Source organism: Rhinolophus sinicus, linkage group LG13 (genome assembly GCF_036562045.2).
Source record: "Rhinolophus sinicus isolate RSC01 linkage group LG13, ASM3656204v1, whole genome shotgun sequence".
In the NCBI taxonomy this organism is placed as follows: Eukaryota; Metazoa; Chordata; class Mammalia; order Chiroptera; family Rhinolophidae; genus Rhinolophus; species Rhinolophus sinicus.
Genome location: NC_133762.1, coordinates 49,107,074 through 49,251,252, shown reverse-complemented (window position 1 = coordinate 49,251,252; position 144,179 = coordinate 49,107,074).

Sequence of the window (144,179 nt, the reverse complement as noted above, 5' to 3'; positions counted from 1 at the left end):
ATTTCTAGGTGTGACACCTGGCTCTATCACTTACAAAGCTTCAGTGACTTCAGACAAGATGATTAACCTCCTTGATCCTCAGGTTCTTTTTCTCAAAAATGGCAATAATGATAGTACCGCTTTCATAGGGAGATAAACTGTGTGAAATCCACTTAGCAACCCATGCCTGATATGCTATTGTAAATACTCAATATACAGTAGATACTCTATTTACTATAATCCTTAAAAATAAAAGAAAAACTACAAGTAAATAGAATTTGATATAAAAGACGACTGTAACAACAAAGTAATATTAAAACCTACAAGATAACATTGTGTAATGTGTATACAAAGAAAAGAAATTTTTTTTCAAAAGTCAACAATTTTCTGGAAATAAATATAAATAGCTAAAATTAACCAGAAAACTGGTCAAATATATTTATACTTTAAGAAAACAGATAATTAATTTTTATGTAATCTGTGTTGGCATAAAAAATAAAAAGCTACATAACCTTTCCTTTTTAATGAACAAGTATAAGTAACTTTTATATCACAACCTGACATAGACAACACATGGACCAATACATTTCAAAATCATGTTTCCTAGTTGTACAAGAACCATGGAATATTCATAAATTTTAGCTTTAATGTTTTTGAGACTCCTACATAAACTTCCCCAAAACATCCCTACACACCACACACACAGACACACACACACACACACACACACACACACTCACACACACATCATACACACAAAATTTGGGTAGGAAATTCTGTGCTCCCACAGAGTCCTGGTCTCCCTTATTGTAACATTTATCAAAATGTGTCACAATTGCCTATTTACTTGTCCATATCCCCTACCCAAATGATTCCACATTATTTGGGGCAAGGATTATATCTATCTTTGTGTCCTTGTAGCCCCAGCTCTATTAATTTTGTTGTTTAAATGAAACTGTTACAGGAAAAATATTTTCCACCATATTTTCCTACAAATACTTTCCTACAAAATATTTTCCTACAAAATAGTTCATTTTGAATCTCTAACAGACAGTATACATTTCTTATAGTTACCGGACCACAGAAACATTTTTTCAAAAAAGATTCCTTAATATTTGTGTCCACATCCTACCAATATAGGAAACACTTATTAACTAATTTCACTCATGAATATTGATGCAAAAAATCCAAATAAAATATTAGCCAATTAAACTCAATGTTACATTTTTAAAATATTTCTCCTTGATAATGTAGAGTTTATCCCAAGAATACAAAGATGATTCATTATTGGGAAATCTATTGATAAAATATATCAATAGGTCAGAGAAGTTTTATATATATATATATATATATATATATATATATATATATATATATATAAAATCAATAAAATTTAATCCTCCTTCAAGATGTACTTTTATAAATTATTGGTAGAAAAAAATTTTCCTACTGTGGGAAAACACTATCTTATAACCAACAGTCATAAGTATTTCATAAGCCTTCACCTCTCTCACTCATCTTGGTTTCTTAAGTTTCACCTTTCTCAAGTTAAAGCAAATTCCTTAACTCATAAGATCATTGATATTGAAGAATTTATCCTGAAATTTCATGCAAGATGGGTACTAAGCACAAAGAGCTCCACTTTATGTACCTGAATGTATGTTTAAAAATCATAAACAAAATTAAAAAGCAAGTAATCTAGAAAATATTTGCAAACACCTGTGAAAGACAGAGTATTCTTAATATATTGAAAGTACTTTTATATCAATTAGAAAAAACAAAATACATGTAGAAAAGTCAGCAAAAGACATAAACAAATAATACAGAAGATAAAAATAATTTATCTTTTAATATTCTATTTATGTTTACATTATTTGTTCCATATATAATGTGTTATATATAGTCCATATCTATTTACTTTTTATTTTACTGTCATATTTTTCTACTTCTATGTCATAATGATACTTAAAAACCCTATCATCTCTCATTAATTATCCCAATTCCAGTCTTACCTAAGTCAATGTTATATTTTAGGAGATTATCTAAAAGCAAAATTCTGATTGTCTTCTCAAATATCATCAATAACTAAAGACTCCCCCAAATTAATCAAATTGAGAATGAATATAGTTTTATCCCAGGCAATTCTGACATTAAAGAAAAGCATCTATAGGGGTATATGTGCCCCTAGAGAAACAACCCCAGAGCCAGTAATTCATTCATTCATTACATTTTGTCAGACCTTCAATGACTATAGGTACTGCACTAGGTTCTGGTTGCCAAAGGATGAATAAGACAAAGTTCTTGCCCCTGAGGATCTCACAGACCAGAGAAGACAAGCAAGAAAATAATGCTGGCAGGACAGTGAGCTATGGATTACGTTGGTCCTACACACGGAATGATACAGAAACATAAACAGATGCACTTGACTCAGTCTATGTCTTCCTGGAGGATGCTGCACCTAAACTGCATCTCAAGGGTTGAGTAGGAGTCACTCAGAGAAAGAGAGAGAAGAGACAGCGCATACCTGGCAAAACTGACAATCAAAACAAAGGCAGGGAGGAAAGCAGTAGCATTTCATGGGATGAACATTGCTAGATCATAAATAGTAAGCTACAGCGTCGTGACGGATGAGACAGTAAAATGTAAGTAAAGGCAGGCCATGGGGTTCTTTATTAAGGTTCTTGGAACTCAATGTGTAGTAAACCATAAGCTCATTGAGGGTAGGGATTTCTGCATCTTCTTCATAGTCTAACACATCACTCAATCTGAATTTCCAGCCATAAAATTGCACACACATTCACTACAATGCAATAATCAGCCTCTTTTATGAAACCATCTTTGCATTTCCAAATCAGCTGGAAGAAGGCAAAGGTTGCGTCTGCAATAAAACTTTGTGTCAAGCCAAAATTTTATGTTTCTAGGGCAAAGATTCACAATAGCTCATAACAACAAACTTTATTTCTCTGGGGCTTGTTTCTCACTCCTCTAGTCACTTATATCGAACTTCACTGATGTGTTTTGCTAGGATATGAAACAGATATAACCAGAGGGAGAATATGTTTGAACTCAAGATTTAATTCAATTCCAAACCAGAGCCCCACTGTGTGCATTATTTATCAATAGCGTTTAAGTGCCCACAGTGAGCCAGCCCTCACTTGGCTTTATAAATAAACTATGTCAGATTTCATTCCTGTCCTCCAAGTTCTCACACTTGAAAGAAGAAAAGGGAGAGCACATACACAATTTTCATCAAGATAATTATGACTAAGTGAAGCTTAGCCAATCGGCCAACCATGGCAATAAACCATTTAAGCCTGGGAGGTAAAGCATGCTATGAGGAACCCTTAGCCCTCTGTGCACGGGGTTTTCTTTCTTTCTTTCTTTTCTTTTTTAAGAAAAGCTTTTACCTTCTAATAGTGTAGAGAGTCTTTTACTCAGTTGTGCCTCAGATAGATCTCTGAGTAAGGAAGTCTTTGACGAGAAAGAGAAGCCCCCTTGCTGTGTTAACATGTAATAGAGAATCATTGAATCTCAAGAATTAAAAGGAATTTAGTGGGAAGTAGGCTGACTTCTATTTGTGTTCCTTATAAGACAGTTTTATTTTTGGTGGTAAAAAAGACCAGCGTAGAAAACAATTTGACCCTTGGAGTTATCCGTGGTCTGGAGATTTTCAGTAATAATTGCTGAGATGGAAGCAAGAGATGAAATAAAGAGATTGCATTATAGAAGAGACTAAATGCAATGGTGTGGTCTGAACATTACAGAAAATAGTCAAACTGGGATGTAGTCCCAACAAAGAAAGAAAGTGAACAAATTCCATCCATAGTAGGTATGTAAGAATTTGGCAGAGGAGGTGGTATAAAATGGAGAAGGAATAAAAGAGGGCAGATGTTGAAAAGGTTATGATAAGCCATTATGAAGGAAATAATACAGGATGATTTAATTGAGGTGGTGGTGGTGGGGATAATGATACTGAATAGTGAAGAAAGGCCTCTTTGAGAAGGTGACATTTCAGCTAAAACCTAAGAGGTGAAAAAGAGCCAGGCTTCTGGATTGCTGGGGGAAGAGACTCCAGGTTGAAGCAACAGAAAGCAAAATGCACGGGGCAGAGTACCATTGGTTTTGTCTGGGAAACACAGAAAAGGCCTGGGTGATGGGGAAGTGGTAAGAGAGAGGAAGATGGGGGTGAGGCTGGGGAGGTAGGTGGAACCAGATCTCACAGGACTGAGACAGGTAGTTATTAATATTTCTAGTGTGAAGGGACAGCATCAAAAGGTTTTAGGCAGGAATGTTTTAGGTACTAAGACAAGTGCAAATGCTCAAGCAGAGCCGGCTTTAATTGTTCCTTTTCAGTCAATTACTACTATCAAGTCAGAGCAGTTCATCCTAAATGTTTTCAATGTTTATAGTGATAACAGAAGTGCTGCTGGGATAATAGTGTTTCGGTGTAATTAAGACTGCTCTTCCGTCATGAAGATGCAACAAGCATCCTGCTCTTGTTCAAGATCCCACATACAGTTGATACTGGACACTCCATCAATATCCTCTTCCCGCCACACTAGGACTGTTTTATGAGGAAGCGTGGCTGACTGATGTGGTTGAACACAGCTAGAATTTCGACCTGTTTCCTCTTTGTCCTGGTCACACTATTAGATCACCTTTCCAATTTCCCTTACCTTTAGGTGTGGCCAAATGATGGACTCTTGGCCAATGGAATGTGAGTGGGAATGAAGCCTGTCAATTCCAGGCCTGGTCTGTAAACCCCACACCACAACCACCACCACACATGGTCCTCCAGGCTCCATTATCTTCCCTGGGCTTGATGCCCATGAACAGCACCATCTTAGAACCTACATTAGAAGTAGAAGAATCACAAGATGGGAGGCATCCAGGTCCCTGAAAAAGCATCTGAATGGAGAGCATCCATTATAGACTTATAGCAACCAGAAATAAATTTCTATCATTTTAAATTGCTGAGATATTGGAATTTATCTGTTATATCCTTAGCATTAACCTAACACAGTGACTGTCCAACTAACAAAACCAGACTTTGAAGGAATTCACATACAAATGTGTGTTTGGGATGTATTTACCACCTTAGGGTTACTGTCATGGCTACCAAATGAGAAAACAGTAACATTTTTAATAGCTTTATTGAGGTTTACCTCACATATCACATAATTCACTCATTGAAAGTGTATTGTTCAATGATTTTTAGTATATTGATACAATTATGTAAACACTTGTATCAACCCCCGAATTCCCTTATTCCTACATGTAATCAATCCATGCTCCCAGCGCAAGGGAAGTACCAATCTACTTCTAGTATTTCTGGCATTTTTCACTTTTTTGAGGTTCACCCATGTTGTTACATATATCAGTAGTGTGTTCTTGCCCGTAATTACTGCATGGTATTCCATTGTATAAATATACTAACCTGTGTTTATCTGTTCACCAGTCAATAGACATTGAATTGTTTTCAGCTTGGTATACTATTTTTATGCTGATATATATTCACCTTGGCTTGGACATGTTTTAATTTATCTTGGGTAGATGCTTAGGAGATGAATTGCTGGGTTGTATAAGCCACAATTTTATACTCAACAAAAGCTTTCCCTGACTCCCTCAGAAAGGGTCTCTTTTTTGGTATTCCTAAATAATTTTGTTCATATCTAAAATAATGCATTTGTCACATTGAATTTATTGAATTTTTGTCTTTACTCATCTCTCTCTCTCTCTCTTTCTCTCTCTCTCTCTCGCTCTCTCGCTCTCTCGCTCACTCTCTCTTTCTCCTAACTAGACTATGAGCTCTTTAAAGATCAAAAACATGCTTTTGTGAGTTGTTAATGGTTAGAATAAGGATGAATAGTTAGCAAATATTTATTGAAATAATAAATAGCCAGATATCTTGAGGTAAATGAGCTAGTGTACACACTGGACTGTATTGTGTCAACTTGGCTAATGCTGGGAACTATGTTACTGAGAACCCTTTCTCTGATCCCTGTTAGAGTTGGCCAAAGGAAGAACTTTCTAAGAGACTTAGAAAGAGGTAGTGAAACAGAAGCCATTACTTTCCAAACATCATGATGGTGAGATGGGACAGTGGCTAGATCAGATGCTTCTGGCAGGTCTTGCTTGTCCCCATCTCCTCCACGTCTTGTACTATCACCAGGTATTGGCTATGGACCCAGAGAGGTAAGACCTACATAGAAGCAATGGCTTCCCATATACCTTCCTTGGGCTTCTCCTTTTAGGATCCTACTCTGGTGACCACAATGTTGGCTACAGAGCATTCCTGCAAGTTTTGATGTCATCCTGACCAGAGCTGCTATCAGACTAGTTAGTGGTTGATTCTCCAATTCCTCTTCCAGGTCTGTACTTCCTCAGTTCTTACCACATTTGTGCCAGGTCTAATTGTCATAATAAACTCCTCATTTTTGTATTACTCATAGTAGCTCTGTTTTCCTAGCCAAACCCTGACCCTGACTGATACAGTTCTCTAGGCATGGACCATATGTAAATCCTCATTATTCTGAGAGCCCAGCATTGTTGGCCTGGAGCCTCTGAAAAGCTGTCCTGTCTGCTCTATGCAGGTAGGCCCTCTCTGTAGTATGTGACATTTATTTTAAAGGGTCTCTGCACAAATAGCATTATCCCTGAGATCTGGGAAGCTTTGTTTCTAGCATTAAAATGTCACTGAAAAAATTTTAATGATATTGTTTTTCTTTTTCTTCAGTTGGAATTTAAATTTTTCCTGATAACATTTTAATTGCTATTAGAATTCCTAGGTAACTGACATCCCTTAAATTTCTGCTGTAGGTGTTAATTGCTACCTTGAATACTGGGGAAGATAAAGACAATTTAAAGTAAACATAGGGAAAGAGATCTTGAGTGGTTTTTTTAAAAAAAAAAGAGAATATGAGAAAAAAACCTAGGAAATAATGAGGGCACTGCCATCTGGTTTTCTTCTTTTTCACTTTCTTCCCACACTTGCACCTCAATTGTTTATTTTAGAGTAAAATATCATAATAGGTAAAATTAATATAGCCTATCCTCTACCTAATGTCAAACAGTAGAGCTGAAACATTCAGTATTCCTTCCTGGTAGTAGATTATCTTCTGATACTTTGTCAGTAGTAATTGGAGCATATTGCAGATCAGAGGCAGAAGAATTGTCATTCCCAATGGTCTTTCCGGCCAGTTATTGAAGAGGGATGTTTCCCTGCCAAGGAGGCAGTTGTCTGGTCGTGATTTCCTGTGACAAAAGCAAGGCTCTAAGAGTCATGAGGTAATTGGTGACAGTGTCAGTACTTAGGGTCTTTAATCAGTCTAATTTTTTAGAACTTAACTATCAAGTGGGTACCGTGTTTTGTCGAATTTTGTTTTAACTGAGAAAGATGGTCTTACTTTGTTCTGCAGAGGATCACTTGAGCCCCTTCCTTCATTATACATTTCTAGAGTCTGGACAAGAACCATCTTCCTGGGAAAACGATAAAAGGGAATTTATAAGTATTTAGAAGCTTGGCAAAAAATGTCACACTTGATGCCAAGATGGTCACTGCAGAGGAAATGGGCCAATGTAAATAAGAGAAAAGACCACGACCTCATCACTGCTCCTTGATGCACAAGTGGAGGAACTTGTTCTTCATAAATTGACTCTTGAAAAATGAAGGCAATGTCTCCACCAATTAATTTGTTTTTCAGGAAAGTAAATCAATTATGTTTTTGAGAGTCAGGCTCAAAAATAGGGCCTGGGTGTTAGGTGATGATGGAGATGGGAAGAGTGGCTGATGTGAGCACAGTCCACAGTTGCTGCTGGTGGATCTTCCTGATCCTGCTGCTCCTAAGTATATCTTATCCTGATCACTGCTGCAAGGGACACCAATGTCATCCTAAGCAGGGGTTCAGAGCAGCAAAAGTGTGGTAGCTAAGTCTGACTTCCCATTGTCTAGGTTTGAATTGCACTTACTGAGCTTAGAAGTCAAGTGACGCTGGGAACGATACCTATGTGTTTAATGTCTCAATTTTCTCTTCTGTGAAATGAGCATAATAACATCATGTAAACAAGGAGGTCAAAAAAAAAAAAAAGTTAAGTGAGTCAATATGTATGAAGTAATTCAATAAGTGGTTGGACCAAGAGTTGCCATCTCCCAAACATGCATGGATGTCACAGAGATTCTGTCACAGCCCTGCCTTCTTTCCATAATCACAACTGCACTTTGGTATGGAGCTCCGTCAACACACACACAAACACACACACACACACACACACACACACACACACACACACACTTTGTTCCAATTACGGCCACTTAGTCCATTACAAATATCTTCTTTATCTATAGACTACAGAGCTACTGGTCCCCAGTCAGAGCCTCTGGCCTATTTCCTATCTCTAAGGAGCACTCTCCAAAGTGCCTTTAGACCCCCTATGAATTAACTGTCCTCCACCAGTAGACTAATGTCCACTGCCTATGAGCTACAGACAGCAACCTGTTTTTCTTGCCTCTCCACAGCACAGTTTAGATAGGATGCATCATAGACCCCAGCACCCAAAGCACAACCTCTGTCTTCCACTCCAGCAAATTCACTAACAGAGTTAGTCATACTGCACTAGCCCCAGCAGTTGTGGGCTTTCCAAGACATTCAAGAAGTTTATTAATATGGATAACAACTCTTCATTTCTTCTCACAATCAAGCATTGACTTTGACTTTCAAAGCTGATACTCAAGAAATTTTCCCACTTATATCCCAACCTGGTTTTTGTTCCTAAATCAATTGGCCCTTTCTTTTCTCTCTAAAGTTTGACCACACTTCCTACTATTTCCTTGAGAAATTAATGCATTTCTGCCTCAAAATAGCCCTAAGATTGACTACCAGTCAGTCCAATGAGATTCTATTTCAACAAACTCAACAACAGCTGTAGTTTTATGTGTCCTCTAGCTTATGAAATATTTTGCCTCTGGTAGGTCTTTGTCTCACCACTGTAACTTTAAAGATTGATATTTAGCCATAAGAATGTCAATAAATTAAATAATTCATTTTTTTTCCTGTATTGTTCCATAAAAAGTCTTAAAATAATTAACACCAAAATAAAAGACACTGCATGAAGTTAGATAAAGCAAAGCAAAGGCTGAATAGTACCCCAAAATGTTCTAAACTATGCAAAAATGTTTGAACTATGTTACAGATTCAATTCTGAACTTCCCAGCAGCAAAGTCAAGAAGGAAACACATTCAGTGACAGGACACATGAGGCCTTTTGTGAAATCTGGCCACAAGATGTTTTTAGATATGCACAGGTCTTCCTATCACTAATGTCCAATAAACAGGATGAGACCTTGACAAACACTGGTATGACACACTGCTCCTTTTTAACTGCAAAACCACAAAGCTCCACGATACAATGCCTCCCTCACGGACAGCCAGCAGGGACTGCATCAGCAACATCTGTATCAGAGAGCAAACATACTGGAGCTGCATTTTTGAATAAAAACCCGGACCCTGATAAGGTACTGATTAACCCCAAGAGACTACATTTTCTCTGTCTGTTTTAATTTGTATCAAGCAATATGTCATTAATCTTCATTGATCCTCTGTTGATCCTCACATTCTGCTTCTCCCTGCTGTTTTCTAAGGGGCAGAATTCAATTTTCTATGCAGGCAAGCTGGTTGGTCTTCAGCTGCTTTAGAGTTCTGTGTAGGCATCATGGTCATATTATTAAAAGTTCCGATGAATGGGTACATATGGGGACTCTTTCTAACATTAGATGGATTCATCATCAAGCTCAGAAAAATTACAGTAACGATATCAGAGACACTATTCCCTCTATTTTTCTTACTCTACTTTTCTAAAATCAAATTAATAGCCAATGTGACCCGTATAAAAAACTAATAAGTTTGAATATACAGAAATAAGGTTTAGATTTGAAATCAAGCAAAACTCCAATTAAGTTAATCTTGAATATTTAATAATTTGTACAGTCATTCCTTTGCAGAGTGATAATGAGGTATGCATAGTAGGCAATACATAAAATGATTATGTCTTGCATTATAACATAACCAACATGAGTGTTTCTTGGATAAACCAGAATGACAGAAAAGTTGTGGTGATGTCCCTTCAAGTGCCCTTAAATCTAAAGAAAAAGGAAACTGAAACTTATATTTTCAAAAGGGGCCCTGATAATTAAGTATTCCAGAAGATAAAGGCCATAGTCTCTTCTTTCCAAAGGAATACTTTCTATACAAACTAATTGAAGTTGTTCAGATCCCAAAGAAAATTCCACCTGGAAATACTTAATCAAATATTTTATTAATCCTGGCACTAAAATGTTAATTGCTTACAAATCACTTTCTGTACCCAGGATATTTACATATAAACACGTAATATTTAAAACTGGTAATATTATAGGCAATATGCATGTTAGATGATGTAGATATGAAGAAAATTTGTAGGATGTGTAAGTAATGTATTAGTGTCGTTCACTAATATATTATTTATAATTTCCTAGAGTTAGTGCTATTCCTTGCATTCTTGCAGTTAGGTGGGGCCCTCAAGATATGAGCAAAAGTGTTGTGCACTATTTTCAGGCAGGAGATTTATGAGCCTACACATGGTTTGCCACGCTCTCTTTTCCCTCTGCCAAGACAACCAGGAAGTTTCATGATGGCAGCTACTCTGTCAGTCTGGGTCCCTGAATGAGGATGACATAGAAAAAAAGTACCAGGTCAACCCATCATGTCCAACTAAGAAATAAGAACTGTATAAAAACATAGAGACTGTACAATGTTATTTTCATATGTTAAAGCCTGGCCTCCCTGAAAAGAATCTTACCTGTATTCACTCCTGGCAGTTCACTAGGTCAAAATAAGGATTCAAAGAATGTACATTTATTGTTATTTGGAAAATCTCAGCTGTGAATCCAGAAAACACAGTGATGTCAAGTGAGTTGAAAATACATTTCAGTGTTGGCTTTTGTTTAATTATTCTTTACAACTTTGTGGGAGGTTGGGAAGCCATGTGACTCTGCTGCCCTAGTTCTTGGTACTGGGAAAGGAAACCAGGCCTGCTACAGATGGGGACATTCACATAGCTGAGCCATCATGAATGAGAACAGCATTGAGTTCTGAAGCATGTGGAGGTCTTTATTTGAGGGCTCTTCTGCGTCTGTACAGAACATCACTTTATGTTAATTAATTTTAAATGGCCCTTTGGCTGAGAACATCAAAGTAGATGACACTCCAGACTTCCATCAGCCCTCTGGTAAAAATGAAATAGATGGCCTTCATTACTTTTTGTCCTATTTAACCTTTGAAAATTTCAACACTTCTCCATTGAATTGGTCCCTCTTTATCAAATGCTGGATTGTTGGAAATGAATTCTAATAAGAACCATGCCTGCCAAAGTAATTTTACCCTCAATTCCCAAAGAGTCAACAACATGAAAAGGATTTGCTAAGGAAAGTTCGTATTGGAATCAAAGAAACACACTACTGTGAAACATGGGGAACAAGTGGGATTCCCAGACTGAGGAAACTGAGACATGTGAGGGGGCAGCTAATGTGGATCCTGCTGCCATAGTTGTTGACTGGGCAAATACCTCATGGCCTGCCAATGGCAAGGGGCTGATGAAGAATCAGGTAGATGAATAGGTAACCTGTGCAAAGTCTGAGAAAACACCCACACCCTGAAGCAACATGTCTCCCAGGCAGGATTTTTTTCATTCCTTGCATCTTTGTTGTCCCATTGTGTTAAAGAAGCAGCACTAAGTGAAACATAAATTAAGTAACTATGAGATATCAATAGATAATCTCAGTTACTTAATATACATATGCTTAATCTACATGTACATATACACATATATTGCATTTGAAGTACTTAATGATTATATATCATATGTAAAGCATTTTTTAATTACCTCATTTACTAAGAGATAGAGATGTTAATTATTATAGATATGTCATATTAGTTTTGGTAATGAATATATATATATAAAACTAGCTTGAACTATAATTTCATATCATAGTGTTTAATGTAGATACCACAAAAACTAAGTTTTATGACCTGATATTTTGAATTTTTGCATTTTGTATAAAAAATTGAATGGTTTGTTTTTACAATTTTCCTGTTGTATTTCAAAATGAGTAAATGTAAGAGCTTTCTGACTCATATTTAGAAGTATTTCTTTCCAGACTACACTGTGGAAGTATAGCTAATTATTATTATTAATAAATAATATGCCAGCTTGGATATAATAATCATTGTTATATTTTTCCTTTTTAGGATTGGCTCCTGCAGTGTCAAGGAAAGTTCTCATGCTATATAAGAACTAGGTAATATACCGTAATTGTAATCCACAGATCTGGTGAAGACAACTTTAATGGGATTTTTTTGTGTCTCTTGTTTCCCAAATCAGCATTTCTTTGTCTTCCCATTGAACCATCAGTCACATCTGGGCATGAATTAAAAGATATATTAGTAAAAATAAAACACTTAGACCTGATGATGCCCCAAACCACTATGATGGCTGAGGGTCTCCCTCTAAGTAAGAAACTGAGGGAGGCACAGGGCCCTGGCTTGCTTACCTGCTTTCTACTAACTGTATTACATGCACAATTGATGGGCATCCTGGATCTCTCAGTTTTCTTTATTTATTTTTTAAAATTTTATTGGGGAAGGCGAACAGGACTTTATTGGGGAACAGTGTGTACTTCCAGGACTTTTCCAAGTCAAGTTGTTTTTCTTTCAATCTTAGTTGTAGAGGGCGCAGCTCAGCTCCAGGTCCAGTTGCCATTGTTAGTTGCAGCCTTCCATCCCTTGTGGGAGTGGAGGAGTCGAACCATCAACCTTGTGGTTCAGAGCCCGCGCTCCAACCAACTGAGCCATCTGGCTACCGGGGAGCTGAGAGACAGCTCATGGACTTCATTCTAGTTGTGGAGGGCGCAGCTCACTGGCCCATATGGGAATTGAACTGGCAGCCCCGTTGTCCAGAGCTCGCGCTCTAACCAACTAAGCCACCCGTCCGCACTTTCAGGTTTTATTTTTAAATAATAGTTAATAATTGTCATATTTATTACATTTTTTTAAAAAAATCAATTAAAAAAGACATATGAGGTCAGACAATTAAGTTCGTGAACTTGTTGCAACAATGTTGCTAACCTTTTTTGATATCAGAGGTATTATTCATTACGAGTTTGTACCAACTGGACAAATAGTAACCAAGTTTACTATTTGGAAGTGCTGAAAAGGCTGTGTGAAAAAGTTAGACGACCTGAACTTTCCACCAACAATTGATGGCTGTTGCATCAGGACAATGCACCAGCTCACACGACACTGTCTGTGAGGGAAATTTTAGCTAGGAAAGAAATAATTATATTGGAACACCCTCTCTACTCACCTGATCTGGCCCTCAATGACTTCTTTCTTTACCCAAAAATAAAGAAAATATTGAAAGGAAGACATTTTGATGACACTTAGGACATCGGGGTAATACGATGGCCATTCCAGTAAGAATTCCAAAATTGCTTTGAAGGGTGAACTAGGTGCTGGTGTCGGTGCATAGCTTCCCAAAGGGAGTACTTTAAAGGTGACCATAGTGATATTCAGCAATGAAGTATATGTAGCACATTTTCTAGGATGAGTTCACAAACATAATTGTCTGACCTTGTATACTCTGTTTTTACCTATATCATACATTCCTATGCTAAAGTGTAATATACAAATTAGGCACAGTAAGAAATTAAGAAAGTAAGAAATAATAAAATAGAAACAGTTATAGTAATATACTGTAATAAAAGTTATGTGAATGTGGTACTCACCTTTCTTTTTCTTGTAATGGTGTGAGATGATAAAATGCCAAGCCTTTCTAGAATTTGTGCAACCATTCCTTACTTGCAGTAAATGGCTTAGTGTCACTTGTTTCAAGGGATCCCTTGCTATATCATTATATAGATTCAATAATACTTTCTGGTACATCACTTTGCCGTCACTTGGAACACATTTTCTGTTCATGCCTTCCACCCACAAATTTAATGCCTTTTCCATCTTAACTAAGCACTTCTCACATACTGTAGCCGTAACTTTTGCAGTTTGAGGTGTAACAGTGAAAGTAGCACATTTTTTTTTTTCCTTCAACAGATAGAAGATTCATTCTTACCATAGATCTAAGCAACCTCTGCATACATTTTTTTCTTCTTTTCTTAAAATCCAGAACCTTCAACTTTCATTTACAGGAAATTATTTATAGCTTCTCTTTGGCATAGTCGAATTGCCAGCATCACTACTCTTACAATTTGTGGCCATTATTAAGTAAAATAAGGATTATTTGAACACAAACACTGTGTTACTGTGACACTCCATTTGATAACCAAGATAACTACTAAATAACTAACAGGCAGGGAGCATATCCTGGACAAACAGATCATTCACATCCCAGGCAGGACAGAGTGGGACTCGGGAGATTTCATCACGATACTCAGAAAGATGTGCAATCGAAAACTTATGAATTGTTTATTTCTGGAATTTTCCCTTTAATATTGTTGGACCCTGATTGACCACAGGTAACTAAAACTACAGAAAGCAAAGTCGGGACTACTGTGCTATCCTTGTGGGAAAATCAATAATATTGGAGAACTGACAGCATTTATATGTTAACATCTTTGGAAATGCATTAACTCATTCAACAAATATTGATCAAGCTCCTTGATAATTGATTTATAATGATTCTTTTAAAATTTAATACTTCCTTACTTCACAAGATACTAAAGGGCTGTCAGATACCATGACTTTGAAGGAGACTATGACTACCTCCTTTCCTTTTCACTTCCTTCTCCTCCCCTTTTCCCTCGCCCTTCTCTTCTCTTACTTCCCCCTGCCCCTTCCAGTTCCTTCCCTTCCTTTCAGGAAAATAATCTGGGGAGAAGAATCTCATTAACATTTTTTTTTTCCTTAGATCTGTGATTCTCAAAGCATGGAACAAATAACACTGGTGTTTTCCTGTTATTACAGGAAGTTTTAGTTGGTTTAATAGACATGATGTTAAATAACACAACTACATAATGAGAAGTTTTTCTATTTTCCAATTATCCTCTCTTTATTTGTTTTCCTTTAATTAAAAAATGTTTTAATTAAATATATATGAAAGGGCTTTAAAAATAATAATTCAAAAAAATAGTGTCCTACCTCTCCCTTCCTTATCTCCTCAATTCTCCTCCCCAGATATAACTGCTTTTATCTCTTTTAGCTGTTTTTTAATAGCATTTGGCTTCATACTTTAAAATAAAATGCTTATACTTTTTTTTTATTAATCAAATTTAGTTTATCTTTTGACACTCTTTGTAACTCATAAAAATTCTTATATGGATTTAAAAATATGTCAACAAATTATCTGATTTTCTTTTCTTGACTTAATCCTCCTCTTCTTGAGTGTGGGCTGGAATTTGTATCCCATTTCTGACAAATGGAATAAAGCAGAAGTGATAGTGTTTCACTTTGGAGATCAGGTCATAAAATAGCATGTGGCTTCCAGTATGGTCTCTCCTCTTCTCTTCTTTTCCTTCTTCTTCTCCTTCTTCTTCTCTTTCTTCTCCCTCTCCCTCTTCCTCTTCTTCTTCCTCTTCCTCCTCTCTCTCTCTCTCTCTCTCTCTCTCTCTCTCTCTCTCTCTCTCTCTCCCTCTCCCTCTCCCTCTCCCTCTCCCTCTCCCTCTCCCTCTGTTTCTCAGAGATCACTTGCACTAGGAGAAGCTATGTTATGAGAAGAGCCCCACATGATGAGGAACTGAGGCACCCATTCAACATCCGTTGAGGAACTGAGGTTTCTTGCCAGCCGCCACTTGAGTAAGCTTGGAAATGGTGCCTCCAGCCCCAGCCAAGTCTTCATATTACTGCAGACCCAGACAGCATCTGCACTATAATTTCATGAGAGACCCTGAGCCAGAGCCATCTATCTAAGCTACTTTCGAATTCTTGATCCACACGAAGTGTGATGAGAATAAATGTTATTATTTTAACCTGCAAAGTTTTGGGGTAATTCGTTATGCCGCAATAGATAACTAATAAAACTATTTTCCTCATACTCCTAATATATTACTTTACGTTTACAATTAATCAATAACATCTGTTTATTTCATTATATCTACGTAAATATTACTCACTAAGAAATTTTTTGTATTATAACTACAAATTTTTACAATTTTTTCCCCCTGAAATTGGCAATTGCCATTATTCTACCAGACATAGTTATCTATGTATCTGGCCTCATTACTCTTCCAAACGTTTCATCAGATCTATCATATAGCTTTCAGAAGTTTTCTTTACTCTGAGTGGCATGTCATAATAGATTATGTAACAATTATTTTACCCCAATAGTGACCTTTGTCCCGGAGCTACTGTCTTCTTGCTCCAATCCAGGTGTCCTTCTCTAGGCCTATCATCCTGGGACTTATCTTTACTTCATTCTGGGGCTTCCATTCACTACTCTTATATGTCATGGCTGCTTCTTGTCAGATCTTACGTCTCTTGTCTCTGTGTCATTCTCTCTTTTAGAGAAGAGCATTATGCAATGATTTCCTAAGTATGGCTGCATCAGTGAAAATTATATAGATTTAGAGGTATAAAAATATTTAATTTCTCTAAGATTATAAATTAGGAGAGTATAGTCCATGTGAATAATTTTTTATAGTTGAAATTTGTTTCTTCCAGATGTTTTTCCCTATTTTTCACACTTTAGTTTTTCTCTGGCAGAAGTCATTTCCAAAGCCCAAAGAAGTGAATGGACAATATACTTTGGCTACATTTTAATTAATAAATTTCAGAAGAAATATGGATATGAGATTTTAATTAGTCATAACTTTTGTTATTCTGACTTCTGTATGCCTATAGTATGTCTTTACATATTTATTTCAACATTTGTTAACCTGCCAATCTCCATTAAAATGTGAGCTTATTACTAACTTTCAGCTGATGCTATTGCATCATCTCTAATTTACAAGTGACATTGCTAGTTTAGTGATAGTTATCACTACATTTATATCTGCTCAAGATGTCTGAGCTACAGGCTCTGTGTTGGAGAAGATGGAGTCAAATTCCATGTACATGTAACTTAGAAAGTGCCGACTCAACTTTTTAACCCTCAGTATTTGTGTATCTAAAATAATGGATTTTTTAGATGATTTGGAAAATGAGGGACTTCTCAAATCTAATGTGGTTTATGTAATTTTAAGTCCCAACTTTCCTTTCTTTGGTCTTAAAGATTATCATTATAAAAAATATATTGGGGATGAGTACTCAGGCTTCCTGCCCTTGAGTCATCATAATTCTTGTACTTTAAGCAAATCATTTATTTCCCTCATTTGTAAAATATTTTGGGTTCTTCATTTATACAATAAAGGCAGTAACTATTTGCCACAATGATATAAAGCACTACTTACTGTGAAAATGAAGTAGTGACAAATATGAAGTATCATGTGAATGTAAGGAGCTATTATTATTACTGTTAGTTATTTCTCTTCTACACTCTATTATTCAAGAAGGTATCAGAACCACTGCACTTCAGTTAAGGTATTGCTATGAACTGAATTGTGTCCCCTTGAAATTCATATGTTGAAGCCCTAACTCACCTTTGACAGTATTGAAAGTAGGGCTTTCAAGGAAGTGACTGAGGCTAAATAAGGCCTAGAGATACCAGAAATGTATCTTTCTCTTCCATGTGACGACACAGCAAGAAGGCCACCCTGAGCAAGCCAGGGAGAGAACCCTCACCAGAAACCAAACTCTCCCTAAATGTTGATCCCCCTTTCAAGCCTCCAGAACTGTGAGAAATAAATTTCTGTTGTTTAAACCACCTAGTCTATGGTATTTTTTTTATAACAGCTCAAAATGACTAAGACAGACATCTTTAGGAAAAAACCTTCAGCTTTTTTTTCTTAGTTTTAAGGTTCAGCACTTTTTCTAACTGGACATGCCCTACTAATTGTCCTTCTTTCCCAGAATTTCATACATTAATATTGACATTCTACTGTAGCTGTGTGAAATTAACCGTTGGGTCTCCACATCAGTACATTCTTGTATAAATATTAGACTAGCTTTGCGTTAATTCTTTAAAAATAATTGTAAGCATAAACTGAAAACAAAAAATACTTCTGAGGTTTCATGCCAAGGCTGTTGTATCATTTAGTTGTTGCCATGATAATGTTACATAAGAAACCATCCCAAAACTCAGTGTCTTAAAACAATACTTTTTTTTTTTTTTTTTTAATTCCCAGGTATTTATGGAGAATCTTTAGCTTATAGACAACTCTGCTTCAGGGTGGCTCTGCCTTTCCCTATAGTTCAGTGGAGACACTGATGCATCTCTGTTTGTTTGTTTGTTTTTTTCGTTTGTTTTGTTTTCATTTTGTTTTAATTAGTTTCAGGTATACAGAACAATGTAGTAGTTAGACATTTCACCCATCAGAAAATGATAACCACCCTCCCCCAATCTATTGCCCCTCTGACATCGTATATAGCTGTTACAATTCCATTGCCTCTATTCTCTATGTAATCCATATCTCATGACTATATATATATTAAATTATAGTTGACATTCAGTATTATTCAGCTTCAGTTTCAAGTGTACAGTGCAGTGGTCAGTCATCTACACTGCCCATGCAGTGTTCTCCCTAATAAGACAAGAGCCCATCTGACACCCTACAAAATCTTTTTTATTTGCCTTGCACCTGTAGACTTTTTCATTTTATGGCAATGGCAGAGGTTAAAGACGGAACAGAAACACTCAAAGCTTCATATGATTTGGAATTGACTTGTGGTCCCTTCATCCCTATTCCATTGGCTGAAGAAGACACATGAGACAGCTCAAAGTCAAGAAGCTGGGAAATACACTCTGCTTATAGAACCATGGCAAGCTGTGGATGCCGGGAAGGGTACAGAATTGAGGACAGCCATGCAGCCTACCACTAAACCATAGAAGTTACCACAGTATTTTGTTTGTTTTAATTTTTCTATTCTTGTATATCCTATTCATTCCAAGAGTTTCTGGTACTCTCTGTGGGCTTTCTCACCATTTGCTGGTCTTCCTTTCTATTCTTCCCCCACTAACTCTTAGAGCTGGACCCCAGGTGTGGTTTCTTTTGGGGCCGTGCATATTGTGGTAGGTCATGATTCTACATGTGAGATTTGAAAAATAATTGAGAAAAGTAGCTACATTTTTTGCTACATATTTGTACTTTGTCATTGTGATTTGAATTGTATCCTCTCAGAACATATATTCAAGACCTAACCCCGTAACTGGAATCCTTGTAAGAAGAAGATTTGGACACAGGCATTCACAGAGAGGAGAATGTTGTGTGAAGACAGAGGCAGAGATTGGAATGCTACATCATCTACAAGTCAAGGAATGCCATCCATTGCCAGCAACCACCAGAAGCTAGGAAAGAGACATTGACCAGATCTCCCTCAGAGCTTCCAAAAAGGAATCAACCTTGCCGGTCCCCTGATTTTGAACTTCTAGACTCTAGAAGTGAGATAATAATTTTTTGTTGTTTTAAGGCATTCAGTTTATTTTCTTTGTTATAGGAAACTAATACACTTCGGTATAATTCAGTTTTGTCCTTATTCATGTGAGAACATTTGCCTATACTATACCTTATTTGCAAGAAGTGTATTACATTCTTCACCTTCTTGCCTCATCACTGAATACCCGCCAAAAAAATTGCTTTTGTTTATTTTGCTACATTATATTATGTTTTCTTTTAATTCTAGGTCTGACACCCAAGTTAAAGTGGCAGCCCAAATGCCACATCTCTCGAAGAACTAGAATGCTGCTTCTTTGCCACTGCTATCTTTCCCTTCTCTACCACATAATATTTCTACCACTGACTACCCACCTGCCTGCACTTCCAGACTCCATTTACTATTGTGACTTCTACCAGTGTCCTTCTCTGAGCTCTCGGGGTTCAGGGCTGGTACACTATCACCTGAGATGATTTCTGATGGGGCACACAGCATACACGCCTTAGAAAATTTGTAGGCGCAAGTAGAAGAGGAGGATTAAGACGTGCCTAATAGCACTTTGTTAGAGCTGCCCAGAATCAGGAAACTACAGCATATCAGCCATTTTGAAAAGGGAAATGGTAGAATTGTTTTCTATAGTATTTCTAAGAGGAACCTGAGAAATCTGTCAAACTATATGAGACTAAAGAGGTAATTCCACTTAGGGAATGATTTCAGTGACCTACAGGTGGTTTTCCCCTTTTATATAAAGGAAGAAACTTTTATATAAGTTGTCTTGCCTTATATAAAGAAAAATAGTCTTCAACTTTATTAGAGTATTTATTGCAGAGATAAATGCATTGTAGATAGGGTAGAATAATCCAGGAAGGAACCAGAAAAATCACTAGTTAATCTAAAAGAAATATCAACAGACTTTTAAAACTACCCCCAAATCAAAAATTTTACATGAAAATAAAAATATAAACTCATTGTTTAATATATACATATGTATATATTATTTTAAAACTTTTATTAAAAAGGGAGTTTTGAGAAATTTTAAAATCTATCCTAGAGCAAGTTAGAAAGAAAAGATAATGTAGCTTAAATAATCCTTATGTGAAATAGTAGAAATGGAAAACAGATAATTAAATGACAATAATTAAATAGTGAAATGTAATATAAATGCAAAACAGACTCAGAATTTTGAAGGAATGATTGAAGAGGAGCCATAGAAGAAAAGGCAATTATAAATACACAGTGTTTATGATTATGGGAAATTAGCACAACTAGCCTAATCGGATTCCAACACCAATTTCTGTATCAGTCAGCTTAGGCTAGTTATGCTGCAGTAAATAACAACCCAAACATCTCAATGGCTTACACAATAAAGCTTTTCTTTTTTGCACAGCATTGCAGGTCAAACTTTGATTTTTTATTCTGGGATCCAAGCTGAAAGATAACCTCTATTCTGGAATGTCCAGGTCTATGACAGAGGGAGAAGATGAATGGTGGGCCCATGAAATAGCTCTGAGATTTTTCACTCAATGCTGGTGCACATCACCTGGTTGACTTTATATTAATGTGAGATGGAACAACACTGTCTCTGGAAGGAGTGGTAAATAATTGGTAACAATAATGAAATCTTCTATGAAGGGATAGAAAAAAGCAAGGGGTACTTGAAACTCCAAGAGGAAAAAAATTCTTACCAGCCAAAGGTTTTTTGTTTGTTTGCTTGTTTCACTAATTGGGTAAATATAACTCAGAAAAAAAATTCACAAATAAAACAATTGTCTTTTAAGAAAATATATATGATGAACAGTTAGACCTAGTGCAACAATTTTAACAATATTTGTAAAACGTTTAGATAAATCTCTAACATGCCTCAAAATTATTTAAAAACCAATAATATGCAGTTTACAAGACATATACTTACAGCAAGAAGATAAAGTAATGCTAAAAATAAAGACGTAGGCAAATGTGAATCAATTCACCTTAAATGAAACGAAAGAAGACATGGTCATAGCAGATCACATGAAAAGGGAACATATTTGTTCAGAGTGATCCTATTAAAACGTCATTCAGATGAGATCTCTTCTGTGTGCAAAATGTTGAACCTCACAAATGAAAGCATGCTTGTTTTCTGTGACCTATAGGAGCCTAAATACCCTGACCCATCTTTACCCGACTTCACCCATCTGACTCATCTCACTATGATTTATCCTCCTTTCGCTTCCAGCCACATTTGAATCCATTGCACCGGTTGTTCCATCTGCCTGGAAAGCTCTTTCCCATTATCTCCTTCAGGTCTTCATGGAAAACTCACCCTCACAATGAGACTATTCCTGACCACACTGCCCAAAATTTCAGTACCCTGTCTTAACCTAGCATATCCTCATTCCCTGCTTTCTTTTCCTCCTTAGCATTTTTTAGCACAGCATATATTTTATTTGTTCATGGTGTGTGTGTTGTCCAATTTCCTCACCAAAATATAAGCTTCAGAAAGTATTTCTGTATATCTTAGCAATGCTATATGCCTTAGAAGTCTTGCTGAGTTTTTTCTGTGATGGGCTAAATGGTACATATTTTAGACTTTGTGGGTCATATGCTCTCTATTATAACTAGTCAATTCTGCCACTGAGGTGTAAAATAGTTATGGACAATAAATGAGCATGATTGTATTCTAATAAATATTTATGGACACAAATTGAAATTTTATATAATTTTCAAGTGTCATGAATATTATTTTTCTTTTGATTTCTTCTTTAAGTACTTAAAAATGTAAAAACCATTTTCTGTTTACAAGCCATACAGAATCTGGCAGCAAGCCAGATTTGGCCCATGGGTCATAGTTTACAGACCACTGTTTTCAATATAATAGGTATAAAGCAAATATTTATTGAATGAATGAATGTGTAGATAAAATCAATAGTTACAACTGAATATTTAATAACAAAAATGAGTAACAAATAACATTAAGAATGATTGAAATGAAATAATTTGATTGAAATGAAATAATCTATAAAATCATATCAATAATAATAGACTTATTTTATCATTATTAATCTTACAAACGAAAATATAGAGCATATCAATGCAAAAAATTATACAATAGAGTTTGTAGACATATGTGATTCTGCATACTAAAATTGGAAAGCACAACTTCTTTGCAAGTATACAAAGAATGTATATGAATGTTGTGTCAGTTTTAAAAAATGCATGAACATTCTTTTACATTCTTTGCATTGAGGTAGTGTCTAGGTCCACTCAGTTTGAATCTGGGTGGCCTTGTGACTAACTAATAGAGAAAGCAGAAGTGATGCCACGTGATTTCTGAGACGAGACCATTAAAACCATGCAGCTGCCGCTTGAGTGTGCTGGAATTTTCACTGTCTAAATGCTTCTTTTTGGATAGTACATCTCAGAACCCAGCTGACAAGTTGTGAAGAAACCTAAGCCATATAGAGAGGTTATATATATGCAAGTGTTCAAGGTGACGGTCCAAGCTGAGCCCAGTCTTCAGGTCATTTTGAGCCTAGCTTCAAGTCATCTCTGCCTAAGCTCCAGAGCCCCCAGATAAAGGCAGCCCCCCTCATTCAAGTTATCCCAGCCATAGTCTTCCTGGCTGAGTCTGCAGACATCATGAAGCACAGAGAAGTCAATCTTGCTGTGTTCTGTCTGAATTCCTGACTGAGGAAATCCATGAACATAATAAAATGGTGCTTGTTTAACGACCCCTCATTTGGGGTGTTTTTTATATTTTTTTTATTTAGCATTAGTTCCTAGAAAATAATTACTCATAATAGCAGACCAAAAATAAAACTCCAGTATAATTCAATTAAATCAAATAATTTCATATTATTCATAGATATAAATATAACTAGAATTTAAAACACAGATAAATACAAAATCTAAATTTACTTTAACAATAGTGCCCTGAAAAGTAATTCAATGAAGAACATGAGACTAGGCTCTATAGTTTTCTTAAATAAAAATAAGTTGAAGTTTTAGAGAATGAGTGGAATCATGTAATACAGAGAGAAAAAAAATTGAAAAACACCCTGACTCAGAACCACACATTTTATTTGGTTATTCCCATGACCAACCAGTTGCGAAATTATGCAGCTTTTTACCAGTATTTCCGTTATTTCTTTCTTTAAAGTGCTGCAGACCAGAGTCATCTTTTCTTTGTTCCTCTCCTTCATTATCTGAATAACTTCTTTCTTCACTTCAAGCCTCTTATTTTTCAAAATAGCGCTCCCGTTTCTTCCAGAAGCTTTTACTTTAAGCACAAGAACACAGGTTGTGCTATGTCACTTCTCTCTTCAAAAAACTTTAATGGGACCCTTTGTGTAAAAAATAAAGTCTAAATAATCTTTAGCATGGCAATCAAGGTCTTCAGAGGCTACCTCCAAATAGTTATCCAATCTCATTCTCTGTTAAAATCTCCACCTTCAATTTACATAATATCATTTGCTATGTTAATAATGTGGGTATTTGTTGGATATATAATTCATTCACATTATCTTAGTTAAAGGTTTTTATTAAGAGTCACAAAGATGGTGAAGCACGTAGAAATTCTGAGTTTTAGAAAGGATTATTTTGGAGGAAATTCACAGAATGCAAATCAAATGATCTTATTCTTTAAAAAGGACATTATTGGTTTATGTACATGAAAAGTTGAGGTGTATCTGGCTTTCTGTAGGGCGTGGTCTAGGGATCATATGATGTCCCCAATCTCCCTCTCTTCATTTCTTGGTTGTATGGGCTTCATTCTCAAGCAATCTCTCTGCACATATTAATTCCTAGAAATTCTGGGATTATAATTCACCACCTTGGCTTGGCAACACCAGTAGTATGTAATCTTCTTTTTCCCTAATAGTTGAACAGGAAATCCTAAAATTAATTTCTATTAGCCTGGCTTGGATTGCAATTCTATCCGTACACCTCAGGGAAAGGAATACACTACTCCTTAGCCAGGCTGAGCACGGATCTGGTGGTAGAGTCAATACAACCCAAACATGAAGACTGAAACTTGGGCAAGGATAGTGACCTAAATATGATCTCCCATTGGGAAGAGGAATGAATGACACGTGGACAACACTCATCTATTGCACAATTTATTAGAACTTGTTGAAAAAACATTCTATTTAGTGTAGAAAAGTAGCTATCTAAAGGAGAACCTATAAAAACTATCTTTGAACATTTTCTCATTAGAAAAAGGGAATGGACTTGGTCGTTGTAACTCTGGAGGTTGTGCATAGGGTTGATGAGTGAAGTAACAGAGAGATGGATTTTGGTTTATAAAGAGGAAGGTGTTTTCTTTAAAAAAAAAAAAAAAGAAAAAAGGGGAGGGGCAGGCTGACCATACGTTAGAGAGTATGGATGGAGCAGAATTTAGGAGAATGAAAGAAGCAAACATACAGTTATATCATGAGGCAAAAGCTCTGGGCTTATAAAGAGGGTGCAGTTGGCTCTTGTACGTCTGACTGTTACGTGTTTAGAAAGCACTGGAGGCATTCAGTTGCCCCAGGAAACTTACCTGTACCTGTTCATATACCCATTTCCAGGGTTTTGAGTGAGTTTGAAAGCATGTCCATGAAAACATCAGTCAATCATTGTACAGGTCAATGAATAGTATAGACCTACTATATAATTGTTAAATAAGTCATTCGGCAAATGTCTTGGATGTGAGTCCTCACTATATATTTAGTTTTACATAAATAATCTATGGAATAATTTGATCTGTGTGCGACTCCACGTCTTCATCTGTAATAAGAAATAATAATACATCTCTACCTTTGAAGACCAAATAAGGCTGCTTCATCTAATGCAGGATTTAAATGATCATTAACTATTATTAAGCACTCTATGTATTTGCTGATAATTTGGGTAAGAAGTTAATCATTTCTTACTTGACTTCGAGAAGTTTACAATGTAGGAGGGAAAAAGTTAACAAACATAAATTAGAAGTTAACCTAAATACATAATAGTAATTTGAACCCAATCTGGTAGCTGATCATATTTTTAAATCAATCTTATTATACTCTAAAAATAATAAGTAATTTAATTTCAATTCTCTCTCCTCTCCACCCACCTCCCTATCCCCTTTCCACAAACTATTTTTATTAAGTATTTATCAATTCATCTGATGAGTTTTTCATGCAAAACAAGATAAAAGTTTCTGTCATTTCTTCTCATAGCGTCTGTTTGAAAAATGATTCTGTGCAGAACTTAGAGCAAAAAATAAGTCACTAGAATATTAAAGCAACAGAGATGATTAAAATATCACACCTTGCCTGTTTCTTTGGCAAGTTGAATGAAAAAAACAAAGATGAAATATTAGCATGTGTTTTTCACATGAACATGTTGGGGGGGAAAAAGAACTTCAAAAAATATGTATTTTTATATATTTTTTTACTTAATCAGATACTTTTTAAACCCTCAAATTTTTTTTTGATGACTCTCCTAAATAATAGCTTAGGCAACCCAGATAGAGAATATTTAATATTCTCTAAGTCTAAAGTCAGACTTAGAACAGCATAAGAATAGTTTGACCAAGGAAAGAATACCAAATACTTTCTTTTCTTAGAATTCAGGAAGTTTGTCCTGAGTTAACAGATTTGAGTTTAATATACCTAGCTTAAAAATAAATAAATAAACAAACAAATAAATAGATAAATAAAATTTTAAAAATCACGTAGGTTCGAAATTAAGTATTCCTTTAATGTCTCTTAAATATCAAAATTTTTAGAATCCATTTTTATTTGGTAAAGGACCTTACAATTTAGGCACATCATTCACATGAGGTAAAGTAAGTCATCTGATATAATTTAAAAAAGAGTAGTTTCATTGAGGTATAATTCACATAACATAGAATTCACATTTAAAGTACACAATTCAGTGGATTCAGTATATTTACAGAGTTGTGCAACCATCACTACAATTTAGTGTTAGAACATTTTTATCACCCAGGAAGATACCTCATACCCTTTAGCAATCTTTCCCCATATCCTCTTGCCACAAATCTCCTGGCAAACCACTAATTTTTTCCTGCTTTTATGGATTTGCCTCTTTTAGTAATTGCATATAAATGAAATCATACAATATGTGGCCTTTTATGGCTGGTTTCTTTCACTTAATATGTTTTTAAAGTTCATTCATTTTATATCATGTGTCAGCACTTCATTCCTTTTTATGCTCAAATGATATTATATGTATATATGACATTTTTATTTATCCATTCTTCAGTTTATGGACGTTTAGGTTGTTTCTACTTTTTGCTGTTATAAATATTTGTGTACAAGCTTTTATTTAGACGTATGTTTTCATTTCTTTTCAATTCTACAGCTAACATACTCATATATCTAAAAGGGGAATTGCAGGGTCATGTAGTAAGTCTTTATTTGAACCATTTGAAAGCTGCCAGATTGTTTTCCAAAGCAGCATGCAATTTTACATTCCTAACAGCAACATATGATGCTTCCAATTTCTCCACATCCTCACCAACACTTGTCATAATCTGTCTTTTTTATTATAGTCATCCTGGTATATGTGAAGTGTTATCTCATTATGGTTTTAATTTGCATTTCCCTGATGGCTGATGTGTTGACCATCTTTTCATGTGCATATCAATCATTTGTGTCTTCATTGGAGAAATATCTGTTGAGATCCTTTGCCCATTTTTGTAATTGGGTTATCTGTCTTATTGTTGTTGAGATGTAAGAATTGTTTATATATTCTGGATAGTACAACCTTATCAGACATATGATTTGCAAATATTTTTTTTCCCATCTTATAGGTTGTCTTTTCACTTTCTTGATGTCATCCTTTGAAGCACAAACATTTTTAATTTTGATGAAGTCTAATTTATCTCTTTATTCTTTTGGCACTTGTGCTTTGGTATCTCATATCTGAGAAGACTTTGCCTAATCCAAGGTCACAAAGATTTACTCCTATACTTTCTTCTAAGATTCTAATAGTTTTAGCTCTTACATTTAGCTCTATAATCCATTTTGAATTAACTTTTTGTGTATGACATAAAGAAGGGGTCCAAACTCATTCATTTGCAATGTGGTATTATCAGTTGTCCATGCTTCATTTATTGAAAAGACTATTCTATCCCCCATTGAATGGTTTTGGCATCTTGTTATAATTTTGATGCTTGAACCAGTTGTGAAGTCTAAATAACCTAGTCTATATGTTTTTAACTGTAGTGAATCTGGATTGTTAAATTTTTCCTTTAGAGTTTTCTTTAATTTGATAGTCGATTAAAAAAAAAAAGATAATGCCCTAATCCTAACTTTAAAGGAGCCTTTGGATTATTTCCTAAAGAAAAAGATAATGCCTTACTTTTTACTAGTAAAAATATAGTACTTTTTACTATCTTGGAAAATGTGAAAGCTCTTGGTAATATTCATTGACTTTCTTGAATATTGCTCAGCAAGTCCTTATCTCTGTTACTTGTCCTAACTAACGCTCTTGTGAATTTTACAGTTGACAAAACCTAATCTTTATCTCATTTCACTCTTTAATCCCAGTTCAACTACTCAGTCATTTTTTGTTCTAGTGTATCTCAGGGCAGGTTTGATGTACAAAGCATTGTAAAGTATTACCTGGACAGATTTATATGAATGTAAATAAGTGTGAATATTTTTAGCAATAACATTTTTACCACAAGACATGGAGCAATGAAGAAAGTCACATAAAATTTTATGTACTGAAAAACTCACCATCCATTTAAACATATATTAAATGTACACTATTAATCAAAAGATATACTAAATGTGCTCTTCTAGACATATCGCAATTATCTTATCCATTACAATCTTGTTAGTATTCGCAAAGTTCCCATGAGATAGTAGTAGTCAAAATGCCTCTCTTTTTTAGGAAGTGCTTGTTAGTTTTTACTATATAACAAATACTCCAAAACATAAAACAATGACCACTTGCTTAGCTCACAATTCTGGGTCCACTGGATAGTTCATCTCACCTGGGATTGTTCAACTGGTCTTTTAGTATTCCATAGCCAGCAAGCAGGTCAGCCAGCAGCTGGATAATCTAGCATAGCCTTACCCACATTCTGGAGCTTGGCCAGCTCTTGGGGACCACGTGCTTCTCATCATTCAGAAGCCTACCCAGACTTCATGACACAGAAGTCTCAGGATCCAAGAGTAGTCAGAGAGGGTCAGTCTCAATTTACAAGTACTTTTCAAGACTCTTGCATACAATTGCTACTATTAAATTAGCCAAAGCAAATCACAGGGCAAGCCAGGTTCCAGGGGATGGGAAAAATTCAAGTCTAGATGGAAAGAGCTGCAAAGCCTGTGGCTAATTTTGCAATCTACCACAGAAAGCAAAACAAGGGCCACTTATTTCATAGTGGTACCAAAATAAGGGCCCTAGCATGAGACTTCCAATCATGAGTTCTGCGTATGTACTACTGCTTAAACTTTTCTGCTACTTCTGGATACTTCTGTCAACAATTATTTTAATCTTAATTGAGAACTTTCATTAGTTATAATTTTAATAGCTGTAATGCAATTAGGTAGAAAGAAAACATAAAGAAAAAAAGGAAAAAGGTACAAAAGGAAAAGAAAGAGTTTCCCTCATATCTTTCTCATTCCCACACTCTTTCACCTCTCCTCATAGACAACAATTTCTGTGTAGTTCTTACTAGGCCTTTGGAAAAAATACTAAGTAAAATGTTTGTGCCTTTATGTACAGATTTATCAACACTAAGTAGTGTCTGTTCAGGCTCTATGTTGAAACAAGAAATATTTTGTTTATTTTCTCTATAGCTCTCATATTTACTTTAGCTTCCTCCTTCTCTGTTTGTTGATTACATTTTTTAAAGTTTTAAATTATATATGAAGATCTCTATTTTAGACCCATCAGCTTTAAGCTGTAGATCTCAATTCCTTACCATATAATGTGAAGTATTTAATGTTCTGACATCTTTCCACTTGGCTGTCACAGCCCTCATTTCTACCACTTGTCAGAATCTGCCAAGCATTGCATTGTTTTGAAAATGTTGTATAGCATTTATATTGTAACTAATATGTGCAATAAAGTTTTGCATCCATAATCTAGTTCTGAAAATAATGAACCAATAAACAATATTTAAAATATGGTGATTATGCAGAAATCAGTGATGTGATTGAATTCACAAAGAGCTACTTCTATGTCTCTTAAGCAGGGTCACCTGAAGGAGATTATTACAAACATTAAGGTCAAATGTATTCAATCACATTCCATCACTTGTTTGGTATGATGATACATTTCAGTATGCTTCGAATTCATAACACGATTTTCTTATATTATTTTATAAATCTCTTAGAGAATTTTATTGTGTTCCTTTTTTTTTCTTGTTGTCATAAGAAAGTATTTTTCACATTCTTTAAAGCATCCACTTTCCATATGCTACTTGCTGGATGATATAACATGCTTCTTGGTCATAAGCACAGCTGTCTTCTTGTTTCTTTTTATTGTTCTCCTGGGTTAGTTCTACTGTTTCCTAAGGCCTTTGAATTTCTGGATTTTCTTATAAATGGTATATAAGAGATGAATTTAATGAGTCCATACATGAATAAATATACCTCTTATTTCCTAGACTTCTAGGCTCCTGGTTTTTTGTGTCTTTTTTCTTCAGAATTTCGAAGGTATAATTATACTATCTTTTAAGACACAAGGTTGCTGATGTGAGAAATTTAATGCCAACCTTAATCTTTAGGTTGCTGATGTGAGAAATTTAATGCCAATTCTTAATCTTTAGTATGTAGTGCAGTTGTGTTTATTTAAAAATTTTTAATTAAGTATAATATGCACACACAAAAAGTGGACCAATTGCATCTTGAGGAATTATTTCAAAATGATCACGTAAGTATAATCACAACACTAGTCATGAAATAAAATACTATCTGATCCTCAGAAGCCCTTTTTGTCCCATTTTCAATTAAAACTGCCTTCTTCCCATAGGCATCATTATCCTGATTCTTAATAATTTAATAGTTTTGCCTGTTTTTGAAACTTATGTAAATAGAAAAAAATATTATCATATATATTCTTCCGGGATGGGCACCTGTCACTCAACATTAGGTTTATAAGACTCATCTATATTGTCGCTTATACAAGTGATCTATTCATTTTAATTTCTGAATGGTATTCCACTTTATGAATATACACTTATTCTTTCTAATGTCTGTACATATTTAGGGTTTTTTCCAGTCTTTAGCTGTTATAAATTTGTTAAGAACATATTTGTTTGGTGCACAGATATTCACATTTCTAATGTATTATATTTTACTCCATCAAGTGTGATAATATATTTTTGATTATTGATCCTTCACATTTTCAAATAAATCTTAGAATCACTTTTCCAATTTCTACAAAATATCCTATGATTTTGATTGAAATTTTATTGAATATATAGACACATTTAAGGAAAATTGACACTAACAATATTAATTATTCCTGTTCATTAAAAGTGTATGTATGATTATGTATTTTGATTTTCCTATTTTCTAGCAACAATATGCAGAGGTCCTACATATTTTTCACTATGTTTATTCTATACAGTTGACATTTTTGATGTTGTTGTAAATAGTATCATGTATTTTAATTTCACTTTCTAAATATTTGCTGCTGACACATGACATAATGATTTTAATGATCACCTTATGTCCATTGACCAAACTCTATGTTATTTCTAAAGGTTCCTTTAGATTTTCTACGTAAAACAATCAAATCATGTTGTTTCCAAATAATAACAGTTTAATTTCTCCTTTTTCAATTTTAACAATATTTATTCATTTTTGCTCTATTGCAGTGGGTAGAACTTCTTGTACAAAACTGAAAATACAAGGTGATATCAGATATTCTTGTCTCAGTCCTGATCTTGTGTTTTATTTCCTAGACACCCAGGTTTAGACCATAAAGGCTGCCTTTCATTCCTAGTTGCTAAGGACTTTTCTTTATCATACATGATGAAACAAATGATTTTATAAATTGCTTTTTCTGCATCTGAGGTGATTCTTTCATTTTTCTCCTATATTCTGTTAATGAGACAAAATATAGTGATATTTTTTTTGTTGTTGTTGTTTAGTATTTAACCAGCCTTGCATTTGTGGAATAAACTTGACTTGGTAATGGTCCTTTTTATATACTGATATACATTATTTGCTAATTTTTAAAGGATTTTTTCATCTATTCCCATGTAATATATTGACTTATTATTTTTATTTTCTTGAACTGCCAAGTTTTGTTATCAAAGTTATGCCAGCCTAATAAATGAGTTGTAAAATATTTACTCTTTTACTATTCTGGAAGAGTTTGTGTAAAATTTGTATTATTTCTGTCTTATATATCAGGAGGAATTTTCTGGAGAAGGTATCTTTCCCTGAAGGTTTTTTCTTTTCTTCTTCTTCTTTATATATTTTACTAACAGAATTAATTCATTCAATTATGTATTCGATTTAAGGATGTTTACGGGTGCAATTGCATCTCAAATGCCTCTGAGGATCTGAAATTTGTTTGCATTCCTTTCTGTAGTTTATTTATGTATCCCCTGGAGCCTATTCTCTTTTTGTTTATCTTGTTCTTTCTCCTTTGCATTGTCAATTTTCTGCAAGTACCTGGAAATTTTGGTTATTCAGTGATGTATTATTGAAGGACTAGGTTAATAACATCAGCAGCTGGCGTGGGTGTGCTCAGCCCTTACCAACATCTACATTAAAGGAGAGGACTCACTGTAAAATTTGTGTGTTATGAGAGGATGTCGATGGGCAAGCTTCTCTTTCACTCCCTGGTAAGAGACCTTGCAGGAAGCTGTGCTCCTCCTCCAAATGGCATATCAAATGGGTCCTGATCTAGAAAGCTAAGCCCTGTTCTGGATGCCCAAGCTCTGCCCAGAACTTCTGTCTCTTTAGAGAGAATCTCTCTGGCTTTATCCCAGGTATGAGTTCTGCAGCTGTAATCAAAGGATGATGAAGGAGGGTAGGAGAGGCTATTCTATAAGCCATTTAATAAAGAAATCAGCCAACCCCTCACTTTCTGTCCCTTCTCTCAGTTCTGCTCTCCATATCAGCCAATTTCACCAACGAGCCACAGCATGAAGAGCTCCACACTAGGTTACCAACTTCTGAGCTCATTCAAATCACCTGTTGGCATAATTACAACTACCTTCCATCGTTTAGAAATTTGTCAGAATCCTCATTCTGTTGATGTTGCCTTCTCCTATTATTTCTTTCCTGTCATTTTCATGTTTACTTTTTGTTTAGCTTTGTTTTATAATTTTATTTTATGAGGTGTTTTTTTTCTTATTTTTTTTTTTAAACAGGATTAAAAGGTGTAGTCAGTCAGGCAGGATTCTTGAATTTAAATATTAAAAATGTTTAAATTTGAATATTGTTTATTACTTATTAATGTTATCAACAGCCTGCAAGTAGGGAATTTAAAGTGATAGTAGATTTTTAAAAATGTTAAAAAAATAAAAATTAAAAACAAAGTGATAGTAGAGTATGTTCAAGATTATTTTTACAATACCTGAGAGATACAAGCACACATGTAGGTACGGAGAAGAGAGAGTGAAACAAGAAAGAAAGTATAAAATTTAGGACAATATTCACATAGCTGCCTAGGTAGTTTTCTGGATTTAATGAAAAAGAATCAGAAATATATTGGACGAAGATTTAAAGTGTGCCTATGGTATAAATCTTCACATAAATCAGAAATTACCAAACATTTTTCAATGTCCATGTTTTGCTAAAAATACTATTTCATCTTCATTCTACTCGTACATATCAAATACATTATGCGTATTTTGTGTGAGCTATATCACCAAGGAATGTCCTAAATTATCAATGAAATTCTTATTCTACTAACATGATATTTTTGTGCTTGTACTATTTTAAAGACATGTATATTATTGGTCTTGAAATTAAAAACACACCTCTTCAACTTCCCTGTCTCTGACTTCTACCCCCGTGCTGACCTCATTTCCTTACAGCTAATCTACATGGAACTGGAAAAGTTAAAAATAAAACAAGGGGACTATCCTGGGCTCAGGATTACTGATAAGTGGTTTAATTGGCAATTCCCACCTATACAGGAAGCCACTCTGATACATTATTTTATAGGGCAGTAGGAATCCATATCATGCCACTTTTAATTTTTAAAACATATTTCCTCAATATGAAAAAATATATAACATTTTCAATATGTGATGGTTACTCTCCATTTGCCTATGCCAGCTCCCTTCTCCCATTCTCTGCCCTGCTCTGTACGCCTGGAGGTCTCTCTACTCTGGATAATCTTTTCTAGACCTCCTTCCCAGCTGGCTTCTACTTGGGTCAGGTCACTAGGCAAGAGATACACACACCCTACACACACCCTACACACCCTACAATATCTGACAGTAGCTGTGCCCCTCCCATCCACAGCTTCCTCTACGCCTCTAGCTCTCCATGAACTCCAGAGACACCAATTCCTCCCAAAGGTGGTAGTGACCTCCCACTGTTGCATCTCCATCCCTTGATTGTTCCCTTAGCCCCGGCCACATCTCTGTAATTAATCTTTCCACCAGTGTCTCTTCAGTAGAACTATCAAGGTGAGTTCTGTTACCAGGTGGAACCCTGACAGATACAATAGATTTCAGAAATGGTGTTCTTTAAATCCCATGGGCAGTGCTTCTCTCAGATGTTATATCTACTGAGAGTCACATAGGCCCTCAGTAAATCTCTGCTACGCCATAGTTAGAAATTCTACCTATTGATGTTCCCTGATTGGCAAGATGTTTTGATGAGTAGAAGATGTTTTTTTTTTTTTTATTACTGTGTTTAAAGGTTACTGTATACATTGCCCTTTGAAAGATGTGATAGATTTAGTTCAGTGGTTCTCCTGCTTAGTTAGAGAGTTATTTAATACCAGTTGTGGTAGGCAGAATTCTAAGATGGCACCAGATTTCTTGCACCCCTATCCCCAGTTTACACACCCTACTTAATCCCTAGCACCGTGAGTTGGATGGCTTTCATTTCCGCGATTACGTTATATAAAAACAGCAGTCAATTTTAAGAAAGGCAGATTATCTGTTCATTAAGGCTACAATGCCAATCATATTGCAATATAAATGTATCAATATGGTGTACATCTGAAACTTACACAATGTTATATGTCATTTATATCTCAATTAAGAAATGAGAAGAAAGGGGAAAAAAGGAAGAAAGGGAGATTATCTGGGTAGGCCTGACCTAAGCACTTATGCAATTAAAAACAAATTGTCTAGCTGGTCACAGAAGTCAGAGAAACCTGAAGCATGAAAAGGTTTTGCCACCAAGGAAGTTCTCTGTTGCTGAGATGGAGAAGCCCGTTCATACTGAGTCCGAGCTGTTCCAGATTTGTGCTTGAGAAGCCGCAAGCCTAAAGAACTCACCAGGTGGCTGAATGTGAGACATAGGTTTATTGAGACTTACCAACCAGGGAATCTCTGGAGGTGCCAGCCATAGGGGTAGTGATCCACGCCCAGGCGGAGAAGAAACAAGGTTATATAGGTACGGCAAAACAAAGAACGTGCTGTGGGAGAACTCAGCTGGCAGGCCTGCAGGCCTGCTCTCATGCACACAGCGTCACCAGAAGCTGGAGACCTTGACTGCCTGCTAACTTATCTGCCTGTGAGCCTGATCCCTACAGGGGTCCAGGTGACAAGGACATGGTGGCCTAACAAAGCTGAGAGTGATCCCGCACCAAAAGCTAGGAAGACATCAGGGACCCCAGTTCTATAACCACAAGGAAATGAATTCTGCTAACAACCAGTGAGCTTAGAAGAAAATCAAGAGCCCCGGAGAGAAACGCAGCACCAGCAAAGAAATGGATTGGAGCTTGATGAGAACCTGAGCAGAGAATCGAGCCACTATATTCCCCAACTTCTGACCTGTGGAAACTGCGAGATAATAAACGTGTGTGTTGTTTTAAGCTGCTAAACGTTAAGTGTAACAGGAAACTTACATATAAATGCCCTAACTCCAAGATTCTGGTTTTTGGTTGGTCCAGGTTTGGATCCAGACATGAATATTTTACACCTCCTAGCCTAGATGATGTTAATATTTAGTCAGGAATGAGAACCACTGCTTTTATGCCTTTAACTGAATTGGAATCAGCTGAAGAAGAAAAAAACAACAAAAAACAACAACAACAACAAAAAACAACACCCTAGAGTAGTTTACTTCTTTCCAGTTAACCCATTCAACAAATAGTTATTGAATGTTTACTGGGTGCCCGGAGCTGGACGCTGGAGATGTATTTCGTGGTCAACAAAGTCAGACATAGTTACTTCCCTCATGGAGCTCACAGTCAAGAGTAGGAGATAACACATTTTTAAATACCACGTGTTTTCTGGCATACACAAGATGAGCTTGATTTTCACAAAAATCGTCTGGCAGAAAACAAGCACCTGCTTACTGCTCATCCTGCATCTCATATTTCAGGGTGCCCTATCAACAGTTAATTTGAACCACAAAGTCCTGTTTGGGAAAGATAAATTTGCCTGGAACGACCTTGATCAGCCCTGCTTTGACATGCTTACAGAGGTCTTTTGATTAATTCAGGGGAAAAAGAAAAGTAGGAGAATTTAACACAGACTCTATCATCACTCTTGGCATTAAGATACCAGGATTGCAAGTGTTGGGTGTCTTAGTAAACAAATGTTTTAAAGATCACTATTAAAAGAGTTTGGAGAAGAATAATATTAAATAAATAATGTTACAGACAAATGTAAAGTAACTAGTGTGCTAAGAGTTTTCCAAGGGAGAGCTACATGTTCAACAGGGGAATTTGACTTACAGCTGGGGCAAGGGAATGGCAGGGACTATGTCTCTGAGGAAGGATGAGTAAGCAAGAAATCCAAAGAGAAGTAGGCATAAAGTGGGATTGGGACGTGGGTTAAGAAACAGATGCTTAAACAGTGCTTCTCGGGCTTGGTTGCCATTGGAATTCCCTGGGGAAACTTTAGAAAGTACTGATGCCTGGATCCCACTACCAAGGTCCTGATTTAATATGTATGGAGTGTGGTATAGGCATCCCCAGGTCATCTGAATGTACATCCAAGAAGAAAACAGCATGTGCAGAGGCCCTGTGGTATGAAGGACTTGACAGACTCTCGGAGCTGAGAGAAGGCTGGGCTGGAGGAAGTCATGCCCTCCCAAGATTTTCAATAGCTATAGACACATTATAGATGCACTGGGAATAGTATCATCTAAAGTATTTTACCTTGTGTTGAAAAGTGTTCTCTAGGAATTCAATATATATGAAGCTATATTTCACCAGAATTCAAAGGATCATCCCAGATTAAAAATAAGGAGTTTACATCTCATTTTTACAAACCCCTACTCCCACCCTGCCCTGAGCCTTGGCCCAGAAAGAAACATATTTCTAAATTCTAATATAATGATAGGAGAGGAGCAGGAGGGCTCTCCTAAAAGAAGGGAAGAAAACATCATTTAAAGTGCGTGCACATTTTCTCTCTGGCTTGTCCAACTGTGCAGTCAATGTTACATTCCAGACAGCATATAAAGAGTTCACCATTACTGACAGGAGTGCAAATCGTTCTCTTAATGGCATTTTGGTATCGGCTGCATAATTTGCATATAGCATAGGAAATAAAGTTGATTGATTTTGGATAATGGCTCCAAAAATCTCTTTTTGCATGAAAAGAGCTGATTACTCTCAGATTGCCAAATCAGACAGGTTTATGTAACTTTCTTCAGTCACTCTCCTCTCTTACTCAGCTTCAGGCAAATTTCTATTTATCTAAACCCCCAGCCGGCTTGTGCCTCAGGGACTTTGCACTCTCTATTCCCTCTCCCTGAGATCTCTTTCTCGCATATGCCCACCATTTACTTCCTCACTTCCCTCAAAGTCACCTTATCAGAGTCTCCTTGACCACCCAATTAACAGCACTCCTACGATTCTCTATACCTCACCTTCCTTTGATGTTATTTACAGCATTTATCACCCTGTGACATATTAGAAACGTGCTTATTTTTTTATCTGTCTCCCCAACCCTGACCCAGCTTGTAAGTCCCATGAGATCAGCAGCTGTATCTGATTTGTTTGCTAATTTATTCTTAAGACCTAGAATGGTGGCTGGTATGTATTTAGTGCTCACTACATACTTATTAAGTTAATATATGAATATCAATAGTAATGTAAAATAACAAAGAAAGTGTTTTAACAAAGAATATACTTTTCCGAAAAAATTAAGATTCTAAGATACAAATGGACACGTAAATGAAAACTATAACATATTTCATAGTTATTATCTGGACAGTTGGTGATTAAATTTTACAGAATTTCCACCTTCATTGAAAATCACTCTTTTATAGATGTGGCCACTAGAATAAAAATTAAATTAGTTTTATGTAGTATATTCCATTAAATTCCACAGGCATTTTATTTCATCAAGTCAAATAAAAATATGAATTGAAGTTGAATAGTTCTCATCCTTTTGTTAGAAATCTCTGTTGAATAGACAGTGATGTATTTGTTATATACCCAGAAAAAGTCTGTAATGTTTAAAATCAAAAAGCAACCTACAAGATATAAAGGTGTTCAAAATGTGGGAAATGAAAAGTGAGAATAAATCAGTTTTTCAGTTCCATTTTTCAGTTCTTCAGGGTCCAACTTTGTTTGGTATTGTACAAAGCTGACTAATGTAATAATACATATATGTTGGTGCAATAAGAATGGAAATTCCTGCCTTAGATGCCCCATTTCTCATCGTAGTCTTGTGGAAACGTCCCCTAAGCGTTTCTCATTGAGACAGGAGTAATCACATGTCACTACTATTCTGTGGATAAAGTCATTGCTGAGATGTAATTAACTGTTAATTATCTAAAAAGAGGCAGTGTTTTTCAAAGCTGGGTGTGCACTAGAATCAATTGAAGGGCTGGTTAAAACACAGATTGCTGGGCTCCGCCTCCAGGTATCTTGGTTCAGAAGGTGTGGGGCAGGGTCTGAGAATTTGCATTTCTCTCAACCTCCCAGTTCATGGACCATCCTCGGAGTAACACTGGTCAGTTGAGTTCTGAGGTGCTATTTCCTTGCGCTATCCCTAGTCCGTTGCAGAACTACGTCATAAAGTGGAGCCACCAAAACGAGGCTGAGTTATGGATATGCACATAATTGCACATGAAGAGTATTTATTGTCATTGTTGCATGAATGATAATATTCCATGGAGATATTTTCTTACATTCATTTTATCTGTTAGTTTGGATTACAAGAGGCTAGCCTGCTTTGATAGTTTGCTTGAATACTGAACAGAAGCCACCTTGGTCAAGTTCATTGGATACTTGCTGACCTTACCAACCCTGCTTTACTGTCATACCAAGAAAACATCAGTTTATTTGCATTGGTCAATTTAGTAACTCACACATATACACTTCTTTCTTAGATCGTTAAAGGAGTTCTTTCTCCATGCCTTTCTAGATAGAACATGCTGGATGTTTCATGTGTACAGAATATTTCTCATTAAAATGTTTTTACTATTATGAATTATTTTAAAACTGAGAAAAGTATACCAGACCTATATTTCTACCACCAATTTCTTAAGGACATTATTCAGACACAACTAAATTCAGCACTCTTCCATTCCCTTCCCTCTGTCGCTTCTTCTCTTCCTCTCTTTCCTGCAACTTCCCAGAGGTAACCATTTGAGTTACAAGGGGGTATTGTACTGCATGTGTTTCCATAAACAAATAATCATGTGTGTGTGTGTGTGTGTTTCTTTGTTTTAATTTTCATAAATAACATAATGCTCTATATATCCTTCCTCAACTTGCTTTCTTTTACTTAATATACGGTTTTGAAGAGTCACATCTTGTGTTTGCAATAAATCTTGTTTACTCATTTTTATTCCATGTGTATCTGTAATATGACTCTAAAAGTTAAATTTTTAACTCTTCCATGCTACTTAATGAGTCACATGGATTGAATGAATGGACCCAATTAATGGCCTTTCTTTATTCACACTCTTTTTCCTATAATAGTGTAACCCTGAGCTTGGCCATGTGATTTACTTTAACTGGTTGTACAGTAGCAAATATGAGGCAAATATAGGCTTGAAAGTGATTGTGCATTTCTGCCAGCGTACTCTCATGACTAAATTTGTTCACTCATGTGTCTCTGGGACTTCCAGGAGAATGCACCTACCCTGCTGGGGACTTGGGGTGTAACAAACATATATAAGGCACATGCGAAGGAGAGCCCAGGCATCTCATCAGCCATCCTAGACCAGGCCTGAACCAGCCCAAAATCAACTTTGTAACTCTTCTAGACTTCTTAGGCTTGTCTAGCTAACCCACAATTGACCACAGAGGCATGAATGAACCCATCAGAAGCAATAGGTGGTTCTTGTTCTAAGACATTAAGTTTTGGGGTGGTTTGTTACACAATGCTATTGTAGTAAGAGATAACTGATACACTTAGTATTGCTACATATTTCCTCAAAGTGGTTGAACCAATTTATACTCCCACCAGCAATGGTTTCCCACATCTCCCTACACTTGATATTATCAGATTTAAATGTCATTTCAATAATATGGTTGTGAAACTATACTTTACTGTAGTTTTATTTCATCTCTGTAATTACTAGTGAGTATGAACATATTGTCACATGCCTTTTGGCCATCCATCTCTTTGTATTCTGTAGTTTTCTTTGCCTCGGTATGGATTAATAAGAGTTGAAACTCTCCTAAAACCTCTAAAAATTAGACTTTCTGGTAAAAGAATGGGAATATGATAAATGGCAATCATTCTCCCAAAGACCTATTGGATCATCATCAATTACTCTGATAAATAGTAACAGGAATTGTGTGTGTGTTTGGGGTGTGTGTGTGTGTATAAGACAGATGTCATTATGATATCTAATTTAAGTATGGGGTAACATTGCAGGATTTGTGATAAACGATGTCAACAATAACATTATTAGTGTTTACCTGAAGCAGACAATCTCAGGTTGATTCCACTTATCTCAGTATTCTTATTTTTCAATCACAAGAATTGAAGAAATATGCCCAGTTAATGTACAAAATAACTGAATCTTCTGTCTTAAGGACTAGAGGCCTGTCCCTGAATGTGAAGGGTTACCTTCATCTGCTCCTTAATAGACCAATTTGTAACAGTTCCATAAAGAAGATTATCCAGACACAATGGTCACCCATTTAGACATTAACACTTTCTGTTTCGCATTTACTACATTAAAGGAGATATTTTTAACTTTTATATCCATTATTGCTTTTATGGTTATACAATTTTTTTAGAAAAGTATTTTCCAGATAACCCAAAGGCCCTTTCTCAATGAAAATTACACTGATATTTCTTCAGAGACTGAAAGTATTTAGACATTTTGTTCCCTTACTGGAAACATAAAACAGTGTTCATTTATTTTCCTTCTATGGCACACATCTTGTGCCATGCCTGAACATTTATTTGATGGTAAAAAAAAAAAAAAAAAAGGCAATAAAAGTACTAAGAGTATTAGAAGTAGTTGTGCCAGAAGGGGAATGACGAGAAAAATAACAGCACTTGTAATCTCATTTTACAACCTTTCTACCCCTATAATAGCTCTCACTTCTATTTTCTATCACCTACATTTTCTGCAAAAGGGCTTTGGTATGTCTCCATCTTTCTGGTAGAATGACATATATGTGTTATGACATCTATTCGCTGCTCTGAAGTCTTCACATCTCTGACCCTATTGCTTGTTAAAGGTTTAGGAAATTTGTTACGAAATGGAGAGGTTGTGCATATTAATCGGGCAAACATTGCTTAGTAGATACCAAAGATAATTGGGAAATATCAAGAGGTATAGCATGAGCCAGGTCATGAGAAGAAGCTCAAGACAAATAGCAAACTGTTAAATTTTATGGTAGGCATTTTTCTAAGAGCTTTGCATGAAGTATCCTATTTAATCCTCATCAAAATAATCAAAATAGAAACTGCTACTATCTCCATTTTATAAACAGGGGAGTGGAGACACAGAGGTGTTAAGAAAATTGCCAGGTTCATAATGAGCAGGACCTGTGTGGGTCCTAGTCACTGTTTCTTCCTTCAGAGCACATTTGAACCCTCTACTCCATGCATGGAGTTGACCAGATGTTCCTAAGATCTCCTGGACTCTTGCCCATGGGGTTATCTTGGGGGTTTTAGAGGGTGGTACAGTGAGAAAATTGCTCTGACTGCTATCAGAGCATTTCTTTTGTGAGTTTGCATAGATTTGGGCCATCATGGCAGTGCCGACTTGCTAAATTTGGGTGAATCTTACATCAGACATAGGACAAGATCAGGACTCCTGCCTGCCAACAACAATCGCTACCCTTGGGCTTGATCGGTGCTCATCCAGTATTTGCATTTTGATCACAGGGCCTCTGGGGATTTATAGCAGCTGAAGACAATGGGTGTGTCAGTGCCATCCCTCACCCAGTGAGCTCCCTGCAGCTAGTCCCCAGCAGAGTCACACCACCCTCTCCTCAGTCTTTACGCCCTGTATGAGGAAGTTCTCTGAAGTTGGCCATGCCTATCTTCTGCAAAGTTTTGGTGACCATTGATCTACAATGCCAATGGACCTTTCAATTCAAGTGGTGAACTGATGCTTTCCTGAATCAGTCTTAAGCCATGCCTCACAAAGGATGGATATTCCTTGCTCTTACAGACCCACTTTACTTGCTCTACCTGTGAGCCCCTCACCTACCCTTCCTGCTGGTACTGAGTGGAAAGTAGAAGATCACACTCTAGAAATATGGCGATGATGGCCTAAAGAGTGCAAGAGAAGAAGTGGTTGGAAGACGTGTTGCTCTATTTTTATTGTATAATATTTCAAATTATAAATTTAACAAGACCAGAAAATAATTATCATGCATATCTCCCTGCTCTGGGTAAGATTTACAATTGTGGTTGTGTTCAGTGAAGCACAACAATCTTTGAGGGAGTCACTGGAAACACAATGGATGGTGTAACATCATGAGTGATGAAGTAGCCACCAGTAAATAAATACAGTAGGGAGCTGCAGAGTCAAAAAACATCTATATAGGTACTCTGAGGAATAAGAGGGTTGCTACATTGTTTTTTTTTCAGTGAGAAATGCAAAATAAGCCCAGAATGGCACATCTAACAATAAAGAACATGAACAGAAAGAGAAAATACAATGCAGATAAAAGAAGGGACAATGCAGAATCTTTCGAAGTACTGATTGGACAACAAATACATAAGTACTTCTTCTCCATTCCGTACTCTAAATCTTCATCAATATATCACCATATTTATGAAATGGGCCCATGAATTTTGTAACACATTTTAAAATCAAATTGTCTTGATAGATAGGGACCTCACTAAACAAACAAACAAACAAACAAACAAACAAATAAATAAATAAATGCTGGTAGTCTCACACACCCTTGGCACAACCCTGAAACATCATTTTATTAACCAAAGAAAAGCACATGGTTAAGCCCATGTCAAGGAGTAAAACAAGTCACTCACCCCATGGTCTAGTGAATACTGCAAAGTCATATGGCAAAGGGAATAGACATAGAAAGGAACAAAGAAGGGGGATAATTATTGTAATCTTCCTCATCTTATATATTCCCAATATCTTTGAAATTTTGCATCTCCAAGTTGCTTCACTTGTTTTTGGTGCTTCTTCACTATGTATTGGGTTTAGGATTGTCCTTGGGATACTGAGCTTCTGAAGTGTCTGTTTCAGAAGTATGTCCCTTTCTCCTCTTGCCTCTCTCCTCGCAATCACATCTATTTCTCTTCCAATTTCAGCAAAAATTTATTAGGTGCCTAGATGTGCCAACACTGCAGTAAAAAGACTGGCCATAGTTGCTATTCTCTTGCCTAGGACAAAAGAAAGACATTTAATAGGTAATTACAATTCTCCTGCCAATTACACTAGCTATCTATCCTTAGCCCAAACCTGAAGTCACAGCTATAGTTTCATGCTTTACCTTGAGCACCTTGGAACTTAAAACACAACCCATATATCTAAGCTGCTATTTTTAAGGTTAGGATTCATTCCTGTCCTTTGTCTACAGCCAAAGCCACATTATGTCCTTCTCATCCTCTCCACAGTAAAGAAGAACACACACACATTTAAAAAAAGAATAAATTTAATTATGAATCTGAACATAGTGTCACATTCATTTTAATCTTGTGGAAAACTTGGTTAAGCCTCCCAGAGGATCCCTCACTGTGTCACAACATCATCTTCCTTGTGACAGATTTCACATTTCTTTTATATCATGGGCTAATGACTAAATTGCTACTCAGGGAAATGGTATTTGGCTAAAGGAAAAAATATATATATTGGTGCAGGGGGAGCGATTTGTGCAGTCTGAATGCCTAGGCCAATTTTTGATCTGAAGAATAGAATATAAATTATGTAATAAATCAATATATTCCCCACACTGCAACAGAAAAGGGGCTATGGCTAATCCCAAATGAGATGTACTGCAGAGCAGCATATGATACCAACTCATGGAAATTTTCTACTATATGTGTCTCATGGAAAAAAAAAAAAGGAAAAGTGCTTTTTATGCAAACATATATGAGATAATGATATATAATGATATGCACACATCTTCTGGGGGAAAAGGAGAAACTATTACATTCAATTGAGAGACCGAATATAGCAAAGAACTGAAAGGCTCCCTTTAATGCCATAATTTTCTTTAAAAATTTTCTGGAAGCATTTCACCACTGTAAAATATACCCATTAAGACTAATATTGTCTATAATTTGGAAGACTATAGAGAGACCTTGAGTACACTCCTTCATATATATTCCCTTGCATACTGATAAGGAGAGAATGACAACGAATTCTGTGTGCAACGATACATACATAGTTCCATATTTCTCTACAGATTCTTCACAATTCTTTTTTTTTTTAAATCATCTACTCTTTCATTACTATTCAACAATGAGGTGTGCTCAAACAACACAGTGAATGCTGCAGCTGAGAGCCAGCCAACAGAAAGTCAGGCATCTTCAATACAGGGAGCGATACATCGAACCTTAGTAACAGTGTAGAACAACTTTCACCTTGTTGGCTGCAGTCAGTCTGGTGTGAGCTACGGTTGAGAGAAGGTGTATTTTAAAGTGTGCCCTAAATCAAGCATCACAAACAACACATTAACATGAAATTTTGTTTCGAACTGCAAAAATATGCTAAAGAAACACACGAAATGTTAAAATTAGTTTGTGGTGATGTTGCAGTGATGTTGCAACCACAAAGGCAATTTACAAGTGGTTCGAGTGATTTCATAATGGTTGTGAATTGATTGAAGATGAGGGGAGATCAGGATGTCCTTCCACATCGAAAACCCAAGAGAATGTTGAAAGAGTAAGCGAAATGTTTCGATCAAACAGGTGGTTTACTATTAGGGAAATTCCTGAGAATCTGAACATCCCTTATGGTTCTGTTCAAAGCATTTAAGAGGTGAGTGAGTGCAAAATTTGTTCCTTGCGCTTTCACTGTCGAACAAAAGCAATAGTGTTTGTCAATTTCATTGGCGTTGTGTGATCGTGCCGCTTCAGATCCCAGCTTTTTAAGATATGTCATCACGGGAGATGAAACTGGGGTCTATGATCATAAGACCAAAGTTCAGAGTTCTCAGTGGAAATCACCCAGTTTTCCTTGTGCGAAAAAACTGTATCAATCAAAATCTAACATCAAGGTGATGTTAATTGTGATTTTTGACCTTGAAGGAATTGTCGGAGCTGAGTTTGTACCCAGGAACACTAGTGTGAACTATGAATATTATAGAGTGTTTAAGAAATGATGTGCATAGAACACTGCCTGAGAAATGGGCAAACGGTTTCATCCTCCATCATGACAACACTCCATGTCACACATTGCTTCTGGTACGGCAATTTCTGTCAAATAAAAGCATTATGGTGTGTCCTCATCCACCTTATTCATCGAATCTGGCACCATGAGACTTCTGGCTCTTCCCCAAAGTCAAAATGATTCAGAACATCATCGAAGCAGCCACAACAGTGCAATTAAAGACACTCATAAAAAAGGACTTCCAGAACTGCTTCAGAAAATGGCAAGAACGATGGGACAAGTGTGTTTGAAGCAAGGGGGAGTAATTTGAGGAAGATTAATGGCAATGTGTCTTTCATTGTAATTTTTTTATTTAAATATTCATTGTATTGTTTGATCACACCTCATGCATTAAATAACCTACTGTGTGTCAAACATTCTTCTAGGACTGAAGATAAAATGGTGAAAGCAAAGATAAAATATCAGGCCTCGTGGAACTTTTATTGGCCAGAGAGATATTAAACGTGAAAAAATAAATTCAGGGAGTAATAAGTGTTCTCAAGAAAATATAATAAGGCAATGGGATAGAGAGTGATGGGTGGAGATAGATCAGGTGGTCATGGAAGGCCTTTTTGAAGGGGTCCTGAGACATGAAGGATGAAAGAGGCAGCCATGGGGAGATATGGGAAAGTAGTGCCTGACACAAAGACATGGAAGACTCACATGGCTGCAATAGGTTTGAGAAATTATACTGCTTCTGTGAACTTATTTTCTGCAGTGGGCACTGTTGGTGACCTGCCCAGATGCCCAACACCAGCTTCCTGCATTCTTTACTTCTGACATCGGGTACCTACAGCTGACTTCAGAAGTCTTCTCTTGGGGTACGAGAGCCACTCTAGGCACACAATCAGAAGTTTATGCCTCCTGAGAGGAGCCAAAAAGAGTGACTGTCTGATACAGAGCCATAAATCCCCAGCCCTATGGTACTAAGGGGGGATGTCTCAGTAGTGTAATTTGCATTGTTGAGATTCCCATGGGATCAGGCTAAAGCTGAAACTTTGCTTGAAATCATATCCTTGCTTTGTTCACGCCTCTTCCTTGACTGCTTTTTTGACTGACCTTCACTGATTTCTCCTGGGAGCACATTTTAAATGAATCACCTTCACTCAAATCCTCATTGTAGGATCTGCTTCTGGGGAAGTAGCCCTAATACATCCTCCACACCAACATGAATGAGTGAAAGTATGTCATGGCACGTGGTGAATTATTCTGGTGCTTTTGAATGGCAGTGGAGTTTTGGAAAGAAACATTAATGATGATGATGGGTTTTGGTCACAGCTTTTCTACCATGTAATTGTGTGACCTTGGACTAAGTCACAACTCTGGACTTCAGTCTTCATCTCTAAAATCACGACATTCTTAACTTATCCTGTACTTGCTGCAAGTTTTTTTGTATAATTTGATCTGGTAAGGGGAAAACATAATCACATCTTTACATCCCCAGGCATATTGTGTCCTTATCTAAAGTTAGTACAGTTGCTGCTATGCTATTTTAGGAAATGCAGGGCATTCCTCAGCTTCAGACCTACCAGCTTAACCAGCTGAGAAGCATTATGTAATATGGACTATGTAGGCTCAGAACCAAACCCTAAAGTCACCAGGCTGCTCTTTCTTCTCCAGTTTATCAACATAGTTAGCAAGAGTTTGATTAGGTGAGTTAAGAGCCAGGAGGAAGGACAAACATGGTCTGGATGTGAAGATGTAAATGAAAGAGTAAAAATCCCAGAAAGATGATGTGTTGTGCTGGGGTCCCTAGAGGCAGAGCATGAGATGGGGATATTTGGCAAAGAATGGAGTGTTTTCACGAGGAACCTGTCTGGGAGTGAGAAAAGCAGGATAGAACAGGGAAAGAAGGAAAACAAACACGTAGTTCCAGGTGAAGTCTGGCCTCAGCTTGACCCCACAGGGAAGTCTAAGATGTGAATCAGTCTGTCATTGGCTGAAGGCTGCCTCAAGAGAAGGGCACAACCTATAGACATTTCTAGATGGTGCAGCTCCTGAAAGCCTAAGGCAATTCTTTTGGCAGAAGTGGATAGTTGTAAGCCAATAACAGCCAACACTCACAGCCCCTGGAAGAAGGGCCTCCATCTGAGTAAAGAGGATCTGTGTGGGCACCAACCCTGGTGGCAAAAATAATAGAAATATCAGAGCAATTTAAAAAAAGATATAGAATCCTTAAATTCAGAGATTATGTCTTATACATGTGTTAAAATCTCCATCACTAATATCAGTCCTTTGGTAAAATAGATACTCAATAATAGTTAATCAATGATTAAACTAAATCTCAGTTTATTTAGAATGCAGTAATAGAGTGGGGAGATCTGAGTTAATAAAACATGGAATTTTTTCTTTCAAGAAAAAAGGAAAATTATACCTAATCAAGTGTGAGGCTTCTGTCTTGTTTCGCCTCTCTTCCTTCAGCAGTAGATAAATTGTGTGATGAGGAAGACAAGTATTGGACTTGGCATATAAAAAGAGGGGAGTTGTAATCTCAGGTTGGTCACCTACTCATTTGTATCTCTGTAGATTAGTCTCAAATTAACAGAACCTCAGTCAATTCAACTCTAAAATGGAAATTGTATTGACTGTGATGATCCTCAATTCATGGGCTTCTGTGAGGGTCAGATGAGTTAATGCTCTAGAAAGGAAACCTGTGTCTTTTGAATGCAAATGACAGACTCCCAAGTCCACAGGCCTACAGGAAAGAGTGACACCATACGGAATCTGTATAGAGCCAAGGATCTGCTGGCCACATGGGCCAGCACCAGCCACTTGCAAACCATGAGGACTACCCATCATCATGTCTCATCTGTCTCCCAGTGTCAATTTCATTCTCATGAACTAGACTGCCTTTCTTTTGAGACTGGAAATATGATAGTAAAGAGCTTCCAAGTTTATCACCTGAGAGGAAGGAACCGTCTTCCCTTGGTTATTACTAGGAAAAAAAATGCTGACTAAGACTCTCTTTTTATTGCATGGATTGCAAACCCTGTGAAAGAGATGTCAGTAGGGCACAATGTTTGGTGGCCACTCCATGACATTTATTTGTAATTGGGGAAGAAATCCTTTCCCAAACGAAGGACTGGCTGGTACCAGGAGAAAAGAAGATTTGGGGAGAGACAAATGATGGATATCCACTGGGATGCTAGATATGGTATCAGAAGATGTAAGCTCAAGTGTCTTTTTTAATGTATTGTGTCCTTGAACACATCAATAAATCTATCTGAGCATCTTCTTTATCTACAAAATGGGAATGCTAATACATATTTCATGGGATCGTTAAGGATTAAAATAGATAATTTATGGGTGAAGATGCTTTGTAAAATGCAATACGCTTTCAACAATTATCATAAGGTGTTATTATGAATTATGTGCATTAAATACAGAGTACTTCCAAAGCATATATGCATTTTAGATTTTTAAATAAAAAATAAGAAAATGTTTAATGGCTGGCTTCTTGAAGTTTGCAGCCACATCCACTATACCATAAGAAAATAGAAACCCCTCTCCCCCCTTATTTTGAAGGGGGGAGGGGGGTGGTAGATGAGGGTAAATGGGATCAAACATGTGGTGATGGAAGGAGAACTGACTCTGGGTGGTGAACACACAATGGGATTTATAGATGATGTAATACAGAATTGTACACCTGAAATCTATGTAACTTTACTAATAATTTTCACCCCAATACACTTTAATTAAAAAAAATAAAATAAAAAATTATTATACTTAAAAAAAAAAGAAAATAGAAACAAGCACTCCAAGGAAACAGCCTTGGCTGAAGGTGGCGCTAGTCTCAATCAGTTGTCCCTTCAGAACAGTTGTTCTCCGTAAGGAGTGACAGCAGGTACTGTTTAGGGAGCTATCAGTTCTACAGACTTTGCTCCTTTCATTCTGAGAAATCGACAGTGATCCCAGCATAAAGCATTTGCAGCTGTGTTGGGAAATGAGCTAGTCACGCCTCGGCAATTTATGGCCAATTTCCCATTAATAAGAGAGAATGGAGAATGGTTCAATCACTTTACAATCCAAACACTTGTTCTTAAGAATAAGGGAGAGAGAATGCAATATGTAGTTTTGTTCTGTCTCTGAAAGTGTATTAACTCAATATTATGTATCTTTGAAGAAAAACATTTAGATGGATTTGAGTGGTAGGAAGGTAAAAACTTACAGGAAACTATTCATAAAGACATGCGTTAGAAATTACACCTAGAGTCTACATTTGACAGGGGTCCTGAGACCACAACCATAGTATAAGTAAGAGGAAGGGTGGGGAGGAGAGAGAGAATTGCAAGTGGGAACAGAAGTTTCAGGGCATTAGTCCAGGACAGGGTTGTCAGCTAAGTGGTGGATTCCTATAGTCAGGGGCCCAGAACCACAGGTAAACTAAAGGTCTGGGTGAAGCAGAGCTGGGAATTAGGGTGGACACAGAAATTGGATTACTGAATGATGCCAAAGGTTCAGGATGGACAGTTTGAAAAGTTCAAGGCAAACAGAAAGTTAAAGAGATGAACTAGGGACATGAGGACTAAGATAAGACCCCCTAGTCAAACTCTTGTCCGAGCCAGAAGCTTGTAACATACAAGGTCTGAAAATTAAATTAATGAACTTGTTGCAATGATGTTACTAAACTTTTCTGATATCAGAGGGATTATTCATTATGAATTTGTACCAACTGGACAAACAGTTAACCAAGTTTACTATTTGGAAGTGCTGAACAGGCTGCGTGAAAAAGCTAGACAACCTGAATGGTTTGCCAACAATTCATGGCTCTTGCGTCATGACCAGCTCACATGGCACTGTCTGTGATGGAGGCTTTTAGCCAGTAAACAAATAACTGTATTGTAACACCCTCCCTACTCACTGATCTGGCCCCCAATGATTTCTTTCTTTACCTGAAGAAGGTGACTATAATGATATTCAGCAATGAGGTATGGAGCACTTTTTCTAGGATGAGGTCGCGAACTTAATTGTCCAACCTCATATTCCCCAAGACATGTCCTTCTAGGGCTTGCAATAAGGTAAGCAAAAAGTCGCTTGCAAGGAAGTGCTGAACAGGCTGCTCTATTTTCTATTTTGTGTAGAAAATAGAGATGGAAATTTCTGAGGAGGGAGAAAATAGAAGAGTAGAAGATTTCTCAGTAGCTTCCATTTTATCCACTCATGTGATCAAGTCTCTCTATATGGCATATTGAGAGGTGCTTGTCTTAGTTTAGGTTCCCTCAAAAGAAGACTAGAGTCAAGAATGTGGGTGCAGTTTGTTCATTTGGGATGTAAACTAGGAAGACCTGTGAGAGAATGGGGAGGGAAGTCTGAAGGAGAAGGAGCCAAGAAAGTGTCTATTAATGCACAGGTGACCTCCATGCATACCTGGGGAACTAAACCAAATCTGTCTTAGAACTATCGCACTGAAGCACAAGAAAACTGCAGTGTTACTCCATCAACTCTCCTCCCTTACGAATCTCATTCATTATAGGTGGCTCCTGGGGGTGCTAACTCCCTGGCACTTCAGACTGTCCTTAATAAAGAAACATGGCACTAGAGGGAGGAAGACACCAAAGTTGCAGGTGACATCTAAAGTGACCCAAGGAGCCAAGGACGGGCACAGTCACCATCTGCCACTGTATCCCAAACATCCACACCCCTCATGCAAAGGCCTCTCTCTAGTAAAACATTGCATCTCTACTCTGACTATGTAAGTTAGCAAAGCTTACGAAAAATCAGCTGGGTTTATTACCAAATGTGTTAGATTTGTAATAGGTATTGTTATAATGTAAGCAAATTAATCTTATATAACTTAAATGTATGTAATCGATGAAATATGAGTACACAAGGAGAGATGTGTCAATGAAAAATAAGTAGAATTCTTCAGAATGGTTTAATGAAAATGAGCCAATAAAAAATTATACAAACCATTGAATTAAATGTAGCTAAGAACATTGTGAAGGGCTTGGGGAGAAGTTTTAACAATCGAGGAAGATTATTTAATCAAATTGCTTTGCAAGTCACTTTAATTCTTGCTCCAATGTAAAGAAACTGAAGTTGAAAATCTTAGAGGAATCATTACGAGTATGATTTATTGAGAAACAACACATAATGCCAATTAAGAGAAAAAAATCTTAGCTTTACATCAAAGACTGACAAATGAATGTCAATTTATATGTTTTAAGTTAAAATAAAAATGTTTAAGACATGTATAAATCATTTTTTTATGACCCCTTGCTTTCAATGAATTTTTTTTTCAATTAATCAACCAACTGCTAGCATTGTATGTGTTGCATGAGAGGTGCCTCAATTTCACTCTCAGAAAAACGCTCTGAGACTATTACTCGACTCCTCATACAAAGTCAGCTTCTAGGAATGTTTTATTTTAAGTGTCCCAGGGAAATTGAAGCACAAGGAACAAGCAATTCCTTGGCAGCTCAAAAATTGGGGTTAAGGACCAAAAAGGTTATGATTTTACTCTGAGAAGTGTCAGCCCAATCACAACGTATAAAAGGAGAGAAAAACTAACAAAGTGAAGACAAGAAGGGGAATATTCAAGTTGCAGTTACAAGGGGCACAGTACTGTAGCTTCAAGAATAAAAAAAGGAAGGACTGACAAACTTTTAACTAATTTTCAGAATACGAAAGGCGGCAAATTCTTAAAGACATAAAATGCAGAAGTTTAAACTCCAGAGATTGCCTGGAGTTCTGTCTTCTGGTCGTTTAACACCAAAATAATGTATTTTATGCTTTGGCTACCTGGACCCTTGTCACTTTAGAGAAACTCACTACGTTACTCTTCAGGTGGGCAAGATTGAGAATCAGAAATTGAGTATTAGGCTTTGTAGCTCAGAAGCACAAATACCCTGGCTTACTATTCATATGTTCTTATTACCCTGGGGAAAGGCCCAGCAACATCAAAATAAGCCTAAGAGATTTTGTTGTTCATAAGGGAGTCAAATTTTCAGGACCACTAGGTAACCACTATGTGATCTCTCTTTCTCCCAGAACATAGGTCATCCTGTATGTAATTAAATACAATTATAAACTAATACTATATTTCTGAGTATATATACCGGGGATGCCAAAAAATGTATATAAGTAGACACTTTGGTCAACATTGTTCAAGTATTAGTTCGCCATAATCAAAAGTGTCTGAACACTGATGGCAACCCCTTTGAGCTCCTCTTGTAATTGCAGAGGTCATATGTGACTTGTATTCGTCTTTTGTTACCGGTATAGATTGAGTATTACAATTTTAATACAATTTTCCTTTTTTAAAACGTGTATACATTTTTGGCACCCTCTGCATATAAAGAAGAAAAGTGACAGTAAAGTTGGTAAGTTTATTTTATTTATTCCCCATTTTGTCCCAGAAGTAATTAAAGCTAATGTATAAAGCAGTATAAAATATAGCATGAGTTCAGAAATATCTATGATTTAATTTCTCAAAAATATCAAAGAACTTAAAGCATTTGGGTTTAAATTTCAATTAACCTTCTTTTAACCATAAAATTAAAACATAACATCCCCGTTTTGCTTGTAGGAGTACAGACTGCCTTTAATGCTGTGAGGCCCAGGGGAAAAGTGCAAATGGAGGGTTCCCAGCCCAGGCTGGTGCAGTCGCCATTCACTACCTTCCCATGTGTCCATGCAGCACCGTGAGACGCCTTGTGTGCATGTGTGTGTAACCTCAGACTACGTGTCCAAACTGCTTCCCCACCAAATGGGCTTGGGTCTGTTTAGGTAGAGGATCCTGGAATCCCGCTATGGTGGTCAGACTAATGGCCTCCCAAAGATGACCACGCCCAAATACCCAGAATTTGTGAATATGTTGTTACCTGACAAGGTAGAATTCGGGTTGCAGATGGAATTAAGACTGCTGATCAGTTGATCTTAAACTAAGGAGATTAGCCTAGTGTGGCTAGAGGTGAGCTAAGGGGTGCGAGTCTAAATGAGGTAGGCACTGTTGCGGTGTAACAGGAGAACACTGCAGGGAAAGAAGAGAGCCTTACCGGGCCACGGTGAAGGGAAGGCCCAGCTCTGCCAGGCAATTTGGAGTAATTAAGTGGGACAGTTTGTTGCAAAAGGACAAGCCCTCATGTCCTGTCCCCTTTCAGGTTTAGTGTTTGGCTTCTGGGTTAGAAAAGGTATATAGATGTGGCTGTGAACAAAAAACCAACTTCATATCTGTGTCCTAGATTTGTCTCATCTTTCAGTTGTGACCTTTGACCAACATTACTGACCTTAGCAAGCACACCAAAGCCTTCTAGCTGATGATAATCTGCGTTCCTTAAGCTTACACAATATAGCCATAAACATTTTTGTTAGCAACAGCTGGGATGGCATGACAACCAAGATAAATGTCAAACTGGTGATAGTATCAATTATAAAAAATTGTCCATCACAAGACCAGCAGGAAGTATGGCCCCTGGTACGTACTACATTCTTTGTCCCTTGTCTTGTCAATCACGTGCACCTGAGTTATGCTTTTAAAAAACTACTGCAACAGAAGTCTGTGAGCAGAGAATAATCTTCATAGAACTGATGCCTTCCATCCCAACCCTATCCATCATGAATAACTTACCCTATAATAAATTCTATTATAATCAGTGGAGTTTCCTCTATCACTTTTTGGTCTCAAGTTATCTTCTGGTTATGGTGGCCATTACACCTTTGTCCCACCATCAGACAAAAGGCCATATTCTGCTTTGCATAATAGAAGGAGACTGAGAAAGGGAGATTGGAGAGGGAGAGGTGAGAACAGAACTTAGGAGGTACGGAAGGAAGGAACTGAGCCAAGAAAATTGTGGAAAGACCACTTCCCACTATCTCCAAGACAGTTAAATTATACTCACAAAATACTTTGGGTGGATTTCTAATGGAAACTAGGTAAGGAACATGGGTTACAATGGATGCTGCAGTCCATCACCGGAACCCCCTTAGGAAGTCAGGAGGGAGACTCTAACCCTTCTAGCTTTCAGGTCTGTCAGCTGCTGATGGTGCAGAACAGAGTTGCTCCCTGGGAAATGTCCTTGTCAAGGTCATGCTCCATCCCAAGGACAGCCTGCATGCAATGAATGCCATATCAGTGTACAAAGATCCAATTGCATGCCCCAATTTGAGATATAGGGCCATCCCAGTTCCAGAGCACACTTTAGGGTCAGCTGTGGTTTCTTTGGCAACCACATCAAAGCCCAAATTCTCCCCTGGCTCCACCCTGCCTCTTTCACTCCCCCACAAGGGATCCCAAAAGAATTCCCACCAAAAATTTCTGCATGGAAATCTCAGAGTCATCTTCCTTTGGAAACTGATCTGCAATAGGAGTGAAAACAAACAGAAAAGTGACATCAAGGGTCATAGAATTTGAAGAAAGTGTGTGTGGGGGAAGAAATGGTCCTTAATAAGGGAGAGGTTTGGTTTGCCAGAGACTGTGGAATTGCAGTGAATTAGATTCTTGAAGGTCAGAATATCTTCGAGATTGTCACCAGGAGCCCAAAACGCCTAAAATCAGTATGTTTACCAGGACCCAGCCAGGCTGCAGAGGAAAGAACGTAAAGGATTCAGCCAATCTTCATCCTTACATCACACAATCATTTCCAGCGCCTTTGCATTTCTGTGTGTCTGCCTAATACATTGCCTTTTAGGTTTTAATTAAAAAGCAAAATGGCTAGGAACTGGAAGGCAGCACTAGATATGATTAAAGAAGTTGAGGGGAGACCACATACCAGCAATTTGCCTATGATATCTCCACTCTTTCAAAACTTAAAACTCAATACAAATGTCTTAAGAATTGGCCAGATTGCCTGGATAATTAGAGTCTAAACTGGTACACTATTTACAAAGGAAAATAAAAGCCTTAAAAAAAGTTCAGACTCTTTGATCCAATAGTTGTAGTACCAGGAATATACTTGAGAGAAATAATCACTTTATTTTTGAAGGCGTGATCAAACCATTAATTATGATTCTTAACTTTGGAAATCAGAAACTTCAATGACCGAAACAAAACATGGGAAGTTTCAGCAAATTCTGTCACACCCATATGACAGAATCTTGCACCTCTAATAAGAAATTCTATTTTTAAAGGGCTTGTCGTAGTGTGAGGAAATATAAAGGATGTTAAACAAAAACAGGTAACAAAATTACTTACACACTATGTAAAAAAAATATGAATATACATTATTAGTTTTTTAAGTGGAAGAATTAAAATCATGCAAATGATTCATTTTAAAAGACAGTCTCTTTTCACAATAAATATTAACATTTTTAAGTAACTTTTAAGGGCCAATTTCTCATATCATTCAATCCCATGGAAGGTCACTGTCCATATTTTAAATAGCTCTATTGTAAAATATAAATCAACACATGAAGAACTATTTCATTTTGTTGTTTTGTTCCTAACTGTGCCCCAAATGGAGGCATCAGGAGTGCTGCACAGATTGAGACTCTAGTGGCTAAGACACACTCTGGAAAAAACTGCAGAATTGGATAAGTTTGATGTAGGACATCTAATATTGGACTCATTAGTTTATGGTTTAGAGCACTGGTATTTAAATCTGTTTCTGGACTAGCAGTATCAATATCACCTGGGAACTTGTTAACTTGTTAAAAATGCAAAATCTCAGGCCCCATCCCAGCTCTACTGAATCAGAAACTCTGGGGTAGGACACAGAAGTCTGTGTTATACAAGCCCTCTGGGGATTATAACGTGGGCTACCAGTTGAGAATCTCTGCTCTAGATCAATGGTCCTTATCTGAAATTCATGAACTAGGGTTTGGGGAGGGGCTGGGTATGTGACCTCATGCTTCCTACATTCTTGAAGGGACTTAGTCTAAAGCTTTCATTAGATTCTCAGAAAAGTTTGTTATCCACAAAAAGAAAAGAAACTCCACCAATATAACAATAGCAATAAGAACAACAAGAAGGACATAACCACACTAGAATATCAATAATTATAAGGAACCTCTCCGTCTCCAGATTCCCCATTATTCTATGTGGTTGGAATGACAGATTTGGGTGCCTGACTGTCACTGCAGAGGCAATTGATTGTATTAATGTCCCAAATTAATGGACTCCCTGGACCTTACAAGGTGGACCTATACTAAATTGGTCTCTGTTCTTTTGGTCTGCCCAGTATTCCCTCTCCCTTTTAATGATACCACCTCCCAATTTGGGGGATAGATCCACCCTCCATTCCATGTGATATTAGAGGAGCTGTTCATCACCGGATCCTATTTCACTGGCCACAGGAATGAGCATATAGTTTCCAAAAACAGCACTCCTTCAGTTTGGTCAAAATGATTGGCCAAGGGATGTTCTCTTGATTCAGAATGGGCCAAAAGAGTCCTTTCCTGGGATTTTATATGCATGTATTTAGAGACAAGAAGGGTCCCCTTTTCGCTGAAGTCCCTAAAATGAGTTGATATGAACCTGTACCTATGTGTAATGCATCTGCGATTTCTCCAGCACATGGAGGAAACCATATGTCTTAAGAGAATGAGCCCACAAAATAATCACAAGAAAAAGAAGCAGAGAGCTAGTGGACTCATTCTCATCTGTTGAGAGAGAGAGAGGGTGTGTGTGTGTACGTGCATGTATGTGTGTGTATGTGTTTTTTGTTTTTTTTTTAATTTTGAGTGCAGCAATATGTGAGTTGGCAAGTGCATGCAGTTCTGTATCCACCATTACAATAAGGATATAGGATAGTTTCAGCATCCAAAAAATTCCTACATGTTCATCTGCAGTCAACCCTCCTCCTAGACACTAGAGCCCATGGATGTTTTCTGTCCCTATATTTTGCCCTTTGAAAAAATGTCATATAAATGGAATCATATAGTATGTGGTATTTTGAGTATCATTGCTTTCACTTAGTACAACACATTTCAAATTCACCCATTGTTGTCATGCTATGTGTATCAGTAGTCCATTTCTTTCTATTGCTGAGTAATATCCCATTGCATGTAAAAAAGATTTGCCTACTATTAATAGTAGCATACATAGGTTTTCATCTCATTTGAGTAAATATCTAGTGATAAGATTGTTGGGTTATATGGTAAAATTATGAGGTCTGACAATTAAGTTGGCGAACTCATCCTAGAAAAAGTGCTACATAACTCATTGCTGAGTATCACTACAGTCATCTTCCAAGTACTCCCCTTAGGAAGCTATGCACCAGTGCCAGAACCTAGTCCACCCTTCAAAGCAATTTTTGAACTCCTTTTATGGAATGGTCTTCAGAGCTGTCATCGTATTTCCCTTGATGTCCTGAATGCCTTCAAAATGTCTTCCTTTCAATATTTCCTTTATCTTTGGGTAAAGAAAAAAGTCACTGGGGGCCAGATCAGGTGAGTAGGGAGGGTGTTCCAATACAGTTATTTGTTTACTGGCTAAAAACTCCCACACAGACAGTGCCTTGTGAGCTGATACATTGTTGTGATGCAAGAGCCATGAATTGCTGGCGAAAAGTTCAGGTTGTCTAACTTTTTCACACAGGCTTTTCAGCACTTCCAAATAGTAAACTTGGTTAACTGTTCGTCCAGTTGGTACAAATTCATAATGAATAATCCCTCTAATATCTAAAAAGGTTAGCAACATCGTTTTGACTCTTGATTTGGACTGACAACTTTTTGGTAGTGGAGAATTGGCTGACTTCCATTGTGCACTTTGATGCTTTGTTTCAGGGTCGTATTGGTACACCCATGTTTCATCATCAATGATAATATGGCCCAAAACATCATCTTGACTCTCCAAAAGGTCCTGGAAAACTTCAACTCTCATTTGTTTTTGTTCACTGGTGAGCCCCTTCGGGACCATTTATGCACACACCTTTCTCATGCCAAGATTTCGGTTAAGATTTTCCTGTTACTCTATTGATGTTTACTTGGTCTGCTATGCTTCTCACAGTTAGCTGATAATTTTGACTCACAATTCAACGAATTTTTGTGATGTTTCGTCAGTTCTGCTCATTACTCTCTTTATCAGTGACACATTCTCTCCCCTCAGAAAAATGTTTAGTCCATTTTGTACACTGCCATTTTCTTCATGGCATTATTCCCATAAATTTGGACTAACATGTCCCTGATTTTGCTTCCACTCTTTCCAAGTTTAACAACAAATTTAACGTTTGTTTATTGCTCTAATTCAAGCTCAGACATTCTTGTGACAGAACACAAAAATACACAAAAGTAGTGAATGCCACTCAGCAAGACACCACCACATGTCGACGTGAACACAGCTGTGAAACACTGATACACCAAGGTTATCAAACCTTACTGAGCTCCTTGTACAGTGCTGCCAGTGTAAGCACACGGTGGCAAGTTTGCGAACTTAATTATCAGATCTCGTATGCTTAACTGTAAAAAAAACTGCAAAACGTTTTTCCAAAGTGGCTGCACCACTTTCTATTTCTATCAGCAATGAATAAGAGTTCATTTTGATTGACCCAGAAGTTCTTAAGGCCAGCCTCTCCCCCTCAATTTTCCAATTGATTGAACTAATAAATTCCTAACTTTAGTTCCATGGTTTCTGTGATTTCCAGACAAAGAAGTCTTGACTAACATAAGAAATTTCTAATTAATATAGTCAGCATCCCTTGTATAATTTATTTCTCTGTATTCACCCTGTCATTCCAAGGGCACACTTGTTGGAAAGTATCTAGTTGGAAAAATACCATTCTAGGAACTATAAAGGAGTACAATTTTTTAGTTATTAGTTTTCCTCAAGGGATTGTAGAAACTGTTGGTATCATTAACCAGGACAAATTTCTCTCAGTGGTTGCGATGGTGTACCCCAACAACTCTGTGCCTTCTTTCACCTAACTTTCACAATATAATTAGCCTATTCTTATGAGTCCAAGAAGGAAATATATAGCCATCCCCTAAAGATGCATTATTCGTGTTTGCTTACAGTTATGGGGACTATTTCTATGGTTGTATTAGAAGATTTTATATCATATATATATATATATATATATATATATATATATATATATATATATATATATATATATATATTGTGAGCATATATATATATATATAGTGTGATATATATATATATAGTGTGATATATATATATATATATATTGTGTGAGCATATATATATATATAGTGTGATATATATATATATATATATATATATATATATATATATATATATATATATTGTGTGAGCATACTCTTTGGGAACAGTATAGATTTTCAAAGGAAACATATTTTTGCCAAGACTATTCCTGTCACCTCAGTGAGACTGATTACCATCCTACTAGAAACTTTCCCAGTAAGATACCCAAAAGTTATACTAGAAACAAGACCCCTTTGCCCTTGTGAAAAATTGGACCAAAGGTAAGTCTCTCTGAGAACTTAAGCCAGGGAATTTGTTAATAGCAAAATCAAGAGAAAAACAGTTTAACAACTAACTTCTCATTAATATCACAATTTGATACAAACTTCCTAGGTAATGCAGTGGGAAGTGCCAGTGCCCCTTTCTTAGGAAGTAAAATGTCCAGTTGCTCCTACTTCTCACCTGTATCTACAGCAGACACAGAAGAAAATGCGGGAGCGTCTCTTCCTCCCTTTCTATTCAGAAGAATGGCCTGTAGAAATTTTATCTGGTGCCATTAGTAGGTCCTATAAAAATATGGTCTGAAAGATCCCCTTCATATAGAACCTTCTTTCAAGGTCTGTCCAGATTTTAGGTTAGTTTGGAACATTTTATTTTACCACACTACATATTTTTAAAAATCTCTGAAATATTTCCTTGATACTAAAAACAAACACTGTTTAGTGTGGGTGCTTTACTTGCTGTCCAAATGGAAACAGAGGGTTGAACCAAACCATCACTCAAGATCCATTCCAGTGACTTTAATCTGTGGAAATAAGACAACATAGAAATAACCGAGGGTGATCAGTCTAGCCCAGTAATGTAACAGAGAGATTCATTCACTTCACACAACTCTATGAAATGGTGGAGAACAACAAATCAGAACGGCTCTGGGAATATTAAAAGTGATCTTAACTTTGGGAGAATAAGAAGTCATTGAGAATTGCATGTGTGGGTGCGTGCACATACATGTGTGTGTGTGTGTGTGTGTGCTTGTGTGTCTGTGTCCTGTCATTTCTTACACACAAAATGAATCAGGAGCTTTCTGATGAGGACAGTAGGAAAGAATTTACAACATAAACAGCTAGAACTGATCATAATAGGAATACCTACCAAGGGAGACTGCAAAGGAAAGGAAGGTCAAGGGTTTCACTCTAGTGGAGAAGTAGGGAGATTAGGTTGAGGTGAGAATTTAAGGCCATTAAAGTTGGTAGACCCCTTTAGGGGGCTGGAAAACAAAAGCAAGCCCAAAGCCCAAATACTGATGTGTAACGCTTACTTCCCCCTCCGAGGTCCTAAAGAGAACACTGTTTAAGCCCAGTGGCAGGTCAGATAATTTTTCCACACACAGGCAATGGGTTACTCTTCTTTGTTCCTGTTGCTGGTGATTACCTAAAGAACCCTTACATATGCAGCCTCTCTCTCCACAGAAAAGTACTCACCTGATTGGGCAGATATTTAAAATGAGAAGACCTATATATCTCTCATGTTTCAACAATATAACCAATGTACAAACATTACAGTGGTGACCACATGCCCAGCAACATATTAGGCAATATAAGGGGATAAAATACAGGCAGCTTACAGTGCCTAATCTCAATGAATTTATAGCCTATTAAAACTTCTGTGGAAGAGTGATATTTGAAACTATTTACTATGATATTGTCTCATTTTATTGTCCTTTTTTTCTCCCATACAGGTATCCATTTGAAGATATGCATGTTAAGAATTTAATATAATACTTGGAGATATTCATTTATGGTTTTCTCTATTTTATTCGCCCCTCCCCCTTCTCTCACTCAAGTACTCTCAGAGTAAGGTGGAGAATGAGGGAAGACCAGTCCAGTAGCTGGTTATCAGGTTGATGGGCTCCATACTGCCAGGGACCTCATAAGGTTCAGTGTAGAAGCACCTTGACTGTCTTCAGGGGGAGGGAAGAGGCGAGTACTTATCCACTAGCGTCATTGGCTTTGTGGTGTGTGTGTGTGTGTGTGTGTGTGTGTTGTGGGTGGGGGCTGTCTTATAAATATGTAAATGTTTTCTGAAAGAAATCCTGACTTTTATCTCCAATAACCTAAATCCGATGAGGGGGATATGATTAGAAGAAATAAACAGTGATTTGAAGATGCTGGGAGCCTTTCTTTCCAAATAAGCTAAATAAAAGTTACTCCCTAAACTTTGAAGGAGGGTAGAGAAAGGTGGGTGGGTACAGGAGTATTTGCAAGCTGAGATCTTCATTAGATTTGGGTGGGATGTGCCTATGAGTTTATCAGCATAAGTAGAGGGTATTCTAGCCAGATGTTTCTTCAACAACATTGAAACAAGAGTTTCAAAAAAGTTGGGTTTTGGAAGAAATAGGGAGAAGAAATGAGGAACTTGACGAATGTTCACTCCACCTTTGAGCCCTGAGGTACAAACAGCTTTGGTTTGGTGGGCTCTACACTATAACCTTGTATTAATTCCTCATCTTCTCTTTCACTCGTCACCAGAACCCACTCTTGTTCCTTAGTATCAATTTTCACAATAAACTTCCTGCACTCAAGCCCTTTCCTTGGGCTCTGGTTTGGGAGGCAAGTAGAATTGGAAATCCAGACCAGGACATTAGAGGTAAGTATGACTTGAAGCTTTCAGACCCATTTTTGAAGACATTTATTCCCGTTTAGACTTCTTCACCATAAATCACTCTTTGTTCCTATTCCACTTAGTTTCCTAAAACTCTGGTAACCTGGAAAGTCCCCTCCTGAATGTTAAACTCAACTAGATGCTCTCATTTTCCAACCTTCTTGAGCTTCTTTACAACATTTGACAGGGATGACTTAATAACCCCTTGAAGCTTCATCTTCTTTGCTTTCCAGTGTACAGGAACGGAAAAGGTACTTACCGTGCTTTTCCCTCCCTGTATGAGATGCCTCCTGTGGCTCTTTTTCCTGTCCTCATTATCCTCAGAAATGGGCTCTTGCACCTAATCTCTCTTTGACTACTTCCATCCTTGACTACTTCAAGTCTAGTGTCTTGAAACTCACCACGAGGCCTGTTTATAAGTACGTTTCAATTTTGGATTTCTCTGGAAATCCTGAGATTTCTCCTGAATTCCAACCCCATAATTATGACCATCTGGTGCAATTTCCATCCTGGATATTATATACAAGTGCAGTGTATCCTGAACGAAGCCAAAAATTTGTTACAAAGTGGAAATGCAAAAATTAAAAATAGCAAAAACAATTCTTATATCTTGAATATAAGGAAAAAAGACAAATAAATGGCACATGCAAAGGTTTAGTCTTAGGAAAAGATAAAAAGATAAAAGACAAAGAAATAGAAAGAATCTAAGATAGAATATCTAGCCTGGTAAACTGGAAGAATGGTGACATTTTTGGAAAGGGTTGGAGAGTTGAGAGAAAAACAATTTTAAGATGAAAGAAAAGATGAAGAGTTCTGTTTTGATTGTATTAAGTTTCTGTACTGAATATTTTCTCAGTTCAGTTTTATATGCATCAGAAGACCTGGGGTACTTTCTTATTTTTTTATTGATCTTAGTCACACGTTACCTCTTTGATTTCTACTTTCTTCAATCTCCCAGGGATTTTTTGAGGAAAATGTCACCAGCTTCCAACAAAGTATTTCTTTTAATTCTATCTTGGAGCCAAATTTGTTACTTTTGTAAACAAAGCAGAAAAATAATAGATATATAATACATAAACAATACAAAATAAAAATAATAAATATTAAAGTAGACAACAAATAAAAATAACCTCCAAAACTCCCAACTAGAAACTTACAGCAGATAAATCTTCTGAAACCACTTCTTACTTCCCAGAAGTAACTTAAATATTTGCTTTCCTTTATTTTAATGCTTGAGATGTACCAGGAAAATATTAGGTTGGTGCAAAAGTAATTGCGATTTTTGCAATTATTTTCAATTGTAAAAACCGCAATTACTTTTGCACAAACCGAACATTTCAGCCAGGCAATGGAAGGCTAGCAACAGAAAGCAGGTCTACAAATTCACATGAAGAAATCAGTGGCATACAGCATATATTTTATTTTATTTTTAAATTCTTCAAGCCTCCTACTCTGTTTAGAAGTCTGAAAACAGCCACCTTCCTAAGTCTGTTTTACTTGTCACCCAGCTTTGTGCCATTAGAAACCTGTTAATTGCTGTCTTAGTAACAAAGAAAAACATCACCATTGTGGTACTAATGAAACACTGTGTGAATTGCTTCCCCCCCAAATATAATGATTTTAACTGACTTTTTTTCTTCCAAAAATAAATACAGATGCACAATCATGGTGAGTGAGGCTGGCCCTCATTCTTGGAGATGCATCACCAAGTTAAGATAAAAATTGAAGTCTGGTAAATATCCATCTTGCAGCTACCCCACCTACAACTTACACAAAATCTGGTGTGTGAGCTTCTCTTATTCCTCTCCTCACTCAGTTTCCTTGTCCTGGGACCCAATAAAGGACTTGGGAGCAGGTGAAAAGCGGCACATTATTCTGTAGCTTTTCCTGTCTGTACTTTGGAAAACAGATTTGCAGGCGCTGAACCAACAGGCAATAAGTCACTCAGCCCATTTGCTCTGAATTACCGCTGCACTGTTACTGTTTGCTTCCCAGTAACTCTATAACCATGGACGATATCAAATACGCAGAGACATTTTCTTCTCTGCATGTTGGAAAGCTGAATCTTCATGAATGTCTCTTTCTTAGCTATTTCCTAATCCAATTGCTTCATGTCAGAGCTAGGAATCTGTGTGACAGGCTATTTGGTGCATTTCCATAAGGCAAAGATCAGCCACATTCATGCTGATTCTAGACAGCTTCGAGTTACAGCTTCACAAGGTAAACCTGTGATAATTAGCTGGATCCTCAGGTCCAGGAGTAGTCCTAGTAATGAGAGTCCCAGGTTATAAAAGAAAGCTGAAGGACAAGTATCAATGGTAAGAATTAGATACATTCCTGTTTTGAGCTGTTGGAGGAGTTATGTGACAAAAATTCCATCCGCTTGGCAAACATTTATTGTACACCAACTCTGTGTTTATTGAGCACCTATTATGCTTTGTGAGGATATAGCTATAAAAAATGTTAGATCCCTAACATTCCTGCTCTCCATTAAATTTAATACTGGACATGGATTAAGAATAAAATTATGCAATTAAATAAATGCTTTTACACAGAAAGTCCAGGTAATGCTGCTATGAAGGAAATCAGAGATATATTGTGATAGACAGTGATTCTGGGGAGTGGACAGGACTACTTAACAGGAGGTGGTCAGGCAGGGCCTCACTGAGGAGCTGACATTCAAGATGATGTGGGAGGTATCAAAATGTAGCCCCCAAATTCTTTGATACTCCTCCCATCAAGAGATGGAGTCTATGTCTCTGTCCCTTGAATTTGGGCTCTCTGACTGTTTAATAAACAGAATAAACCATGTCAATTCCTGGGCCCAGTCTCTAAGAAACAAGCAGCTATCACTTCCCCTGTTTGGGAGGATGCTTGCTCTTGGACTTGGCCACCATGCTGTAAGAAAGCCGAAGGAGCACAGAATAAATCTTCTCCCTTATAGAGGTCAGCCACGCATTGTGGTCTCCTGCCAAAAAAATGGAGATCACCTCTATCTTTGATCTATAGTCCCTTCCTAGCCAAAAATGCCACTTATCAAGACACAGCAGAAATCTAGCTGAGATGTAATTCTGACTTCCAGGTCATTTGACATATATGTGGTATTCAGTTAAAATACTTACAGTCCATAGAATTGTGTTGTTCACTGTATAGGAAAAGGACATCATAACCCTGCCACCCTGGAATATAAACTTTGAGTGGCAGGCAAGTGACAGGTCTGCATAAGAAATACCTTGAGGCCAGAAAAGCACTTGTTGGCATCTGTGTACTTTCCTATAATATATCTATGCTCTTCCCCAGGGTTAAGACAAAGAGAAGTCAAACCCAGCTGCCTCTCCTTCTTGGAATGTCAGAAGCTGAATGCCTTGTCAGGATTTTAAATGGTGACTCCAGATTCCTTTTCATCTATTCCAGGATGAGCTGATTAAGTCATTTTACTTCATGAGTAATGAAGGGTTTAGGGTTGATTTTTCTCCTGGCAACAGTTAATTCTGGTGAAACGACATCATGAAAATATTGATGGAGAACAGCAATATTAATCCATCAGACATTATTTATTAGTGATGTGTTATGTAACAAATACAATTCATAAATTTAATGAAATGCAATGCCGTTAATCATTCACCATTTATAATGAAGGCCTGTAGAACTTCATTTGAACATTCTTACAATCTGCTTATTATAAGCTCAGCTACAGCTGCCTTTTCTATCCTATGACAATCACCTTTCCTTCTTTACTTCTTAATTACTAATCCTCCTTTACAATTCTAAGGTAAGTAACTCCTTTATCTGTTGCTATGGCTTCCCAGCCTAAAGCAAGTTCTCTCTTCCTTTTTACTGAAAGTAACCTGATTTTTTTTTTGTTTGTTTCTGGGCAGCAATGTGCCCAATGCCCAGGGGACAAATCCTAATTGATCTAAGCCAATCAAAGAACTCTTTACATTTGTCTTGCCTGTGCTTTGTGTAGAAGTAGATAATGTAATAAGTTCTTGCCAATAAAATGGAAGGAGAATTCTCCTGGGGCATTTGGGTAAGACTTTCTACCCTGAATAGGAGATATTAGGAAAAGAAAACCCCCTTGATGCCTTCTTGCTTCTTGCTCAGGGCACTATCAGAGGACAAAGTGATGTTTAGAGCTGAGGCAGCCATCTTGTGAACATGAGGACAGACATCTCTGATTCTCAAGATGACAGATGAGAAGGAAAAAAAGTGCCTGAGTCTTTAATACTGTGTCAAGTTGCTCAACCAACCCTGAGACTGCCTGACAACAGGATTTTTATTACATAAGCAGTAACTCTTTTCATGGGTTTAATCCATATTTATCCAAGTATTTGGTTGTATTTACCAAACAAGGTGAGAAAAGAGACTAGTTGGACCATTCCTGTTACTTGTGGGACCTAAGTCAGGATAATACCAATGGTCCATATACCATATGCCTAAGTACTTATAGATTAAGCTACAAACTGCTAAATAAAATATGTCTTATCCTCATGCCTTGGAAAATATTATCCACCATAATGACCTGAAAAACAAAATTGAAAGTTAACATATTTAGACTTCTCTTGGAGCATCATGTTGGCCCTGTTCCTTTCCCATATTCCAGCTCTGTCCTACCTGTAAAGTGTCTTGAGAGAACATCTTTAGACACTTTAGCCTGCAAGTACAACTTTTACCTATATTCTCTCTACTCCGAAGAGCCACCTTGGGCACCCCTTGGGCTTCATTCAGGGTGTGCACACTTTGGAAAGAGGCACACGTGGGCCTGAAAGAAAATTTCTACGGCCCTTTTGAAATAAAATTTAAGTCTCTGTGTACTTGAAGAATAATCTACACAAAAAGGTTTGGTCTCTGGAGCAAAGCAAGTATGGAGCTCTTGAGAGCATGTGACTTAGAGCAAGGGACCCTCCTCACTGGGTCTAAGGTAAACTGAGGAAAAGTCCATTAATGGATGATGTTATCTCAAACATGACAGGTAGATGGGCTGAAATGCAAAGGCCCAGTCAATATTTTGGTCCCCAGGACAACTAAAATAACTTCTGTTTTTCACTTTATTTATAAGATCAGAACTTCAGTGATTTATAGCAAAGAAAAAGCAGTTGTTTTTAGATGTAAATACACAGATAGATTTATCACCAAGCTAATAAAATTTAAGCTCCAAGACCCCTCACTTGCACAGTTTCTGAGAAAGTAGCCTTGGCAAAGCCTTGGCAAAGGGCAGACATCACCAAATACAGAAGGTAGGATAATTTTTTTTTTTTGTAATGTGTATAAAGGCATGATTTTTAAATTCTTAACTTTAAAAGGTCCCCCATAAGGTAAAATGATATGGAAAATAGTGTGGCAATTCCTTAAAAAGTTAAACACAGAATTACTATGTGATTCCTCAATTCCATTCCTTGGTACATACCCAAGAAAATTGAAAACGGGAACTCAAATGGATACTTGTACATCAATATCCATAGTCACATTATTCACAATAGTCAAAAAGTAAAAACAATCCAAGTGCGCATCAATAGATTGATGGATAAACAAAGCGTGGTACATATGCATATCCAAGAATATTATTATTCACCCTTTATAAAAATGAAATTCTGATGCATGCTATGACATGGAGGATCTTGAAAACATTATGCTAAGTTAAACAACCTAGACACAAAAGGACAAATATTGTATGATTATACTTACATGAGATATGTAGAATAGGCAAATTCAGAGATGGAAAGTAGATTAGAGGTTACCAAATATTGGGGGAGGTGGAAATGAGGAGTTATTGCTTACCAGTTACAGAGTTTTTGTTTGGGGTGATGAAAAGTTCTGGAAATGGATAGCATATTAGAGTTCTCCAGAGGAACAAAACCAAAAAGAACATATAGAGATATGTATAAGAGGAGATTTATTATAGGAATTGGCTCACATGGTTAAGAATGCCAAGTCCCACAGTCTGATATCTGCAAACTGAAGAACCAGGAAAGCTAGTGGCATGCCTCAATCCAAGTCCAAAGGACTAAGAACAAGGGGGCCACTGGTGTAAGTCTCCCAGAGTCTGAAATTCCCAGAACTAGGAACTCTGATGTCCAAAGACAGGAGAAGATGGATGTCCCAGCTCAAGAAGAGAGAGAATCTCCCTTTCTTTTTCCTATTTATCCCATGCCCTCAAAAAATTGGATGATGCCTGCCTACATTGGTGAAGGCAGATCTCTTTACTCAGTCTACTGAATCAATGCTAATCTTTTCCAGAAATACCCTCACAGACACACCCAGAATTAATGTTTTACCAGGTATCTGGGCATCCCTTAGGCAGTCAAGTAGATACATAAAATGAACCATCACAGATAGTTGTGGTTATACAACATCGTGAATGCTTTCAACGCCAAAGAACTGTACAGTTTAAAATGGTTAAAATGGTAAATTTTATCTTATATGTATATTTTACTACAATAAAAAACAAAAAATGTCCCCCAAATTTATCAATTTCAGGCCAGGCCCCACAACACTGGATTTTTCCATTTGCCAATCATTCATTCCCATCACACATCCATTGAGCATTTAGGAAGCACAAAGTATCATGGGAGTTCAAGGAAAATTGATAGCATCTTGAAGACACTGCCATTCTCCTGCCCCTCACTTCTTCCCTGAGGAATATCTTTCAAGCGGGAATTTTTCAGTAATTTTTTCATGGTAGGAAAAAGAGCTTTTGCTCTGTGTCAAATGCCAGTCTGTATAAAAATAACCCTAACACAAAGCCAGATAGGAAATTTAACAACATAAAAAGCACTCAGCACATGCCTGCTGTTTACCTGTAACCACAAATCTAACTTCACCCTGTGATTCACGACATCACCAGATGCTCACCACTCCTCTCCCACCTCTTATAAGATTTATAATAAAATCTAAGGGAGCACAGATTAATGCATTTTAAACTCTGTTGAGTATTTTGCCAACTTTATGCTCAGTGTTTAGGGAACACCAAAGAAGGAAAATGTCATTCCTTACTCCCTAAAAATGCTAAGACAGGAAGGAGTTAGTCTTACCTTTGTTTTAGGTTGGATTTCCCAAGAGCCTTCCTTGACAGATGTTTATTTGCTGGTGGCCCTAGGAAGCACCATTAGGAACTGGGGAAGTGAAACTGGCAAGAGGAAGAAGCCCATGCAGGGTGAGTTGCTGAGCAGCTCACCACCACAGGTAACGGGCTGAGCTCCACTGGGGACCTCCGGAAGATAGTGTAGAACACTCACTGTGGCCCTACCTGGGGCCAAAGCTATTTCCTCCAGGTCATCTCCATTGTTGGCTGAAGGCAGCTTCTGGAACTGTTCACTTCTCAGCATTTCCAACCTGCCTGCCTCACAAACCAAGAGAAAGTGCTCAGGAGAGGAGCAGGTGTCTGCAGACTGACATCATCAGTATAGGCTGAAATGGCAAGAAGGGGATGTGGGAGGGGCCCCAGCAGGTCTTGGATAACTTTCTGCACAATAAAAAAAATAAAAATAAAAAATAATAAAAAAAGCAACTCTGTATTAGTTTCCTAGGGCTGCAAAATACCACAAACTAGGTGGCTTAAAAACCAAACTAAACAACAACAAAAATACAGAAATGTATTCTTTCACAGCTCTAGAGGCTAGAAGTCCAAAATCAAGGTGTCAGCAGAGCCATGCTCCCTCTGGGACTCTTCATCTCCATTGTTGACGCCTTCCTCGGTTTATCCTCGTTTCTGGTGGTGACAATCAATCCTTGGCGTCCCTTGGCTTACAGCTGCATCACTCCGATCTCTGCCTCTGTCCTCACATGGGAGTCTCCCTGTGTCTCTGTCCTTACAGGGCATTTTTGTCTTCTTATAAGGACAGCAGTCATAATGGAGTAAGGGCCTTAACTAGGTTACATCTTCAAAGACCCTATTCTCAAATAAGGTCACATTCACAGGTACCAGGGCTTTAGAATGTCAGCATATCATTTTAGGGGACATAATGCAACCCACATCCTCTCTGACATCCATTTCCTGTTTGAAAAATGGAGATACTAATTTATGTCCCATAGGTTTGTTTGAAGTGAGGAAATCAAATAACCTGAATTACATAAAACATCACCGAGCAATCTGTGGATCATATGAAGCCTGCTCTGTGGTAAACCCAGGGAACTTTGAAATAAGATAAATAGATTGCCCACTAATAGTTAAGCTTTAGAACAAACAAGGAGTCAGAGCAGAAAAATACAAAATCATCTTTTAGAAGGCATAATGGGTGACCTAACCAAAGTATTTACCGCTCTAAAGAATGTTCTGTTGGAGGTAGGATTGTTCAGGCCTGGAAACAGGAATAACAGAGTCAGACAGCAAAGACTGCCTATTTCCATCCCGACAGAGTGCAGTAAAAAGGATGCCCTGGGTTGCCCTCCAGAGCAGCTGAATTTTCCCTTTATGCAGAAGGTCCTCATTGCTGGAGCCCTTGAGCCCCAGAAACTTGTCCCTAACTGCTAGGCTGGATTTTTGCTTACCTGAGTACCTATTGAATGACTGGATTCCCTATGTCATCTGCTTTCTCAGGAAGATGACCCAGGATTTTCACATCTCTCACCTCTTTTTATTTTTCTCTGTAAATTAATTTATTGGCATTCTGATTGCATGCCTCCAATCTAGCAACTTGGTTCTCCACCTGAGAAGAGCATCCCTTCTTTCCAGTTCTGATTCTCAGACTTAGGATATGATGACCTTGGCCAGACACCCTGGAGAGGAGGAGCCACGCTCTCTCAGCTCAAAATGCATCTTAATTACCTTCAAATACCCCTGTTTTTCTTGTTAGTGCCTAACTCAGTGCTTCTCCATCTTCTGTCATGTTTATTTGAACATCCTGGGAACCTTATTGAAAAGCAAATCCTGACTCAGTACCTCTGGAATGGAATCCGAAAGTCTGTTATTTTATCAAAATCACTGGTGTTGCTGATGCTGCTGGAGTGGTGTCCATACTTTGAAAACCATGTGACCTGGCCCCTCCAAAACTGTTCCAGGTACCAGCAGCTTGGGCATCACCGGGGGGCTTGTTAGAAATGCAGTGCTTCAAGCCCCAGCCGGATCTATCGAATCAGAATCTCCGAGAGTGGGGTGGGGGGACCCAGGGATTTTATTTTAACAAGCCCTTCCAGTTCTCCTACACATGAGAACTTGGTTAACATGTGTATATTAGATACAGCTTAATTTCCCCCTTGTCTCCCAGGAAAGATTGAGGGAAGGAAGACATCTATGTGATAAAAATCATATCAGCATCAGGAAACAAAAAGAACAGTTACCCGCCCCCCAAGGGATCCGCGCCATTCTCCATGATTGAATTAGATGAGTGAGCCTATGTATGCCAGGGGGAAGGAAGGGAGGACAGGGACCAATCCTAGAGTCGTCCAAACCCATGTAGCCTGCAGGCTCTGCTCCTTGGTCCCAGAGGACCCAGATGATAATCTGAAATGAAGACAGGGACTCATGATCAGGGGAACCAGAAACCTTCACTCCTCGTGGCAGGAAAAGAATTGTCTTGACGATGTACAAGATCTGCAGGAAGTCTCCTCTCTTTTTCCTTTTAATGTCTTTTCTATGATTGCAACAGCAACACCTTATATTCATATGTAGAAAATAGGAAGATACAAAGAAAATAACAATCATCCACAGTCCCACTTTCCAGATATGGCCACTTTATCAATTTGATATTTTGGTGTATATTCTATATCCTATCTAGATACACACACATACACACAGCTATATAGATAAGAAATATTTTTGTAAATATAAATATACATATATACACATGTTATACATATGTTACATATAAAAATGTAAATATGCATACACATTTATGGTATATATTATACATGCATATATACAGACACTATATATGTGACACTCATATGTGTAATACATACATGTATAATATTTTTTAAATAAATACTCTTATATGTACATATTATACATATATACCATTATTTAGATAAATATATGTATATATTTATATAAATTATATGTATTTACATAAAATATATGCATATATACACAAATATTAACATATACTATGAATTTATAATGTATAAATATATTATATAAATGTAAATACATTTTCTATAAATGTAAACATACATATACAACTTTGTAAACTACTTCTGTTACACTTAGCACTATATTGTACTTAACCCGTTTAAATGGGACAGTTACAAAGTGAGAAGTTTAAGCTCGCCACGTATCCACCACTGACCAGTGCCCTCTTCCCCACACAACTAAAAGCTATTAAGCTTTGTGGATTAGATGAAGACTCAGCAGAAAGTGAAGAAGTAAAATCAACTCTTCCTTCCCATTATAACCAGTGAACCAGGTAATTACATTGGGAGAGGCAGTTCTGATTCCAAGGTGCCGGGTCACCACCTCTCACACTGATGCCCTTCACATGCCAGCCCATATGCTCAGGACCAAAGCAGAGAACAGAGCCAACCCAGCCAGCCTCTCTAATGCTTTCCTGTATGTTTCAGTTCAGCCACCTCAACTCTCCAGGATTACATGGAGCCTAAAAATTCAAAGTGAACTGAAATTAATTGTGTTTTGAGCTAACAGGGGATCCACTGTGATGTCCTAAACAGGGTTAGAAATCTTGGTCATAAAACCACACACAGGCAGGCAGGTAGTAGGATGGTATCACAAAACTTCAAATCCTCTTTCCTTTGTCTTTATTAAGAAGTCTACCCAGGCAGAGTCCAAAAAATTTTAAATGAAATGATTCAGGCTTTCATTTAGTTCCTTTAAAAATAAATGATTTCACAGAGCTCATTTCCATGTTTATTCTATTGACTCAATTTAAAACAAATTGTAACAGGGAGCTCATAATAAGCCCAAACAGTCCAGGGATCATTTTCATTTTTGGAATAATAAGTCTTACTTTTTTTCCCCCCTCTACTGCTGCAATTAAGATAGAATAGAAAATTAGATTTTAATTAATCAGCATGTGCTCCTCTCCTCCAATCACTGGGAATTCTGAGGCTGTAAAACTGCAATGTAGAGAAGTCATATGACTCAAGAAATAGTTGGGAAAAACAAATGATTCTCTGGCCTGGTACTTTTATCCCCCAGAACTTAAAAGCAAGTTTTTCAATCTATGAGGAAACCTCATGTGGGGGCGAACCCCAAATGCTTTTGCTAGCGCGCATACTTGATGCAGCACCCACAGTCCTTCCTAAGGCTTCAGAGGGGCAGTTTAGCTGCTTTCTTTGTCAAAGGAGCTTGAGCCAGCAGACTTACTGCCCAGAGACACCTGCCTGTCACTAGGAGCCAACTTAGTATCTGGTAAGAATGCAATTGTCAAGGCACTTTCTACACTTCTCAGCTCTCTTTTTCCACCTGCCCAACGATCTCTTTTGTCTCGGGTACTGCCATTATAAGCCTTATTAATTATAGATCAATCTCTAATTTGAAGGTATGAGCCAAGACTGTAGGGGGTCTCATTAACATAAGATTAAAAGCTGATTCAGAAACTAATTACTTTGTAACAATAACAACAAAAAATCAGGCTGGATTTAGGTTTGAGCAAAGCACTTTCTCAGCAATGAACACATTTGTATATACAGGATATTTTAAGATGAACACGGCATTTTAAAAATTTTTCTGTGATCTACCTTTATTTATTGTTTTTCATTGCTGATGGTTAAATGCTCATATGTGTGCTTATTTAGATACATGTATCAGGCACGAGGAGAGTAATTTATGAATTGATCAAAAGAACTTTGATAGGAAAGTGCTGACTAAACTTGGAGGCTTAGTGTGGGCCAGAAAGATACAGTCAAGTTCAAACATACTTATGAAATGTTAAATTTTATTTATTGATTACTGATATAAGCTGAACAGAGACTCTTCAGTAAATTAATATCTTTACTTGAACTAGAACTCGTTAAGGGGATAATGTAAGGTATCCAATCTCTACTAGCAGCTACCAAATGTTGGTCTGAAGACATCTGGAAACCTCTGAGACATTTTCATTTATTTTCATCAAAATAAGGAATAAAGATGTTTCCAAAAGCTAGATTTAGTCAATCAAATTTTTTCTACCTTTTCGTGTATATAAAGTACGCTTTATTTTATGCCATGATGATGATGGTAGATGGTAGTTTCACAGTTTTCTTATGTTATTGGGGTTTGTTTATTTTGTTCTTGTGTTCTAACTTAAGAGAAAGAAGTCTAGTAACCTCAGGTCGGTTTCTGGCTTTAAAAAAAAAATTACACAGATAAGTTTTTTATTAGTTAGGATTGATTTTTGCCATAAGTAACAGAGATTTGAATTCACTGTGGCTTAAACAATAAAGATTACTGTCCCACATAATGCAAGATCTGGAGGTAGAGAATTATTAGCATTGGTCTTATGTTTCTAACTGGCTAGCTATTCTGCCATCTTTATTTTGTTGGCCCATTGCCTTTAGGTATGTATGCTTATGGTCCCAAGAAGGCTGCTTCAGTTCCAGGCATTAGGTATACCTGTGCTCCAAGCCAGACAAGGAGTGCTATAAGTGCTACTAGGGAAAGCAATAACCTTCTCAGAACTTCCCCTCATCTCTTGCAGATTTCTGCTTAGGTTCCATTAGCTAGAATTGTGTCAGAGTATCTGTCACATGCTCACTACTAGCTGCAGAGTAGTCTGAAACGGGGAGACTTTACCTTTGCTTTGGTTATATAATGGGGAAAGACACAGGAAAAATGAGTCCAGAACGAGTGTTTGCTTGGCCAATCAGTACTGTCAGCCATATCCAGGAAACCAAGGTCTGACTCACACTGCAATATTTTGCAAGCCCTTAGTTTAGTGGTTGCCAAAATGCGGTCCTTGAACAAGCAGCATCAACATCAACTGGGAATTTGTTAAGGAAAGTAAGTTCTGGGATACTACCCTAGACCAAGGGAATCAAAACCTGAGAGTGGGGCCCAATCCCCAGATGTGATTCTGATGTGGAGAACTACTGCCTTAACTATTGCTCCAGAATAATTTCCTGGCAGTGATTCTTAATTGGAAAGGTGACAGCATGGCTTTTCAAAAAATGTCAATATAATCACCCCAGGAGCAGGGAGTGTTTCAAATTACAGTTGACTCTTGAACAACTTGGAGGTTAGGGGCACTGACCCATTGAGAATTTGAAAATCCACATATAACTTAAGTCTGCCCTCTGTATTTGCAGATGGAAAATTTATATTCATCCTACCTTTGCATAGATTGTGTTGACCACCAGTTCTCAAACTTAAGTTTTAGAATCACCTTGCTGAGCCCAGCATCCAACACTCCGGAGGGTTAGAAAACATGATGGTACAGTCACATGATCATAGTCAGTAAATGTGCTTTTCTAATAATTACCAGATGAAGTTGATGCTGCTGGTGCCAATCAACCATTCAAGTGTTGTCGGCAGGCCAAGGGCATTGGCATCACCTGGGACCTTGTTAGAAATGCAGATTTTTTATTGGCTCTACCCTCGGCCTACTGGATCAGAATCTCTGGGGTGGGGCCAGAAATCTATATTTTAACAAGCTCTCAAGGGAACTCTGAGGCTCCCTAAAGCTTTAGAACCACTATCCCAGACTAGTGCTTCTTAAACTTTCTTATCCACATGAATGACCTATGGATCATGTTAAAAATTCAGATTCTAATTTAGTAGAAATATAAGTCTGCTAGGGCGTTACCATAACAAAGTGCCACAGACTGGGTGGCTTAGCCAAGAGACATTTATTTCCTCACAGTTCTAGAGGTTGAAAGTCCAAGATCAAGGTATCTACAGGATTAGTTTTTTCTAAGGCCTCTCTCCTTGACTTGTAGATGGCCTTCTTCTCCTTCTGTCTTCATATGGTTTTCCCTCTGTGCACACACATATCTGTGTCCAAATTTCCTCTTCCTGTAAAGACAGCAGTCATACTGGATTAGGACCCACACTAAGCATCTCATTTTAACTTATTACTCTTTTAGTTCCTTGTTTTGATTACACTCTGAGGTACTGCGGATTAGAACTTCAACATACAAATTTGAGGGGGACACAATTCTGCCCATAACAGTAGATACTAGGTGAAGTCTGAAATTCTACATTTCTAATAACTTCCAGGGATTAACCATGCTATTGATCTGTGGAACATCCTTTGAATAACACTGGTCTAGGAGAGTGCAGCTGTCACCTCCAGGACACTGCCACTATGAACTGTTGGTACTGATGGAAGGATGTCATATTCCTCAGGTGTGTTGAAGCAAAATAAATTTCCATTGTTCTGGGGCTATTACTCTCCAACTTTAATGTGCATCAAATTCACCTGGGGAACTTATCAAAAACGTAAATTTCTGAATCCCACCACTCAAAGATTCAAATTAATTGGGTCTGTGAAGAGGCCAAATGTATCCTTTCTTTTACCAAGCATTAAAGGTCAATCAAATAAAGATTATCCCCCAGACCACCTTTTGAGAAGCACTGATCTACCAAATTTGTATCTTGCTTCCTCAGCCATCCTGCTTGGTGAACACTTCAACGCAGGAACCATTTCTGCATCACTGTGTCTCAAAATTTAATATGCATGTGCCTCCCTGGAAGCCCTGTAAAAATGCAGATTCAGATTCAGTTGGTCTGGCATGGTGTGGGGACAGAGACAGGAGTGCAGTTTCAAGGCTCTCAGCCTCACATAGAAAGGTGCTGGCTCAGGTAGTAAATGGCCAGCAGCTGTGATTGGATGGCCATCATCTATAGCTAGTTGGCCGTCAGCTGTAACCAGTGAGCCATTGGCCACTAATATTACTGCCGTGGCTACACTAGCAGCAAATGGGGGCTAGCAAGAAGATGGTGGCTGGCAAGGGTGGAGTGCGGGTTGCAGATAGTGTGGCTCCTGTTTCCTGGGTCTCCAACCCAGCCGCCAGCACGAATATAGTGGTATGACTCTCCTATGGCTCCATGGGTGTTCCTTTTTGGCCTCACCATGTCCTGCGTTCTTATGTGGGGAGCAGGACCAGAGACCCCGCATGACACTTTGCATGACACCTTGCATGACAGATGGAGTCAGATGGAGTCTGAGATGCTGCAGTTCTAAACAGCTTCCAGGTGATATCAATGCTGTTGGTCTGAGGACTACACTTTGAGTGACAGTGACTAGATTTTACATCTCACACTATGCCTAGACAAGGACGGATCTCACAATCTTGTTTAAGGAACTCTTTGCATAATTCATGCATTGACCATTTATCTTTCATACATCTTTACAGTTTAATGCAGTACATAATATAATAAACCTTCCATTATCTGATCTTCTCCAAATTGATTCCTCCTGGAGTTCATATAATTCTGAATTCAATTGTCCTGGGGACTCTTCTTGAGTAATGGGAATTAGAATTTTGGACTGCAGGATCAGAATTCTAAGTAACTTTGACAAATTGAAGAAATGTTACATTATAAATGAGCAGGATAAAGTCCAACAGGGATAGATGCAAGACAGTGCCCTAAGGCATGAAAAACAAAGGACACACCATGAGGAAAGCTGTAAAGCACACATGAAGTGAAAATCCGGAAGCTCATCACTCAAGGTGAGAAATTATACTAAAAATGAGCACCCAGACAAGAAATTGCAGAGGAGCAAGACAGCACGTGCCTTTATTATAATGTGAAGCCCCAAGTTAAGAAGAAGTATATAACTAGGTATTAAAATTACTCAGACATTACGAAGTTTTAAATATTATACTTGTGATAATTATGTTTGCGTGGCTTCTAAACTGATTTTGACATTATTTTCTACTCAGTTTATAACTGCTATACATTTATTTCCCTTAATAGTTGTGAAAATCAATCCTGGCATATTAGAATCACCTGGGACACTTTTAAAACTACCACTATTCAAGCCCATATGTATTGATTTCCTAGGACTGCTATAAAAAGTATCACAAACTGGGTGGCTTAGAAGAAGAAAAATTTATTGCTTCACAGTTCCTGAGACTAGAATTTCAAAATTTAGGTGTCAGCCATGCTCCCCCTGAAACCTATAGGTAAGGGTCCCTTCTTACCTCTCCCAGCTTCTGGTAGACCCAGATGTTTCTTTTCATGTGGCAGGATAACTCCAATATAATCGTCACATGGTGATCTCTTTATGTCTCTTCACATAATCTTTCCTCTGTACATGTCTTCTGTGTATTCAAATTAGCCCTTTTTATAAAAACACTAGTCATATTAGATTAGGGTCCACCCTAATGACTTCAGTTTAACTTGAAGCTGCGATTTAAAGATGATATTTCCAAATAAGTTGATACTCTGAGGTACTGGCAGTTAGGACTTCAGCATAACTTTTTGGCAAGGCACAATTCAACCCATAACACCATCTCAGACCTATTACATCAAAGTCTCGGGAGTGACTTCAGTATATTGTAAGTGCTCAAGAGATTCTAATACACAGCTAGGGTTGAGCATCACTGCCCTGAGAGAAGATCTACAACAGCCACCATTGTCATGAGGAGTGGCCGGTACTGATGTTAGTGACTGTTGAGTGGGACTTTATCTGTTATCTCAGAATTTTGGCCAAAGACTAAAGCTGAGGCAATAGGAGATAACATTCTAAGAGCAGTGGTTCTCAATCTTGAACACACATGGAATAACTTAAAAGCTTTAAAAGAATACTGAAGCATGGGTGCACCCCAGAGACCCTGATATAAACGCTCTGGGGTCAGACTTGGGCATGGAGAGTTTCAAAAGCAAACCCAGGTCATCCTACTGTGCAATTAAGATAAGAACTACTCTTTCTGAAGAAAGATGTGCTATGAAGTGGCCAAACCAGCCCTCAAGACTGGAAACATTGGAACAAGGACCCCAGGGTCTTGACCCTAGGACTTTGCTCTTTCTACTCACCATCTTACCCTTTCAACCTATTATCTTACAATATTAAGTTGAAGGATCTTTATATATTATCTTTCCCATATAATTATGGGAAGGTATTTTTCATCTAAAAAAATATATAATTTCTCCTAACCCTACTTCCTAACCAATTATCCTTTCTCCCCTCACTATCAGACAAATCTTCTGCAAATACTACTCTAAATTCATCTTTGTCAAGTTCTCACTTCCCAGGTGCTCCCTAAGCGTCAAAGCATGACTTCTGTCCTGACCATTTCCCTGCAGCTGAACTCACCAATATCACCAACAGTTTCCTAGTGGCCAAATACAAGTTAAGTCCTCGTCTTACCTGAGTTCTGCTACATAGAATTCAAGACTTTTGCTCATTCCCTCTCTCTCATGTGTTCCTTCTTTGCCTTGCAGACAGTCATTCTATTCCATCTCCTTTGTGGGCTCTGCTTTCCACGTGCCTGTTAATTAAATTTTGGTACTCATTTTAGACCTATTTTTATCTCATTATGGATCAGGTTGAAATGTAAAAAAAATATGCCTTTTCTGGGCCAAAACTGGTTAAATATTGGTAACGTCATATGGTTTAACCTAATAACTTGTCCCAGTACAATGTTAACCAAACTACCCATGGCTTCAGCTACCACATGTGTATAGGGTTAATAGGGCATTTGTCAAAATACTGCAATATTTCCTACAAATTGGTAATTAGTTTGTGCCCATTTCCTGACCTCCACCAGTGCCCTCTCGCTACACTGATTGTTTTGCCTTCTTTCCTGGGACTCCTGACATCTCCCCATGATCCAACAACTAAAGGGGGAAAAAAGCCACATAGCAAGGGACCCCTGAGACCATGCTTTACGGCTATAGCCAGTATCTGTTCTGATTGTTTGGTGTCCATGTCGTACTGATTGTGAAATATTATGATATTACCCCTATGTATTCATGATTTCCAAATGTAGCTATCCAGCTAAATTACCTTTTCTTAGCCCCAGACCCATATTGTTACTTGACTCTTTCTACTTTGATATCACGTAAGTACATCAAAGTCAATATGCCTAAGATAAAACACCAACCTCCCACCCGCCCACATTGATAGACTATAACTTTGGTTGCCCCAATGAACTACATCTCTAGGCATCCATGTCCTTGTATAGTTCCCTCACACAGTGACTCTGGGCTTGGCCATTAGACTTGCTTTGGCCAGTGGGACTTTATCAAAGGATGAAGAAGTGCTTGTCCTCTGGGAAAGCTCACTCTTGGGGAGCATTTGTCAAACTCTTAAGAAACTCAGAGTAGACTTCTGTGTGATGAGACCATGCTGAGAGGGAGAAGCCAGGGACAGGAGCATTGAGGCCCCAAGATGTCACAGAGCATCACAACTCCATTCTGTCCAAATGTCTGACCTACAGAATCCTGAGAAGGTAAAATGGTTGTTTCAAGCTCTGTATTAGTCAGGGTTCTCCAGAGAAACAGAACCACTAATAGAATGTGTGTGTTGTGTTGTGTGTTTGTGTGTCTGTGCACATTTATAATAGATTTGCTTATTTTTGTTTGTTTGTTCATATACTTATTGATTAATTATAAGGAATTGGCTCATGTGATTACGGAGGCTGACAAGTCCCAAGATCTACAAGGCAAGTTGGCAAGCTGGAAACCCAGGAGAGCTGATGGTATAGTTCCAGTCTGAGTCCAGTGGCCTGAAAACCAGGAGAACTGATGGTATAGTTCCAGTCCAAAGGGCAGGAAACTAATGACCCACAAAGAGTTGATGTTTCAGTTTGAGTCTGAAGGCAAGAAAATGTTGATGTCCAGTTGAGAGGCCATCAGGCAGAGAGAATTCTCTCTGACTTGGGAGAGTCAGCCTTTTTGTTCTATTCAGGCTTCCAGCTGACTGGATGAGGCCTACCCACATTAGGGAGGGCAACTTGCTTTACTCACTCCATCAATAAAGGTGTTAATATCATCCAAAAACAGCCTCACTGAAACACCCGGAATAATGTTTGAGCAAATATCTGGGCAGCCCATGGCCCAGTCAAGTTGACACATAAAATTAATCATTCACAGCTTTTTAGCTTTTGGATGGTTTGTTATGCATCAATAGATGACAGAAAAAAAATCCGTACTCTTTACACAGTATGATACAAGACTGACTTATATAATATAGACTCAAATCTACTCCTCAGATAATATGAGCGACATCAAGAAACATTATCCTTCGTCTAGTACCTGAATCCAAAATCTAGGACTATTGTAGAATAACATTTTTCCTTCGTTTACATTTGATCACAAAGACTTTTTATGTTATCTCCTAATTAATTTCAAAAGACTCTTTAACCTCAACGCCACTGCCCTTGATAGGACACAGATGGGAAACACCTGGCACTGTGCAGTCCCTCCTCCCTTCAATGACTGTGGTGAGCATGGACAATCCATCAAGGCTCTGTGTTCAATTCACACAGGGAGTAGACCACATAATTCACCTCAACACCTCACTGTAGGCATTTAGAGAAATCAGTCACACCATGTGCAACCTACCTGCTAGCCCTGTCCTAGACCCTTCTGATTTATCACTTGTACTAAGGCAGAAGCCATTTTGCTGGTTACACCAACCTCCCCCACTATTACCCAAATCAATTTATCTTCCACCTATTTAGAAGGATTGTCAAATTAGTCTTTCTAAAGTCTAGTTCCTCCCATTAAGAGATAAGGTCTATTTCTCCACTCCTTGAATCTGGGCTGGCTTGGTGACTTGCTTTGAAGAGTGGATGTGACATTGTGGAGATTCTGAGCCTAGGCATCAAGAGGCTTTGAGCACTTGCTCTCTCTTTCTCTTGGAACCCTGCCACTGCCATGCGAACAAACCTGGCCTAGCCTGCTGGAAAATGAGAGATGACATGAAGTAGAGCCATGTCTCTCAAGCTATGCCCAACAGACAAGTCAGAGAGCATAGGCAAGATCAACAAAGACACACGCTACCCACAGCTGACCACAGGTAGATCGCAAGCTAACCACTCAGGTGACCCATAGACTTGTGATGTTTTGTGGTTGTTTGTTATACAGCATTTCACAGCCATGGATAGTTGATACAACGTTTATATGAAGGACCTGTGAAGCAGGTCTATTTGTATGAGAAACTAAAAAACTACTCAAAATAACTCATCCATTCGAGTCAGGAAACCAATATAATAGCCAGTATAAACTATAGGTGGCTATTGTAAGAAAATCTTTACAAGGCTATGAGAACACAAAGGGGCATCTGCAGACCCATCAGTGCTGGTGCCAGCAATTCATCACTGGTGGAGACAGAGCCTGCACCTGACTATCCCCAGAATCTTCAAAGGCATTTGCCAGCATCAGCGGCCTTAGCAGCTGACATCCATCCCTGCAGGGAACTGAAGTAGGGAAAATGGTAGATACCACGTGGTAGCTAAGAAGATTGTGATTGTGAGAACATTAGAGAGGCTCCAGGGGACGGCCAGAAATAAAAGAAGGCACCTTGAAATGTCCTGCCAGAAAAAGCATGCTTTGTGATAATATTTTTCACTTTGTCTTACCCCACAATGAGTCTTGGTGTAGACTTGGGAGAAAAAAGATTTATAAATGTCTAAAATTGTTTAATAATTTTCTTTTGTGCTCAAAAAAACCCCAAACAACTGGTTAACATCGAAATATAAGTTTACTCGTTTCTCACCTCATATGTATGCATGCCCAAGCATTCACACATCGAATTTCCACGTACATCATTTCTACTTACTCTCCCCACACCTCTTAGGTCATGTGGGTTCTCATTTCCTCCCACATCACTGGGAGAACTGTATTCCTGTCTTTCTGAAAGAGCGTGTCACAGCCCCCACAGTGGACCTCACTACACAACACAAGATTTTATGCAAGGAGTAGAAGTTACAGTTCTTTTCTTCAAGCTACAATGTAAACAAGGGGAAGGTGTGCTCTTCCCTCCAGCAGCAGCAGTAATATTGAACTGGCGTGGAATGGAACAAAAAAAAAAAAAAGCCACAAAAATTATTTCAGGTCTTGTCTTAAGAGTGAAGTCTATTTCTCTATCCCTTGAATCTCATGGGCTTTGCTGTATGACTTGCTTTTGCCAGTGGAACATAAGCAAATGAAATGTAAAAAGAGGCTTGAAAAGTGCCTGCACATAGAGACTTGTTCTTTTTCTTCTGTACTTGGAAGTCTGAGATAGCAATTTGAAGGAGCCCAAGCTAGCCTGCTGGAGAAGCCAAGTAGAGGAAAACAAATCCCCCCAGCCTTTAGCCTGCCAACCACCAGATATGTGGGTGAGGTCATTCTCACCCATGCACTTCCAGCTGAGCTGCCAGGAGCAGCTGCTACCTAAGTGAGCTTAAGGAAGATAAGGATGGCCCAGTCTAGCCCAGCCCAAGTTATCAACCCACAATATTGTGAGCAAACAAACGATTGCTTGGTGTAAGCCACAAAGTTTTGGGATAGTTTGTGTATGCAGCAAAGGCTACGGGCAACATCAGTAAAAATAAGGTGTACAATGTCAGAGGTGAATGGTGCAGTGGGGAGTCATAACATCTCCTATAAGATGGGCTCTCCAAAACACAGCAAATTGCAAAGGGGATAGGCTGAGAGAATTTATTTCTTTCTCTATCATTGGAATCTCATTTTAAAAGCTCACAAGGGAAGGAAGACAAAACAAACAACAAAAATACAAAATAAAATCAAAACAAGAGCTTCTCTCAAATCTTAGAAAATGGAACAGTTTTTGTTGTTGTTGTTGTTGTTTTCTAAGAATAGTCATCCTTCTATAAGCAATGTAGCTGCTCATGTTTCTTCTTTGATTTAATAACGTTCAGATGCAAATTTAAGTGTCACACTAAAAAGTGACTAGGACTTTACAGAATTCAATGTACTGGTCATATATGTTTTTTGGGGGGTCACATTTTCCACATGTTATACAAATGTTTACTTCTATTCCACTGCCTTTTCACCTTTCCCTGATTATGTTTGTCTTTAAAACATTTCAAATGCCTTTTGAATGAAGACTATATATATAACATTTACTTATTGATTTGTTCTATTTTGACTGAAAAGCAAACCTTAAATTGAGCCGATAGCCATGTCTATTCTTTCTTGTTTCTCCTTCTACTTTTTCCACATGGCTATGTATAAAATCATGGTAAGAAAGGAGGAAATAGGAAATAGAGGTGGTAAAACATTTTGCAATTTTCCAAGTGTTAGATATAACCTAAAAGATGTACATTTTCTATTGAAATAGTTTCCCCCATAACAATACACACTCTTATTAGAACCATATTTTTGCTGACAGAGCACAGATTTGCTTCACTCAGCATCCTGCATACAGAGGGAAGAAAAAAACACAAAACATGCTCATCACTGTGATAAATATGCTTTGATTTGTCTGGTCTCTTTTTTTTTTAGAGATCCACAGTCTTCCTCAATACTTCCAAACGACTCTGGGACTGGCTGCATTGAACCAAGTTGTTTTAATTTTGATCTATGTCTTTAATCAGATCAGGCACATTGCTTTGAATACATTAGTTTGAATAGGAGAGTCAAATGGCTATTTTTGTTTTCTGTAATGTGAGTAAAGAAATTAATAGGATTTAGGGATTAGCTTAAATGTCTTCTTTTATGTGACCTAGATAATATAGTATCTTATTATTACTGCATCCCTAACAATTAAACATATAGTGTTTTCCAGTGAGTTAAAACAATAGTTACATAAATACAAAACATATTACTCATGTCTGTTGTGCATTAGTTGTCCATTATTAATATTAATCATCCTTACTTTCTTCTAGGGGGCTTAAGTTCCATATATTTTATAATCAAAACTGTCAAGAATTATAACATTACTCTGTGTGATCTCTATAAAATAAAATATAAATGCCAATCAAAAGGGCCATTGGTTGTTTCATTTATATTCAAAGTGCTTCTATCCATAAATTACATTACTAGTTTATATTCTCCTTACCTAGTCTCAGAAGGAGCTCAAAGCATGTTCAGTCCTTTCAGCCTTTTAACCTCTGCTTGAGAAGGAAACAACACTGGCAGGGCCCTGGCATCCCCTTTGCCCCATCTCCCCTACTCCAGCCAACATGGAGCACAGCCACCTTCTGCCTTTCTCCTAGATACTCCCAGATTCAGGGTCCCAATGCAAGAGGGAGTGATGGAGACCCTGTGTGCTGCTGAATTCACTCCATTGCACATCTAAGTTGCCATTACAATCGTGTACATCCAGTTGAAGATATTTGGAGCTATGGCTCTTGTTTCTCTTTATTTTGGCAGGAGAAAAATATTTGTCAGTTATATACATTGAAATGTCATCATAAGTCCATCTGAGAACAGACTCATTTTGAACTTCTGGAACCTGAAACCAACTTGTATTCTTTAGTGAATATTATTCAAGTGAAATTCAAGAACACATTCAATTTAGAGCATCTTTTATTAATCCATTTTGAAATGTCACTACCTTACTTTAAGCACCTCTGGAGAATGTGCTGACAAGCATAAGAAGGTGACTACCGGTATACAGAGCAATGCTAGAACAAGGGAGGTCATTCCTCAAGGACAGCAAAATGGCCCAATCAACTGCATGACAATATTTGAACTAACTGTCTTCCTGCTTTCTTTCCATTTCCTAAGTCATCTGAATTACAATCATTGAACCAGATTGGGGAGAAAGCACCTTCTGATTGACTTACAGGTCAACCCCTTCAGACGACAAACAATGGACAAAAGATTAAGTAGCCACCTAGAGATTCAGCGTCAGAGCCACGTCTTACGTCCTGGGCATCCCCTGTGATTTTTCCTCTTTCTATTCTTATAACTCCTGGCTCTAATTGGAGACAGGAACCGCATTGTTAGAGCAGAATTTAATATCCATAGTGGCTGGCACTGTTACTCTGTAGATGAGGAGAGGGGATTCACTGTGAATAAGTGATTGTAAGTGGAATGCTGCTGGTTTACTGTTGATTTTTTCAAATTGAGAAACAGTTTAAAACCACTATATTTATTTCGTTAGTTCACTAATTAAATTATCATAGAGTGTCTATATGCCTGGCACTGCACTCAGGACCTCAGGACCAAAGTAAATGAGAACAAATTGTCACTGCCATATCTTACATCTTTTGAGGGCAGATGCTCATTAATTTACTCAAACAAAAATTTATTGAGTCTGCATTCTGTGCCAGGCACTCTTGTAACTATGGAGAAACAACAATGAATAAAACAGATAAAACCCCTTCCCTTGATGGACATTTACAATTTAATGAAGGGAATAATAAAAAAATAAATAAAACAGAACAAATAAATGAATAAACAGTATGTAGATGGTGTCAAGGTCTGTGGAAAAAGGAAGCAGGGAAGGGGTGATGGAGTGGGGTGAGTTTTCATTTTGCACAGGACACCCAGGGAAGACCTACCCGACAATATATATGGGTAAAGAACTGAATCTGTTGAGGGGGTGAGCCAAGTGCACATGGAAGGGAGAGCATTCTAGACAGAGAAAGCCAAGGCCAAGCCCTGGGAGAGAACATGCCGGGTGTAATGCAAGAACAGTCACAGATTTTATATTCTAAAAATTGCCATCACAATATTTCCCCTCCCATGTGGCTTTCCAGAGCCTTGTTATCCCCTGCCCTCTAAGAAGTGGAGTCTATGTTTTATCCTCTTGCACCTGGACAGGGCTTTGTGATGACCCCAACTTGTGGAGCATGGCAAGTATGACAAAAGTGACACTAGGTGACTTGTAGAATAGGTAATAAAAGGCAGTACAGCATCTGCCCAGCTCTCTTCCTTGGGATGCTTACCTTTGAACCCAGATCCCATGCTGTGAGAAAGTCCAGGCCACACAGAGGCCCACGTGTAGAGGGACTGTCTTGAAAGCAGAGCCTCCAGCCCTCTGTTGCACCCTGTCAACTGACACCATGCACAGCAGCAATTGGCCTTCTCCACTGACCCCTGCTCAAATTGCACAGTTGCAAGCCAAATGAATGATTGTTGTTTTTTTAACCACTCTATTTTGGGCTAGTCATGGGGCTAGATAACCAAAACAAGTGAGGAAGGCATCATAGTTAGTACTAATTAGATTAGGAGAAGACTGGAGGAGAGCAGAGCTGCCAGATCCTAGAAGGTATTACGGACCACTACAAATTCTTTGCCTTTCACTCTAATGAGAAAGCTACTGGCACAACAATAAATGCTGGTCGCTCTCTGACTCCTGGACGTCATCAAGAAGGCAGCCTCCAGCAGGCACACGTCTCCATGACACCTTTGAGCAAGGATCATTTTTTTCCAAGAGAACAGCCTTCCTTCTCCTTCCCACAGGCAACATTTTGCACTCATGGTGACAAATTCACTCACAGACTGATCTGGCCAGCCTGTTTCTTGTCACAAAATTGTAACATTTGCCTCTATGGTGAGGACTAGACGTCAGAATGCTGAGAGAATGTGGCCAGCCACTGGCTCATTACTGGGAAACTTCAATCTCATGCACATGGCGCTTTCAGCCAACTTAGACCTAGAAATGACCAAATAGGGATAGGAGAAAGGGTGCTTTCTGTGGAAGCTTCTGGACTTTGTTTTCCCTCTGGAGTAATAAGCTTCTAGTTTGCTGACTATGAGGCTTTGCATCGTGGCCCATCTGTCATGGAGACATTTGCTTCATTGCGTGGGAGGACAGCCTTTGCTGTCCCAGAAACTAAGTGTTTCTCAATGCAGAGAGGCTCAGAAAGACGAGCATTAAAATAATCCGTCCTTGCTGATGTTTTAAATAGGGTAGCACACCAATGTGAGGTGCATGTCCGCCCCCTTTGGGGCCAAGTTTATAAAAGTGCTCAGTTTGGAAGTTTATGAAGCCAGACAGCTTCCCCAAAGCAGGGCAAGGTGAAGCCCCATGATGATGGCAGCTAAGGCGAGTCTGGAGGGAAAGAGGGCACTGCTCTTGAGTGTCAAAGGGGTTAGGGTCATGTCTGATTGTCCCTGGGGACAATGCCAATGGTTCTGGATTGAGATCTAGGATTAGCCAGAACAAGCAATCTATTATTCAGTTGTTCAGTTTGAGGGAACCAGTAACAGTGATAAATTCCCAAATGTTGAATTATGTCCCTGGGCAGATTTAAAGGGAACATTTGGGTAGGCGGATGAGAAAGGGGATTCAACAAAATACCCTTTAGATTAGGCCCAGTCAGGAAGTACTAAACACTTCTGCTCTTGTTGTTTTATTTTGTTTTGTTTTAACAAACTCAGGACCATAGATAGGATGGTTATAGCTGAATAATGTTTTGGGTAAATGAGAACCTTGAGAACCTAGAGCACCTTGACATTCTTAACCATGCTGAGATGAAGGAGGGGTCATGCTAACATGAAAAAGCATACCAGACTCATAGGACAATCAGACGAGACAATATGACATATCTAAAAAATCCAGTCATCTATTTAAGGCAGAATGGTGTCGGTATGTTCAGATAATAGTTCCATGGCTGTTGAGGGAATGGAAGAATTGGTGTGACAAAAGCAGTCTCAGAAAACATCAGTGACAGTACTGCACAGTTTCTTGAGAATATGGTAGGATTGGAAAGAGCAGAGAAGAAGAAGGGGATTGCATCCCAGGGAGAAGGAGTAAGAGGGCGAATGATCACGAATAAGGGGCCAGGAATGACTCCAGTCAAGCCAGATTTTAGGCCAGAGAGGGTGAAGTCAAGTAGGAAAAGAAGGGCCAGATGGTGAAGGCACCAAATAAGGAACAGCCCAAAGATAAACGATATCTTTAATATTCACTTTGAAACATGGCTCAAAAGTGAATGATGGGTCATCTGCAGATGCAGCTGTATAATCTATTTCAACGTATTTTTGTCCAGATTGAAGGTGTGTGGGAGGACTTACTCCTCCATTACCTTCCATTACCTTCCATTGTCTTCAGAACAACAATTCTTCAGGTAAGGAAACCCACAGGAATATAACAAGGCTATTCTGATATGAATTGTCAAAATGTGAGAGATTAAATGTGCATAATAACTTTCTTAGAATGTATTCCAGCTCTTAATATTTCACAATTAGTACTCCATAATTAATGCTTTAGAAAATGAATTTCAAATATTTGCTTTCACTTATCCATCTGTCTGTGGATCTACACTCTGTGAATTGAGTCCAGAGTACAAACATAATAGATGTAAATTAGACTTTAAAAAATAGAGCTAGGTACATATTGCATGCAAATATGTCAATGACATGACTATAGGCCAAACTTCAAATATTGCCCATAATGAAGAGGTGTGAATGAGGCGAGGAACAATGAACAGACCTGTGAATAAAATATCTGAGTCTTAAACAAACCACTTTGATGAGTCAGTTGTCCTAACATAAAATCAGGGATTAAATCTAAGTGGAAGATTCAATGCACTCTTGGCCTCAATTATTGGCCTCTTTCTGTCAATACACATGGCCCTCTCACTATGGAGTCCCTTCCTGCACTGACTCTGGGCCAGCCTGTTGCTTGTTTTGCTTAACAGAATGTAGTAGAGGGAAGCCCTACTAGTTCTGAGCTTAGAACTCAAGAGATTTTGTGTGTTTCTATTCTATTTCTCAGAACCTACCAAGCCATCATCTGAGCATGCCAGGCTGGCGTGAAAGGATGAGAGGCTATATAGAGCAGAGCCCAGTTGTTTCAGCCATGGCCACTTAACACCAATCAGTTAATAGCCAGCTGATCCCAAATCATACATGAACCTAGTCAAGATTAGCAGAACCACCTACCCAAGACACAGCTGACCACCAGATGCATGACTAAGCCCAGATTAGATCAGAAATACTGTCCACATGACCTTTGGGTGGATTATTGAATAATATCAGCTATCTGATGGAGACTAAACCTCTGATGGAGGCTGTACACTATAGTTTCCTGGGAGTTTTAAAATATACCAGTGCTTGCCCCCTTTCTCTCTATGCCAAGATTCTATTTAATCCACCTAGGTATTCTTTTATTTGTTTGTTTTCTTTAAGTTTCCAAGGATTCCAATGTGCAGCCAGAGTTAAAACTTCCTGGCTAGAAATCACCACCCACAAATTCTCCAAATACTAAAATTCCAGGTGGGTGGGATATTTGTTATCTTATGTCTGAATAACACTAAAATGTGTTTGCTTTTGCACATGCATCACTGAGAAGAACAACATGAATCTGTCTTCCTACACGCAAAACGATCCTTTAAATGTTCATCTGTTTGTCCAGAAAATAAAACAATGACTTCTGTCCCAAAAGCCAATATGCAAAGCTATTACTTATGGGATGAGTGAGAGAACCTGTCCCCCAAAAGCCCTTCTACTTTCCCTCCAAATGCTGGCTGTAACAGATATAAGTCCTTTAGTATTTAGCTTAGTCTATAAATCTAGCAAAACCAGGCATAACAGGGATGTGAGAGCAGTACGTCAGTGGACAGTGGGGGAGGGACTTTCAGAGGGGGTTACAACTGGTTTTACGTTCTAATTATCTGTCAGAGAGTTAGTGTGTGAGAGTGAATGACGAACTGGGAGGAGGGAGATTGAAACGGAGCATTTTATTTGAGTCAGAACATCTGTGTGGTAGATCATGAGTGCCCTGCCCCAATCCCCTTTCCTGGGCAGGTGTACCCTTTCCCCATCTGTGCCATTGTTGGCTTCCAATGGCTTATACCTGCCCACTTTGCTAGAGAATTATTTTCAGCAGACAGAAGCCACCTGCCTGGAAATACCTAGGAGGTTATGCCCTCCCTCGCCCCCAGAAGCAACCTGAAGCTGGCTAATGACTGATGGACACAGGGTGCAAAAACTTGGCTCCTTTCCCCCCGGCAGAACAACCTCAGGTTCCATTCACATTCTAGAGCTCCCCATGGGATCAGGGTGAGGCTCAGCTTCAGCAGAAAGCCTGTTCGGTAACTTCTTCCCGGGATCTACCCTGCTTCTCTCCTTTGCTCCTGAGAGCTTTCCCTCAGTGAAACACCTGCACCAGAATCCCCATCTCAGGCTCTGCTCCTAGGAAACTCAGCCTACGAACATTTACTTTCCAGAAAAGTCTCTAGCCACCCATCAGAAGCCCTGTCCACCTCCCTCCAACTATCACTTCTTCCCTCCCACTGGCTCTGAGGAAGAGGCAGCCCTCTTCTAGTGCCACGTGAATTACTTATCCTTACTCTACATGCGTCTTCTCAAATCGCAGGGATTGTTGCTGCAATACCATTTTCTTCAGCATCTTTAAAGTCTCTTTTTCTATGAACCCTTCCTCTGACTTCATGCATCTCTGCTCCACTCCCTTCTAGAAAGCCCTCAAAGTCAAAACTGAACCTGCCTCCTCTAGGAAAACTACTCCCCAACTCCAGCCCACACATATCTCTTTCACCTCCTTCACTTAACATCTACTCATGCAATTAAGCCCTGAAATAAATCTCCTATGTGCTGTCTTTATGCACAATACATATCTTCAACATTTGTTTTATTCATTTGTCTGATTTCTCCAGCAAAATAGCAGGTCCTCAGGGATATGGACTGTATCTTTCTTATAATTCCATATTTGAATGTACTCTGTTCTGTATGTAGATGCATATAACTGATTAGCTAAAAAGAAAAGTCTACAGTTACATCTCGGTTTCATAGTGCAAGGGGTACACAATCTAACCTTGCTGTCAGAGCATAGAAAAGGTTACCTAAGTGCTGGGACTTGCCATTTCAGAATTATTTTCTGTACAACAAGGACCCAATAGACTGCAATACTAAATGCCAGTTTCCTAGTTAATTGTGAAGATAGATATTTTTTTTTTTCTTCTTTGCAAAAGTTGCTGCTGTTTCACATAATGACTTTAAATGTAATGTAAATGAGGCTGGGCAACTCAATTTTTAGCCCTTAGCAAACTAAGTTTATCAATGTAAAATGTAAACAGCAATGAAGATTGGTAGTCAATACTATAATTTCATTCCAATATAATAATACTCTCCTTTCTTTCCCAATTAAATGCAAAATCCTGCAATTCATGGAAGTTATACAACTAGAGTAGAGGCCTTTACCATATACTCTTGTCGGAAAATGGGTTCTTGGTATCATCACAGGAAAGAATTCTAGGAAGCACTTAATAAGCCAAGAGAGTGGTGGCTTTATTAAAGAAGGACCAGTACACCCTCAAGAGGGTGAGAGTGGACAGGCTCAGAGAAGAGCAGCTGGCCTGAAGAACAAAGAGGCTCAGAAATGTATTACTCTTAAAATGAGGGCGTGAAATATTCAAGCTGTGGGGGTGGTGTTACATACAGGTATTGCTAGGCGGGCTCTCACTCACAACTTTTTCCTTTCTGGAGGAGGGATCTTTGTCCTTATTTGGCTCTTGTTGGAACTGTCATGGCGACACAGGGAGCAGAGATTTTTCTTGGCTACCATGCTAATAATATTATAATCCGTTATAATTAGCTGGTGTGCATTAAAGTGACAAGATGGCATCCTGGATCTGCTCTAAGCTGCCAAAATCTAGTTCTAGCTGGTCTAGTAGCTGTGCTTTTCTTAAAGGACCTCATCTCCTTCCTCCTTTGTCTCCCCTTACCTATTCTTTCCTTTCCTCCCCTTCTCTCCCCATGGCCCTATTCTTTTTGTCTACAGTAACACTCTAAGTTCACAATATGTAAAATGATTTAAAATTTCAACTTACATTTTGCAAGAAACAAAATATGCAAATGTGGCCAATATATATAATGGGGTCTTTAATTTTCTCCCTCCTAAAATGTTTATGCTATAGATTTTAAATGATGGCATTTAAATTCCAGTGGGCATCCTTACTTTGGCCTTAAAGGCATTTCTCATAAAGGAAGACACATTACACTAATGAAAAAGTAAAAATGTAACTGACTTGTACTCATCTGTAGGTCAGGCTTCCACGAGGAAACTCAACTCTTTAGAAAACAGCAGACATAGCTGAGCAATCTAAAGTCAATTTAGAAAGAAACAAAGAAGGAATGAAAAGTGGAAGGGAGGGAGGAAGGGAGGGGGAAGGAAGGAAGCAAGGAAGGAAGGAAGCAAGGGTGGGAGGGAGGGAGGGAGGGAAGGAGGGAGGGAGGAAGGAAGGAAGGAAGGAAGGAAGGAAGGAAGGAAGTCACTCTGAGTTGTTGAAATGGTTGTGATAAAGCACAAATACTGAGTGTCGTGGTTTAACAGATGGAACCTCAGTTCAGCACTTTCAGCCTGTTGACATATTTTGCATATAGTTGTTACATGCTTGGTTATCTACCTTGCCAGCTCCAGCAGATTAAAATGGATACATTGTTAAGGCCGGGGAGCTGCAGGAAGCTAGCCCGTACCTATAAGTCATAACTGGAAACTGAAAAAATAAGACAGAAAAATACTGCATGACACAAAAAGTGGTATTTGCTATAGTGGCTGTGAATCATCAAGAAAAGACACGTTTAGTTCTGAGTCTTTGTTTAATAAGGCACAGAAATGGATAATCTGTTTTTGAAATACTTTCAGCAAACATTTCAAAAATATGTCATGCTTTAAAGGAAAAGCTTCAGAAATCTAAAATATTCACAAATGTTTAGAGTTACCTTGATTCTATTGGTCAGTTTACATTTCAGGTACTCTGACCTAGGTCCTCAAAACTAAAGAAATGTCCCCCAGTCCCAGACTTCCTATGAGACCAAACAATTTTACTGGAAGACAAGATGACTATACTTATTAACAGTTTACTCAAGGGTGGAGAGAGGGTTGGCACGAGGTATAACATAAGACAGACTGAGATTAAAAGTAGATGTGGTTCCATTTCCAGTCAGTCATGTGGGTGACATAGGAGTAGAGCTGACAAATAAAGGAAGAAATCTATCTTTATCCCAACTTAGGCCAAGAATCTTGTATCAAAATTGAACTAGATTATTTCAGGTCTCCCTTATAAGTCTAAATGGTCATAGTCCCTAAACTAAGAAAACTTTGCTCTACATTCATCCATAACCCAATGTTATAAGTGAAAAAGAAGGAAACAGGCTAAGGAAGCAGCACTTTTAAAGACTCAAAGGAATTTTAGTGCTTGGTATGGTCATAGCTAAGTCAAGAAGTATAAGTGAGGCAGATATGGGAGAAGACTTCCAGAGCTACAGAGGTGTTTGTGCCATGGGGTGACTATTAGACTCATTGATGAGATGAACTCTGCTAGATTTAGTAGCCGATGGAACAAAAGCAAAAAGGATGAGACTGTTGAGCAAGTGGGTTTCGAGGCCTCAAGCTTGGCCACCTGGGATAAAGAAGGCACTTTTAGTAGACACTGGAAGTTAAGAAGCTGAGGTGGTAATGGTGAGGGCAGTGTTATACATCAGACTCTGGTAGGTCAGCCAGGAGAGACCCCTGGAAGGGACTTTGAAATATCAGTTTCGAGCTCTTGAGAAAGACCTAGGATATAGTATCATTTACCTAGATCTGGTCATCTGAGTTCCAGAGCAGTGCCACTCTAAGTGTGGTCCTCAGGACAGTAGTACTGTCTAAGAGAATATTAGACATGTACTTTCTTGAGCTCCACTTCATATCTACTGAGTCAGAATTTTCAGTCTGTATTTTAACAATCTCTCCAGGTGAGTCTATGTGCACTAAAGTTTGACAAGTACTGAGATAGAGAGTAGATAATATCGTGGAAGAGGAAAGTATATACCCCAAAGGAAAGAAGTTTGCACACTGGGTAATTCCTTTAGGGGCAGAAAAGCAAAAAAGAAAACAACACCATAGAAAGACTCTCAAAGAAGTATAAGAAAAATTATGGTACACTTCAATGTAAATACTTGTATACTTATTTTAAGCTCTCTGATAAATTGTTAAGTTCGTTAAGTGGTAGGACCAGTTAGGGATAAGGTAAGAGTTAGAGTCAGTAGCACCAAGAATAGCCGCTTATTTATTGTTGACACATCAATACTGTCCTATACAAAATAGGGCTTTGGTCACCTTTAGATGAAACACACACTAATGGTGGTGCTGTAAATGACAATATTCTTGCAGAGTGGCTGATCTTTTGGTTGTATTTTGGCTTTTATGCCAAGCACATGTGCCTTTAATCGTATACTCAAACAGATAAATCATTCATGTAAGAAGCCACAAGATAGAAACCCCGGAAATCTGCAGTGAGTCTCAGAAGGAAGAAACAAAAGCGCTTACTGGTCTTGCTCACAGGTAATTTATCAATTTTATTATTTCTCACATCAATATTGAATTAGAGTGTTTTAATAACTTTCTTCCAGCAAATGAATTATCTCCAGTGTAGACTAATAACAGGCATAGAACAAGTTTTCCGTGGTCCCTGATGCTGAGAGAAAATTACTTCCGGCCATTATAGCTCAGTAATGACAGCATTTAGTGTACACCCCATCATCAAAGCAATCACAAAATCATCCAGAAAGTACCTATTTTCACAAAGCACTGAACTAGTCTCATAATTCTGGAGTGAAGGTGCTGGCTTTCATGCAAGGCAGTGGCTGGCATCCTCAGGCAGACTAATTGCTCTCTAAACTGATGTGGGGAAAGGACATGTCATTAGGGTGGGAAGCCACTCCCAGTTTATTTTTACTCCACCACAGAAACTTGTAAGTTCCATTTCAAGGGCTAAAGAGGTCTTTGTTCAGTGAACAAGTTCTTTATAGCAGCCTCTGTGTTCCCTGGCTTAATATCATATTTAGATATACCGAGGTTGTTGAAATCTCCATTTAAATATGTAAAATGTTGGTTCTGCTACCTAAGGAAATAAATAACTGGTATACATTTTATAAATGTATACCAAAAAAAAAAAAAAAAAAAGATATACTGATAAATAAACTCTCTGGTTATTTATTTTCTTCCCCACAGAATGTTGTTCTTTTAATTACCCTATTCAATGTTCCACAACAAAAAGAAAACATAAAATTTGAGTCCAGAAATAATCAAAATCAAAATTTTACGTGTGGAAAAAATATATAGCCGAATGTTAGGAAGGTGAGGTCAAGAGTTAGAAAGATCTGGTTTTCATTCCCAACTCTGACACTCACTGTGTGACCTTGACTAAGTCACTTATCTAGAGAAGCTTTAGTTTCTTGATCTGAAAAATGGAAATAAAATCCCATCTCCCAAGAGGAGTATTTTATGGATTAAATGAGATGATGTGTATCTATCTATCTAACCACACACACACAATACACACACACACACACACACACACACACACACATATATATATATAGTGTTTAGTGTTCAATAAATGATAAATTCTTATTATTGTCTAGTACAATTTCCATACGTTACTACACAGATGGCATACTGGAAAATATGGCCCTAGATTCAGCCTCTACCACTTATAAGGATTTCTTGACTAAGTCACTTGACTCTCTGGTGCTTTTTCATTGGTACAATGAGGGGATGGGTTATAATATTCTTAAATTAATTTCACCTCAAATATTTCATTTACTCATATACTTTTGTCAATTGCACAGAGACATTCCTGCCTTCAAAATTGATATTAAATAATCTGTTGTGTAAACTATATGAAGGGATTTTATAGATGCTTCTACATTTCTCTAAATTTCTGAAGTAAGCTTCTTCATTGAAATAAGACATTCAAACAGAAAAATGACAAATTAAAATTCAGCAGTTTGGATGGTAACCTGTGTAATCACCATCCAACTCAAGGACTAGAAATTGACGAGTACCCCAGAGCCTCAGACCATTATACTCTCTTTTATATACATAGAGAATATCTGCTAAGTACATACAAGGAACTGTTAACATAGAGGTTTTGCTTCTAATTAAAACAACAAGAATAACAGCAATGTCAATAAAAACTAAGTTAAAAAAGAAAAAAGCCAGTTAAGTAAAAAGCATTGTGGATGGGAAAAATAAAGAACTGGATCAAAATAAATTAGCACCACATTGAAACCTACTACAAAGTTAATCTCTAGGATCCTGTTATGTCCATACTAATTTGGTCACCTAGAAAAAAACAAAAAAAAACAAAGGTATGAGCCCCATTTCTTTCAATGACTGTCACCACTGTTAGCTTCCTGAGGTCCCTCCCCTGAGCCTTATTGTGCTCCAGCGAGCAGCTAGCATTTTTACAGTTTGTTTCTCAGATTTGCAGCTTTTTTCCCTGGCTGTTGGAGGAAAGATTTTCAATACAAACAGACCTGCCTTCATTTAGAAATGGCAGTCAGCACGCTGAAATAGACCTTCCTTTCTGGCTGCATCATTATCTATTAAACACACCTATATATTGATCTCCAGAGAATGGTTTTCAATATGTGCATACTTTTCCTACTATCATATACTAGCTTTATACATAAATGGATTCCATTAAAGTCACAATAATAGTCTCCCAAGCTTGATATCTAGAGCCACGTATGAGAAAAGTATTTTGTAGAAAATGCAAAACTCCCCTACCTTTTGCTTTTGCTTTGCTTAAAAATCTTAAAAGAAACAAAAGAAAAACTTTAGTTGCTATTGACAATTGAGAAAAAAAAAGATTATGGGTTCTCAGAGAATGCAATTTCTTTGAATTTGGAAGAGACAAGGTGAAATATCTTTGACTTTATTTATCTTGCTTAATCCTATTGCCCCTGCTGCTGGAACTACAATGATTCAGGGAACCAAGAATAAAGCAGGAGAGGCAAGAAGAGAAAGGAGAGTAAAAGGAGGAGAAAGACCAAAGGAGGACACGCATAGGGGCGAGTGCAGGAGTTACGTAGGTTCATGGGCCTCAAGAGTGCACTGGCATTGAAAGTTTGAACAGTATCCAATATGCTTTCATTCCTAGTGATTCTCACCACCCGCTCCCACTAACTTCCCTCCCGCGGATGCTGAGGCATCCATTGCTCGGGCATGGAGCTGAACCTAAGGAATGGGAAAGGACTCGGCACTCAGATCCTGAGACACCCATTTAGGGAGACAAACGAGTAGTTGTGAAAACCGAAGCTTTCATTTGCAAAACCAGTTTTCTTCTTCTCTTCTCTTTTGTTAAATTTGGATGTCTCAAAGGAGAAAAGGAGTATTTTTATTTTTGTTTGTTTTGCTAACTGGAAGCCGTACAGTAGGGAATATTCAGGACAGGGTGTGACTTGAGGGCATTTCCAGGATGACAGAGGTTGAGAGGAGCCTCCCTGGGCTGGGGCTGGCAAGCAGGACCGGAGAGAGTCTATCAGCAGAGGAGAGCCTTCTGGGTTTGGACCTCTGGGAGGGGACTCTCCTAGGAGATACCACCATTTGTAGCGCAGCCTCAGGGGTGGCAGGCAGGCCCTCTTTAGGTCACAAGCTACCGCCTCAACCTACCCCACTTTCCCCTACCCATGGCACAGGGAGATCCAGAAAACCCTGAGAGAATGTACTGGTACCCCCAACCCTCAACCAATCAAGGAAGGCAGAACTTCCAACTGGAAGCCATGGACCCGGATCACAGAAATCAGCAGTAAATGCCAGCTTGCATCCAATAGCCCCAAAGATGTGAATGGAGGTGGGGGCAGTTCCCAAACTCACCCCAAGAGAAGGCAGTGGGGACTAAAAGACAAGTATGTACTGGATCCCATTCTCTCATTCCAGATGCCCATCCTCTGAACCCAGCTGTCCTCCTTGGAAGGGAAGGCAGGAAGGAACCCTGGAGAGGGGGAGAATGGCCCTGCTTAGAAAGGGATGCTTGGAAGCCTGAAACTGCTGAATATTTACCTCAGAGAGGTTGTATTTTGAACCAGAAGATCTGAATTGCTTTAAATGGGGGCCGGTGAGCAAGCTGAGTGTAGTTACTGATAAAATGAAAGTTGTGCCTCTGTATATCTGTATCCTAACGTGCCCACATCACAGCAGCTTCAAGAGCCTCTCTGGAAGTTCCAGAGGAAACTGCTGCTTTTTCATATTCCCATCTTCCTAGGAAAGGCAACCCCTAAGAGGCAAGAAGTCACAGTGGTTGTAACTAACCCTCCTTCATGATAGTCTAATCAGCCCTCCAACAAGGGGAGGGGGGCAGTCCTGCTATAAACAGAGCACCCTTCCGACTGGCAACCAGTTGTCCTGTCACCCACCATCCTCCTTCAAACAGCTGAAGATGTTCAGGAAGCTCCTCTCAAAGCTCCCATGAGGACTTACAAGAACTTTAATTCTATAACTTGTGGGCCAATAATTTGGATGATTTACAGTTTGAGGTCTGAAACTGCTTACAGAGCATACTTTTGTCCTTTTGGAATCCAAAACTGCCTGTAGAGTTGTGCAGCCCCCCTTGTGGTGATTGTACTATTTGATAAATTGCACTCCTTGCATCATTGCTAAATAGTACTCCCTGTACTGTGATTGTGTCAGCAAAGACAGCCTTTTTTGTTCTACAGGCCTGACTGAAACTAGGATGTTGATAAATGCTTAATCATATATTACCCATTGTTGTTCCCTCATAAGCCCACTTGCTTGATCACTGATTCAGCCAACCATTGAAAATCCAGGTGCCCCCCCAATCAGAAAACAAATGATGTAAGCTTATGGCCTTGTTTCCAATAGCAACCCATCTCTTCGATCAACAGCTCCTTGCAACTCTTGCCTGTATAAACCCTGCCTTATCCCCTCCATTTTGGAATGTATTCTTGGTTCATACTGAGGGCTACATTTCCTGGATTGCAATTCGTTATCTGAATAAACTTTCTTTAAATTTCTTTTTAAAAGTTATCTCCAGACTTTTGTTGACACATAACCTGCACCACAATATTCTGTACTGTCATCCTCAATTCTGTTCTCCATTTCACCTCTGGGGGCTGAATGGAAAAGCAATGGCCCCACCCTCCCCATGGCTGCTCCACCCTTTCTCTTTTTCCCAAAGAGCTTTGAAGCAATCTATGCAGTCTATGGAGAAGTTCACATTCAAAGGGTCCTTTCCTGGCTTTTAGAAGAGTTCTTCCCAAAGTGTGGTGAAGCATCACCCAGGAGATGGTTAGAATGGAAATTCTTGAGAGCCCCACACAAACCTACTGATCAGAAAACTCTGGGGTAAGAATCGGTTGGAAAAACTACCCCACTCTGACTCCCAATCTATGCACATTCACTTTGAGATGCACTGTCTTCAGAGACCTAAGTGCTCCCTCTGTAGTGAACTCCACTAAAGGTATCTTGGAGGTATTTTCTGGATGTAAGCCTTAACATCCTCTGGTGCCTGAGCCTCCAGCAGCATCTCAGCAACCCTATTTCAGTTCTCCATCAGGAACCTCTGTTCATCAACAGTTATTGAGGGTCTTCCATGCTTCAACCCTAAGTTTTCTGTCTGTGACCTCAAACATCACCGCTATAGCTTAGTGATAGAAAGAAATAGAGGAGACAAAATACATGGGATATTTTAATGCAATCCACTTGCCTAAACTTTTATTCCATGTAGTGGAACTGGCAGGTGTTTGCTTTTGTCTCCAACCCAGCCGCCAATGAGACTATCGTGCAGTTTCCAGGCTCTCGGCCTCACGTGGAAAGGTGCTGGCTCAGGTAGTAAATGGCCATCAACTGTGATTGGATGGCCATCAGCTGTGGCTAGTTGGCCATCAGCTATAACCAGTGAGCCATTGGCCACTAATATAACTGCTGTGGCTACGCTAGCAGAAAATGGGGGCTAGCAAGCAGATGGTGGCTGGCAAGGGCTAAGTGTGGATTGCGGATTGCAGAGAGGTGGATTGCAGTTAGCAAGTGAGGTTGGTTAGCAGAGACAAGTGTATGGCCGGTTGCGGATAGTGTGGCTCCTGCTTCCTGTGTCTCCAACCCAGCCGCCAGCGAAAATATAGTGGTATGACTCCCCTATCTGTGGTTCCGTGGGTGTTCCTTTTTGGCCTCACCATGTCCTGTGTTCTTATGTGGGGAGCGGGACCAGAGACTCCGCATGACACCCTGCATGACACCTGGTTAAACCAACAGACCCCGAAATGTCAAAGGAAGAGAGGGGGATGGGCATGCCAGACAGATTACAAATAGTAGCTTATTTCATTCTGTGAATAACATTGACAATATGCTATCAGTTGATCCTTTTAACCAATATAGGAAACCAGCTTTGAGAGTTTAACTCAGAATTTTATTTTTTTTTTAAGCAAGTTGAGAAGCCAGAATTTAAAAGTATGAATTGAAAATTGTGTCTTACTTGTTAACCACAGAAACTAAGTGATATGAAATGGGGGGAAAAATAGAAGTATGCAGTGGAATATCAGTGAGATAAACCAAATGTCATGCGAGATGTCATGCGGTGTCTGTAGTCCCGCTCCCCACATAAGAACGCAGAACATAGTGAGGCCAAAAAGGAACACCCACGGAGCCATAGATAGGGGAGTCATAACACTATAGTCTCGCTGGCAGCTGGGTTGGAGACACAGGAAGCAGGAGCCACATGATCTGCAAACTGCCGTCCATTTTTCTGCCAACCAACCTCACTTACTAGCTGCAATCGACTCTTGCTAGCTCAGCCTCTACTTGCTAGCCCCCATTTACTGCTAGCGTAGCCATGGCAGTTATATTAGTGTCCAATGGCTCACTTGTTACAGCTGACGGCCAACTGGGCACAGCTGATGGCCATCCAATCACAGTCGATGGCCATTTACTACCTGAGCCAGCACCTTTCTATGTGAGGCCGAGAGCCTGGAAACTGCACTCCTGGCTCTGTCCCCACACCAAGGTTCTAACACATGGGAATTCATACTGCAAAACATTCCAAACAGGTTCACATTGTAAGCAAATATACACAAAATTTCAGACTAACAGACGCTTCCTTGGACTCTTCATATGAAATTTTCAAAATCTGTGTTCTCTCTCCGACCCTTCTTCTCAGGCATAGCTCTGGGGGTGCCCTAACCAGTGACAGATGTATGGACTATGGGTGTACAATACCATTCTGTAGGAAACTTGCCATGGAAAGAACACTGAGCAGTAAGATATAGCACATCTCTATGCAACTTGGTGATGTGTCTCCCGTGTCACCTCCTTGAACCCTATTCTCAGAGTTGAATGTCTCCCTGGGGGCAATGTGAAGGCAGTCATGGTTAGCAAAGAGAACATGCATTCCCCCTCAAACTTCCCTGGAGTCCCATGCCACCTCTTCCACTTACTACGTGAATTTGGACAGGGCAGTTGACCTCCCCATGCCTCAGGTAACTCATCTGTAAAATGGAGGAAAGGACCTTGCAATGCCACCTTCCGTGCCTGCCTGTTGTAAAAATTGTGACAGTGCATATAAAGCATGGAATACAATGTCGATGGCGGAATTTATTATTTCATAATTTACAATGGTCTTCTGCCCTCTTCCTCCTTTACTAACATTAAAACCCTTATACCCCCATCAACATGGACACTTCCTGACAACCCCTCTTCCACACAGAGCAACATGCCCAAGGCTCACCAGTAGCACACCATAGAACATATTACAGAAATACTCTAATAAATTTAACTGAGTAAAGTTGTCTGTGCATAGCTGCCTCTGCGACTTGGCCCTGAACTCCCTGAGGACAGGAATTGCCTTATTCCCATTCAACCCCCAGCACCTATTCCAGTGCCTGCTCCTAATAGGTTCTCAATGAATAGTTTAGAATAAATGGACAAAATGTAAATATTTTGGGCCAACCTTTCTGGAAATAGCTGGTGCTTTCCTCACTGTTGGGTCTATGGATAGAACAGAGGTATTACTATGCATCATCTTCTTTGTAGCTCCTTATCTGTCCCAGGTCCATCAGTCTGGACTCCTGGATCGCTGTTTCCTGCTCATAGCTAAGGTAAGACAAAGTCTCAGTTTCTCCCCACAAAATTCTCCTACAAAGGCCATGGGCTAGGTGAGTCCCACCCACCTGGTACAATGGAAGAACATCTGGAGGACATTCTGTGCTGTTCAAATCAATTTCTGCCCCACAAGTCACCTGATCAAAACACACAGCTTTATTCTCTGGGAAACAGTCCTTTGGGTTTCCTTAAAATGATCTATTATTGATAACCATACACATGCCTCATTTTATCTCCATACTATCCCTTCAGGATATTTAGGGATGGGGCAGCTGCTCCTGGGAGCCTTTCCAGTTTTCCTTGTCCTATTCAAAAAAAAAAAAAAAAAAAAGCTAAAAAGATCCTAAAGATCCTAGTTACTTTCCCAGGCCTTTCTTGAAACTAAGACATGGGAATATGTCACAGTATTGGCCAATGGGACCTGAAGGGAAGCCTGCTGTGGGACGGGTAAGAGATAGGAAAAAACTTTTCACCTCAATAAAAAGCAATGCATGGAAGAAACACCATTCTTCTTCAGCTGGATGTTGTCATGGCTACAGTTGATGTCTGCAATGGTAGCAGCAATCTTGCAACTATGAGGAGAAAGAGCTAAAGGATCAACCCAATATGGTAAAGGTAGGGAGCAGAAAGAGAGATCCTTGATAATACTGTTTGCCACTGTCCCTAGAATCTTGGAACCATCTATCTCTAGACTTGTTGCTATGTGATATAATAAACACTTTCATTCTTTAAGCTACTTTTTAAAAATTATGTTTACTTGAAGCTGAAACATTCTACCTGATAAAGAGGAAAGGGGACATGAGAAGCTATTTCATTGGCCAAGAAGACCACTCGCAATTAGCAAAAGGAACTAACATAATAGCAGAGGAAAATAACTAACATTATTAACCCATCATAAGCAACACACTCTATCAAGAATAATGTAGAAAATACATTGTTTAAGCCTCAACAAAACCCTATGAGGACTTTATTAAAGAAAACTCAGAGAGAGAGAGATTAAATAATTTATCCAAGGTCAAGTAGGAAGTGGTGATTTTGGTATTCCAACCCAAGCTGGCATGGACTCCAGTGTCAGAAGGGATCTTCCATGCTACATGCAGGCAGAATTGGTGTTCCAGGAGCTCATCCTTTTGTATGACTATGTTCCCCAGATCTTTTCCTGTGAAATGATTTTGGTAGGGAGAATTTAAGGTATAAGGAGAGGCAATGGTATTCTCAGGAATATCTCAGGAATAAAGGGACAAACGAAAAACACTGAAAGCTACCTGGGAAAACTTCAAATTGTACACAGAGAAGACCCAGATAAACACTGTCCTTTGATTGAAAAATACACATATGTACACATGCGTGCACACACACACACACAAAATCAATATTTTACAGTCTTTATTAACTATGTTATTTAATATAATTATGGTATAATTAAAGAAAACTTTCACAAATGAGTGGGGCCTGTTTTTAGCTGCAAAACAATACATCTATATACTTTTATTAGACCTTGGAAATGTCAATACACTGTAACTGTATTTCTAATGAGAGAAGATTCATCTCAGCTCATAGTATATACATTTCATTATTCACCACACATTCATATTTGAGTAAATGAACTTGTTCATTGTACATTGTAATCTTTCTGTTGTACAATGTTTCCATTTTTGAAAGCCATGTAATCACTCCATTGTGGGGTTGGCAATTGTCACTACATAATACATAAAATTTCAAAAGAATGCAATTTAAGGATTTTGATCTTGTAGTATAAATATATGCATGACACGTAATACAAATAAACTTACTCCAGATGGTTGCTTAAAACAGATAAATCAAATTTCCCAGTAGTAAGAACTAAATTTTCAACCAAATGCAGTTTTGGGTCTTTTTCTTTCTGCTGATTAAAGTGGCCAAACATTCATGTCACTCCAAACATAATAAATGTGACAAAATAGGGGGAAGCTCATGATAAAATAAAATTAGATTCTGTGGCCATTTTAGGAGTTCTTTGGGGGTTACTGGAGATGAGGGCCCTCCCACCTGAAAAACTCCAGGTTTTAGTTCAGTTCTGCAATATTTCAACAGACATGCAAGCATAGCACGTTTGGGTTTCATGGGAAAAGAAGCGGATACAGTGAATTTAATCCACCAAGATGAATTTGGCAATACCTCTCCCTTCCATAGCACCTTCAAGCTGTATTTACAAGCCTTTCAGACATAGGCGAAAACAGAACACTACAGAAAGTGTTAACTAGAAAAAAACATATTGGCTTAGTAAAACAAATAACCCTCAAAGCCAGGGAACTGTGTGTTTATTGACTCCAGCCCTGCCTTTCATAGTTACAGTATGGCCCAAGTGCATTAACAAACAGCCTAGCTCTTTCTGCTTTGTCACTATCAACCTCACTGCTTTCAGCAGCTAGTAAAATTAAACCTCTTCCAAATAGTTCTCATGTGCACAGACTGTAAAGTGAATGTAAATTAAAGTAATACATTACCAAAAAATCCAACTTCTTTAGAGAGCTGCATGCTTGTTCCACTTTTATAAATAGTCTTCATTTACTCCTCATGTAAACACAGGTAGGGATCACAGAAACCCACCTTTGCCTTCCTACCCCCATTATATAACCAACTTAACCTGGCCTCACAGCTTAGGTGCACCCCTGAGTGCCCCCAATATGCACGCTGCTGATATCATCATTCAAGGACCAAGGCTCAACACCTTTGTATATAAAATCTTTCTAATGAATGAGAAAGAATGGCAAAAATACCAATGGAAAAAGAGTTAATGTTCATGAACAGGTCAGAAAGGCAGAGAGAAGCAAATGCACAATAAATGTAAGACGAACGTGTCATTTCAGTAGTAATCAACTAATTGCAAATAAAAATAAATAGGTGTGATTTTTAAGAGGTGTGAGATTAATGATTTTTTTGAAATTGAATAATATTTATTAGATAAATTGAGTAAGATATTGATCTTTACATTCTAGCTAAAGATCATACTATTATGAATATTACATTTTCAACATAACATTTTTAAGAAGTTTTTACATGTAGGGAATAATGGAATTTTGACAGTATTTTTAATAATATTGTTCTATCTTGGAAATTAAGAAAAATGGGTGAACTTCTTCAAATGTTGCTGTTTGTCATAGTGTAAATTGACATAATAATTGAAAATAAAGGACACTCACTAAATGAAGCAATAGCTACCCTTCCATAACTAAATTCTTCTCTTAGCAGTCGGAGTTACACACCGTCATGACCACCCACCCTAAGCCACAGGGCCCCATTAATGCAAAAGACTTGGCTAAATTTTGATCATTAATCAATTAGTCCAAACCAGAAACACCAGGGACATTAAAAATTCTCAGTTTACCAATAACTTTAGTCAATGCCAAATTACGCCATCTGGTACAAACTATATTCATTAATCCTCATATAGGATTATATTACAAGGAGCATATTCAATCAATTTCTCACATCATATCTAATACGTATTATAATAGCATGAATATTCTGCATAGAAAGGGCCTATTCACTCACTGATGCTTGACAAATGTTTGCCTGTGACTTTCATTAATGCTTAACAAGGTCATGTTTAAACTCCAGTACACAATGAAAGACTATAAGCCATCCTATGGCTTTTTATTCAGAAATAATCTAAAGCAAATTCAGAGCACACCCATCACGGATGTAGGATATAAATACTCATTAGATTGTCTCCAATTAACAATCCCAGAAGTAAATTTGATTACTGTATCATATCCAAAACATCTGCAGAAATACACCAGTGGCCAACATGGGCCCAGGTACACTAAGGAAATGCCTAACGCTGTCATTTGCCAGCTATTATCCTTTCTCACCAGCACCTCTGCTTAGGTGAGTTCTGTAAATTGAATAGAAGCAAGATGTGTGAGTTGCTTGGTTACGTGAAATCGGGCTGCACAGCGTCCTGCCTGTGTCTGGCTGGGATTCATCACCACCTTTTAGGAAACTTGTCATTTTTTAAGAAAAGGAAGCTGCTGCCGCTGGACATCCATGACTGTTATCTCACTGGCTGAGACACTTTTTTCTGCTAATTAAATTCACTGTGGGAGATTCCTAGCATGTCTCCATGGGAAATGGATCTGAAAATCTGGATGATGCTCCTAATTGCTTCTGGTAACAAGGTTATGAAACCTGGGCTGTCATACCAAGAGAAAGCAGAATTCAGATAAGTGGGCATACTCTCAGACCATATGGGCTTCTTTAGCCTATAGCTGGAAAAGCTAAAATTGGGCTCAGCTGCAACTGGGCACTTCCAGAACAAGACTTGTCACTGCATTTTTCAATTACTTACCTGGAAATGCAGCAAGCAGGCAATTGTGACAAAGCACAATGGTAAACCTGCAGATGTCACTTGCCTAATCTGTGCTGGGAAATTAGCTCTGGCCTCATCTAAGGCAGGGCAACTCAAAATGTAGTCAACAGATTGGCAGAATCAATATCACCTGAGAGCTTGTTAGAACTGCATATTCTCAGACCTATTGAATCAGGGTATCTGAGAATGGAGTCCAGGAATCTGAGTTTTAGCAACCTCCCCAGGAATTCTGATGCCCACTAAAGTTTGAGAAGCCCTTATCTCAAATATACTCAAGGAATGTGGCTCCCTTTCTGGCCATTGGGGAGCTCATTTAAACACTGTGATCTCAGTTTCCTTGTTCTGGTCACCTACTACTGTGTGACCTACAACTCCAAAACCTAGCAGCTCGAAACAACAGTGGTTCTGTGAGTTGGCTGGACTAAGCTGGGAAGTTTTCACTTGTGGTGTTTCATGCAGTGGAAGTCAGCTGGTGGCTAGGGCTGGAGTCATCTGAATGATACTCAATTGGAAGTCCAAGATATTTGCTCATTCACATTCCCGTCATCTGAACCAAAATGGTTAACAGTTAGCTGGGCATCTCCCTCTATATATGGCCTCTCCACATGGTTAGCTTGAACTTCCTCCCAGCATGGTCACCTCTGAGTAGTTGGACCTGTTACATAGTGGCTGGCTTCCCCTAAATTCTGAATTCTGAGAGACCAAGACTGAAGCTGCCAGGTCTTTTTAAGCCTTAGTTCTGCAACTAGTACAATGCCAATTTTGCCACTTCTTAGGGTAAAAAGCAAGTCACAGGGCCAGCCTAGATTCAAGCAAAGGGTCTTACATGAGAGGGATTACATAAGATTGGGAGTGGGGCAGCATCTTTATAGATAAGATGATACACTCATAAAATGAAGGAGGTGGCCTACGTGCATAATGGCCTTCATGGTTTTTATAGTCTATGATTCTGTGATACAGGCAATACCCATATTTCTTAGAGTCCGTTGCATCTATCTCCAGGAGGCCCATTTCTCTGTAATATGACTGCCACTCATTTAGCACTAAGCACATGCAGTCTTGCATTAAGATTTACCTTACAAATGTAGTTCCTCTGACTTCCCAACTTGATTATAAGTTCCTCAAGGCCTTTATGCCTCCTTGAAACTCCATTACCTAGTGCAGTGACCTATATATCATATTAGGCTCTCAATGAAGATGTGATGATAATGATGATGATGATAGAATCACTGCTGTTAAATTATCCTGTCTACTTGAATGAGTACAAAATAACCATTTACAAAGTTGAAAAATAATGCCACATGACTTTTGTAATTTTTTACAGGTCTTTTTAAGGTAGACTTCTTATGATAGGCAAAATAGAGCTGTAAATATTATTTCCATTGAGCTACAGTTTGTTGTAAATGCATACCTCCCCGCTGGACACCTTTTTTTTTCAACCAGTATAGAAAGGACAGTGTTTTGTGGCCATGAAAACATTTTGTTTTCCTCCTAGCCACACAGAAAGGCTACATTTCTTAATTCCCTCAAACTTAGGTGGGTCCACAAAACTGAATTCTGGTCAATAATCTTAGTCAGCCATACCCCACCAAAGGAAAACAGAGAGTGAAGGTCCCATGAGAATTGTTATGTTCTTACCACATCTGCACCCAGCTGGGTGGTAACAAGGCAACCTTGAAACTACAAGATAGAAACACCTTTATCCCCGATTCACTGCTTAGAACAGAGCCACCCAAACAAGAAAATATCCTCATTGCATTTTGCATGAGTGACAATTAAACTTCCATTGGGTTGGGACAATGGACTTGAGGATTTATTTGTTACAGCAATTAACCTACACTGAGTGATACATCTAGTTTATTCCCAGAGTCAACCCTGTGAGACATTTTCCTACGTCAGTACTTAAATTGATACTTAAATTGACACTTTATCAACAAATGCATTCAACAACATCATTTTTAATGGGAACTATTAATGCATTTGTTCTGATATTTCACATTTTATTCAATCAAATTCACAATATTGTTGTAAATTTAGAGCAACGTTTCACTACTAAAACAAAGCCAGCCTCTTCAATCTATCTCTGCACTGTATTTACCACTATATTTCCAATAAGATCTTACAAGCAAGCTGTTTGTATTTGACTCTCTAGGTCATTGCATCCCTCATCTCATCTCATCCCTCATCTCATTCAATCACTTATTCAAAAATCATTTGTGAGCACCTGCTATGCCAGACATCCATGTCCTTGGGTGCAAGATAACTAGAACAGAGTCAGGGGAATGATAATCACAGCAACACAGTGAACCCTAGAAGAAGGGGTATACAAGAGCAATAAGACTACAAAAGCAAGTTTCTTAATGACAATGAAAGGGCAGAGACATTTTTACAAACGTCATGACATCCATAAAGAATTTTGAGAGGTGAGTAGAAGTTCACCAGATACAAAGGGAGGGAAAGGGTAGATCAGACATAGGGAACATACAAAGACCCAAAGGTTGGAACCATTGTTATCTTGCAGTAGCTGGTCTAAGGATCTGGTTAACATGACCCCCGAGGTGACTGAATCACAACTAAAGATCAGGAATGATGTTGAGCCACACAGCATTAACCTGGAAACAACAAGAGTGATATGTGAAGTTTATGTTCATGTTTGAATGTTCTGAAATTTACATTGTTCAACCCCAAGATTTACATAGAGCACTCAGCCCAGGTAAGGTGATTCCTAACACATTTCTATCTAAACTTAGAAGAAGAACCTCCCCAATCTTCTGTAAATAAGAGTGGGCCTGACAAGGGGTAGTTAGGCTTCCTAAAGGTCTACCATGAGGCTCCATTATTCATACATTATCCTCCACTGTACACCCCCTTGGTGAGGATTTCGTAGCCCAGAGATTGTACCTTTATCCATCTTAGAAAAGGTGGCTAGTAGCCTTTCTTCCTTGAGTGGTCATTGTGCTTGATTTGTTTTTGTAGCCTAGATTTACCCAAACAGTACTGGTGCCTGGTATCTCTGCCCATCTAAGCCAACAAATATCATTTGCCAATTCTGTGGTTGTACACAGAAGACATTGTGTTTGGGAAACTACAATTAGCTTGATATGGCTGAGAATACACTAGCGATTTTTAAAAGACGATACAAAAAATGGAATTCAGGGCCCAGATCATGGAGTGTTATACACCATGCTAAGGAATATAGATATAATCTTAGGCAAATGGGAACCTAAGATACAGGACTGATGTGATAAGAATCGATTTGAAAAGAAAAATTTTTCTAACAATAGAAAGGCTAATGTTGTAAATAAACTTGCTAGGAAACTTGAAAAATTTGCTGATATATTTGACAAAGGACAGAAGAATGGAGAGGAGGGTACTTCTTTCCAAGATATTAAAAAGTAGAATAAATCAAATCTGATGATTTTCAGTTTAAAGAGGGAAGAATCTACGATGACCCCACAATTTATTCCTTGACATGAACAATACAGTGCCACAGTGTCATTAGCCACAATTAGGACTAAAACCTGGAAGGGAGGAAGCAGGTAAGAGTGGGGAAGTTGACAAGTTTAAATTCCACCCATTAAGTGTGACAGGCCTCTGAGAACTCAACATGAAAAATGTTACCAGTTGGAAATGTGGTCTAGAATTCAAAACTGATGTCTTGGTAGAAGAAATGTATTTGGAAATTATTTGCACACAGTAGTGATCATCAAAAACTATGGCTGCTGATTGAACCAAGAGCAAGAGGGCATGATGGGAAGTCATCCAAGCACGAAATGCTAAGAAAAAGGATCATTCAAGGATTAATGGAGAGAGAAGACACCCAACAGAGACCACGATATGTCAGGGAGGCAGAGTAGAAGGAGGAACAGATACTCACATGAGGACATTCTCTGTCTCTCCAAATCCTCTTCATCCATGTCCTCCATGACGTGAAGCCTTCACAGATACCCCCCGATCACAGAGATATCTCCCACCCCACCCACATTTGTCTCTATCACCCCATAGATCAAATATGACCTGATATTATAGTCTCCCCATACTAGCTCTTGGAGGAGAGGGATAAGTCTTGTTCAGTTGCAAATGACAGAAAACTCAAACTGACTTAAAAATGAAGAAAAGACCAAGGGTAGATTATGTCATTAGGTATGATGATCCAGGGCTTCAAAATATACCTCTTTCTCCATTTTTTGATTTTGATTTTCCCTGATGTGGCTTCATTCTTAGGCAGGCTATTCCCATAGATGGACACTCACAGTTCCAGGCCTGCAATTTATTTTTCAGCAACTCCAGTAGGAAAAAAGGTTGTTATACATGGTTATTCTCAGCTCTGGTTGGCTCTCATCAGGTCACATGCCTATCTTTCACCAATCACTGAGGCCAGGAGGGTGCTAAGGTCTAATTGGCCAAGCTGGATCACATGACCAGGAAGTGGAAGCAGCATCAGTTTTACCCTGGGAGTACACTGACATGAACCTAGTGACATGCACCAAGAAAAAAGAATTACCAGAAAAAATGGAAATTGATCCTGGGTAAACAATTAAGAGTTGTATGTAGGAAGGATCAAGCATGTAATGGCATGCTCAGTTATGGCTTGTGACAGGCAACCAAGACAACAGATATGTCTTCTTTGCCTGTTCACAAGCCATAATTACCCACTTTTCGCTCCTCATTAGAAAACAAGAAAATGTGTTGTTATCAAGAGAAGTGACTTTTGTTTATGTGATAAGGAGGAATCTGACAAAAAAAGAAACAGCTAATATTTGCACCTACTGGCATCCTGACTGGTGGAGCTAGAGAGAAGGTGAGAAAGAGACAGGAATGCTAAAGAAGGATGGAGGGGAAGGCTCAGGTCTTCCTGGGAGACTATGGGCATTTGAGGCTGAGTAGTGAGTGGGGTGCCTTGGTTTGAAAGCCACCCAAGTACTGAGGGTTCTCAGTAATAAGAATAACAAACTTGGCTCTATAAATCAAATTTACATTATTAGAAAAGTTTGACATGTGCTAAATTACCTGTGAAAACTTACCCTGGTGATTAAGAAGAACAAAAATAAAGTGCATTCACTTGAAAGCTAAATGTCAGGCTTCTTTAAAGATCTCTTAACACCTACAGATTGGGGCCTGGGAGAGGTGGCAGTGAGGCTGAGGGTTGGAAATGCTGGCAAACTAAAGGCAATAAACTTTCCAGGCATCTTCATCTCCATAACTACTCAGAAATGTCTCCTGGCATTCTTAACTGGGTAATTGTGTCTTTCTATTTCATCTATTGCCCATCCATTTTTAAAGGTATGCTCACAGAGCAGCGTTTAAAAATTAAATTGAGACACTGGAAGATAGTGAAATTCACTCAAATTCATTTTATTTAGACGTAGCCAGAGGTATGTTAACAGGGAATCTCACCAAACAAATGATTCCAGAATACTAAACTAGCAGTCCTAGAACTGGGAGACTCTAGTGAACAGTCAAAACAACTCCTTGCAAAACTAGAATTAAGAAGTGCCCTATCTCTACACACTTCAATGAATCAATTATCCATTATTAAATGGAACCATTTGTTAGGAAAAAAGTGGGAAAAGTAAATATACTTGACATATATTGCTGGAATAGATCATGTAAAAATATTCCCAAGTCAATAATTCTTAAGAAAAATTTGCCTACTAAAGTATTTCAAATCAAGCTGGTATACAGCTTTACATAAGCATGGTTAGTCTTGAAATTTACAGATGACGGCTACACTATGTATTAATCATGTTTATCTAAAATCCTCAAAATACATATATGTGTAATGCTGTACATGTAAACACATACATATGAGTTTGTTTTAGGCAAACACATGAAAAGATGCCCCAAAGTGCAACAAACTTTGTTACCAACCTTTGACTTACATGGTGCCTTCCATTTTCTTCCTAATATATGGGGAGCTAATGTAGTGAGAACCTGGTATTTACTAGGGAGACAGTGGGGATGTTCAGTTGCTCAGAAAAACTGACGGAAAGGAAACAGGAGCCTGAGTGCCTCCAAGAAGTGATTCAACGTCTCCAAATACACTTTATGCATAAATGTGCACTCTTCCAAACTATGTGTTTGACTAGATACTTTACAGTTCTTGAGCATTGTTTAAAATTTTATTTTTTAAATACTCATAATTTAGATTCTGAACAAGATAGAAACCATTTGTGCACATATCTATAACCACATAGGTACCTACATCTCCTGTATTCCTCCTTTTTCTTGAGAACCATATTCTCTAGTTGAAAGAAAAAAAATCCTTCTAAACTTTCCATGGGACTTCTATAATCTAGAAGCATATGACTGAAATGCTTTATTGGAACCAAAAGTTGTTGTCTCCCACAGGGAGAAGGTGTGGGTTTCTAACCCAGTGCCACAGAACTATTTGTATGGATACCCCAGATAAAAGAGCAGTGTAGGGCCGCCAGAGGTCAGGCCTCAGCCACCATGGGGGCAACCAGAGTGAATGTGGGTAATTAACATCATTTCACTGCTGTTATTTGAATTAACCTACCCACTGAGATCTTGTCTTTATTAAGATGGCAATTCTTGACAACAAAAGGGGTGTGCTTTCCTTCCATTTCCTCCCAAACCCTTCAAAAAGGGTCTCGGTTAAAAGGAGAGAACGAAAATGACACTGAGGCTCATGACAGGGTCTTCTGTCCACATAACAATGTGTCTACAGAGGCCTCTGAAGAAGCATAGGAACTTCCTGCCCCTCGTCGTCCATCTTCCCATATACCTGGGCATATCTTTGCTACCTCCCTGGCATTTGAAGGGCTTAGGAGTCCTAAGACTATTACATATATGATCATCTCAGTCCCTAGGAACAACTGTCGCTAATAAAGAACAAAGACTCTATGGGAAAAGACAATTGTTACCATTAGGGCTACAGGAGTCTTCATAATAAAGGGCCAAAGAAGCTTGGAGAATGGCCCGTCTTGTTCCCTTTCCAAGACTCAGATTATGACCATTGTCTCTGGCTTTAAGGCCATCTTCTTTTGGGGAAATTCCAAGTATAGTTGCATGGTCATTGAATGTGATGGTCTCTTATTTTTTGCCAGTATATAGAGAGCTAGAAAGGGATGGGAAAAGAAATTCACTTTATTTTTCCACATAGTTCTATGATTTATGGAAAATTTGTATACTCCCTTCAGTTAGATAACCATGAGTCAGAGAAATAAAATTACAATAAAGTGGTGGTGTCATTTCCAAAGCAGACCATGTTCTAGTTCACAAATAATGGTCAATTAAAATAACTTATTCCTGTGGTGGGGCTGTATGAGATGAACTATCACCCAAGATGAATTAAAGCCTGGGCTTGAAACACTTCCTATTGACTAGCCTGTAGTATAATTTATAATTATTTCTGTTTACGCGAGAGGTGGTGCAGAGGTGCCAGGAGGAAAACTGCCCTGGAACTCACCCGGATATGAGTAAGAGCAGTGAAAAGTACATCTGCTATTAATGTTTGGATCCATAAATATGAAAATATTCTTTTTATCCATAGTGTCAGGCATCTACATAAATATAGATATATGGGGATATATAGAGAATCTCAGCAAAGCGCTCCTAACCGCAATATCCAGCACAATGACTTGCCAGTGAGTCCTGTGACGTGGACCTAGCTCACGTCCCGGGGGCCTGTGATCCCTCTTGATGTACTTTCTGTGTTTATGAACTTAAACAATTTTGTCGTTTTAGAACAACAGGACTCTTTTATAAGGAGAGTGAGGATGATTATTTTCTATTTTTTGAGGGTGATAGTTTTTCTTCCTTTTTAAATCTCAACTTCTCTAAATCTTCTAAAAAACAGAAATAGACCCCTAGAGTTTCAATTATTAAAATAAGAACTACACTATCCTCAATCATGCCAACCATCATGATTAATGGGAGGAAGGGAAGTCCAACAGGCCTATCTCTTTGTATTCCTTTGTTTCTCTTCTTTTTTCTGTATCTCTCTATCTCACTATCTCTCCATATCTCTATGTATCTCCAGCTGTGAATGTTGCTCTAATCCCTCCTTCTGTGTAGTCTCTCCCTACCTCAAATTCTCTTACACACACACACACACACACACACACACACACACACACTGCTTAAGATTTGGACACACAAACCTAAACATCAAATCTTTTTTTTTTTTTTTCCTATACCTTTAAACATGGCCCCGAAATGTGAATTTTCCTGGAGCCAGTTGAATCCAGGAAAACTGACTGCTACACCTCTCAGATCTCTTTAGCTGAGGCCTTTAGCTCCTGCCCTACAAATTCCTCCATACCAGGCTCAGATAACAGCCCTGTGTCTAATCAGTAGGAATATGAAGTCCACAGGCCTGAAGGCAGTCCATTCAATACCAAGGCAGCCTTGAAGCTAATTATTTTTTAATTGTGGTGAGAACACTTAACATGAGATATAGCTTCTGAAGAAATTTTTAATTGCACAATACAGTATTGTTACTTATAGACACCATGTTGTACAGAGATCTCTAGAACTTACTCATCTTGTATAACTGAAACTTTATACCCATTGAACAGCAACTCCCCATCTCCCAGCCCAGCTCCTGGAAATCACCATTCTAGTCTCTGTTTCTACGAGTTTGATTATTTTAGATTCCCAACGTAGTAGGTGAAATTGTGAAGTATTTGTCCTTCTGTAACTGTCTTATTTCACTTAGCATAATGTTCTCCAGGTTCATCCACATTGTCCCATATGGCAGGATTTCCTTCTTTTTAAGGCTGAATACATTCCATTGTATGTATATGCCACATTTTATTTATCTATTCATCCATTGATGGACATTTGAGTTGTTTCCACATAGTGGCTATTGTGAATAATGGTGCAACGAAAAGGGGTTGCAGGTATCTCTTTGAGATCCTGATTTCAATTATTTTGGGTATATACTCAGAATCTAAGCACATTAGATTAGAACGTATGCTTCTCTCCAAAAAGACATCCTTGACTGTGCCTGGGGCCAGCAGTGGTACAATGTCACTGCTCTACCAATACTATTGCTATCTTACTCCATGGCTCCTCAGAACACATTCTGGTATATTGCCTAGTTAATCCAGTTTCTACTATACTCATCTATTCATTCATTCAATTCATAAAACTTTATTGACCATCGAGGATATGCTGGCTTCTGGGCTAAGTGGGAGACGGTGTCAGAGAGAAAAACGGGAGCATAATCCATTCTAGAGGCTGTTAGTTAAGGAAAGAGCAGTTAAGGAATGCAAGCTCTACCTCCAGCACAGACAAGGTCCCTGTGATCCATCCCTTCTCTCAACCTCTCCGATCCTGCCTGACTGACTCAGTTCTCTGCTTCTTCTCATGCAAACCTTAATACCCCAACTCCTTCCTACCCCTGTGACAATCCCATCCTCCAAATATGACCATTTCTCAGACCCTTCCCTACCTTGCCATCTCACCTTTTAAAGGACACTGACATCTAAGAGAGATGGAAGCTTAAAACTTCTCAGCATAAAGCTCATCCCTTCCACTTAGAAAGAACAGTCTGCTTCCTGAATTTGATTATAAGTGAAGATACTACTCTCACATGGATGCATTGTGGCTCTCTGTACAAAGTGGAGAGCTCTGTATTAGATTGTCTTCACATATCATAACAGGGGCAAGAGGGCTCCAAGCTTGGATGTGAAAAGAGATGCCGCCCGTAAGTCCCAAAGTCTCATAAATAATCAGATTCCATGAGAGGCTGGGTAGAGAGCCTCAGAACCCCACATATCTACCTGGCTTCCTGAATAATGACTCTTCTCATTGTGAAAAGACAGTGACCATTAAGTTATTGATGGCATGATTTGTATGTGTGTGTGTGTTTGTGTGTATATTTAAGTGGTATCACTCATTTCCTCCTACCTCCTTGAAAGGTAAAATCTTTACTCTTCTTGTCATTTTATGTCCCTAACACAACACATTGGGAACCTCAGGATTCATAAGATTCCTGGCATCGTATGCTGCGACATTAATTTCCAGCGAGTCTTTATACAGACTCATTGTAGAGCAATGGGAAAGGATCTCCAATTCCCCTGCGAAGCTTATAATGAAATCATATTCATAAATCTGTTCACTCTTTCCACCACTTTGCTTTTACCAGAATTCGTGTAAATTTGCTCTCTCTGGCTTACAGTTAATAAATTAAAGGAATAAGTAACAAAGGAGAAATTAGGGTTGGATCTTGGAACATACTGCAGAGACTTAAGAGGGAGATGGTTGTAGAGATAACGTGTGTCTGCCACTGCCTGACTCTGGGGTATGGCTGCAGCAGCTGTGGGGGTGGGTGGGCTGTTTGAAGGGGCTCCACTCCCTCCCTGGGGTCTTGGTTCCCTGGACAAAGCTTTCCAGTAAAGCAAGGGAACTTAACATGTGTCAGCTACCAAGTCTGTGGTTTATGTTTCACAAAGTCCAACTCAAGGCAAATAAATATTTCAACAAAACAAATGATCATGTGATGCATATAAACATCACTGAATTAAGAAAGCTACTAAATTGATTGCAGTTACAAAGAAGTAGGAGAGAAGGACAGAAGAAAATAAGTTGATTCATTCCCTAATGGGCACTTCCAAGATCTTTGCTTGCCCCTCTGTGTTTTCCTCTTGTACTTTTTCATGCCTCTCCTCAAATCTTTTCTTGATTTTATCAAAATTGTTCTTATTTTCCTTATACAGACTCTTGAAACAGAAATAAAAATAACATGAATGAGAATCCATGCACCATTCCTTCCAGTGGAAAACCTGGGCACTGAACAATAAACATTTCTCCCTGCCTCTCTCAGACCCCCTTTCAGCCCCACTCAAGGGTTTCAAACACCTCAGGGACTGCAGAAATCTGTAGTTTATGTAAGCAGAGACAGAGAGAGCACTGTGGCTAGAAATTGGTAGTAAATTCCACAATTAAAAAGCAGAACTCCTAAAAGCTCTTACTGAAAGGGACTCAAGATTATATTGTGAACAAATTAAATTGCCTGCTGCTTCCATTCTCACCGGGTGACTGGGGACATATGGTGACAAAAGATGGAGCAAATGTATTCAGTCTGGTTCCTGGTTTAAAAAAATAAAAAAATGGACAAAACTAAGAATTCAACATTGAGTTTTTAAAAATCTCAATTCCCACAATGGAGCCGAGGGAGTCTTAACATGTAGTGCTTTTTCAGAACATGAGGATCTGTTCTTTGAGTAATCTGCATTCAGTAACCACAACCTGGCACAACTCCAAAAATGGGGAGGTACAGCCCTCAAGTTTCCAAGTAGCTAAAACTTTAATTAATCTCCAAATCTTCCCCATAAAGTTGCATTCTCACCTGGCAGTATTTCATAAGTGATATAAAGTTCAAGTGGAAGGGTCAGATGAAACAGACATCCATTCAAGGATCAGATGACAACAGAACACCAAAAGTGGCTCTACTTGAAGATGCTGTTCAGATGTTTTAATCATATTGAATTGCCAACAAGAGCTCAGACCAAACAACAAAATTTCTGCATCATCAAAATAGGCGATCTTTATGTAGGAAATTCATAGACTAAAACAGAGCCCAGAATGAAATCTAATCACTTAATTAAGGAGTTATGTCACCTTTGCCAGGATAATAGCAGAAAACTCTAGCATTGAATTGACCAAGCAAAACCAACCAAGGGAACCTGCCAAAACCCAATGTCATATGAACTTGTCAAGGTTGCATAATGACATAACAATGAGAGATACAGACACACAGACTAATTGGACCAGCATAATGCTAGAAGTAGGTCAATTCACAGTAATAGATGAGAGTATTACATTATACTTTCTAGCCAAAGCCTCCAGGAACTGAAGAGAGCATCCTACCATCAGCCTGTTGGCTATGAATTCCTAAGGTCACTCAGGTTGATTTCCCTTTCTGTTGCAATCTAGTCTGGCCCACAGAGTGTGTTCCCAGTCCCCAATGTAATATGGTTTCACCAGAAGACCCCCACCTCCACCCCTTTGAGAGGCTTACTTACTTCTTACAAATCACTGCAAAGAAAACAGAGAGTACAACAGAGTACAACAAATTAAATAAGTGAGCAGTTTATACGGTGCTTGAAATCCTATCACCATCATCTATAATGTAATCCTGATCCCATTCTCAGTTGCTCCTCCAAAAGCTTTTATGACTTTGCATTTTCTCTTTTCTTTTAGAAGTTCTCTAACCTGCACCCCTTCACACACATGATTTGTGGGTGATCATAGCAAGCATCATGTTTTATAGCGTATGCAGGACCTGGGCCCACGAATGCCCTCTTCCTAAGGAAAGATCTGAATATGCAATCAGTATGTCACAATAAACATTAATTGATGTAATGGGCTCCTCTCTTGATCAGAAGGTAATTGAATTTGGGGGACATCTGAAGCTGAATATACTCCTTAAAATGGCATTTAGATCACACCCTCACATGCCAATAAAGCAAAGTACACCTTTGTTGTACATAGGTAGAAATGGTTGGGATACTAAATATAGGTAAAAATTCACTCTACATTTTAGGAGTGGTCTATGGATATCTATCACATTTCATCCTATAACCTTAAGCGAACGTTTCTGAACCATAAAAACAACATGAATTTACACATGAACCTCTCCTATGATCCAGTAACTTCACTCAGGTTTTATTCAAGAGAAATAAAAACACATGCCCACAAAAAGTCTTGTACAAGAATATTTATAGCAGCTTTATTCATACTAGCCAAAACTGGAAACAATCCAAATACCCATCAATGGGAGATCTAAGGAAGAAATTTTTATAGATTCATACAATAGAATCCTATTCTGTAATAAAAAGAAGCAAATTTGTTATGTGCAACTACACAGATGAATCTCAAAAAACAAACATAATTCTGGATGAAAGACCTTAGATACAAAAAAGTAAATTCTATATGATTTCATTTATATGAAATTCAATAATAAGCAAGACTTCTATAGTGATGGAAAAAGCTTCTGTAGTGATTAACTGAAGGTGAGAAAGCCAACTAGAAACAGGAGGGCGGGAGTGTCTGAGGGTGATGAAAGTGTTCTAAATCTCGACTGGGATGTATGTTACATGGATAGCTACACTCATGGGCACTTAATATCTACACATTTCACTCTTTGTAAACTATACCTAAAAAATAAGGAAGATTTACTTAAAAACATAATATTGGCATATCTGGAAAATACATTCCATAATCCAAGTGGGTTTTTATACATTCAATGTAAACTCAACTTTGTGTTGTTAAACAATAAATTTATCATTAACTCAGTCCCTCTGAGTGTTCCTGTCACCTCCAGTTAAACTAGCATCCCAACATCTTGGCAGTAGATTCTAAAATCGGGAGACGCTAGAGAAGCTTTTGTGGTACCTCAGAACTTTCCTGTCCATGCACACTAGCAGAAAACACACCCAGTTGAGTCAACTGCAAGGAAGAGGAAAGGGGATCTGGGATGTGTTTTGGGATCTACCAAATATCTCCATAGCATTGAGTGCATCTTAAACATTCCCCAAATCCACAACTAAAAATCAAAAGAAAGAGCTGGAGTTGGCAGTATTCAATAAATCATTAAATACTATCAGCTTTGTTGTCTGCTTAAGATGAGCGCTAAACCTTGATAGAAATTTCTCCAATAAATCAAATGGAGCAAGGTGATTATGTAATTACCTATAAATAACATTTCCACTCTTATATCTTAGGAAACTAGGATTTGAGACCTGCTGGCAATGAGACAAGCCTCAGATGACAATGCAAGAATGTTATAGTGCCAACCTTAATAACATAAAAGCAAGTTCAAATTTAAAGAAAATCATCACAATTTTTTTTTAAAGAAGTATTGTCATTGTCAAAGAAAATTCTCATACAAGGCAAAACAGGATTGATTTTAATGCCTCCATTCTTAGATCTAGCCTCTGGAAAGGTAAAAAGCATAGAGAAGAACAGGGATAGAAAAAAATCCAGAGAAGTACATACCCAAGGGACCATGTCCATCCCCCTTGGCCAGATTTTGTGAGCAGAATAACTATGGTGACTTTTAGTCCCAGTGTAAGTGCACTGAATGTTTTAATTTATAGGTCTTTGTCAGCTCTAATTGCTCCTCGGTTTGAAATGCGAATGTTTGTAGGAGCCTCATTTCCTGCCAATGAGATAATATGGGTTTTAAATGTCCTAATTGGAGTGAACTGTATGGGTCTTTAACTTCTTGGTCAGGACCCAGCCACTCTCAATATTTTCAGGTAATAGCAAAAAGGATTTATAATCTTAATTAAAAATATTATTTCCCTTCATACTGGAACTAAAAACAGAATGATAATCAATGAATGAATTTTCTGTTTCTACTCTGCTTAAGAATGTAGACTAAATTATCTTTATGAGGTCAAGTTAGAAGCCCTAACCTAGTTATGAAATAACGTTGAAAATTAAGATGTGAAATATCTGTCTAGAAGGTCATTGTAGCAGATGGTGTTGGTGTCTCAGTAATGGTGACCTGTTGCAAACATCTGCCAGCTCCTTGTCTGAGGACTTTCTCTCTGCTCCAGCCACACAGGGCTGGGCAGAAGTGCTATTGAGTTAATACCTCCCAAAAATGGCGTCAGCCAATGATGGGTGGGTGGGAGTTGGGATAACTATCAGCTCACCACTGAGCTATGTTCTACACTGCCCCCAAGAGGTACCCTGTGGTATTGATCCATGGTTGTCCATGGTCTGACCTGTCATTAACACATATTAGGCCTTCCTTCCCTTCCCCATCTCAACTCTTCACTCTCCTGTAGGTACGTCCTGCAATCACAACCCATGTAATTGATTTGCACCCCAATCCTAATCTCTGGGTCTGCTTCTGGGTAGACCTAAGTTTAGATAGCCATAATCAGGATTTTGTTTAGACCCAAGCCTAGCTGCCCAGAACTTGATAAAAGTTCTCTGTGATTCATGAAAAGTAAAAAGACTTCCCACTGACCTCTAGGAGGTATAAACTGCTTCTGTGATAGACCAAAAAAGGAGAAGTCTGCACTGATATTTTAATTACAGACAGTGGGGGACAGTGTGGTTGTCTGATATTAAGTTCAGAAAGATTAGACAAGTTATTTTCCTTCAGCTATGGTTAAAAAAAAAAAAATCCCCAGTGTTAACCCTACTTAGGAACAAGTATATGGCATGCCAGCGTGAAGTCATTTGTTTGCCCCATCTCAGAGTAACTTTTAAAAGCAAATTTCTGTCAGGGTATTTTCTCCCATTCTCGTCCCTGTAGCCACCCTATTGGTTGCACATGCCCATTGAAGACATCAGTGAAGTCACTGGATTCCTGAGACCCTTTATTGGTATTCGAAAAAGTGTTTGGCAGTCTTTGTGATGCCTGTGGAATTCCAACTAGGTTGAATCACAGTAGAGCTTTGGAGGTGGATAATGTAATTCTGGCACTTTCCATTTACCTGCAAAGAAGAAAACAGTAACCATTCCAGGCTCCAAGAGATAGGGATATTTTGGGCAACCAGGAGGAGACCTGGTTCTTCAGTCTTTAGCCAGGACCATGCATATGAGAAGGAGAGTGGACTGGGAGTTAGGAGATGTAGGTATGGTCCCCCCTCAACAGAAGTGAGGACTTCTGTAGGTCAACTTGATCTTTCTTTGGCTTTGGTTCCCTCTTCTCTGAAATAAGAGGAACTAAGCTGAAAAACCTCTCAACTCTTTAATTCTGTTCTCTAAGAGTGATGCTAATTTGTTATTCAAGTAAGTGATGTTACTTGTAAAAGGAAAAAAGGGAAGGAGGGGCTTTGAGAATCTCCTAGACTTGAATGGGTCCTAATTTATGAATATTGGCTTTCAAAAATTGTGATTTTTGTAATCTAAACTCTGTAAGAAATTCCCATAATAGCTTTCCTGGTGGAATTCAGAAAATACCTGTTTCTTTTAGGAAGATAAATCCAGAACCTAGGAATATAAAATGTAAAGAAAAAATGTTCAAGAATTTAAAGGATTTGAGGTTAGACAATAAAGTTAAAAATTATCATTTTGAAAGAAAGTGTGCTCTAATCACCATGTCGGGAATAGATATAACTAATATTTTTTGAGCTCCAGCCACTCGTAGTAGCAGCAAGAAATGTTTGGGGTGGAGGTGGGGGTTTTGGCCCATCCTTAATCTCTGGCCTCCCCAGTCTCTGTGTAGATACACACATTCTTATTTGTGTGTAAACTACTTTTCAAATCAACAAGATACATAACCTAGCCCTTACACCATTCTTTGTTTCTCCACAGTTTACTGTACCTGCAATTCCCCAACATAAAAATTCTGAACATGTAATTATGTCACCTACAAAGATAGATGCTGTACCCCTATCACAGGTGAAGAAAACAAGGTTCAGAAATAATTAAGTCACAGTGGTAGCTAAGACTCTAACTTCTGTCAATATGGCTCCAAAATACTGGAGCCAGTATTTTTCTCCTTTAAATATTATTCATTTTATTTTTATCACTACATGTATAATAATGCTCATTGTAACATATGAAACAATAGAAAGATGTATGAAATATGATAATTATATAACTTTAGGCTCTTGATGTTTTTTGAAAGGCATTTATGTCATATTAAAATCTTTTATTTTTATAAAGTGATACATGTCTGTCTCTTACTAGCCAAATTTATATCCCTCTAGAATTTCTGCTAATTTTTCTTCTTCACATTTGCATATTTATTAAACTTGGGACTTATTTTTATATGGTAATGAAATACGGATCTAGTTTTAGTTTCTTCTATAGATAACCAATTATCAAAGAAAGCGTCTTTTCCTAGTGAATTGAAATCCCACCTTTGCTATGTATCTAATTCCATTTGTATGTGGTTCTACTTCTTGACTATTTTGTCCATTGATCTATTTGTCTGCTCTAGTAGCAATAGGTTTCAATTACATTGGCTGTGGTAGGATGAAAAATAGCTACATCATAATCCCTAAAACTTGTGAATGTTAACCTCTTTGGAAAAAAGGGTCTTTGCAAATATGATTCAGTTAAGAATTTGGCAATGATGTGATCCTGGATTATTGGGGTGGACCCTACACATCATCACAGGTGTCCTTATAAGAGAAGACAGAGAAGGAAGTTACAAAGACAGAAGGGGAAGCACTGTGACCATGGAGGTGGAGACAGGAGTGGTGAAGCCACAAGCCAAAGAATGCAGGCAGCCACCAGAAGCCGGAGGAGGCAAGGAACAGATTCTCCCTTAAAGCTTCCAGAGGGCAGGATCATGATGACACCTTGATTTCAGACTTCTGGCTTCCAGAATTCTGGAAGAATAAATTTCTGTTGTTTAAATCCTACAAGTTTGTAGTAATTTGTTACAACACCAATAGGAAAATAAAACAGTAATTTTTGCATTTTAATAACTTCTAAGTAAAGTCCCTACTCATTACTCCTTTTCAAAATTGTCTTGGCTTTCTTACTCATTTAGTCTTCCAATGGAATTTAATTATTTTGAACAGGTCCAAGTCAGATTGAAATTGCATTAAATTTATATTTTAAATTGGGATGAATTGATATTTTTTTGATATTTGTCCTTCTATAAAGACATATGACTCTTTCTCATTTATTTTTTGTCTTGTACATCCTTGAGTAAGATTTTATGGTTTTCTCCATTTCTGACCTAGATTTTTTTCCCCACTTTATTTATTCCTAAATATTTTTGTCACTATTATGAATAATAATACTTTCTTATTTCTAACTTGATATTTCAGTTATGGAGAAAGTCTATTGATTTTGTATATTTACCCAACCCCCTCACCCCAAATTTTTATGTTCTCCTAATAATTTTAAGTTTTTTAGTGGGGTCTCTTAAATTTTTTAAGGATACAAATAATTAAGTTGCTTACTCTGCTGTATTTATGCTGATTATTTTATTTACTAGTTTTGTTGCATTAATCATCACTTGTCAAACATTGCTCAACTTCAATAGTAATAGAAGTTATCCCTAATTTTTCCATATTTTAATGGAATTAGCTTCAGAATTTTACCATTTATTTTCATGTTTTCTGTTAAGTAAAGAATCTTTATCATGCCTACTTCTTTCTTTCTATTCAAATTTTATTTAGAATTTTTACAAGGAATGGATGCTGGATTTCGTAAAGCACCCCCTCAGTATCTATTGGTATAATCATATGTCTTTCCATCTCATTCATTTTGTGAGGTAAGGAACTAAGTTGACAAATTTCAAACTTTGAAATCTTCTTAATTCTTTGAATAAATACCATGTGGGTGTAGCATTCTTAATCTTCTACTGTTTGACTAAAATCTATTTGCTAGCACTTTACTTCGGAAAGTCTGCATATATATCCATAACTAAATTAATTCAGAGCTCTATTTTGTATTTGAAATTAATCAGATTTTGGTATTAAGAGCATATGAGCTTAATAAAATAAATTGTATAGCTTTCCATCATTTTTCTGCAGTCTCTAATCACTTAAATTACAGAGAAATTTTTATGTTTTTAAGTTAGGTCAAATTAAACTATAAAACTATCTGACCTGGTGATTTTTTAAAATGGTAGATATTTAATTATTTTACCATCAATTTACTGGTTATTGGCCTAACCAAATATTATAATTCTTATCGGACCCATTTAATTTGATTATACTTTTCCAGGTAATAAAATTTGTTGTAATATACTTGTAGATAATATTCTCCAACAAATTTTTAAATCTCTTACAGATCTGTGGTTTCTCTGTTTCCTCATGCCACATATTGTACATTTTTGCCTTTTTTTCACTAGTGGTGCTTGTCAATCTCTTATTCATCTCTTCAGTGAAATTGCTTTTTGTTTGATGTTCCCTTTCTATTATTTTTTAATTCTATTTTTTGAGAATTTACAGCTACATCTTTCCTCCTCACTTCTTTTGATTCACTTTGTCCTCCTACTTACTTAATTAGAAAAGATCACTTACCTATAGTCTAAAGACATATTTTTGCATAAAACATCCCATAGTTTTTTGTACAAAGTGCTTTTTATTCACTAGTTTTCAAATACATTGAATGGTGTGTAATTTGAGTTAATTTCCTTATTGATCTAGTAATTATTTAGAAGAATACTTTCAACTTTCATGTAGTTAATGCTCTTCCTGGCCTTTTTATTACAGATTTTTTAGCTTAATTGAATCTAATCAGTGAATATGGTCTATGAAATCTCTATTTAGGTTATTTTATTAAGGTGTTCTTTGTGACTCAATACATCATCAATACTAATAGTTGCTCCATCAAAATAGGGAAGAACATATTTTCTGTTTCTAATTTACAAAGAGAATGGTCTATATTTATTGCTTATAGTAGCCACATCATAACATGTTTGTACCAAACTGAGTTGAATGATTATATTTTTTAATATACTATTTCTTATTTTTGTTTGATATTTGGAATTCAGAAAGCTACTTATCAACAGCTGTATTATAATTCTACTTTGTCAAATTTTCCTTAAATTTCTAGAATTTTTGTTGTTGTTATTGTTATTGTTGTTTTTGTTTTGTATTTGGTTTTATGTATGATAATGTAATTGGTTATTTTTGATTTGCACAATTTGATAATTTAGTCTGAAAGGAGAATTTAGTTGATTTATATTAACAACTGATATATAGTATATTTGTTCGAATTATTTTGTTTGCTCTCTGTTGTATTGTGCTGTTTTTCCTTTTCACTGCAGTTATAAATATATAAAAGCAGAGCCATTACTGGCTTTACCTTTCTGTACTTTGCACATTCACCTTGAGATCCGTGTTGCAAATCAATTCTTATTCATTAGACTGTGTTCTTGAATATTTTCCTCAAGTTTCGTGAAGCTTTATTCTCTAGATACATTCTGTCTACACTTTCTGGGATTTTGCAACTCTGAAAATAGATGGTTATCAGTGATATTAGAGTATCATATCTTAGCTGGGTATAGGATTCTAGAACCCTAGTTCTTTCCTCTAACATCCTTATTAATGAGAAGTCCAGTGCAGACCTCTCCCAGTGCAAATGCTAACCTTTCCCCTACACGAGGTCCACTAACAGCCTAGACCACTGGTGAATCTCCTTTAGGTTTACGGGGTCACAAATTCAGAGAGTTCCTCCAAGGTTCCTGGGCCCCAAGAGGGTAGGTACAACCCCTCTCCAAGGTATCTGCTGGAGGAGCCTTCCTAGGTAGCAACAAAACCTAGAGATTTCAATCTGGACCTCCAGAAGAAGTCAGCTGCCTCTGCCTGGGTTCCTGGGCTCACCCTTCCACTGTCTCTCCTGGAAAGCTCAGGAGAGTGTGTGGCCTTTTCTGCCTCTCAGACTATTTTGTTTCTACAAAGAAGCAGAAGAAGTGGGGATATAGAGAGGAATTATGATACATAGCCCCAAGCTACCATTTTTCCTGGATACTTCATATTTGTATGACATATTTGTATGATTTGTATGATACTTCATGAATGTATGACTTTTGTGTACATTTTCTCATTTTATCTTTACAATAACCTGTTAATTAGAGAGGGAGACTACAACCCCATTTTACAGAAGAGGACATAGAGGCTCAGGAAGTGGTTGACTTATCCAAGGTCACATGGCTAGTGAGTCACCAGGACAGAACAGAATAAGGGTTCAAGTGTTCTGACATCAACTCCAGTAATTTCATTACACTAAAGTTTTTCAAAAGTGTAGTTTACTTGGTTTCAAAATACATCAAACAGAATATATCACCAGAAATGTGTGTGTGTGTGTGTGTGTGTGTGTGTGTGAATCTCCTCCCCTGTTATTTCAGCAGAAAAAAATGGAATTCTTAGATGTTCAATAGATGTGTCTCTTTTTAGCTCACTATGAATATTTCTTTCTCTTACTCACATATTCTGAATTCCTCTTCAGACAGGTATTCCATTCCATGCACAAATCGATGAGGGGTTTGAGAGCCTTCACGAGTCCCTTTGAATTATGGCTGACTTCTTCTGGATCGAAGTGAACTGTGGAAAATTATCTCCTGCATCACTCGTAATTATCATTAAGAAGATTATCTCTAAAGTTGCTCTTTTGTAAGACTTGCAAGGAAGAGGAACACTGGAGCTCAGTGAGAGAGAGCTGGCATCATTTCACAATGTAAGTTTTCAGCACAAACTTTTTTTTTCCAAATTAAAGTTTATTGGGACGACAATTGTTAGTAAAGTTACATAGATTTCAGGTGTACAATTCTGTGTTACATCATCTATAAATCTCATTGTGTGTTCACCACCCAGAGTCAGTTCTCCTTCCACCAACATATAATTGATCCCCTTTACCCTCATCTACCACCCCCCTCCCCCCTTACCCTCTGGTAACCACTAAACTATTGTCTGGGTCTATGAGTTTTTGTTTCCCATTTGTTTGTCTTGTTCTTTTGTTGTTTTTGGTTCATATACCACATATCAGTGAAATCATATGGTTCTCTGCTTTTTCTGTCTTACTTATTTTGCTTAGCATTATATTCTCAAGATCCATCCATGTTGTCACAAATGGTCCTATTTCATCTTTTCTTACTGCCGAATAATATTCCATTGTGTATATATATACCACAAGTTCTTTATCCATTCATCTATCGAAGGACATTTTGGTTGTTTCCATGTCTTGGCCACCATAAATAAAGCTGCAATGAACATTGGAGGACACTATGGAAGGCAATGTGGAGGTTCCTCAAAAAATGACGAATAGAATTACCATATGACCGAGCAATCCCTCTCCTGGTTATCTACCCAAAAAAATCTGAAAACATTTATACATAAAGACAGATGCTATGCTAGAGACTAAGGTCAAAGAAATTAGTCAGCCACCCCTACTACCTTAAAAAAATTCAGAGAAAATTAGGTAAGTTAAATACATAGCCAAATTTTTATGATATGGTATAAACTAGGAATTTTGCTACTAGCAACAGAATTTGAAAGATAAATTGACTAAGAGAATGTTTTGACTATTAACTTTGAATAAAAGGGGCAAATGTCTCCCAGACATGTGTCCCATGACCTTTTTTGAGAGCTATCGGCTTTCAAAAGCAAATTCAGGTGCACTCCCAAGGTAAATGGGCAGTCCCATGGCCTTTCTCTGAGTCAGCTGAAAGTAAATAATATAGCCAAATATTATAGAGCCTTTTACCTTAAAGTTTGATATCTCTGTCAGCTAAAGAATGATGCTAAAGTCCGACCCCTCAGGGTTGTTACAATTCTGATTATTTTTGGACTGAGTCAGCCCTATCATTACCCCAGTGTCTCTTAATTATGCCACATACTTAAACTATTCCACAACCTTCACTCTACAAAACAAAAGAGACCTCCTGCTGAGGGTTTTACGGGTCTTTGTAGAGTCTCTTTGGATGTGGGCATTTTGAGGGCAATGTATTGAGTGTTCTTTCATATATTTGTACTTTTTTGCTATACTGTCATGCAGGGTGTCATGTGGTGTCTCTGGTCCCGCTTCCCACATAAGAACACAGGATATGGTGAGGCCAAAAAGGAACACCCACCGGAGCCATAGATAGGAGAGTCATACCACTATATTCTCGCTGGTGGCTGGGCAAGACACCTGCAGTAGAATCCACACGATCCACAGTTCACCTTTCACTTTTCCTTCCTGCCAAACAACCAACCAATCAACGCATCTGGAACAACAGAGGGATGAATGAACCCTTCTTATTGTGGTTCTGCTGGGTCAAGGTATCCACATATTAGGTTATCTCTGATGAATGCAACTGAGAAGAAACACATTTCCATTTGACCCAGGAATGAGAAAATGGATATGCGTTATATTAATAACCCTAATCTTTTAAGTGTCTGCCATGTGCCAGCCACTTTCATCATCTCATGCAATTTTGACAACTCTGTGAAGCAGAAGTGATAGAGCCATGTTATAGATGTAGAAACTGAGACTTGGAGGCATGACTTGTCCAGGAATACAAAGGTAGAAAACAGAAGACCTAGGATTGGTTAACAGAGCTACCAGCTTCTGTCTAAGCTCTACTGTATTTACTCTTCTAGTCTTGCCTCTTACTCCATGAGGGTGTGAGGACCTGGGGAAAACAGCAGAAAAACACATCAGGCATGTCCTTTTATACTCAATAGTTTTAATAACATGCCTATAATTAACAGCTTAGAGCAAGTTGTCCCCTCCCTAACCTGAACCATTTTATACGAGCATCTCAGCTTTTATTCAACCCACATTTATCATGTACCTTCTCCAAACCAGACATTATACTAGAAACTGGAGAAACCCCTACACCAAATAGATACTTGTCCCTACCTTTCAGGAGTTCCCAATTATCAAAAACAAAACAAACAAAAAAACTCATAGACAACTTATAAGCCTGAGTGGTGTTTTTAAGTACAATAACGTAGAGTTCAAGCAGGTTTCAGAACAACTGGATTTCCCAAATAAAAACCAAAAGTGGCATATGCTGCAGAGCTTTCTCAATTAACAGTAGATCAATAAACTCTGGACAAGCCAGAAGGAGTCATTCCCACTCCATCTGCCCCCCAAACCAGCACATATTCTGCCTCATTCATACAACAGTCACATAGGCAAAGTTTTTTAAAAAGGTCATTTTTGCTCCTGGTCATTTTTAATTCTCTAAATCTGTGTACACATGTACTCCTTTTGATAGTAGATCTATCTGAATTAGATAACCCTATAGTTCTCACAGATGACAGATTCCTACAATGTATGAATCTTCAAGAGTACTTACCCTCCTCTCCCCATGTTGGACAGACATACAGTACAAAGGGGTAAAAATTAGGAACAGACCACTCATTGTCAAGGTTAATTATATTTCCTCAGTAAAAAGAGGAGGGCAGTGGTGTGCTGGAGCTGGTTCATAACAGCTTGCGAGAGCCAATTGTTAATTTTTCAGGAATTCTGTGAGCTGGTTGTTAAACACAACCATTCTTAAAAGTTTAATTACATAAACTTAAAGTTAAGTAAATAATAGCAATAAAGTTAACAAAGACTCAAAAGTCACCAGTCTCTAATCATATTATTACATTTTACTATCATCATGCTCTTGAGGTTATTTGCACTATCGCCTCTGTCTGGTGAGGAAACATCTCAGCTCTGTGCTTCTTGACATCAGGCTGGTGACGTGAAATTGGTCATGGTGGGAGTGCTTCTACCATGATATTCAGCAAACACTACAAATGAGGCCTTTTGAACCCAGAGAGCCAAATGTTAAACATTTACCAGCACGGCACTGGGGAAGAGGTTTTTCTCCCAGAGAACTGCAAGGAGTATAACTTTAACCACAGGTTAGACCAAAGCAAACAGAGGCACAGACACAGCTGTGAAAAACCTGCAGGGAATACCAACGCAGACAAGACAACCTGAGGATGACAACAAGGTCTGTGGTGTAGATATAACCCAGGGAAACCTTCTCAAGCATGCCACCCAGACTGACCTGCAATCCCCGTCGTTGGGTTCCCATGAAGGGGAAGAAACTCAGTCCTCTGAACTTTCCCAGATTGCCAAAGACATACAACTTAGAATAGGCCGGCAGCAGCCCCTCAACATTTGCCACTGGTAGAGAAGTCCAGTTGATTGTTAATGAAGAAAGAAATCAGGTTGTCTGCAAGCCAGACATAATCCGGATACACACTCAGTAAGCACCAAGTCCTATCATCTTAGGGATGACAGAGTCACCCTGGGAGCTGACAAAAGTGGGCCTGGATGCCGAGTGCAGGCAGTGAACTTTCATTTTTAGGATCAATTGTGTGTATTCAGTTGACAATGTTTTTATTAAATTATTCAATTAGGTTTTAGGTTTTCGAGGGAATAGCCTTCAGTGTAGCATTGTCTGATAGATCCTTCTGCAATGATGGAAACGTCCCATCCTCACGCACTGCCTTGAGCAGCGGCCGCCTTATCAGGCTGTTGAACTCTTAAGATGTGACTGATGCAACTTAGGTACCGAGTCCTAAATTGTACCTAATTTTAGTTACTATAAATTTAACTTTGCATGACCATATGTGGCTAGTAGCTCTCATATTGGACAATGCAGCTCTAGTGAATTCGAAGCTTGGAAACAGTCACCATTCAATCAGGGTGAATATAAAGCTGGGATGATAATTAATAAAACTGTGTAGCTTCTTGGTGTGGCTGGGTTTATTGAAGTATAGTCAGCTCATTCAGCTACTCATCTGTAATTATGGATCCCCGAAGGGTTCACTTTTAATACTAAATTTCTGTTAGATTTCTGAAAAATCCAGTCTTGCCACTTAAATGTGCCACTTCAATCAGCATCCCAGGAGATGGTCCTCTAAAGGTCAGGCACCTGCGTGGGCTTGTCTCTTGTCCCTAGTTTCATCAGCCTTTGGATGCAATCTATTCTCATGCTAGAGTCCATCCTGACCAATGCAGGCAGAAAATCACATTCCCCAACTTGTCAAATGAGAGTGTCCGCCAGGTACTTCCTGAGCTATGGCCTGCATCTGATTCCTGCTGTGCTTACGCTGACTGTGGGACTAAGTGCTACCTAAGTCCTTTGGTTCTCACGCCTGTCTTCACATTTCTGCTGGTTGTGGAGCTTTGGGCAGCAGCCTGCATTTTATGGCCATGATAATGCCTCCCCCTCAGCTTCTGGCAGGGTCCTCCATCAAATTGTACAAACACAATACCTGGAGAATTGCAGCAGCATAGTCCACTAGCCAGACCCAAACTCCTTAGGTTCTCAGGTTACCCAATTTGTGTTTAGTATACCCATTTGCAAAAGATGAACCTGGACCTAGGGCCACCCTTCTGAAAGGAGAGAGACATCCCAGTAAGGTGCCCTCCTTGGCCAGTGTGACAGAATTGGCTCCAGGGAGTGAATCTTGTTGCTTATCTTAGGGACATTTCCATGTTAACTTTCAAAGTAACTCAGTTGATTTTTAAGACTAAGTGGAGTTTTATTTCTAATAAAACATAATAATTGGGCTCCCAGAACAAAGAAAGCTGCATTTATTTTACTCCCATTATTAAATAAGAGTTTCCAATTTTGATTGGTTTGTAACTTCTTTCTTCTTTTATTTTTTAATAAGCTGGTATCTTCGTGTCCTTGTTTATTTCTTCATAATCATATTTATTAAGGTATAAATTACATACAATAAAATTCACTTTTTTTGGCATACAGTTCTATGAGTATTGACAAACACATACAATCATGTAACTACTACCTGCATCAAGATGTAGAACAGTTCCATCCCAACAAAAAAATTCCCTCATGTTCCTTTGTAGTCAATCCTTCCACCTAACCCCAAGCAACCATTGATCTGTTTTTTGTCCCTATGGTTCTGCCTTTTCCAGAATGTCATATAAATGGAATCATACAGTATCTAGCTTTTTATTATTTTTATTTATATTTATTTATTTATTTTAATTGGGAAAGGGGAACAGGACTTTATTGGGGAGCAGTGTGTACTTCCAGGACTTTTCCAAGTCAAGTTGTTGTCCTTTCAATCTTAGTTGTGGAGGGCGCAGCTCAGCTCCAGTTCCAGTTGTGGTTGTTAGTTGCAGGGGGCGTAGCCCACCATCCCTTGCAGGAGTCAAACCAGCAAACTTGTGATTGAAAACCCACACTCCAACCAAGTGAGCCATCTGGCCACCCGGGAGCTGAACGGCAGCTCATTGAGTTCATTTTAGTTGCGGGTAGCACAGCTCGCTGGCCCATGTGGAAATAGAACCAGCAGCCCCGTTGCCCAGAGCAAGCGCTCTAACCAACTGAGCCACCCGTCTGCCCAGTATCTAGCTTTGTAGTATAATGTCTTTCACTTAGAATAATGCATTTATTAGTGAAATTTGCAATTTTGCTTTCTTATAGTCTAGCCAACAGTTGCAGGGCACTGTGACAAGTACTATACTAGGTATGTCCAGGGAGCAATAGAGACGCCCACCAATGTTGCGAACAGGTCATCTAAGTCTTTTCAGAGGAAGAAAAAGTTGACTTATGAAAAGAAGAAGCCAAGCACCCACTGCTAAGGTAAGGAGAAAACCTTACAGGTGGAAGAACCAATGCCCAAAGATTTAAAACAAACGAGCTTCCTACCTAAAAGTAGAAGTTACGAAGTAGCAAAGGATCCTATATTTTAGTCTAGAGACCAAGGCAAACATGAATCTACAACTCTAAGGCTCAAGTAAAAAGAATGCATCATCTAAAAACTATCAACTGTGGACCCAAGTAAAAATAATGTTTGTTTCTAACTAGCTAAGTTTCTAACTTCACCCCACATACATCGCTCCATTTGCTTCAATATGATAAAGAGGCAGAAATCATTCAAGCTGGAAATCCATCAGTTGCACAAACAAATTCTACAGCAAACTTCACCCTGGACTGAGGGTTTGGGAGATGAGACAAGGGACTGGAGAAGAGTTCTGAACTCCAGGTCTAAAATGTTCCCTGACACATAAATGGGAAAGAATCATTTATCACGTAATGAAATTATATGCCCATTAGCTTTCCCATGGGAATATTAACAGGACAAAATTTAAAAACATAATCTGCAGAGTTTTAGTCAAGTGTTTCTAGATTTGGGGGCAACAGATCAGCTCTGTAATCAACTGCTCTATCGTGGACAAGTCTTCAAGTCTCTTGGCTTTTCTGGTCCTATCTTCTTTCCTGTTACCAAAAAAAAAAAAAAAAAAAAGAAAAAGAAAGAAAGAAAAAGGAAAGGAAAAGAATAAAGCTTGATCATACCATTTCAGAAATTCCTTCTAGCTCTCCTATATTATAATTTTATAAGTTGACGTCAAAACCATCGCACTCAGGGAAACTTGCAGCACACTCAGAAATGGAACTGAAATAAAGGTTCCATTCATGGTACTGGGGTTTGGTGAACACAATGAGGCTTTTTGTTGGGGTGGTGGGTGGAAGGGGAGAGAGAGAATCTGAGAGGTCTGGTGTTCTCTTTTTCCACCGCAGATCCCCAATGAGTCACTAAAATTGTGGTAGCAATGTTGAGAGTGAAGAGAAAAGAAAGTGCCCATCAACTCTAGTAATAATCTTCTTGTACCTCTACTGGGGACATCAGAAGCAATTCTGGAGGTCACTGTACCTCTGTCTTTATTGAAAGTCAAACTCAGCCATATCCATTCTCATTAGCTCAAATATTGTTCTAGCCTGTTTACTCATGGACTATTGTAAACACTATTATAAATGAGGCTAGAATCATGTATTGCAGACTTCAGAAGACACAAGGACTGTTCCCCAATGGAAGATCATTCTCCCATCTCTACTTTTACCACTGCCTCTCTGCTGCCACCCTCCCTTGTCTCTGCTTTGTGTCTGTCCCCTGCCCTACAGATACACTACTACCAAGATCAATTCCAGGAGCACCCCTCTCTCCTCTTGGGGGTAATACAGTGCCTCTCCCCAGCTCCCTTTGCACATAGGTGGCACTCTGATATGTCTCAGATCTCCAGGAGGGTGGGGCTGTGGTCCTAGCATGAGCCACAGATTCTTAGAATATCAGGGCTAGAGGGGGCCCCAGAAAAACAAAGTTCACTGGTGTTCAAACCTGTTTTTAAAGTAGAGCAAAACCTCTTTCTCAAGTAAACCCTGCAAGGAAAACCTAAATAAAACAGTGATAAAAGCTATGGAAATGAGGCATAGAGGTGGAATGGAGAGGGAGGATGGAAGTCTTAACATGCTAAGGCCCCCACCCTCAACAGGCATGCTCAAGCATGCTCGTGCACACACACACACACACACACACACACACACACACACACACACACACTCTGTCAGGGAAATACAATTTTTGAAAAAGTCTTCTCCCAATCCAGAAATCCTCTCTACAAAGTAAGTAGAGAAAGCAAACAGTTTTATTACTGGAGAAGCATTAAACCAGAATGTGATGCAAATCAGGCACCTACTAAGAGACTGCAAAGACCGAAAGAAATTGCACTCGCCCTTCGTTTACACAGTCAAGCAGACACAACCAAGTACATGCACATTTTCAAGATAAACAATAACTAACCAGTTCTCATATAAGAGGACTTGAGAGCACTACCTGGGCAGGCATAGTTCATCCTAACTTTACTTTGTAGTCAGGGTGACCATCTATGGTACCTAATTGTCTTTATCCAGATGGGAAAATACTAACTCTTATCTTTAGGGCAGGAGGTGGTTTTACAACTGGCAGCCAGGTGCTTGCTGAAGTTAGACTCCTCCCCTTCCACAGAGACTAGGAGGTAAGGTGTTAACATTCTAAGGAGATGGTTCCCAGGTCCTGAAGAAAGACATTACTGGATCATAAAGCTGACTAAAAGCTTATTTAGTTTCTAAAGGTAAATGTTCTGACATTTGCTAACATAAATGTTCTGACAAAAAGGGAGAGAAGGGAAATCTCTTCCCTTATTTTCAGCAGGGTGAATTAAGCCTTTTATTTTTAACTTTGTTTGTCCTTACAACCCATGTACATAAATACACACACTCAGACACAGCACTTATTTCAATCCAGTAATCCTGAACTAAACTGACTCCTGATGTTCTGGGACAATCCAGACTCATTCCAAATGAGGACTTTATAGAGAGGGACAAGGTCAGGGTCTGGGCCATATTACAAACCCAGCTCGTCTACCCACTCTGCTCTCCACAGAATTAAGAATTAGAGCAGTGATTCCCACGCTGGCTGCACACTGGAACTTCGTGATGCCTGTGCCCCACTCCAGGTCATTTAAATCCGAATCTCAGGAGATGGGCCTTGACCATTGGTGTGGTATAAAGAGGAAACGAATGATTCCAATTTGCATCCAGAGTTCAGAACCACCAGCTACATATGACAGTGGCCCTCTGTCCTAGGAGAGTACCATCCAGGAGAGCTTATAAAATCCTGATGCTCAGGCTGAACCCCAGACCTAACATGTCATGATCTCTGTGGCTGGAACACAAGTATCCATATTTCTTAAAGCTCCTTGGGTAACTCTCAGAGGCAGCCAAGGCCAAGAACCACTGGGTGAGAGTTTGCCTCTGCAGTGCAGCCTGTTTAAAGCCTGGTTCCATGGCTGTGGACTCACAGGCAATCCTCGCCCCAGACCTTATATGGGGAAATCTGTAGTACCAACTGAGTAGTGTTGCGCTCCACAAATGACATAAGTTTGAATCATATTTAGTGCAGTGCATGTCATTTGTTAATAATAAATAGTAGCCATTATGATTACAGATCTATGTAATAGTTTTTGAACCATATTTCAACTAATTTTTGCTCTGGACATTAACTTTGCTATCTAATGGGAACTTTCCCTCTGTGTGACTCTGTTGGCTTTGTATGTTTCATTTTTATCTGTTATTCCTTCTGTCCTTACTTATCCTATTCCCTCTTTTGTAATTCCAATTAAAGAAAAAGATCCCCAGGTGAAAAGGACACCATCTCTCCTCCTAACTTGTCTAGACAGCACTGCCCAGCCCTGCACATCTGGGCATCCATATCCCCCAAGACAGTGGTGCTTGGCAACAGAACTGAAGTTTTTTTATTGAAGGTAAAATAGTAAAACTGTCTGTCCTAATGGTTCTCAAACTTTAGCATACACTGAAATTGCCTGGCAGGCTACTTAAAACACGGATTGCTGCACCCACTCTGAGTTTCTGAATTAACGGGTCTGGAATGGGGCCTAAAATTTTACATTTCTAATGATGATATAAAAAAGTCCAAACCTGCAGAGAAAAATTATGAGTTTATTTGAGCCAAAGTGACAACAATGGCCAGAAAGCAAAATCTCAACAGATTGAGAAAATGCTCTGGAGAATGGAAGTTTTGTGGCTTATTTTAGAATCAAAGTAGGAGACATAAGGAGTGTTACATGAACTCCATTGATGGTAGATTAAGGGGGCAGTATAAAGTAAAATGGGAGTGGGGGGAATCTCTAGGATTGAAAAGAAAGCAAAATGGAGAGATACAGACTTCTTTTACACTGGTGGGTATCGGATAGTTAACATTTACAGCACGTAGAGATGGTATGCTGGGAACAAGATAACAAGGGGTTCTGCAGTCTCGTGCTCTGGTGTGTGGGTGTGCCCTGAAGTGTCTGGAAAAGGAGATTACTCTGACATTTCAAAGGTATGTTATCTTAGATACAAAAAAGACAATAAACAGGCTCATTTAAAGGTTGACCTTTGTCAAAGAAGCTACAGGCCTAAGAAAGGACTACCGGCCATGACCCGCTTTTAGTTAGGAATTTTTATGTTCAGGCCATCCTATGTGGTTACATTTGGTCTCTGAGTTTGCAAGGCATACAATGCAGGCCTCCCCTAAGCTTGTCAGATTTAGTGTGTGGCCCCTTTTTCATCCATACTAATAAGTTCACAAGAGGTACTAAAGCTACTGGTCCAAAGATAACACTCTGAGAACCACTGGTCTATCCCGTTACTCTCTATTTGTCATGCAAGCAAGAAAATAACATTTTGGTGCCTGCCCCTTTGTTCTTTCTGTACTCCATTACCACCCAAGCTTGGGAATTGTTTGGGGCAGCTCTTGAGAAACACTTTACAAGGCTCCACTTCAGGCAGCTTTCAAAAGAAAATAATATCTACATAAACAGACTTCGTGGTTTTGAGAAAGGTCCCCTGCCTGTTCACCACTCAATCTGAAAAAGCTCTTTGTAGCCAACATGGGGAGAGAGGTTTGCTTGTGGGGGCTGATTTCAAACAAAATTCTTGTTTTAATGTTTCTGTTGTTTTTCATTTCCACCCCCATATGTTTCTCACCACACCCTGAGCTGATGCTTTTTCTTGCCCCAGGAAATTGTCTATCACAAAACACAGAAGAATGGGAGCACTTTAAAAATGTAAATTTATGGACATATTTCCAATTCTGTGGTGCACTAGAAACTGGTAAATAAATAAGAGCCATTCCAAAAATACCAAAAATTTTGAATTGACTTTAAGAATAAAAGTTTTTCTTTTGTGAGAACTGGAGGATGCTGGGAAACCAACAAACACTAAGTCAAGGAAAAGTTCATTTTATAAAATAAACAAAGGAAGGCAAAAGCGAACGGGGGGGGCGGGCAAAAGGGGGAGATACAAGCAAATCAGAAAGTGGAGAATGAAGAAAAGTAGTTTGATTCAAACCAAATGTACATAAGATGCCTCAGTTCATTTAAGTACATCTTTGCCTAGATTTCTGCCGCCTCAACATTAACGTTCTTTCATGATGACCTCAAGACCTCAGCCCCTGCTTCTCATGAACCAGTTTAGAGTTCATCATAAGGTTGCTGGATTAAGTAAATGAAAATACAGGATACCCAGTTAAATTTATATTTCAGATAGTCCAAATATCATACTTATACTAAAAAGGTTTTTGTTGTTTACCTGAAATTAAAGTTTAATCTGGCATCCGTTATTTTATCTGGTAACCTATACAATCACTCTACTCTTAATGTATATTTTCTATATAAACTCAGGCATTGGGCTCAGCACTTATGCTTTTTTTCCCCCTCCTTGAGCATTTGTATTTTGTTTTAAATACATTTTTTACATTTTTTCAATTATAGTTGACATTAATATTATATTAGTTCTAGGTGTACAACATAGTAATTAGACATTTATATAACTTATAAGTTGATCACTCCAATAAATCTAGTACCCATCTGACACCATACATAGTTATTACAATATTATTGACTGTATTGCCTATGCTATACTTTATAAACATTCCCATGACTATTTTATAAGTACCAATTTCTACTTCTTAATCCCTTGCTCTTTTTTACCCGGCCTCCCAACACCCTTCCCATCTGGTAACCTTCAAAATGTTTTCTGTGTCTATTAGTTTGTTTGTTCATTTATTTTGTTCTTTCAATTCCATATATAAGCAAAATTATATGGCATTTATCTTTCTTTGACTTCTCCACTCAGCACAATACACTCTAGGTCTATCCAGGTTGTCACATATGAAAATATTTCATTCTTTTGTATTGCTGAGTCATATTCAATTGTATATATGTACCACTTCTTCTTTATCCATTCATCAATTGATAGACACCCAGATTGGTACTATATCTTGGCTATTGTAAATAATGCTGCAATGAACATATGGAAGCACTTGTTCTTTTGAAGTAGTGTTTTGGGTTTCTTCAGATAAATTACCCAGAAGTGGGATTACTGGATTTTTCTTTGTCTCTTATACCTTTTGTTTTAAAAATCTATTTTGTCTGGTATAAGTACTGCTAGCTCAGCTTTTTTGATTGTTTGTTTCCATTTTCGTAAGGTATCTTTTTTCACCCATTTACTTTCAGTCTGTGTGTTTCTTTCGATCTGTACTGATTCTCTTGTAGGCAGCATATGTAAGGGTCTTGTTTTCTCATGCTTTTAGCCACCTTATGTCTTTTGATTGAAGCACTTAATCCAATTACATTTAAAGTAATTGTTGATAGATTTGTAGTTACATTTAAAGTAATTGTTGATAGATTTGCAGTTATTTCCACTTTATTATTCTTTTTTTTTTCATCTTTTTCCCCCTTTTTTTTTAAAGAAGTCTCTTTAACATTTCTTGTAGTACTGGTTTAATGGTGATGAATGTCTTTAACTTTTAGTGTCTAGGAAGCTCTATATCTGTCTTTCAATTCTAAATGATAGCCTTTCTGGGTAGAGTAATCTTGGTTGTAGGTCCTTGTTTTTCATCACTTTGAATATTTTGTGCCAATCCCTTCTGGCCTGCAAAGTTTCTGTTGATAAATCAACTGACAGTCTTATGGGAGCTCCCTTGTAGGTAAATAACTGCTTTTCTCTTGCTGCTTTTAAGATTCTCTCCTTGTCTTTAACCCGTGGCATTTCAATTATTATGTGTCTTGGTGTGGGCTTGATTGTGTTCCTCTTATTTGGGATTCTGTGCTTTCTGGGCTTGTATATTTGTTTCCTTCAACAGCTGAGGGGTGTTTTCTATCATTAATTCTTCAAATAGGTTTTCAATTCCTTGATCTTTCTCTCTTTTCATTCTGGCACCCCTATGATGAGAATCTTGTTATACTTGATGCTGTCCCAGAGTACCCTTAAACTATTCTCATTTGGGGGGAGATTATTTTTTTCTTGTTGCTGTCCTGATTGGATATTTTTGCTACCTTAACTTCAAAATTGTTGATTAGGTTCTCTGCTTCATTTAATCTACTGTTGATTCCCTACTGTTGTATTCTTTATTTCTTACTGGCTCTTTTTTATGTTTCCTATATTTTTGCTGAAGTTCTCACTGAGATCATTGAGCATCCTTATAAACAGTGTTTTGAACTCTGCATCTGATAGATTGCTTGTCTTCATTTTGTTTAGTTCTTTTTCTGGAAGTTTGTTTTTTTCTTTCATTTGGGACATGTTTCTTTATTACTCCACTTTCATTGCTTCCCTGTGCTTGTTTCTATGTATTAAGTAGGGCTGCTATGTCTCCTGGTCTTCATCAAGTGGCCTCATGTGGTAGGTGTTCTTTGGGGCCCAGTGGCACAGTATCCCTGGTCACCTGAGCTGGGTGTTGCAAGTGTGTCCCTTGTAAGTGTTGTGTGTGCTCTCCTTTTGTAGCTCTCCTTGGCTGCTGTTTACACATCAATGGGAGGAATGATCCTCATGTTGACTGGTTATAAGGTTTGGGCATGACTACAGGGAGGAGACATTATGTAGGGACTTAACCTATGAAACAAGATTTGTTTTAGCAGGGTTCTGGTGCCTGCCAAGTCTGCCTTTTGAGTGTATCATTTGTGGAGGTAGTTGGGTAGTGCTCTGATGGGGTTTGAAGCTGGCCACCAGGTGTGTTGGTTCTGGGACTTCTTGTGAGGGGCTCTGGTGCACACTAAGGTCATCCACTGCCTGTGACCTACCCAGGGCCACTTGGTATGAGCTACAAAGTGTTCTGTAGATGGTTGCCACTTCTGCTGGGCTTGAAGTTGCCTGGAAGAGGCTACACTGTGAACTGAGCTGGCTGCCAATAGTAGTGGGCTTGGGGCTGCTCAGCAAAAGGTATGGGGCATGCTGAGGCCAGATGTTGCTTGTTTGGGTTTGTGAAGCTTTGAGAGATTTTAGGAAAGTCTGCGGCATTAGCCAATACTTGCTGTTTGTATGGGAAAGCCACTAGAAGTAGCTTGGGTGGGGTGGGGAATCTCAGGAAATCACCAGGGTGGGTCGAACAGTGTCAGCTAGGTTGATGAAGACTCAGATATGGTGCCTGTCTGCTTCTACATGCTGGGTTGGGAGAGGGCTCAATAAAGGAACAATGGTTTCTGCCAGCACTTCCCTCTGTGAGAAAGCTGCCCCTCCAGCCTTTGACCTGAAGCCAGATAATTCAGTTCCTCCCCATGTGTCCCTGGCACCTTTTGAGCTGATGCCTCAGCACCAAAGCTCAGAGTGAGTGAGTCCTTCAGCAAGTAAGTCTGTCCCTGGGCCCTTTAAGAGGAATTCCTGGGACTTCAGCAGCCCTCCATCTCACTCAGCCCCAATCTCCACTGGTTCTCATAGCCAGAAGTTTTGGGGACTTCTCTTCCCATCACTGGAACCCTGGGCTGGGGAGCCTGGTGTGGAGCAGGGACCCCTCACTCCTCAGAGGGGACCTCCACAACCAAGATATCCCTCCCAGTTTTTAATTGCAACTTGTGGTTGTGGGACCATCCTATTCTACATCTGCCTCTCCTACCAGTCGCAACATGGCTTCTTCTGTATATTCTTAGTTACAGAACTTCTGTTCAGCTAGACTTCAGGTGACTCTTAATAATGGTTGTTCTGTAGTTTAGTTGTAATTTTGATGTTGTTGTGAGAGGGGGCAAGCACAATGTTTACCTACTCTACCATCTTGACCAGACCAGATGACCAGTGCTTATTCTTCATTTGCCATAAAATAAGCCAACCACCTGTCATCTTTACTACATATCTGAGAAGATAGAAGTTGGTCTATCACAGAAGCACATATAACTTAACATTCAATGTGGGGTCGAGCTTTTCTCAAAACCTCTTCAGCCATTTCCACAATTGAGTTTCCACTTGACTCAATTTTCTTTCACTGCCATCATTCTTTTTTTGTATTCCCCTCACACCCAAACTCAAATTCACTTCAAATACCAAATATTTCTAAAACTTTTGCCATTTGGCTTTTCCTGGCCTTTCATCCAGTCTCATTTTACACCCTCAATTAATGTATCAAGGTATCACTAGGAGCTTTAAAAATACAGTTGACTCTTTAACAATATGGGGTTTAGGGGCACTGATCCCTGTGTAGTCGAAAATGCATATATAACTTTTGACTTTCTAAAAACTTAACTAATAGCCTACTGTTGCCCAGAAACCTCATGATTGATTAACACGTATTTTGTATGTTGCATGTATTATATACTGTATTCTTACAATAAAGTAAACTAGAGAAAAGAAAATGTTATTAAGAAAAATCAGAAGGAAGAAAAAATATGTTTACAGTATGGTATGGATATATTTATTGAAAAACCCCATGTATAAGTTGCCCTGTTTAGTGCAAACTGTGTTGGTCAATAGTCAGCTCTATATAGATGCCTGTGGTTATTCCCAAAGATTCTAATTTAATTGGCTTAGGGTGGGGCCTAGGCATTTGTATTTTTAAAGTCCTCCAAGGAATTCTAATGAGCAGCCAAGGATGAGAAGTATTCATTTAGATCAGTGTTTCTCAAACATCAATTTGCACAAGAATCAGGGAGAATCTCATGAAAACACAGGTTCTGGTTCAATAGATTGGAGCTCAGGCTAGAGGTTTACATTGTCAACAAGCCCCCAGGAGATGCTGATAATGCTGGTCAGAGGACATTTTCAGCAACAGAATCTTAGAGGGAATCATGTGCCAGGTGTTAAGATCCTCCTTTGAAATGAGGGGGTCAACATTGACAGATGGAGCAGATTTGTAGATGTCACAGTTTGCTAGACTGCCAGCTACCCAGGGTGGGCAGTTGTTAAGTTCATAACAGCATGAAGGTAGAACAACATTTCTTGACTTCATTAGCTTCCTTGGTGTTTAGGACTTGTATTTAGCTGAGATATTTAGATACAAGCACTTCCTTAATAAAATAACAAGACCCAATAATTATACATCTCTTCATTTGTTTCAGAGCTTTTTATTATAACTATGGTTTGATGGCCTCAACTGCTTTGAAAAGCTTGCAACAGAGTTATGAGTCCCCATTCAACAAATGCAAACACTGAGGCCTGAAGATGATAATAGATCCAAGGCCATTATTAAAGTCGTCTATGAATAATTTGTAATATCAATGTTTCTCTCAAGTCCAGATGAAGCTTCTAATTTACAACAAAATTGACTATCAA